This window comes from Vigna unguiculata, chromosome 11, assembly GCF_004118075.2.
Source record: "Vigna unguiculata cultivar IT97K-499-35 chromosome 11, ASM411807v1, whole genome shotgun sequence".
Classification (NCBI taxonomy): domain Eukaryota; kingdom Viridiplantae; phylum Streptophyta; class Magnoliopsida; order Fabales; family Fabaceae; genus Vigna; species Vigna unguiculata.
Window position 1 is genome coordinate 3,809,270 of NC_040289.1, and position 135,326 is coordinate 3,944,595.

General features: G+C 31.7%; 12 protein-coding genes, 1 non-coding gene and 1 pseudogene across 23 annotated transcripts; 5 read left to right on the forward strand and 9 right to left on the reverse strand.

Annotated features, from left to right (window-relative positions):
- Positions 1-1,073: 1,073 nt before the first annotated feature.
- LOC114168218 (chlorophyll(ide) b reductase NOL, chloroplastic) lies at positions 1,074-8,140 on the reverse strand. The gene is made up of 13 exons (XM_028052958.1): positions 7,841-8,140; positions 7,076-7,144; positions 6,301-6,362; positions 6,113-6,199; positions 5,221-5,288; positions 5,098-5,146; positions 4,927-5,012; positions 4,335-4,392; positions 3,281-3,331; positions 2,265-2,315; positions 2,152-2,193; positions 1,577-1,687; positions 1,074-1,430 (listed from the first exon to the last, which is right to left on the reverse strand). Exons 1-13 carry the CDS (start codon positions 8,103-8,105, stop codon positions 1,383-1,385), a joined length of 1,047 nt encoding a protein of 348 aa, XP_027908759.1. The 5' UTR covers positions 8,106-8,140; the 3' UTR covers positions 1,074-1,382.
- Positions 8,141-9,673: 1,533 nt separating this feature from the next.
- Positions 9,674-28,326, reverse strand: LOC114169355 (DExH-box ATP-dependent RNA helicase DExH3). Its single transcript, XM_028054492.1, has 19 exons — positions 28,022-28,326; positions 27,464-27,618; positions 27,235-27,322; positions 26,899-27,135; positions 25,790-25,885; positions 24,836-25,024; positions 24,485-24,644; positions 24,246-24,376; positions 22,921-23,091; positions 21,450-21,722; positions 19,525-19,719; positions 18,847-19,050; positions 13,768-13,837; positions 13,517-13,665; positions 11,762-12,070; positions 11,589-11,648; positions 10,984-11,136; positions 10,769-10,879; positions 9,674-10,589 (listed from the first exon to the last, which is right to left on the reverse strand). The coding sequence occupies exons 1-19, from the start codon at positions 28,259-28,261 to the stop codon at positions 10,119-10,121; spliced, it is 3,462 nt and encodes a 1,153-aa protein (XP_027910293.1). The 5' UTR covers positions 28,262-28,326; the 3' UTR covers positions 9,674-10,118.
- LOC114169356 lies at positions 14,096-15,109 on the forward strand. Its single transcript, XM_028054493.1, has 2 exons — positions 14,096-14,573; positions 14,810-15,109. The coding sequence occupies exons 1-2, from the start codon at positions 14,150-14,152 to the stop codon at positions 14,845-14,847; spliced, it is 462 nt and encodes a 153-aa protein (XP_027910294.1). The 5' UTR covers positions 14,096-14,149; the 3' UTR covers positions 14,848-15,109.
- A 2,629-nt stretch (positions 28,327-30,955) lies between the features above and the next one.
- TRNAL-CAA lies at positions 30,956-31,039 on the reverse strand. Its single transcript has one exon. It is a non-coding gene; the product is annotated as a tRNA-Leu (tRNA).
- Positions 31,040-56,457: 25,418 nt separating this feature from the next.
- Positions 56,458-65,588, reverse strand: LOC114169965 (SART-1 family protein DOT2-like). 5 transcript variants are annotated; one of them, XM_028055380.1, is made up of 6 exons: positions 60,732-61,021; positions 59,279-60,374; positions 58,394-58,519; positions 57,333-57,930; positions 56,868-56,952; positions 56,458-56,792 (listed from the first exon to the last, which is right to left on the reverse strand). In XM_028055380.1, exons 4-6 carry the CDS (start codon positions 57,896-57,898, stop codon positions 56,703-56,705), a joined length of 741 nt encoding a protein of 246 aa, XP_027911181.1. In that variant the 5' UTR covers positions 57,899-57,930; positions 58,394-58,519; positions 59,279-60,374; positions 60,732-61,021; the 3' UTR covers positions 56,458-56,702. The 5 variants fall into 5 exon arrangements, with proteins under 5 accessions (XP_027911181.1, XP_027911184.1, XP_027911183.1 ...); XM_028055383.1 differs by lacking the exons at positions 59,279-60,374; positions 60,732-61,021 and adding an exon at positions 65,189-65,588 and having other exon boundaries at positions 58,394-58,515; XM_028055382.1 differs by lacking the exons at positions 59,279-60,374; positions 60,732-61,021 and adding an exon at positions 65,189-65,588.
- Positions 60,500-64,432, reverse strand: LOC114169964. Its single transcript, XM_028055379.1, has 6 exons — positions 64,243-64,432; positions 63,683-64,066; positions 62,694-63,345; positions 62,374-62,573; positions 62,043-62,287; positions 60,500-61,849 (listed from the first exon to the last, which is right to left on the reverse strand). Exons 2-6 carry the CDS (start codon positions 63,949-63,951, stop codon positions 61,056-61,058), a joined length of 2,160 nt encoding a protein of 719 aa, XP_027911180.1. The 5' UTR covers positions 63,952-64,066; positions 64,243-64,432; the 3' UTR covers positions 60,500-61,055.
- A 727-nt stretch (positions 65,589-66,315) lies between the features above and the next one.
- On the forward strand, positions 66,316-71,228 carry LOC114169941 (SART-1 family protein DOT2-like). 2 transcript variants are annotated; one of them, XM_028055347.1, is made up of 11 exons: positions 66,316-66,743; positions 67,596-67,723; positions 67,834-67,885; positions 68,043-68,156; positions 68,239-68,335; positions 68,440-68,506; positions 68,594-68,653; positions 68,785-69,397; positions 69,762-70,359; positions 70,740-70,824; positions 70,900-71,228. In XM_028055347.1, the coding sequence occupies exons 2-11, from the start codon at positions 67,601-67,603 to the stop codon at positions 70,972-70,974; spliced, it is 1,884 nt and encodes a 627-aa protein (XP_027911148.1). In that variant the 5' UTR covers positions 66,316-66,743; positions 67,596-67,600; the 3' UTR covers positions 70,975-71,228. The 2 variants fall into 2 exon arrangements, with proteins under 2 accessions (XP_027911148.1, XP_027911149.1); XM_028055348.1 differs by having other exon boundaries at positions 67,600-67,723.
- Positions 71,229-72,568: 1,340 nt separating this feature from the next.
- LOC114168948 lies at positions 72,569-106,731 on the forward strand. Of its 2 annotated transcripts, XM_028053935.1 has the most exons (12): positions 72,572-72,620; positions 100,546-100,739; positions 101,663-102,132; positions 102,333-102,429; positions 102,639-102,749; positions 102,826-103,110; positions 103,813-103,931; positions 104,016-104,486; positions 104,773-104,881; positions 104,972-105,555; positions 106,020-106,187; positions 106,305-106,731. In XM_028053935.1, the coding sequence occupies exons 3-12, from the start codon at positions 101,672-101,674 to the stop codon at positions 106,498-106,500; spliced, it is 2,601 nt and encodes an 866-aa protein (XP_027909736.1). In that variant the 5' UTR covers positions 72,572-72,620; positions 100,546-100,739; positions 101,663-101,671; the 3' UTR covers positions 106,501-106,731. The 2 variants fall into 2 exon arrangements, with proteins under 2 accessions (XP_027909737.1, XP_027909736.1); XM_028053936.1 differs by lacking the exon at positions 100,546-100,739 and having other exon boundaries at positions 72,569-72,620.
- Positions 83,192-90,093, forward strand: LOC114168950 (54S ribosomal protein L37, mitochondrial-like). 5 transcript variants are annotated; one of them, XM_028053938.1, is made up of 3 exons: positions 83,235-83,306; positions 89,243-89,326; positions 89,413-90,093. In XM_028053938.1, the coding sequence occupies exon 3, from the start codon at positions 89,422-89,424 to the stop codon at positions 89,815-89,817; it is 396 nt and encodes a 131-aa protein (XP_027909739.1). In that variant the 5' UTR covers positions 83,235-83,306; positions 89,243-89,326; positions 89,413-89,421; the 3' UTR covers positions 89,818-90,093. The 5 variants fall into 5 exon arrangements, with proteins under 5 accessions (XP_027909738.1, XP_027909742.1, XP_027909739.1 ...); XM_028053940.1 differs by having other exon boundaries at positions 89,416-90,093; XM_028053937.1 differs by lacking the exon at positions 89,243-89,326 and having other exon boundaries at positions 83,192-83,306.
- Positions 83,208-94,826, forward strand: LOC114168949 (annotated as a pseudogene).
- Positions 106,732-108,332: 1,601 nt separating the features above from the next.
- LOC114168975 (flavonol 7-O-beta-glucosyltransferase UGT74F1-like) lies at positions 108,333-111,734 on the reverse strand. The gene is made up of 2 exons (XM_028053979.1): positions 111,001-111,734; positions 108,333-109,175 (listed from the first exon to the last, which is right to left on the reverse strand). The coding sequence occupies exons 1-2, from the start codon at positions 111,646-111,648 to the stop codon at positions 108,456-108,458; spliced, it is 1,368 nt and encodes a 455-aa protein (XP_027909780.1). The 5' UTR covers positions 111,649-111,734; the 3' UTR covers positions 108,333-108,455.
- Positions 111,735-113,073: 1,339 nt separating this feature from the next.
- On the reverse strand, positions 113,074-114,546 carry LOC114170637. Its single transcript, XM_028056161.1, has 2 exons — positions 114,432-114,546; positions 113,074-113,785 (listed from the first exon to the last, which is right to left on the reverse strand). The coding sequence occupies exons 1-2, from the start codon at positions 114,526-114,528 to the stop codon at positions 113,166-113,168; spliced, it is 717 nt and encodes a 238-aa protein (XP_027911962.1). The 5' UTR covers positions 114,529-114,546; the 3' UTR covers positions 113,074-113,165.
- Positions 114,547-116,563: 2,017 nt separating this feature from the next.
- LOC114168942 (inactive protein RESTRICTED TEV MOVEMENT 2-like) lies at positions 116,564-120,016 on the reverse strand. The gene is made up of 2 exons (XM_028053928.1): positions 119,817-120,016; positions 116,564-117,958 (listed from the first exon to the last, which is right to left on the reverse strand). Exons 1-2 carry the CDS (start codon positions 119,944-119,946, stop codon positions 116,664-116,666), a joined length of 1,425 nt encoding a protein of 474 aa, XP_027909729.1. The 5' UTR covers positions 119,947-120,016; the 3' UTR covers positions 116,564-116,663.
- Positions 120,017-121,589: 1,573 nt separating this feature from the next.
- On the reverse strand, positions 121,590-122,826 carry LOC114168857 (MLP-like protein 43). The gene is made up of 2 exons (XM_028053824.1): positions 122,553-122,826; positions 121,590-122,109 (listed from the first exon to the last, which is right to left on the reverse strand). The coding sequence occupies exons 1-2, from the start codon at positions 122,737-122,739 to the stop codon at positions 121,820-121,822; spliced, it is 477 nt and encodes a 158-aa protein (XP_027909625.1). The 5' UTR covers positions 122,740-122,826; the 3' UTR covers positions 121,590-121,819.
- Between the last annotated feature and the right edge of the window lie 12,500 nt (positions 122,827-135,326).

Here is a 135,326-nt window from a genome sequence, read left to right on the forward strand (position 1 = left end):
ACTCAAGTGGTGAGAGTAGCAGGAGGCTTGAAACACAACACTTTAGGGCTAACCTTGTGCGTGGTTGGATGAAACTCATTGGCAATTAGCTCGGTAGAGCAGTAGAGACTACCACAAGTGCAAGCATCCGATGAATCAGACTAATTATACTTATCTGGATAAGTCGTGTCTTGAGTTTTAGTGTATTGTTGGCGAGTCATCACATGATTGGTTGATGTATGTATCTCAGACTATGAGAATGTATGCAATTGTATGATAAAATGTTTTTTTCTAGCTTACCCTTTCTGCTTGCTTGTGTGTTCTATGTGTGATTTTCTCCTTTTACGTTTTGTGCGTCAGAGTGATGGAATTTCCATTGTGTAGCCCGACTTGTGGTTAGATCTCATTCCTTCAAGTACCACCTGTAGACACTATTGTCTAGGTCTTTGGTTAATTGTCAAACTTTTACTTTTTATTTTATTATTGGCATCACGGTGTGCTTTAGCTTTCTTTTCGATATGTTCAGATGACTATAAGATACTTATACCTTAAGCCTTGTGTCATTCTGATATTTAATTTATGTAATGTTTTATTTAAATAGATTTATCTATTAAAATAAAACGTTACAAAATATATATATATATATATATATATATATATATATATATATATATATATATATATATATATATATATATATATATAAAGGATGTAAGCAATATTTTTCAAACGTATTAGAGAGGGTGTCAATGTATAGTTGTTATGTAAATTTCTGAATAGGAAGGGTATCCTAGAAAAGAAACAAAAAAGACAAATGTATATTACTAAAAAAACGTTATCACAATTAAAAAATTCACAAGAAAAAATGTTTTTGTTGTGTATTTTAAATTAATACAAAACACTAACTAAATAAATTAAATGTCATTTTATATTCTACATTGATAAAATTAACCAAAAAAAATATACTAAATGTCTTAATTTATATAATTAAATAACTGTAAATAAAAAAACATGTACCATATATTTACAAGAATTAAAATGATAATATACACGTATGAGTGCAGAAGTTTGTCAAGTCAACAGAATTTTGTCTCGGCAAATAGCAATTCCCACAATAATTCTATATGGTAATAATAATATTACTAATGAGTTTCACATTAAGAAAGACGTTCTTATTGAAAATCATTACATTAAGAAATGCTTTCACGATTCATTTAATACTTCTTTCTCATTGCCTAAAGGTAGTTTATCACCTATATCTACCCTTAAAACATGTAAATTCTAGTTTCACCGAGAATAATAATAGAAAAGAATGGCTTAGAATTTCAAAATAAATGGAGGGGGGATGAATAGACATCTAAAACAGAAATAAAAGTAGCACATTGCACAAACTTTTATGAAGTTCAATCTTCAAGAATGTATCGGTTCCTTCTTGCCCCGAATGCCAATCTCTGTAAAGTTACAGGAAATGAGGCATGAAGTTATAAACAAGATTGAAATGCTAGATTATGCTATGGAATGGAAATGTGCATAGGTGAAACTAACGATAACGCATGCAACGAAGTTGACTACTATAGATTAGGCTTTATCTCTTAACTGAAAATATCTGGGAATAGGCTTTCAAACCGGTGAGGAATCGAATGTATGTTGGTTTCTTTGATCCGTTTGCAGGGATGGATCTAATGTTTGGAACTAAGTATTCTGCAACCTGTCAACACCACATCGTTTGATCAATGAGCTGCATATGTCATGTCATCCAACACAAAATAGAAATCACATCGTTTGACAGTCCTTAATCTAATAGGTTAATCTTTTGGGTCTACGAAAGTAATCATGAAGGATTTTTTACTTGCAATATATTACTCTTACTTGAGTTTGTTTACACGTTGTTCGTCTGATAGACTTGGCTAGTACGAGATTTTTAATTCTCAAATAAAGTAGAATAGAATATTGGATAGAGTATTCGAGTGTTTAGTTCTCTTATAGTAACGGCTAGCTTATGAGAGTAGGTTTTCCAAGTGTTTGGTGCTTATCATAGTCACAAAAACCAGGAAAATTTTGCAGCATGAATGAGCAAATAGTTCTAATGTATATCAGGTGAGAATAACGATGGTAGATTACAGAGTAAAAAACTAGCTTATGTATCACCATTCCCTGCTGTGAAAATCTTACCACTTCAGCCGGCTCTGCCAAGACATTAATGAAAAACTTTGCCTGCACATAACAAAGAAGTCAGTACAAAACACAATGAAAAATATAATAATATAACTTGGTTGCAAATCTACCTGCTTTGTGTTAACACCAGACATGAGAAGATCCGTCGTAACCATTCCTGGCTGCAACATTGAAAAAGGAAAAAAAAACAACAACTGCTATAAACATGGATGTGAAAACCAAACATTAAAACTTTAGGAGGAGTCCAGCATATAATAAACAAAGAGAAATTAACACTAATTTTGCTTAGTTTCTAAAGGACTTAATTGACACACAAAATCTTGGGAGATCAAATTGCACATAGTCCAAACTAGAGAATTCATATTGAAACTATAAATAATTCATTATACCATAAGTTTGTCTGATAGGTAATAGAATAGGTAAATTATTATTATTTTTTTTTTACTAAGGCTAACAACATTATTTAACCTAGTGGATGAGCAAGGGAGTTATTGTTGTTGTTGTTGTAAGACTAACATAACTTTGCTACAAGTTCCTCACCACCAAGTTCCATCACAGTGTACAAGGTAATAAATATTTGTATGTTCTTGAGCACATTCAAGCCTCCTCTAGTAAATGAGGCTCTAAAAGTAAAGGGATTCTCAGTTCTAGTAACACAATAAAGGGAACTGGAATGACTCTGCAAATGAAAAAGCATGTAATATTATTATTATTTTTTTTTTTATGGAAGAGTTGCTAATTTATTATATGAAAAAAAAAAAGTGTTTTTAATCTCTATACTCTGTTAAATGTGGCCAAGGTCCTTGCATATATTAATAAGTTTTTACTCCTTAAACTATAAAAAGCATGTGACTTGGTTCCTTCCTAACATCTTAAAACATGATGAATTCTCAAGGGAAAAGACTAAATCCATATGCTTTTAAGGTTTGGAGATCAAATTAATCAATATAAAAATACTGTAAGTTTTCACTACCTTTGGTCGAAAGTATACAAAAAATAAAACCTTTTTTTCCTTTATTATAAATTAATAACAATGACACGACAACACTTAAATTGGAGAAACATGCAAGCTTTTGTATCCATGCCCATAATATATTTCATAGGATATAAAAAAGAAAAAACCTACCGAAAGATTATGCACTAGGACATTTTTAACATCTTGCATCTTCAATTCTGCCTGTGAAATGTCAAGAAGACGTATTATATACATAGACATGTATCTCCGTAGCCATAATTGTAATTCTTATTCAAAGAAATCTATTAGAACAATGAAGGAAGAAGAGAAAGGAGAAAATTTGTATCTAATATGTCTAACGGAAGAATAGAGAAAAACTTTACCAGCTTAAAACGGAAAAAATAGCTACAAACGTCAAAACACCATGTTGTAAGCAGCTAAAGCATTTTGGCTGAATAATTTAACTTACAATTCTACTAGATAGATCAAGGCATTGTTTGTCAATGCAGGAGCCCAACACATACTTTAATTTTAAATATTGTCTAGTTTCGCTGATTATTTACCAATAGTATGTGATATGCTCATTTATTTTTTAACACCAAGAATTGCATTAAGAGAATGACAATAAAATCTACGACTTATCAAGGAAATGCGTTTCATCTAGATGAATCAAGTTGTATCAAAACATTATACTGTAAAATCAAGTATATAGACAAATCCTTGACTTTTAAACCCTTCTTGAAGGTTTCATCCATAGTTTTTCTTAGTTGCAATCTTGACTAGGGCCTCCACAAGTCTCCTCCACAAGCTTAAACCCCCTAAGCCAAGATTTCTACAAAAAGTGCTCCAAACTTTCTCTGCAATGCATTTCTAATTCCATCTTGCCTAGCATGTCTATTCATTCCCGCAACATTCTTACCCTTGCTAGTAAACCTATCTTGTCAAAAAATTTAGAATGACAATACAAAATATGTTTTGGTAGATTTTTTATTGGTCTGGTTCATCTTTTCTTTTGTAGATAGTAGATAAGAACCATAGTTTTTTTTTTTTTTAAAACAAAATAAAGCTGGTAATTTAGTAATACACGTCTCTTATTTATTAGAAGAGCTAGGAATCAAAGAAAGGAAGAATCGATAAAAACCACAAATGGACTACAAATAAATAGAATCATAGATACTCAAGGTACATGAACAGAAATAACAATTTTAAAATGCAAAACAATAACCTGTAATGACTTTGTTAAGTGCACCACACTTCTCTTTGTTGCTCCATATGCAGCAAACCTAAGAAATAGAGGTAGAATTCGTGAATTGTCACCATGGCATATAGGACTGGTGATAACTTTGTAAGTTGACAATTTCAACTGGAATCTACAGTGCTTTCTTGGATTTAATTCAAAAACTAAATTCAACTGACACCACCGATTATATGTAACTCCTAGGCTTTGCTGCCTTTGCAAGTATTGCAGAAATATAAGACTTACTAAAGTGAAGAAACTATAATAAACTTAAAAGTACACATAATCTATCACTTTCATCAAAATGTGACCAAGTGAGATGCTATATAATTAACAAATGGTTAACAATAACTGATTTGGTATGTTAAATAGCAACTGATTAATGATTAATGACCATCATAAATATTTTTGTTATGTTGCAAATAAATCATACAAGACTTCTGCCCAGGGGATCGCTATATAAGACAAGCTTTCTAGATTTATAGAACCCAGGAAGCAGTATGCATCACTAAGCAACCATGCCTAATAAGCATTGCACCAAAACCATGGATGAAATACTCCAGTAAATCCAAAAAGGTACCTAGGAGTTGGCCTCCCATCCGAACCTGCTCCATCAATATTGAAAATATGACCTCCTCGAGGTTGGTCCACCATCATCTTGATTGCCTAAATGGAAACTAAATATCTATGCATAATAGTGCACTCACTTTGTTTATATTTCATGTGCCTCTTAGATGAGAATATATTTTACCTCTCGACAACATATCATCAAGCCAAGTGTATTTGTTGTAACCACCTCACTGCAAGCAGAGAATAAAAAATGCTATAATTTAAAAATTTGACATTTAGAGTAGAAGGTGCATCGCACACTCACATAAGATCTTCATCTGAAGCCTCAACAAGTGGCTTATAGCTATACGCATTTGATCCAGCATTGTTGATCTACATAATTCTCAAAATAAAGTTAAAAAAATTAGAATTAGTGTAATTGGAAACATATTGAATGAAAGGCTGGAACTAATAATAAAATTGATAAAAAAAAGTCAGTATTCCTCTAAGGAGGAGAGTGGAAGGGAAATGCATGTTGCTAGCTGTAAAAGACAGCTGACCGTAAATGAGATGTATGGAACAAGATGATTAAAGAATTATACAAAGCTTATTTGTCAAGTGCTATCTAAAGTGTTGACTCCAAAGAGTCTAACAAGAGCAAACTGACACAAGAAGTAATTAAGAAAACACAAGCTTCCAGGTACTAATGGCAAACATTTACTACAGTCAGGTCTCTGGTTCAAGTTCCACAATAAGGAAGTACCAAGTAAATAACGGTGTGGCTAGTAATATAAACTATCCAACTTCTAATTGGTCATTTGCTACAATCTAGTGTATATATAAACTGCACGCTTAAGCATACTTTTCATGAAGTTAGCACAGTAGCAGATTATAGGCAAGACACTGCTAATTCTTTAATTTGTAGATATAACTGCACTCAGAATTGTTTATTTGCAGAAAAGAAAACACATGCCACTTCAAAATAAAAAAGGATCCGAGTAGAACATGTTATAATGTCATTGAACTTATCATATGAAATCTGGTACTACAGAAAGTAGTTTAAAAAATCATTTCTAAAGTCACAAGAACAGCAGCTTAAATGGTCAGACCATGACTTCAATAATAAGAACTAATTAAAATGAAATCTTAGAAATATTTTCCCACCAATATATGCAAAATCAACAATCACAACAGGAAAAGAAATCAAACACTAATACCCATATATCAATATATTTCAGTTTTTCTTGAGCAAATGAAACTAAATTCTTCACATCCTCTGCATTTCTCACATCACATTTAGCTCCCTGCATGAAACAAAAGCAAATACGTAAGAACACACATGCAAACCAACTATGTATTTGTCATAGTAGGATTACTATTAACAAAGAAGTTCAGGAGGAGGTACCCACACATACTGCTCCCCAAATTCTACTCTCAAGCTCTGGACAGCAGCCTCTACCCTTTCATCTATTAAATGAAAATAAAGATACAGAGAAAGACAAAAAAATTCAGATAAATAAGACTGTAAAATCCCAGGCATTCAGAAATAATTTGTAACGTGAATTAAAATTTCAAGAGAAGAACAGATAACAAGAACTGGGACTAATAGAAAGTAAACAGGTGCCCATAAATGATTATCTGATACAACAAATATTTTAAAAGCAATGTAAGAGAATAACTGATTTACTCCAATGTTCAATCTCCAAGAGCTAAAAAAAAGTAAAATTATGATTAGAGCTGAAAGTATTACTTGCATATAGTGGAACTTTAACCTAAGACCATACTGTGTCATGGGTTCACAATTTTACTTTCCAAGAGCAATAACAAAACACAAGTTTCCAGGGCCTGAAGGCGAACATATATTAACTGTTATAATTTTGTGATTGAAGAAACTTTTCGACAACAAAATCAAGCCTTAGAGAAAAAAAAAAATAGCATGTAAATATGTTTCTTGTAGCCAAAGTAGATTAAGTTTTGCAGAGAGTTCAAACGATTTTTTTTTTCAACCTCTACTAACATAATTAAAGGGAGCTAAGTGAAAAAAAAAAAAACGTGATCACCATTGAATCAACAAAAGTGATATAAAATTTTGAAAGACATTGAATAAGTATATAAAAAATCACAAAAGTAAACAGAGTGCATGTATGAAACACATTGAAACACCAATAATTTTTGCACACCTGATCTTGAGCAAATCAGGACGTTGTCACCAGCTTTTAAAAACTCTTTCGCCAATGCATACCCTATTCCTGAATCATATCATATCATATAAAAAGTATAAATGGAAAATAAATTAGAAAATATCCAAAAAACAAAAAACAAAAATTATGATGTGGTGGTGCCCTTGTGCATGCATTTACTTGTGACAAACAAAGTCTACTTATCCAAGTTCCAATTAATTTGAATCTCTTGATTTCATCCGATACTCACAATAAAAGTCCAAGAAAATTATATTTTCAGCTAAATTCTTAAATGGAAGAAAGTCTGCTCCAAGTAGAAACAAAAAATTAATTAGTATTTCAGCATGGGATAAATATTTTTCAAATTCATAATAAATAAATACTTAAAATACATAAATTATATTTAAAATTTATAATGTATGCTTTATTTATTATGATATCAGATTATTTTAAGCTGAAAAACAGTATTCAATTAAAAAAATTAATTAGACACGAATAAGATATTTTGGCTAATATTACATATAGTGCCTGAAATACATCTTAACAAAAACGAAAAAGAATTCAGAAGGTTTAATTATAATTGACTCTACTGTTGTCTTAGAATAAATGAAACCAGTAATAGACTTAAATTTACTTCAAAAAAAACCAGTAAGATATTTTAAGACGTAGAAAATGAAAATTTAAGAGTCATTTTTCAAACAGTAACTATGTATTTTTTTTATTTATTATTGTAATTCACAGTGGAAGAGTGTATATTGTGTTAACCTTTGGTTGAGCCAGTAATCAAAACGTTGTAAGGAGGGAGCATGGGCTGAGTGTTCCTAGAAGCCGTTGCGAGACACGTCGGAGAGTTTGAGTTTCGGAAAGCCAAGAGAGAGAGGGTGGCTGTGGTGGAGATGCAGAGATTGTGGCGGGAAGCAACAGTGTAGGGTATGAAGCGGGAAGAAGGTGAAGAGAGGGAAAATTGAGAGTGCGAAGAGAGCTTTGGATATGGAAAGTGGAAGAAGGAGAGAGTGGTAGTTGCTGCCATTGATTTGATGCGAAATTGGAATGAGAAAAAAAAATGTGAAAATAGATTTTAAGCACGACAGATAGTTCACGTGGCACACCACGCGTCTTCGTGTGGCATTCACTTGATCACTACGTGGTCTAGTTAAACCAATTTAAAAATTTTAATCTAATTTATAAACTAATGAGTAAATATAATTTAATATTTAATTAAACTAATTTATTGCGTCATAAATTTATTTTTGTAAATAGTTTAAATATTTTATGATAATCGTCTATTTTAGAAAGATTAAAATTTTATAATTTAATAAAATAACCAAAGTATTTTAAAAAAAATAAATTCCATTTAATTAAGAATCCAATTTTTTATTTCTCAAATTTATATTTTATCATTTTTGTATTTTTTCCTTTAACTCATTTTTTATACTTTGATTGAGATGATTTTAACTTGATTAAAATAGATACACTTCCCTAATAACTTCTTTTCGATCAGTACATGAGGACAAAATATATAAAACCGTTTTAGACAAGTACCAACGTGTACGCAATAAATGCTGATACCAGGGCTGATTCTTCCTTTATCCTATAATTACATCTGCATTCTTATATTTTTTAAAATTTGTATTTTAACTTTTATTTTCAAATTTTACGTTTTAAAATATGCAATTTGAAATATAAATTTTATATTTCAAATTATATATTCTAAAATATAAAATAAAAAATATATTTTAGGACAATTCGAAATAACATTTTGTATTGTTCATAATGTATTTTTAGGTAGAAGTTGAAGGGTGCCAATGAAGAAAGAAGAAAATGATGAATGAAAGAAAAGGGTGTACCTGTGAAGGAAGAAGGGGAGAGAGGAGTGTGCTGGTAAAAGAGGAAGAGGATGAAGAGAAGAAAATAAAGAGAAATGAATCATTTCACAACTGGTATAGTTTAAAGGGTCTCAAACTCAAAAAGGGTACAACAATTAGTATAGTTTAAAGGGTAAGTATCATAAGGGCACGGATTAAAGATAATTAATAGACACAAAATTTTACAAAAATATATAGTTAAGTGTGATATTAATTAAAATCTGACCTAAAAACTATTAATGCAATTTTATTTTAATTAAAGGACAAAAATACCCATAAGTGATGTACATATATATTTAATATTTTATTTAATATTTATTAATAAAAATAATAAAATAAATGTATTTTAATGTTTAAATATAATTAAACATAAAAAAAGTTGAAATTAAAAAAAAAATAGTGTTGAACATCTAAAATTATAAAAAAAAACAATTAAAGTATTAATTTTGAGTAGAGACTTTAAAAAATTCCAAAGTCCTAATTGTATCAAAAACATATTGTCTAAAAATTAAAAGGATATTTTTTTCTTTAAAAAAAATGTAATATGCATTTATACTATTTTAATTAATGTATTTAATTATTTTAATTTTCAATGTAAAAATTATAGTACCAATGCACATTAATGATTCCTTAACCAGTGTCCTTGAGGACACTGGTTAGCATTCTCCTAATTTAAATAATTTACCAGGACATCAGAGTGCTTTCACTGGGAATTTCACTGGGAAGAACAAGCACCAAAATATAAATATAGATTTTATTGAATGTTGCTATCAGAAGTTGCAGGGCATGCCATTCCTAAAATAACTAATACAACTTTGTGTATCTTGGTCTTGGACACAAGATACATATAAATATTGGTGTACACAATGATACCAAAATTTGGTGGGCTAAATATACAATGAGCCTCTAAGTGCCAGAAAACTGCCATGGCCGAGCATCTTATATTAACTATTTTACCCTAAGTCAATATCAACCCCTCCAAAACGAGAAATGAGAAATCAAAGAGCCTAATATCACAAATTATATTCCACTCAAAAAAATGCTTCACAGGACCACATACCAGGTCTCTCCTAAATCCCTTCCATTCACAATCATGCAACAAGTTGCATGGTGCTGAGCTACTGATAAAAGTTGAAAAGGATAGGAACAACTAACCCAAAACCATCTATGGAGACATGTCAATCATGGCGTCGTTTTGATTTTCTCCGCTTCCCGAGGAGTTTTAGCATGTTATCAGTGACATCGGGAGGAGACTTATCATCTTCAGGCTGATTATTGTCAGAAGTATGAGTCAACCAAGCCAATGCCTCTATAGCAGCATCCCTTTCTGCAAGTTGCTTGTTTCTCTTCGGTTTGCCAACAAATTGCATTCCCTTGAACTCCACCAGTGCCCTAAACTCATTCGTCTTGAGATGTTTGGTTTTGTATTTTGGTGGGGAGTGTCCTGCTCGCATCAACAGTGTTTGCAGCAAGCTCTTGGGATTTGTCCCATCTTTTGTGAATTTATTTTCATCATTAGAGGGCCTTGGCTTCCGGCTTTCACGGCCAAACACAAATCTTCCTTCGCATTGATCCCCTGAAACCAGCTCCTGAACCGCAAGCATCAAGTACTTCCCTTCCTTGTGAATGTCAATGCTAGGATCTTCAAGCTGCATTTAGTACAAACCCATTATCATTTTATTTATCTTCAACCAACATAACAGATTAACATTATATTAATTCAAAAATAACATTATTAGAAAAAGTTAAAACTCATGTCATGCACCAACCTCTCATATTTGTTGAGTAAACAAAGAATGTTATATTGCAAGGAAAAATATCTACTAACCTTCTTCTGGATAAGCTTATTGAGCTCTTCCTTAACCTTCAAATAGCAGTCAGCTAAATTAGGATCCATGAAGAAGTCAACATATCCATCTAACATTTTTAGATGCCCAGCCTAAACCCATGAGAGAAGAGAAGAAAGAAAAGGATGATGTTACTGTATTGAAATCCATAGAGATGGTCTACTGGAAGAAACATGTTAATCAAATAACTAATCACCTGTATCCCATTACTTAGAGCACCACCAAAAAGGATCAGTATTGAATCAGATACACCAGTGGAATCACGGATGAAAACAGCACTGACCTTAACTTTCTCACCAAAAAGCAACCATGGGTATGGAATGGTCTGGTACCGTGCATTCACAGAATTCTGGCCAAAAGATAAAACTAACCATCAGGAGAACAAGAATACTATGCTCAAACCACATTCAAGAAGGAGACGTACTTGTTATTGTATGTAAAAGCTAAAAACAAGAAATGAAAACAAAACAATGTTTTCTTAAAAGCAACACTCAACAACAATTTAGATTGAGAAGGGGCAAAACTTATATATAACACCACAGGTAATATTCGTATTATTTTTCAATTAAATTTGCTTTTCATCTCAGTAATTATTACTGCCGATTTAAATATCTGAGATGAAGGCCGCAGTTACCAAGATGAAATTTTAATTTTAATTGGTGTCCAACAATGGTCGTAACATAATATATCTAAGTTTTGTCAATTGCTAAAAGGATATTCAATTGAATATGAACCATTATACACAACATCAATTTATTCATTTAAGATGATAGGAAAAATTTAAATTGGTCTGTCACTTACAGCATATAATAAAACCTGGCCATCATCCATTGTTTTAAATGACATGGATGTCTCCCTGTGCTGCACAGAGGAAAAATTAACTAAATAAATAAACCAGTAAAAGCTCAACTTGTAAGCCAGGTGAGCAACTTACTATGGAGAAAAAAAGAAATTATAAGAAACCAATAACTCACCACCACTGATGCTATGCCAGGAAAGAGTCCAGAACAAATGACTGCACGCACAAGAGACTGATTGTGACTCAATTTGTTAATCATGCTTGCATCTGTATCTAGCAAGCCAGCATCTTTCAAGATGAAGCTAAACTGCTTCCGAAGTGAATGAATAGCCTGAAGAGTTTGGGCAGAGAGAAAATTTCTCCAGCAGTATTCATAAGACGATCCTTCTCTTTCTGCATCTTTCCATCCTTCATATGCTCGAACAAGAGCCATATGATCACTGTAATCTTTGGCAGAAAACCTAGACTTTGCTGTCCCAGCTAACTGAAAACAAAGGCAAAAGCTATACTTAGTTATTTTAAGTGTAAACTTAACCTTTCTGGTCAAAATAATAATATGTGAGAATAAGAAAAGCAATTGGCATATAACAGAAAAAATGAAAAGGTTCAAAGACTAATTAATATGGACCACCTTATATCATATTATTACTATTATAGAACATGGGAATCACAACATCAGATACCAAGATGAAGGGGATATTAAGTGTAGGGTGAGGTGATAACTAATGCAAATTGGCTTATGCACAGCCAACCAAAGAAAGAAATGTGCAAGTTCTAAGCTGAAAGTCCAAATTTAGTTCAACAACAGTAGTGAGAGCACCTTCTAATTCATCCCATAGTTAATTGTCACTATGTTAAGTAGACAACGATCACTAAGGTGTGGAGAAAAAGGAAGGGAAAGGGTAGAGGGGACTGAAGGTTCCTGTGAAGAATGAAGGGAATGTGATTGGTAATCAACCCAGGAAATGGCATTGTAACGACCTGCACATGAGGCAGGTGGGGGGACGGAAGCCGGTTGTAAGGGAGCACGGAAGAAGGTTTCAGTACAAATTGGGAGGTAACTGAGTATTCAAAGAGTCTACGGTGTCTCGGTCTCCGACATTCACCTTTATCTCAGTGAGTGTTTTTTGTAGTATTTATTTTGCACAGATCAATTCAACAGTGGGAAATCAGTGCACGATGAGAATACGATTTACAGTAATCATTCAGTATTGTATTCCAATTAAACAGTATTCTTGTACCAGTTTCTGATCACTGTGAAAGGAAAGATTTTATTAATAAGAGGGTTTGCAAGATTCATGTGAAGCCCGGCAGAAGGACAACAATAATATAAACGTCTTATCCCACTTGGTGAAGTCAGCTACATGAATTGCATGCACCATTAGACTCGGTTAAAAGTAGGATGAGAAGACATTTCAGTAATTTATTTTGTTAGAACAAACAAAAGAGACATAGATAGGTTGAAACTGTGTCTGAATACAGCACGGGTAAAGGTTTATATAGATCTGTACAATAAATACACATGAACGGAGGGTAGACAATTTCCTCTGGATCACAGATAATATGCCTATAAACTATATTTATTACAATAATCTATTGTATTTCCAGATTTTCAACATATTCACCATCACATTAGCACTGTTCACAGATCTAACACTATTGTGGTCAAGTTCACCACGCTAAATATGAGATTATCCGTTTCCAGTAAATGTTTGCTTAATCACATACAGGGATATAGCATAAATTATTCATCATGTGTAGACCTAACAAATTAAGTTTTGGAATTTTGGTTCATGAAATATTACCGAAATTAGTCATAAAATATTGAAGCACAAGTTTGCATTCATTGTTTTGCTATATAGCCAAATTCATACAAATGCAAAGGTTATTAGAATCAATTGTGCACAAAAAAGGTAATGAGCTGACTTACATCCCTCTTGTCTTGTGGCAAAAGGAAAGGATCCCTGACACTAAGGCCAGCTACAATTGTAAGAACAGGATCAAAGCATCGAAATATAGCTCCCATTATTAACATTTTGCCGAGCTTGGGATCTACAGGAAGTATAGAGAGAAAACTCCCTGATTGAAAAAAAAAATGGAAACAAAGGAATTACTAATAACCATGAAACATATTTATAGGCACATGATAAACCAAGAAAATAGGATAGAAAAAAGACTCACCGAGATTTGTAAGATTTTCTTTTTCATCTAGTGCTCCAATCATCTTGAGAAAATCAATAGCATTTTGAACCTGTTCCATTAAATGGTAAAAACTTGGTATCACACAGAATCACATAATTCGCCATTTTCATATTCAATTTCTCAACACCATAAAACCTTTCAGACATTAATAAGCGCCTATCTCCAAACCAATATCATTATTTTCATACTGGAAAACAAAGGTTTAAAGTTGAATTGCTTTCATTTAAATTCGCTATATTTTCAAAATGTTTTGTTGCAATAAATGATTTAAATTTTCAATTTGGTCTTAATTCTGAGGAACCTACACTCGACTTTTGATCATGTGCGTGATCAAGTTTTAGCTGGTGATCAAATCCCTTCGATGGACAACTTAGTTACTAGACTTCTTCGTGTACCTACATTGGTCAAAGATGAAAGTTCAACTGATGTTTTTGAAACATCAGCAATGGTAGCACCACGAGGAAGAGGAGGAGGTCGGAGCAACCGTGGAGGACGTGGTGGTCGAAGTGGGCGTCCTCAATGCTCATATTGTAATAGAATAGGCCATACCCAAGACAAGTGTTATTCCTTACATGGTTTTCTCGATAAAGCTGCTCATGTGTCCAAGTCTGATCATTCAGAATCTAGAATTTCTGATGAAGAGTACCAAGAATTCTTGAGGTACAAATCTGAGAAATCCAACAATCCTGGCCCATCCTCTTCAATGTCAACTGCATGCATCTCTCAATCTGTGGAAGGTCTTAGTTCATGGATTCTTGACTCAGGTGCCTCAGATCATGTCTCTGGTAACATTTCCTCATTTTCCTCCATTTCCTCTCCCAAAAGTCCTCATTTTATTAGTGTTGCAAGTGGATCCAAAGTGGCATCTCAAGGAATTGGCAAAGTTTCTTTATCACCTTCACTAAATTTAAACTCTGTTTTGTACATTCCTCATTGTCCTTACAATTTAATCTCTTTGAGTCAATTGACTCGTTCCTTAAATTGTTCTGTAACCTTTACTGCTAATTCCTTTGCTATACAGGAACATGGTACGGGTCGTCTGATTGGAGAAGGACATGAGTCACGGGGACTTTATTTCCTAAAACCAAGCTCCTCAGTATCTTCTTTTGCAACTTCATCCCCAAAACTTTTGCATGATCGTTTAGGTCACCCAAGTTTGTCCAAGCTGAAGATGATGGTTCCGAGTCTCAAACACATTCAAGCCTTAGATTGTGAATCGTGTCAGTTAGGAAAGCATGTTAGATCTTCCTTCCCTAAAAAGTCTGAGACACGATGTAATTTTGCTTTTTCTACTGTTCATTCTGATGTTTGGGGACCAAGTCATGTCACTTCTTTTGGTTTTAACTATTTTGTAACGTTCATTGATGAATTCTCTCGATGTACTTGGGTTTATCTGATGAAAGAAAGATCGGAACTTTTATCCATATTTGTGTCCTTCTTTAATGAAATTAAGAACCAATTTGGGAAGACAATTAAAATTCTCAGAAGTGATAATGCTAAGGAATATTTTTCTGCTACGTTTTCCTCATTTTTATCTTCCCAAGGAATTTTACATCAGTCAACATGTCCTCATACTCCACAACAAAATGGCATAGCCGAAAGAAAGAATAGACACCTTATCGAAACTGCACGCTCTCTCATGTTGAATACCAATGTTCCTATTCATCATTGGGGAGATGCAGTCCTCACTGCTTGTTTTCTAATCAATAAGATGCCTTCTTCTTCTATTGAAAATAAAATTCCTCACTCGATAATTTTTCCAAATGATCCTTTGTATCGTGTCTCTCCACGTGTGTTTGGATGTACTTGTTTTGTTCATAATGTCTCTCCAGGTCTCGATAAACTTTCTGCAAAGGCTATTAAGTGTGTCTTTTTGGGATATTCTCGCCTTCAGAAAGGGTATAAATGTTATTCTCCCTCAACCAAAAGGTATTATATGTCTGCTAATGTTACATTCTTTGAGGACACACCTTTTTTCTTGTCCTCCATGGAGGAGAGTTCATCTATTCAACAAGTCCTTCCTTTACCATCCTGTGATCCCTTGGTTCTTCCTGAAACTCAACCTCAAAATGCCAATGACATTGTTCAACCACCTCTTCTCACATATCAGCGTCGCACTCCAGTGACTCCTTCCTTGCCTGAAGACCCCTGTGACTCAAATCCTTCTCCACCAGATTCTCGAATCATGGATCCTTCATCCTCTTCATCTTCTCTTGACTCCAATCACACTTGGCCTATTGTCCTTCGGAAAGGTATTCGCTCTACTCGTAATCCACATCCTATTTATAATTTTTTGAGTTATCATCGTTTGTCTCCTCCATATTTCTCTTTTGTTTCCTCCTTGTCTACCATTAAGGTTCCTAAGAATGTTGATGAGGCACTTGGTCATCCTGGATGGCGACAAGCCATGATTGATGAAATGCAGGCACTTGAACACAGTGGGACTTGGGAACTTGTCTCTCTTCCTCCTGGTAAGAAGTCTGTGGGCTGTAGATGGGTCTATGCTATTAAGGTTGGTCCGACTGGCGCTGTAGACCGACTCAAAGCCCGTCTCGTCGCTAAGGGGTATACTCAGGTTTACGGCCTTGACTATTGTGATACTTTTTCTCCTGTGGCTAAAATAAGTTCTGTTCGTCTTTTCCTTGCTATGGCTGCCATTCGCCAATGGCCTCTGTATCAGTTGGACATTAAAAATGCCTTTCTTCATGGTGATCTGGAAGAGGAGATCTACATGGAGCAACCTCCTGGGTTTGTTGCTCAGGGGGAGTCTGGGTTAGTTTGTAAGTTGCATCGTTCTCTCTATGGCTTGAAGCAATCTCCTCGAGCTTGGTTTGGTAAATTTAGTCGTGTTGTGCAGAATTTTGGATTGAAACGTTGTGAAGCGGATCATTCAGTATTTTATGGTTATACTTCTCCTGACAAATGTGTTTATCTTATGGTTTATGTTGATGATATTGTTATCATAGGAAATGATATCACTAGAATTGCTCAATTGAAGAACCATTTGTTTAGCCACTTTCAGACCAAAGATTTGGGTCATCTTAAATATTTTCTTGGTATTGAAGTGGCGCAATCAAAAGAAGGTGTCATCATTGCACAGAGAAAATATGCTCTTGATATTTTGGAAGAAACAGGTCTGACAAATTGCAAGCCCATTGATAGCCCTATGGACTCAAATCAAAAATTAACAAGAGATCAAGGTGAACTTGTCTCAGATCCAGAGAGATATAGAAGGTTGGTTGGAAAACTCATCTACCTTACTATAACAAGACCTGATCTTTCTTATCCAGTGGGAGTTGTTAGTCAATTTATGCAAAATCCCCACATTGATCATTGGAATGCTGTGATTCGCATTCTCAGATATGTAAAAGGGAACCCAGGACAAGGATTGTTGTGTGAGAACAAGGGAAGTACTCAAGTTGAAGCGTATTGCGATGCAGATTGGGTTGGTTGTCCAATTGATAGAAGATCTACCACAGGGTATTGTGTATTCCTTGGAGGGAACCTTGTATCTTGGAAAAGTAAGAAACAAAGTGTTGTTGCTCGATCTAGTGCAGAGGCGGAATATCGATCTATGGCTCTAGCTACATGTGAACTAGTATGGATTAAACAACTCCTTCAAGAGTTGAAATTTTGTGAAAATGAGCAGATGAAGTTATATTGTGACAACCAAGCAGCCCTTCACATTGCCTCCAATCCGGTGTTTCATGAGAGAACAAAGCATATAGAAATTGATTGTCATTTTGTTAGAGAGAAATTACTATCCAAGGATCTTGTTACAGAGTTTGTCGGCTCTAATGAACAACTTGCAGACATTCTGACTAAATCTTTAAGAGGGCCTAGAATTCAATTTATATGTTCCAAGCTTGGAGCATATGATCTATATGCTCCAGCTTGAGGGGGAGTGTTGAGATGTAATATTTTATTTATCATGTATGGGATCCCTTCTTTAGGGTTAGGGTTAGGACTGGGCCTTGACTCTTTGTATTCTGCTTATTATTTTCTTATATAAACAGTAGTAAAACAGTAACAGTGATAAGTTTTTCACTGTTTCATTTATCTGAAATCTCTTTAAGAGTAATTTAATTTTTACTATATCCAATATATATATATATATATATATATATAGAGAGAGAGAGAGAGATAGATAGAGAGATGTATGTGTAAATAATCAGCACAAAGATCAAATAATACCAGCTTAAGCTACACAACTGACACCTTCAATAACTTTCTATAAAATGTATATTTTTAGCTTTTATAATTTGTCCTTGATCATAATTACATATTACCTTCATTGTGAATAATAAAATGGTAACCAACAAGTCAATATTTGGATATAGGCTAAGAATTATATTCTATAAACTATATCAATTTTGATGGATATAAATAAAGTACCAAATAATTTTAGACTAATGCAATTTTTTGTAGATACGATCTAACCATCAGAAACTTTCAATCCAAAACTCAGTTTTGAAAATAAATTACCTAAAAGTTATTAAAAAGGTCATAGTACTAGTGTAGCTTAAATTGGTGTCATTTTATCTCTCCTATATTTTATATATATGAGTTTACGTATATGGGTTAAGATCCGTTTACACCGTGTGTAAAAGTCAGTTAATTACACCTTTAAAAACTTTTTATAGAAAGCAAATTTAATTAATCCAACAGTTGAATTTCATATTGTAATTAATTATATCATGCATGCACAATTTCAAAATTATTTACAAATTTATCACGTCAGTTAACTATAATATATAATATGATACTTAAATATATAAATATTCATTATTGGGTAACATATCTATATAAATTAAAATTATGTGAAAACTTTTATACATGATCTTTAAGATAATATCATGAAATCCCACGGTTAGATTGGTTAAATTTGCATTGTATAAAAACTTAGTGAAGGTGTAATTTAAGTAACTTTTACATATGATTTAAACAACCTCAAAGAAGTTGACAATAGGAGAGGGTATGAAGAGAGAGAAATAAATGTAAGAGATAAAAGAATACAAAGAATATACATTACAACTAAAGAGCAATGACAGTACTTACAGCTCGTGGCTCCGGTGCCTGTAAAGCTGCTGATAAGAACTCTCCAATGCTCTCAACCTGCAAACTTTTTATTTGCAAGCAAAGAGAGTTCAAAGGTGTTCTCAGTAGTTCAGGAAGTTGATATTCAGAAAAGGCTTCATAAACACATTTGGGGTAAAGGTGGTAGCATTCTCCTGGCTGCACACGACCAGCCCTACCCCTTCTCTGCAACCAAAGAGGCCAACAAAAAATAAGACAATTAGCTGCATGTTTGACTGTATGCAAAAACAATAACGATTATGAACATGCAGCATAAAAAACATCCCCCATCTTTCAGAATTTAAAAGACAAATGACAAGAAAAAGGATGAATCTTGCAACCAGAAAAAATATAGTAAAGCAAAAATATAAAGACCTAAAGGGACATGAGAATCAGAGCTTAATTTCACTTTGTTTATGAACCCCCTTTCTTCATCCTCTCCTACCATCACTCTGCATTTATTCTTTTCTCCCATTCACTTCCTCCACCAAAGGCTATATTATTTTCACTAAACAACATATAAATATTTACCAGGAGAAAAACAGAAAAGGCTCCCAAAGGGTAAATACAAAAGGGATGGAGCATCAGTAGCAGCATGAACACTACAAAAGTTAAAATAATAGCAACAAAAGTGAATGCTCAAGAGATGTAGATACTTGCCTGACGTGCAGATGCTTGTGATATCCAAGAAGGTAGAAGACAAGGTGTGTTATTCAAAGCATCATACGTGGTCTCTTTTGCTTTTCCACAATCGACCACAAAAACTATGTCATTGATTGTTATACTTGCCTCAGCCATATTTGTAGCAAGTATTACTTTCCTTATGTTTGGAGGTGGTTTCTCAAATATGAGTTTCTACAAAGAATATATAAAACAAGATTATAAATAATTTAACAATAGACAATGAGATAGAATCAAATTAACAGGGAAAAAAGATAATCAATTATCAGTAAAATGCACTTACAAACTGAACATGAAATAAATATTCTATCATCATCATAGACCTCAGTACTATCTACCATCAATTAATTTATGATTAATCAGATTGATTTTATACTTATGTTAATAGTATAAAATAGAGTAACTGAATATTTCGTTATTATGTTCTCTCCCCAGTAGATTGAATGCTTCAGTTGTAATTTAAACACACACAATTCATCATACACCTTCCCAGTTTCTCTCTTCTCAACAATAAGAAAAAAGTACATCAAAACAGATAACTTTCTAAACAAGAGAGCAAGAAAAATGAATTGCAAATTAATGACAGGGTCTAAGAAGGCATTCCCAGAAACATGCATAGCAAGACTTGTTTTGAACCCAGAAATTCTAATAATGTGATATGCCTATCATATAACAAGATACAAAATGATGAGTGGATCCATATTTAGTTATTTTTGCTGTTTTCTTCCTATCCAGCCTCCTCCTGATCTACTTTCTCTTTTTTCCTTAATACAATTTATTATCCTATCCAAAAACTGTTAGATTCAGACCAAGAAAATGTATTGCAATAACTAAGTTGCTCTCCACATTACTTCCAATCCAGTATTCCATGAGAACTACACACATAGAAATTGACTGTCATTTTATTCAGGAAAAGTTGTTGTCTAAAGAAATTTGTACTAAGTTTGTCAAATCAAATGATAAACTTGTAGATGTGTTAACCAAGTCCTTAAGGGAACCTCATATTGAGTTTATTTGTTCCAAGCTTGATACATACAATTTTTGTGCTCCGACTTGATGAGGAATGTTAAGTATCAAATCTCGGTAGGAAGTAGTTGTATTGGAAGTACTACTTATGAGCTCTACCTAGGTTTCCAATTCAGACTTTAGATCTTTGATCTTCCCTCTTGTTTTATCAAAATTCTAGCATTTTAAATATGAGATCATAATAGAGGTGTATTGAAGCACTCTAAAATATATTTCTCTTTTACTAATCGTAAGTGCATTCTCCATTACATTAATGTTTTGATGTTGCTTCCTTGATTTCCGCTAACATGGAAGAGTTGTATTGAATAAAATCATGAACAGTATTTCTTGTGTGACAGAAGGAATTAAATGCAAAACGATGAATTATTCATGGACCATTTGCATGCACTGGTCATATTCCATTCTGTCTCACACCTATGAGCCACGTAGGAGTGAGAAATGTATCACTATGGCATTCAACTGTTGATGTAGCCTTTTGGTAGGAGTTCCACTAATAGAAGAACTTAAATGCATGGTACAGAAGATTTCAATGATCCATTCGCATAAAAAGAAAAATTTTGGGAACCGGATAGCCAACACACCAATCTTCCAAGGACTTCTCTGAGTATTTACTGTTTATCTTTTGAGCTACAACAATTATTTACCATTGAATATACAGAACGACTTTTAAAGAATAATCAAATTATTTATTACTTCATATAATTAAATTTCAAAGAAAAACATAAAATAATCCAATAAAATGACTAAATTCAATGTGTTGCCAACCAAAAGACATGATAGGTTAATCACAAATCCATACCACAATGAGAAAACATAAATGCTCACGAGTAAATGGAGATGCAATACACCCAAAGGATCCAACTAAGGAAATAATCAACCTGTTCTGATGTTGCCATTGAACCATGACACGTTAGAAGTAGAATCCTATTGGGATCTCCTAAAAGAGGATGTGCTTTAAGTTGATCTCTTAAAGAACTTATGTCCTCCCATCCGGTCATAAACACTAAGACAGCACCTGGACGTTCCTTCCTACATATATGGCATAGAACAGCCTCAATGAGATTAAACCCTATGCAGTCAGGTGCCCAAGATGCCACTGAATCACGTGCCCTGGAACTGTAGTTCTCAAAGCTTGATTTTGAAAGAGCATCCTGTTCAACAATATGAAAATCAAAGATCATTTTTCCAACATAATCCGGTTTCAGTTTCTAAGGCAAACAAAGAACATCTAGTTACATCATCTCATTTTAAAGATAACAGAGAACTGTAAAATATTACTCAAGAAAAATAGGGGTGGAAATTGCATAAAAGACACCACTTACTGTTGGAAATAGGACAATCAATGTTTCTTATTTTCCTAGTAGTTAACCACGTTCAATGTATCTTATGAAGTTGTGATAATTTAATTGTTCTCTTGAAAATAGCTGAAGCTATTTATCACCTGTGTAACCCTTTTGATTATAAATAGATCAATATACTGGGTGGAAGGTCAATCTCAGACCAAAAAAAAAGAATATCTACATTATTTTGGGCAACACAGAAGTTAAAAATAGATGCAATTAAAAATATAAATACTCTATGCCATCACTGTTGTGATAAAAAATATTAGTAGCAAGATTGAGAATAAACAACTTTGTTTTGGCACCAAAATAAGCAATAATTGGGAATGTTGTTAGTAGGATATTAAGTGTACTACTAGAAGCTGTTAGAAGTTGTTAGAAGGTTCTAGATATCTCTTTGTAATTATTACTCTAGAGTTAGAGTTCTCTATATATAGAGGATGATGTACTATTTCAAATAAATAAATTGATAAAAATCCTCTTTCTTTCTGATTAAGCCTCTCAAGTGGGAGGATAGACTATATCTTTCTGTCTTCCTTAATCTATTTGATTTTTCCATCTCCTTCCCAGCCTCCCAATGCAATGAAATATAGATGAGGAAACCAAACCAGAATGAAGAGAATGGTAACTTTGCTTTCACATCAGTAAGTTAAGAAGAGAACGGTGACAATTCTATCACATCAATAAGTTAAATGTATAAGAGAATGAAAACATCCCAACCCAAACCACTCATTTGTTGTTGACAGACATGGTGATAGGATCTAATATCAATTGAAAATAACCTTAGCATGTATATGATATATTGTAAACAGCTTCCCGCTTTCCTTACATTGGGTGGTTATGAGTTTGTTGTGCCAGCTGTCTACTAAACATTTTCCAGTACATTTTCAGACTAAATATTTCTAATTTCTAAGATTGCACAATCGCACAGAAAAATCATAAAGAGAGATTCTTAAGCTTCAATTGAACTTGTACATATTAAAGGCAAATTTTTAAGGTTGCAGCACACCTCAACAAGAGAAGTGATCTGATTTTTCCTCTTCCGTGGTGCTAATTGCTTTTGTGTTTTCCACAGTTTCTCTTGACCATAATCATCAATTTGGTTGAAGGAAGTCAACTTGTATCCAGTTATTTCCAACACATCTTCTAAAAAGTGAGCTCTGACAGGATAGGTGAAACCCTGGGCAATGAAAACAAAACAATTGAAACCACCTCGTTCTATGAATAAACATTGCAAAAACCAGAAAAAAAAAAAAAAAAAAAAAAAAACTTCCAACATAAGAGATGTATCGCATGAAATGGTTGACTCATTGCATGTATATCATTTAGCATCTAATAAACATTGCAAAAAAACTTTCAGCAATTTGTTGTTTTTTTCTTTTTCTTTCATCAATTATCATCATAGAAACGGGAGTCATAGAAACTAAAAAACATTGTTAAAAGGAAAAGGAACTACAGAAGCCTTTCTGAATGCAACCTATTTGATTATTCTAGTGATTTGCTTTCATTCTTCTTAAACAGGTCTTCATATAATCACTCACTATATATACCATATCTGACAATTCTATTGCTCTAATTTTCCTTCTTCTGGAACCAAGGCTCCAAACCCACTCATTCAAAATATATAGCATGTTAGTAACTTATAGTTACTCTTTATTGTCCTTCTAAGATATAGGTTTCATGTGGTCATTTTAAGAATGACATTTTAGTATCCTTGGCAATTAGAAAGTAAAAATTAAGGTCCAAGATCCACAATGTGGGGCACTGCACTCATGCTGAGGAACCATTCAGTAGGATAGAGGCACCCAATGAATTAACACTAATGACTATTGGTAAATGTTGGCATGGTATAGTTGGAGTTTACTTTTCCTTAGTCGTATGTGAAATTTCAGCAGCATTTGACAATTGTGAGTATTATCTGGGTATAGTGTTGAACAGTGTATATTTAAGCTTCTTATTGACAATTTCTGAATCATACTATGTGTTACTATTCATTCACATTTCAGACATTGATAAAACATCCTAGATGTGATTCACTAAGTTATGTTAATAACTGCTTTGTGGTCATAGGAAGATAACCTAACCACACTCTAAACCTTCCCTCAACAACGGAATATATAGCTTAAAAACTGTCAAGCACAAATTTGAACATACAAACTGCATGTACACACTCATCCACCCAATCACTACCATACCATGCCTAGCATACAACAATTTGAATTTCAACATTACTAAAACTTAATTGCATATACATGGGCTTCTATCATTTGGAATAATTGAAGTTCAACTGTCAACACAAATAAAAGCTCAACTATAACTAGAGGATCATCTTACCGGAATTCGAAATGTAGGAGCACCTCCAAAATAATTTGAAAACAGCTCAGCATTCAAGGTGGCACTCATTAAAACCAACCTTAAATCCCTACGCCGTGGAAGCAGATCCTTTAGCACAATCAACAAGAAGTCTGAAACAAACACAAACCAGCAGCCGAAAGCATAAGTCTTCTTAAATACTTCTTTGGCATTATATAAGGCATTAACTGATATTAGATTGTCAGCCAGGAGGAAACTACCTTCATTCATGCCTCTTTCATGAATTTCATCCACAAAAACATGGGTTATACCATTCAGATTACGATCACTCAGCAACCTTCTAAGTAATATACCACTGGTACAAAATAGCAGATGGGTGTTTTTCCCTTTCATTCCTTCTAATCGAACTTTGAAGCCCACCTATCAAAAAACCTCTGTTGTGGTATAGCAGCAAGAACAAAGATATTCCCAATTTTAAAATCCCATTCAAAAGAAAAAGAGTAGTTTATGAATCCTATATTTTCTTCATGAATAATAATATGTGCATCTAAGTTTTCTTTAAAATTACATGTATCTGAGTTTTGGTCCATTTGCAGAAAAGCAGAGCTTACTGTTTCACCAAGAGGCTCTCCACGCTCAGCTGACACTCTCTCAGAAACTGCCATGGCAGATATCCTTCGAGGCTGCGTGCAAATAATGTTACAAAATGCTCCACGGCCAGACTCTATCTGTGATTCTAATACATATTGAGGAATTTGAGTGGTTTTACCACAGCCAGTCTCTCCAGATACAACTATCACCTAGATCATTATTCATCAAATAAGGTATCAATTATGAATTCATAACCTCAACTGAGCTCATACATTCAGTTCATTCATAGTGAAAACCATAGACAGTGATAACATAGTTAATCTGAAAATTACTAGAACGGATTGAATAAGGACGGGTTGAATTTCAACAAGTAAAATTCAATAAAATGGCATAATTATAAGGTTGTAGAGCTGTTAAAAGCAATCTGCCACTCATCACAAGCCTTCTCATCATTTTGAAAAATTTTATTAAGTGCATAGCATCTATTAATTTTAAGTCAAATGAAAATACCAAACTAATCATTCAAGGAAGGGGACAAAGGAAAGACTATAAATCAATTTTAAAAAATGTTCGATACAGGGCATGAAAAGACAAATAAAACAAACTCAAATACCAAAAAAGAAAAATGCAATCTAATTTTGATATGACTTTCATTGCAAATTTTTCCACAGGGTGCAATGCAGATTTCAAAGACCTATTAGTGTATTTTAAGTGTTGGTTCAGTCCAATTCAGCTTAAATTTACATACTTTTCAGATGCAGGTAATGGCGGCTTGGTAGAGTCTAACTAAAATACTAAGTGTCAAAGTCCAGTTTCATTCTTCAGTTCTCTGTTTATTTTTTATAATGATGTCCTAAAACCTTGTGGGATTATGGATAGTCCATACAGTGTTTGGTTTTTGAAGTTCAGAGTACTAAAGATGTGTTCATAGCTTACCTCGCACATATATACTGAAACACGATTAGCAAGCATACCTGATTGTGTGCTATAGCTTGAAGTAAACCTTGCTTTTCCATAAATGATGGTAGAGACTTCCGGAATTCCAGCATCTTCCTGCCTTCAGGTGATTCCTGTACTCAAAGTACAATATATATAGTTTAAAGCCAAAAGTATGCAAATTATTTCAAGAACCTTCTGATTCATTGAAAAGAATACAAAGAAAAAGCCACAAGTAAAATAAATGGTATTTTTTAGAATCTTAATTCACTAAAAAATATTTGTTCGCTTAAAATATAGGGATAATGTAAGACGCCCATTAAGCAGACTCAATAAAACATACAGAAACCACATGTACCATACTCATACCTAGAATCAGCATAGCTCTATGCAACACTACAAGCTTGTATCTGGACTCTCTGTGTGCATCTGTACACATCCATTTTTTAACTATCTGGCTCTAGAGTGCTTAATGGCATGAAAATATCTTATTTTCATAGAAGTAGGCCATTTTTAAAAACAACAAAAATACAATTATTTGTTTGTAAGATTGCTGAAAGAAAACTTGTGTGTCGTCAACCAACTCCAAACTTCATTTGCAAGCTTTTATTAAGAACATGCAAATATCTGATTGGTAAGCCTTCAGATAAATCATGAGTATTCAAATTTGGATAGCAATTAATATTTAAGTTCTTCCATGGTCAATACACAAGCTTGCAAGCCAGGAAGCTGGCAGCAATAGTATCATTTAGTATCACAAAAGAAAAGTAAAATTTTTACTTTTCTCTCATACAACAAAGCAAAGGCAGACAAATAACATGCTACAGAAAGGACTGTACAACAAAGAACATAACAGTGCTTGTGGGCCAAGCTAAAAAATTGGAACCTAGCCTCCTCGTACCATTTAATCTTCAGTGTGTAATTGTGTATAAGATATAATCTATGCAAGGACAAACATATATTTTCATTTTAAGTTAGAATGACCACATAGACAAACTAATAATTTCGCTATGAAATTAGAACAGAAAAGAAAATTAATAAATTACAAAAGTAAACCCAACAGTCACAGACTCTTAATTGTGATTAATTCATGCATGTGTGATACCAAACAAAATCTAACAGGAAAATTCTAGAAATCAAACAAGACCTGCCAAGTTCTTTGCATATTGCGCATCCTCAAACTCCTCTTCTGGAGAACCTTTTCCATGACAGATTCATCCACAAAAGAATCAACATTTTCGTCAATGTCTATTTCTTTAACTTGATTGGTGGAGTTCCCATCATCCAGGCTGTCAGTTGTCTTTGCAGAATTTAACTGAAGTCTATCAAGGTACTCCTGCAGCAAACCCTCAACCCTCCTTTGCAAGCTTAGTGGAATCACCACCTGTGACAGCGGAATGTACGAGAATTATTTTTCTAGGACACAAACAATCCTAGTACAAATTGAAGTTTTCTACCCACCGGTCCTTAGCCAAGTTATTACCTCTCTTTGAGGACGTTTGTCATCCAAATCTGGACGGTAGTTGGGAAGAGGCACCTTGCTTGCAACGACCACTTTTCCAAACAACTCACTGTATTATGATAACCAACACGAATCATTAATTGAAAACAAAAGACACAGATTCTTTAAAAAGTCTGAATATCTTTTAAAGTCAATGAGTCTTTCTTTTTCTCTCATTTCAAAAGGCATGAATAAACGTGTATTATTTTACCTGTATAGCCCCATTCTTTTGGCAAGGTTAGCTATCTGTTCATAGTCCCTCCTATCTTTTTTATCTCTTGATACAATCTCCTGGTCCTTTTCGCTGCGTAACAGCATGCTGAGTTTCCATTTCCACTCGTCCACATTGGCCACCGTAGACGATACCTACAATAACCATTACATTTTCTCAGAAATAGTGGCCCTGTACCAGAGCTGACCATGATTTTCAGAACCTACTGAATACAAAAAAATAGATTCCATTTTATCCAAATTGAACCTTAATCAAATTCCATCTTCGATTGAAAAGCCTCAGCATTTGTAACAAAAATATTTGTAGAAAACATATCCGCAACCAGTTCATAGGCATTAAAATATCTTCAAATGCAACTGTACTATTTTTCAATTTAATCCATGCTATCAAAACATACTAACATAACCAGACAAGGCGAGCTTAAAATACCTGAACAAAAATAAAATCATTTTCACCAAAACCACACGTGAAACATCTAAGCATATCAAATAAACAACAAAATTTGAAAGAAAAAACAGACAGAGAGAAAAGAAGAACCTGCTGGTTCTCAAAGTCACCGTCGTATTCATCATCGGAGAACTGTTCGAGGGAATAGTAGCTGGAGAAGAGGCGGGTGGTGGCGACGGAATTCGCGCTTCGTATGGAAGAAGGGAAAAACCTGAAGAGTGGCGTTGAGGTTGGAGAAGAAGAAGCGACGCATTGGCACGTGTGGTGGTGAAGTTGAAGGGACTTGGCACGTGCTATGAGCAGAGACACTGCAAACTTTGAATTGCGCATCGTTGCAGAGGCATTGCGGTGTTGCTTTGATACCTCTTCAAACGCAAGAGTGTCGCAATGGAGTTTGAAATGTGAAGAAGAGAGATTCGTCCGGTCGGACTCTATCAACCCGAACCGTTTTAAGTTTTGGGTTGTTTTAGGGTTGGGTCGGACTACCCGAGCGAGATTATAGAATGAAAAAAGGTTTTTTTTTAATGCAATTAGGTAAACTTAAGAAAAATTATATTTAAATAAGTAGATTAATTTATTAATATAGAATACATCCTTTAATTAAATTTATCAATTTCAATTAGTTTTATAAATAAAAACTTAGTTTTCTTACTTTTCTTTATTTTTAATAGAATGTTTGATTAGTTGCAACAAGTCAAAATACCTACAAATAATAACTAATGTAATTTTTTATTGAATTTATTAAAATAAATAAGTGTTTAGAATTATGTTTTTTGTTTTGGGGCAAATCTTCCATAGTGAATTTGTGTTCTCCAAATAAGATCATATTATTAACTTTCATATCTTAGTTATGTTAGTTGACACTTCAAACAATCATTTGTCATCACATGTAAATTTATTAAAAAGAATACAAAACATGTATCAAACTTATGATAAAAATTACAAACATAGACAAACTAGACCTATTATGACAAAACTTTAAATGAATACATAAAGGTACAACATTAAATCACTTATATTGTTCTATATGAATCAAAGCTAAATGAACTAACTTATCGGCACAATGATTTTCTTCACGAAAAACATGAGAAACTTTGAACTGGATATGCTTACAAAAATGCAAGCACCGGGGTCATCTTCCTCTAATACTCCAAGGAACCACTCATTGATCCAAAAAACATGACACATTGAAAAATAATTACTTACTAACCAAAGCCTTTAACACCTACCTCCAAGCATGCTCCAATGCATAAATAACCTTCATAAATTCGGCACAAAAATAGAAGTTTGTATCCTAAAAATACTGAAAACTACCCAATATTCACTCCGACTTCCTTTAAAAACTACCAATACATGAAGCCAAACCAAGACAACTCTTAACTACATTATTAGTATTCACCTTAAGCCAATTGGCAGATGGAACGTACCATATTACTTCCATAAATGAAACCACCATATCTTTCCCAATTTGAATATTGAAAAATTTCAGCACCAAAATATTAGAGACAATATTACTCATATGCTTTTTATATTTTTTTTTAATAGCCATAGACTTTAACTCCTTAATTTGAAAAAATAGTAAAAGGAATTGCACTACTAAAAAAACTCATATTTCCTGCCAATTTTGTTTTGAAAATTTTTTTGTAGAAAATACTTATAAATTTTGTTATGAAAAAAAAATTGTAGGAAATTGCTGCCAATTTTTTTACAAAATATTTTGTATAAAACACTTTTTGCAAAAAGAATTGTAAGAAATACTTACGAATTTTATAATTTTGTAGGAAATAATTACCCACGAAGGAATTACCTGCCAATTAAAATTCTTAGAAAAAATAGCAGAAAAAAACCTTTTCTTGCAAATTTTTTTAACAAATTTGCAAGAAAATTCCCATGTAATATGAGAATTTGTAGTAGTGTTGGAATTAGATCCTGAAATCTATGATTTCTCATCCTCCAAAACTTCCAAATAATTGTAGTGATATGGCAGTCACTTTCATCACTGTGAGCACATGACTACAATGACACTTCATAAATTGAACAACCAAATCCAAAGAAGAAAACTGCAAATCTTAAAAAACTTCCTTCAACCATTCCCATAATAACAATAAAACAATTAAAATACAAATGAGAAAAATATTCAACATTATTACCACACAAAGAACACATTGAGCATAAAATCACTCCTTTTTTAACTTCTAAATCAATATGTAAATGACCATACAACAATTTTCAAAGAACCAAAGTTTTAACTGGTGGCACCTCATCCATCTAAATAAGTTCCCTCAATCCACACGTTCCATACTAGTAAAACATTTTTGCAACTTTTGAGAAAGTAATATGTCTTCATTCTCATTAACCATTAAACAAGAAAAATCAAGCACTCTTTATATTTTTTATACTATAAACTAGCATGTCTCAGCACCTTAATGCCCCCATTATGGTTACAAGCCAATGCTACCTAACTTGACAATCCACATAGATTGTCAGAGGTTTATAAACAATAAGATCCTCCATTAACTGTCTAATGTGGGACTTGAAAAAGAAAGACCTGATCATGAAAAAGTAATAACTTCACACTTTCCCTCCTTTACATCCTTCCACAAATCAGCTTTACTAAAATACAAAAAGGTGAAGGTTCAAGCTATAAATGTCAAAAAATCTTTAATTGCGGGTATTTGTGGATAAAACCCATAATGGATAGAAAATAAATATTGTAAATGAATACCCATGGATAACGGGTATTTTTTATATCCTCATGTTATCGGAACGGGTATCATAGTATATGTATCCGTGGATACCCGTATCTGCTACACTTTATTTTAAATTGAAAAAAATGATTAAAACATTAAAACATCAATTTTGACTAAATTAGTTTTAAATAAGTCTTCATTTCTTTATAAATTGTCATTCAATACTATTTAAATAGGCTATTTGCACTTTGTGTAGGATTTATGAATGTTATGCATTGTATTTTTATTTGAACTTATGGCTAAAATATTCTGAGCCAATCGGTCTAAACAAAAATGTCAAAAGTGGGATTTGAACCCACACCCTCTTTCGAAAACCAGAACTTGAGTCTGGCACCTTAGACCACTCGGCCATCCTGACACCTATGATAAGGTTGTGAATCCTAAAATAAACTTGTAGTTCATTATCATATATGTTGGAAGAATTTATAAATTAAGTGCATTATAGCTAAACATTAAACAAATATTAGTTTTCGTTTGAGATTAAATACAAATGATTAAACTTTAATCATTTGTATTAAATTTTAAATTGTCCGATAAGATAGTTTGAAAAAATTATTTTTCATAATTAGCTAAAATGTGTACATTGAAGTTTATACATAAATTTGATAATATTTCGATTCATACCATTTTGTGTTGTTCTCCGAATACTTGATTATGGTCATGAGTAGTCACTTTCATTTGGTGTACTTCAGAGACCAATGCAAAATGTTTCCAAAATTTTATCAAAATTTTTATGTTAAACTTCTTCGTATACATGTTAGCAAATTATGAAGAAGAAGAAAGAAATATATATATATATATATATATATATATATTAATGGGTAGAGTTAAAATTTTGAGACTGATGGAGTTTGTTACAAATATCGATCAAAGTTGGATGAATCTTTGTGAACACAATATATGCTCAAGAACATACAATTTATGTGAATGAGATATATTTTTGTCTTTGTATTCATTGTCTTAATCAAATACGTTAAGACTTAGGCATAATGTGTAATCATCTATTAATCTTTGGTATAGTGAGGAGTTTTACAGTTTGGAATTGGCATGGAGAAGTATTACACTAGTCTACGATGTCACTAGGAACAAATTATGAAGACAAATGGATGAGTGGTCATTTATAGGACATGATACGTGATGTTGGCGAAAACAAAATTGGAAGAGATCATTTATATGATTCTCTTAATTGTGATTTAGAGGAAGAGTTATTCGCAAGATGTGTTAAATTTACACAACTGTTAGCAACTTTGAAATTGTTCAGTTTAAAAGCAAGAAATTGATGGACCGATAAAAGTTTTCACAAAATTGTTGGAGTTGTTGAAGGAGATACTTATAGAAAAGAGTTTGCGTCACTGAAGGCGTATCCAACATGTGGTTTATCACCGTTTAAAAATAAAAATTGATGGAAATAGTGGTTTGGAAGACGTAGATGGTCCACCTACTAAGGTGATGTAGTACTTGCTTATAATACCTAGGTTGAAACGATGTTTGCCATTAAAAAAAGATATGAATAATCTGAAATGACATTTTGATGAAAGAAAGTGTGATTATCTTCTTCGATACTCAGCTGACTCTCCACATAAAAGAAGATTAATTAAATGTTTTCATAATTTGGTGCAAAGCCAATAAAAATTTCAATTATATATATATATATATATATATATATATATGATTCAGAATATATTAAAATAATGTGATTAAGATATAATTTTTATAAATATTTACTCATTGAGGTTGATATTTAACATATATATTCTTACATTTTGAAATGATTGTCTTGATTTTATGGTATAGAAATTGCTTAGACGTTAAAGAATTTTTTATTTTTTGACAAAAGATCATTCATCACATAGTACTTGAAAATATCGCCACCTAAAGTTTGGAGAGGAATTTCATGATAAAAAATATGACATCATCGAAATTGTAACATCGTACATATTGTTATAAATCTTTTTTTTTTTCTCTAACGAACATAATCCAAAAGAAAAACATTATGTGTTATCGTTAATTATGATGGGAAAATTTGTTACAAAAATGTTAGTCACTTAAATGAATTCTATGTCACTTAAATGCGAAAGAGAGTAATAAGTTATTAAAACTTGAAAAGTGATTAATGAAGAATGTGCTTGAATTATTTACCTTTTATTCTCTTATGAAATTATAAATATCTAAAATAGAAAAAAATATCTATTAAGACAATCTCCGGTATTTGTATATGAGAAGAAAGATGCAAAGTAAGAATTAACATCATACATTATTATAGATGTTACCGGACACTACACCATAAATTAATAAATAATTAAAGAGATCATGACCATATTCAAAACAAGCCCAAAAATGGATTGAGTTTTTTGTGATCTTTATGTTCTTCATTAAAAATCAAAGTAGGCTTAACTTTTAACTATTATTATTTTAATTAATAATAGTATTATTATATTTATTATTATCATCATTATCATTAGTACTGTTCTTATTATAATAATAGTATTATTGTATTACTTCTTATTATAATAATAGTATTATTATATTTATTATTATTATACTTCTTATTATTACATTTACTATTTTTGTTACGATTATTATTAATATTTTATTTATTTATTAGCATTATTATTTTTTATTATGATTATTAGTAGTATTATTTTAATTAATAGCATAATTAATATTAATAATATCGTTACATTTAATAATAATATTACTATTAACTTTGTTGATGTAACATCTCATTTAAATAATAACATAATTAAATGAAATATTACACCAGATAATATAAAGAGCATAGTTGCGGAGTATAAGGTCACTCCTTACCGTTATCCAAGGTACTTAAAAGAAAATACTATAGCTCACTACAATGCCTACAACCCAAAAGGAGTAAGAGATAGCCAGTATTCGAAATAAAGTCTCAGGGATAATACAATACACGGGCCTTAGCCCTAAAGAAAAACCCAAATAAAACGTGAAGTCCATCACAAGTAGACTATGCAGCGGAATCATCTCTCCCTTATTGACCACGAGTACCTCTCGCATCTGCTCCCATCAATAAATTGATGATCATCGCAAAGGTAGAAGAACAACATACAAGGCAATCAAACAAGCAAAGGGTAAGCTAGAGCCAAAAAGATTTCATCATGCAATTAGATATACTTTCACAGTCCAATATACACAGATCATCCAAGCATGTTATGACATTCAAATCAATACAGTAAGACTCGACTCGACTCATCCGGATACATATAACCTGGTCGGATTCAACAGATGCTTGCACTTGTGGTGGATACCTCTGCTCACCCCCGAGCTATGTGTTACAAGTGTTACAATGAATCAATTCCCTCACACACAAGGTTAGCCCTTGATGAGTTTCAGGCCTCCTGCTACTCTCACCACAAGAGTCAGTCTGCTCTAAGTGAGACTAACTGACTCCTTAGAGTGTCAAGATGCAATCCTTACCTTGAATCCTTACCAAGTTATATAGATGGGGCACCACCATGGACACCCACTAATAGGGGTCATGGAATTACGTCCCGATCACTGAAGCACGACCAGGAAGTCTCACCTAGAGACTCGTGGATTTACGTACTGACAACATACCAATCACATTCCAAACAAACAAATAATATTGATCATGCATTTAACACCTCACGCCATCCTTTGTAACCCATCCTCATTCATATTCCATCTTGATTTCATACCATCCCATTCTTCCCAATTCGGGGATATAGAACTTCACCTCATACCAATACCATGCTATCAATGTAACATTATTGTTCATACCGAATTCATGACCACATATATAACCAACCATTTCATTGAAATCGCATGCCAAGATTTATCCAAGTTCATCATTCACAATCCATGAATCACATCACTCATGCAGATTCATTCATCTCATACTTTATAAATGCATACCAAAAAATACATATATCATAAAATAATATTCATCCCAAATAAATGAGTGTCAATGTTTAAGTACTTGCAATTCCATACAATCAAGCACAACCTACAACCATAATTCTTACACCAAAATTCCCAAGAAAATTTATTATCACGAAACCAAAATCATTGCAGTATTGCGTGACACATTTCTCGAGTTACACACATCTAATCGATGATCCGACCGGTCAAACCATAAAATAGCATGTTATGAACCACAGGTCAAAATTTGAGCTCAATCCAACGATTAATGAGTCGGGAAAGTCAATTTTACTAAAACTGCGCATATCATAAAAATACACCGTCGCCCAACGAGCCAAGGAACTCGCCCAGCGACTGTGCGACGCATCAGAATACGAGAAAAGACATCAAACATCACAGCTTCATGAATATTGGAACTCCTAACTCAGAAATATACCAAAACTAACGTTTTCCAATCATTTAAGCATAAAACAGAAACGAAAACAAACCACATATTTCAAAAACGCGAAAAAGAACCTAGCTTCCCTTACCTGAAAAAGGGCTAATATTGGACTTCGACTCTTAAGCCAACGAAACCAATAGCTCCAAGGACAAATCTATGAACTGAGATAGTGGCACGACAAAGGAGATTGGATTCACACAGTGAGTCCCGACATAAACCACGAAAATAACTTAGAAAGGCTAGGTTCGAGAACTAACTTACGTGAACGGGAGACGGAGGTTGAGCTCACTTGAACTTGGGTAGATCTCCAAACCCTAGCAGAAGTTTTGTGGAGAGAAAATGGGTGAGGTAAGGCATTGATTTTTCAGAATGACTTGCAATTGAGGGACCTTGGCTGCTTTAGGGGCCTTGGCACCCTATGGGCCAACCCTTTAGGCCTAACAATGTGGCAGCCCTTAACATTAGGGCACTCAATAAAAGTGGATCTTACAGTTGATATTGTTATTATATTTATTGTTATTAATGCTACTAGCGTAGCACATGTGTGTACGCAATTTTTTAAATATGAGATGATAGTATATCAATAGGTGATAATAGTGTAATGTTATTAAATTAATATATAAAATAAATTTATATTTATTAAAAATAAAGTGAAATGAATAGAGAAATTAATTGTTGATGATAAATTTATAGAAAATAAATTTATATTTATTAAAAAAGATAAATAGTTTTATAGAAATAGGTAAAAATAACCATTAATTTTAAAAAATTTAATAAATAATTATATTGTAAAGGGTAGAATTGATATTATGAAATGTGGACATAAAAAAGTAAATCCTCTTTATATATTGTTATAGATTCATCGCAGAATTCGTACAAAGTTTATATCGATACAAAAGTACAATCTAGAGTTAATCAAATATATATAAATATAAATATTTATAAAAGATAAATTAAAATAAAATATTTATCCTCTATCAAATATTCTTCTTGCGTCTATAAATTAAGCTTCACAATGTTTGCATATTTTTTATTGTTTTTACTACTTTTTTCAAATTTCACAACTTAAATTCAGTAGTTAGTTTTCGGTTTTTAGCTCTTGCTTTTAGATTTTGTATTTTCTGTGTTTATACATTAGAACCCTAATTCTTATTTTGTTGAGAAATCAATCTTCAATATATTCAATTTGCTATTTGGATTGACATCTAAGTTGAATCTTTACTGCATTACAAGAATATTAGAATTTTTGTTTAATCTTAGCGCGACTATATGGTTTAGTATTATAATTATTTAGATTCTTTTAATCAAGGCTTAAATAATAGTTTGGTCCTAGTTTTCGTTCGGTTTTTTTAATAGGTCATACTTTTGTTTTTTTTTTCAATTTGGTCCTAATATTGGTAAATTTTTTTTCAATTTGGTCCTTTTCGCTAACACCGTTAAAATAGTTAACGGATGTGAACAATAAATGTCACGTGTCATTTTGTGATTTTTTGATTTTTTTGATTTTTTTTAATTTTTTTTTAATTTTTTAATTTTTTTATTTAAAAAAAAAGTACACGTTTCAAGCTCATATCATGTCATGTGTCATTTTTGTGATTTTTTATTTTTTAAATTTTAAATTTTTTCTTTAATTTTTTTTTAATTAAAAAAAATTCACGTGTCAAGCTAATATCATGTCACGTGTCAAAATCAGATTTTTATATTCAATTTGGTCCAAATATTCGTTATTTGTTTTCAATTTGGTCCTAGTTTTTTTTTCAATTTAGTATTTTTGTTCTTCTCCAAAGACAAAATATAATTTGTATATAAATGTTATATGGATATTCTTATTAAAATACATATTTTTATTAAATATTTTTAATTTAAAATTAGAATTGGTTTAAAATTAAATATTTTTAACCTCTTAAAATTTTAAACTAATGGTGTTATTGTTTTTTTTTTCGTTTTAATTTTAAACTAACTCTAATTCTAAATTAAAAATATTTAACAAAAATATGCATTTTAATATATACAAATTAAATTTTGTCTCAATTTGGAGAGGAACAAAAATGTTAAATTAAAAAAAAAAAGAATTAGGACCAAATTGAAAACAATTAACGAATATTGGGACCAAATTGAATATAAAAAACTGACTTTGACACGTGACATGATATTAGCTTGACACATGAATTTTTTTTTTAAATTAAAAAAATTAAATTAAAATAAATAAATAATCACAAAAATGACACGTGGCATGATATGACCTTGCATTTGTACATTTTTTTTAAATAAAAAAAATTAAAAATTTTAAAAATTTTAAAAAAATTTATAAAAAAATTTTAAAATTTTAAAAAATTACAAAATGACACGTGGCGATTACTGTTCACATCCGTTAACTATTTTAACCATGTTAGTGAAAAGGATCAAATTGAAAAAATTTACCAATATTAGGACCAAATTGAAAAAAAAAAACTAAAAATAGGACCACATTGAAAAAATCGAACGAAAACTAGGACCACATTGAAAAAATCGAACGAAAACTAGGACCAAACTACTATTTAAGCCTTTAATCAATTAATAAAGTTTGATTAAATTTTAAATCTATTCTAAATTTGAATATTTTCACTATAATTTTGTATACATTAAACACTTAAAAAAAATAGATTTTTTAATTGAACTTTTATCATTTAATTTTTCTGTTAACTAAATAAATTTGTGAATAGTACTTATTTTAAGTAATAGATTTATATAATTTATTATTTCTCCTAATTTACTAAAATAAAAGTAAGTTTATTAAAATCTTGGTATTTTACATGAGGAAGAAAAGTACAAAATCAAATAATTCTTTATGTGGGACAAATGTTACATAATAGAACTTAACCTGTATTTTTTATGCGAATCAGACCAGACCAACATGTCTTTTGCTGATCAAATATAAGATTAGTCAAAATAAAGTGAATCAGTCGTCGTAAGTAGGAATGACAACGAGGCGGGGCGGGACAGATTTCACTATCTCATACTCATTTTCGTAAAAAAAATTCATCCTCATCCCCATACCCAAATCCAACGGGTATCAAATTTTTATCTCATCCCCATCCCCACCGGATAACAGGTATAATCTCGTACGCATCTTCGTACCCGTTTTCTTACTACTTTAATATTAATTTTAATTAATTTTTATAAGATAATAAAAAATTACGGCAAAGGAAACATAATATTATCAAATATTCAATATTAGAAGTATGGTTGTTTATTCGATATCAAATACTTTGAAATAAATTATAATTGTTTACATTTTAGATTAGAATACTAAATAAAATTTAATAAGAACCAAAACATCTATTAAATTTGCAAACATTAATGAAACCTAGTTGATAAATTTCAAAAATAATTTTAAAAAAATATAAAAGGAAAAAAATATTTTTAAAAAAATATAAAAAAAAATATTTAAATTAAAATATATTTTAAATGTTTGTTTACTTAAATATTTTAAATTATAATGAATATATTTTTTATACACTAATAAAAGTTATAATATATCACTTGATCAAAATGACGCAAAGAACAAATAATAAACATAATAATGAAATTTTAACATAGATCTTGTATTTTTTGAACCACAATATATGTTGGATGGTGGTAAAAAAATATTCATGGCAATTACATTAAATTTTTACATTGTAGTAAATAAAAATTATTTATACAATTATAGTGAAAAAATTAAAGTATGATTGTAATGAGTTAAAAAATAATAATTAGATAAAATTTATCGAAATAGTATTCTACATGATGAAAATAAACAAAAAATAAAAATATTAAAAAATTAACAAATGTGTGTCTTATAAACAATTTGGAGACTATTAGAAGGAATCACACAAAGGAAAACAAATATATAATTAAGGGTATGATAAGATGAAAAATATCTTAGAGATTTAAGAAAACTTTTCAAATATCAACATATATACTCAATGGTTGATAAAAAAAATGACGCAAAGAACAAATAATAAACATAATAAAATTTTATCATAGATCTTGTATCTTTTAAACTCCAATATATGTTGGATGGTGATAAAAAAAATATTCATGGCAATTACATTAAATTTTTATATTGTAGTAAATAAAAATTATTTATACAATTATAGTGAAAAATTAAAGTATGATTGTAATGAGTTAGAAAATAAAAAATAATTAGATAAAATTTATCGAAATAGTATTCTACATGATGAAAATAAACAAAAATAAAAATATTAAAATATTAACAAATGTGTGTCTTATAAACAATTTGGAGACTATTGGAAGGAATTGCACAAAGAAAAACAAATGTATAATTAAGGTTATGATAAGACGAAAAATATCTTAAATATCTAAGAAAACTTTTCAAATATCAACATACATACTCAATGGTTGAGAAATAACAAAAATTGTTTTAGCGAAATAAAAAAATTCTTCAAATGAAACAAAAATTAATAATAATAAGTAATTTTTTTTATATTACCTAGTAAATGAAATGTTTATGCTATTAAACACTTAAATTGAGAGTATTAAACATTTTCATGTGAAAGGAAAATATACAATAAATAAAAATATTAAAAAATAATAAAAATATTCAAATGTTAGATATAATTTTTTTAATTGACATACATCATTTTAAAATATACAATAAATAAAAATATTAAAAAATAATAAAAATATTCAAATGTTAGACATAAAATTTTTTTAATTGACATACATCATTTTAAGATAACTACACAAAGGTTATGATAAGATAAAAAATATATTGGAGATGCGAATGAGTTTCATGATAAACCAAATATTTTGAAGAAATAAAAAATAGAAAGAATATATATATATATATATATATATATAGGGTTACTTAATTAATTGTGAATATTTTAATAATTTAAATGAGGATGGAGATATGGCGGGGACAGGTATTATGGTGGGGATATATTCATCCCCATCCCCATACCCAATTGAAAATATTGGGGATTCCTCATACCCATACCCATACCCGGTCAATGTGGAGATTCCCCGTCAAAACGGGGACGGATTCGGACAATACCCACGGGGACGAGTTTATTTGTCATCTCTAATCGTAAGAAGCTAGTCAAATGTTACGTCATATAACTTAATTCATTATAAATGGTAATGCCTTAAATAACAAGGTTTAAACACATTGTTTAGGTTGAACAATCTCGAACCAAATACCACAACATTTGACACATAACAATAAATAAGTACAACACAAAAATATCACTAAAAACATACTCATATTTCAAGTAATATAATTTTACATATTAAAACTTTAATCAAATACAAACATCAATTTTATTAACTTAAATACTAGTTTTAATTTTCTTATTAATCCTAAATTATAATAGAAATTTATTACAGACCTCCCAGGAACGCCGCACATCCTGCACGGGCCAACGACGGGACATGATGGACTAACCTACATTGTTCGCATTGTATGAATTATTCTTCAAAATGTAGTATAGTTTATGATGAGTAGGTTTGTCATTAATTAAGTTTTCTTTTAGTTACATATTATTTGAACAACAATAAACAAAGTATTTTTTAAAATTTATAACTTTAGTCTTTAATATTTCACAATAATGCTACAAAAATTCTTTACATTTGTTTCATTGAACAACAAATCAAACCACTCCTCTACATAAGAAGATATATAATAGTCCAGAGAATAATAAAGGAAGAGAAACAAAAGCAGTTTTCAACAATGAATTAAAGTCTTGTCTTTCATCTTCTATAATGGTCTCTAGTTTGACAAAACTTGATCGTCTTTCATAATAAGACTTTAGAACGCACGGTGCAACTTCATCCGCATAGCATTTGGATTTTGGCATTCTCATCATCATTTTGGATATAATGATATTCAAGTAAGAACAATTAGAGAATGTTATATAGAAGAAGGTATTCAAATGATATTGAAGAAAGAAGTTAATGAATTGAAGATAGTAAAGAATTGGGAAACTTGAGATATACAGTGGATGGTGTTAGGTGAAATGAATCTAAATATAATTTTAGACTAAAAAAGGGACACCGTTAAAATCCAACCATGATAAATTTTATTACTAGAAGAATTTGTTAAGATAGTTTTTTCATGACACCTACATTTTCTGTTGCATATGTCAAAATAAGACTCATATGATATGAAATTCTAGGAAGACATTCCATTTGAAAAAAAATAAAATTAAAATATTGTGAAAATAAATACTGAAAGCAAATATGTTATATTTGCAGAATCAAGAAAGTTTTTCTACAAAATTTGAAAAAGCTTGTGGGCTCATATGGTGAATCATATCAAATGTCATTTGTAATCTACACATTCTTTTTTATAATAATTTTAAAGTTTAACAAGGTTTTAAATGTCTCTTTTATCTAATAGTATTTCTGATTGAGTTCAAATTAAATTTTTTTAGTCCATTGAGTGCTTAAAATTTTTTTATTTTCAATCAAATTTCTGTAGTTGATTTTTTTTCTTTAACGTTGTAATATGATTGTTATTTTGTCTTGTTATTTTTTTTTAATTGTCTCTGCATGTTAAAGAAATGTAATAACTATTTATTCAATTTGCATATATTTTTCTATTGAAATTAAATGGGACACAATACGATTGAAAACATAAAACTTAAATAACAACATTTAAATACATTGTCCAACATCGAACACTTCCGGACCAAATATCACCACATTTGATATATAACAATAAATAAGTACAACACAAAATATCACTAAAAAATATTCATATTTCAAGTAATACAATTTTACATATTAAAACTATAATCAAATACAAACATCAATTTTACATAATAATTTTAATTTTGTAATTTATCCTAAATTATAATAGAAATTTATTACAGATCCTCCCAGGAACATCGCACATCCTGCATGGGCCAACGATGGTGTAACATCCCAACCGGATATTACAAGTTTAAGTAATATAAAATAAAATAAGAAAATAAAATCACATTTAAATCCATTTCCCAAAAATGCGGTAAATTTCAATGAATTTATTTCATAATAAAGATAACTCTAAGTTCCAATCTTCTCAAAAGTCAATAAAATACCAAGACCGTCTTATAATAATTTTACAACTTTATTTTAAAACCATAAATGATAAAACCCTATAAATTGTTCCCATGATTTTTTTCCCCACTCCACTGCTAAGCCTCACGAGATCCACCTGCAACATCATTTGCTCCCGGGTACAACGAACACGATCGTCGCCAAACACAAGCAGATAGGGTGAGCTAATAAAATAAACACACACACACACCTAGCCAAACTCAACCAAATAAGCAAACAATGCATATATCAAGGCAGCCAAGTATTCAGCCTAGGCTGAGTTAGACTAACTTGTACCGGTTTCAACCTATATATCTAGAAGAATAACCTACACCTCATATAACCAATGTAAGTCGTCAAGGTAAGTAATCGGTCCAAGCCGGCTACTCCAGCAGACCCGATAAGATTAGAGCCCAGGCCGACAACTCCAATAAACTTAGTGAAAATAGAAGCCCCCGCATTCAATAGGTCCTAAGGGCCTGGGTTAGGACCCAAGCCCACTCATGGCCCAAGCCAAAGCCCAAGTTAAGGTCCGACCCATGAGGTAATCAGACATCATTAATGCTCTATAAATACACGTGAACCCCAATAATTAAAGGTACGCATTCATTAATCACTAGTTTGACTCTCTGAGAGCTTTGACTTACTTGAGCTTCGTAGACTCTTCTGCAGGTAACCCCTCCTGGGTTCAAGCTGACATGTACCAACCGGGAAGAGACCAATTGAAGAGATAGCGGACTACATGGTAAGGTGACACTCGTGCCTAACTCATCTTATTTGTTCTCTGCAGGAACATGAATAAACAACAATATTATACGTAACATAATTAACAAAGTATTTTTTAAATTTACAATAGTCTTTATTATTTCATAATAATACTACAAAATTTCTTTACATTTGTTTCATTGAACACCAACTCAAACCACTCTTTTGAACAACATAATGTATAACATTCCAGAGAATAATAAAGGGGAAAGAAACAAAAATATTTTTCGAAAATGAATTAGGCTCTTGTCTTTCATATTCTATAATGGTCTCTAATTTGATAAAACTTGGTCGTGTTTGATGATGAGACTTTAGAATGAACGGTTCAACTTCATCCACAAAGCATTTGGATATTCGCATACTCATCATCATTTTAGATAAATGATATTCAAATAAGAACAATTAGATAATGTTATATAGATGAAGGTATTCAAATGATATGGAAGAAAGAAGTTAAAAAAATGAAGATGGTAGAAAAATGGGAAACTTGAGATATATAGTGGAGAGGGTTATGTTTAAAGAATCTAATTATAATTTTAGACTAAAATAGGGACACCATTAAAATACAACCATGATAAGTTTTATTTCTAGAAGAATTTATTGGGATTGTTTTTCCATTACACCTTCAATTTTTTTGTTGCATATGTCAAAATCAAACTCACGTGATATGAAATTCTTGAAAGAAATTCCTTTTGAAAAAAATTAAATAAAATTATAATGTAAAAATTAATGAAACAAGATATGTTAACAATATCTTTGTGTTTTGTAGAATGAACAATGTTTTTCTACAAAATTTGTAAAAGCTTGTTGACCCATGTGGTGGTGAATCACAACAAAGGGCTTTTCTACTCTGCATATTATTTTTTGTAATAGTTTTAAAGTCTAACTAGGTTTTAAATCTATGTTGATCTATGAGTATTTCTATTTGAGACCTAAGTCCAACCACATAAGGTATTGACACCACTCTCAACCCAAAATCTTAAGACAATGGGTTTATGGGTCTTTATTCTTATATAGTACTCTACTTTCTCATTTCTAACCAATGTGGGACTTAGACTCAAACTTAAATTCTTAACATGAGTTCCTATTAAATTTGTTCAATCTTTAAAATTTTAAAATTTTTAATCAAATTTCTATCGTTAAATTTTTTCTATTAAGATGGTAATATGATTATTAGTTGTTCTGTTATTTTTTAAATTGTCTCCACATCTTAAAGAATCATTTATTCGACTTGCATTTATTCAACTTTGGTCCAATAACACAACGACAAGGCTTTTATATATATATATATATATATATATATATATAAATATATTCCATTTTTCTAAAAAAATGGTTGACTTTATTCCACTTAACAAGACTCATTTTATATATATTTCTATTGAATTTAAATGATAAACAATACCATTGAAAACATGACACTTAAATAATAACGTTTAAACACTTTGTTTATGGTCGAACACTCCCATACCTAATCCCACCATATTTGACATATAAAAATAAATAAGTGTAACACAAAATATTACTAAAAAAATATCCACATATAATTTATATATTTTTACATATTAAAACTATAATCAAATACAAACATCAATTTATTAAATTAAACACCAATTTTTATTTTATAATTAATCTTACATTATAACATAAATTTATTATTCACCCTAAAAGGAACGCCGCGCATCCTGCAAGGGTCAACAACAAAACTCATAGACTAACCCATCCGCATTGTATGAATTTCTTCAAAATGTACTATGGCTTATGATGAGTACATTTCTCATTAATTAAGTTTTCTTTCAGTTACAAACTATTTGAATAAGCAAGAGTATGTAACACAATTAACAAAGTATTTTTTAAATTTACAATTTTGGACTTTATTTTTCCAATATAATTCTGCAAAATTTCTTAACAATTGTTTGATTGAACACCAAATCATACCACTCCTTTACACAATAGAATGTATAACAGTCTAGAGAATAATAAAGGGAAAGAACCAAAAATGCTTTTTGGCATATAGAAGTAAGAACACTGAAAGAATGTTATATAGAAGAAGATATTAAAATGATATCGAAGAAAGAAGTTAATCAATTGAAGATGATACATAATTTGTAAACTTGAGATATGTAGTGGAGAGTGATAGGTATAAAGAAACTAAATATAATTTTAGACTAAAATAGGGACACCGTTAATATTGAACCATGATAAATTTTATTTCTAGAAGAATTTGTTAGAATAGTTTTTCCATGACACCTACCTTTTATGTTGCATATGTAAAAAATGAGAATAATATGATATGAAATTTTTGAAAGAAATTTCTTTTGAAAAAAATGAAATTAAAATATAGTGAAAAGAAATATTGAAACCAAATATGTTAACGATATGTTTGTGTTTTGCAGAATGAACAAAGTTTTTCTACAAAATTTGAAAATTTTTGTTGCCTCATATGGTGAATTACAACAAAAGTTGTTTCTACTCTACGAATTCTTTTTTTGTAATAATTTTAAAGTTTAATTAGGTCTTAGATCTCTCTTTATCTATGAGTAATTCCAATTGAGTTCTTATTAAATTTTTTCGATCTATTGAGTGTTTAAAATTTTATAATTTTCAATCAAATTTCTATCTTTAAATTTTTTATGTTAAGATGGTAATATGATTGCTAATTTATTCTCCTATATTTCTTTTAATATTTTCCACATGTTAAAGAAATGTGATAATCATCTATTTGACTTGCATTTATTGACCTTTGGGCGAATAACACATGGTTTATATATATATCTCCCAATTTTTTTAAATGAGTGATTATTCCATTTTAAAAAAGATACACTTTATATATTTCTAATGAATTTAAACACTTTGACTAAAATCAAACACTCCCAAAACCAATGCCACCACAACTCCACAACTGACATATAACAATAAATAAGTACAACACAAAATATCACCAAGAACATACTCATATTTCAAGTAATATATTTTTACATATTAAAACTATAACCTAATACAAAAATCAATTTTATTAGCTTACATACAAATTTTTATTATTATTAATCATAAATTATAACAGAAGTTTATTATTGACCTTATAAGGAACGTTACACGGGCCAACGACAGAACTGACTAATTGACCCCACGTTGCCCGCATTGTATGATTTTTCTTCAAAATGTAGTAAGACTTATGATGAGTAGGTTTGTCATTAATTAAGTTTTCTTTTAGTTTCAAACTATTTGATTAAACAACAATACTATATGTAACACAATTAACAAAGCAATTTTTAAATTTACAATTTTAGTCTTTATTATTTCATAATAATACTGCAAAATTTCTTTACATTTGTTTGATTGTTGTTTGATTGAACACCAAATCAAACCACTCTTCTGCACAACAAAATGTATAACAATCCAGAGAATAATAAAAGCAAAGAAACAAAAACACTTTTTGACAATGAATTAAACTCTTGTAAATAGTCTTTGATTTGACAAAACTTGATCGTCTTTAGGTTTAAAGAAACTAAATATAATTTTAGGCTAAAAAAGGTATATCATTAATATCCAACGATGATAATTTTTATTTCTAGAAGAATATTTTGGGATAATTTTTCCATGACATTTACATTTTTTGTTGCAAATGTGAAAACGAGATTCATATGATATTAAATTCTTGAAAAAAATTGCTTTTGAAAAAAATATGAATTTAAAATATAGCGAAAAGAAATATTGAAACCAAATATGTTAACGATATCTTTGTGTTTGAATGAACAAAATTTTTCTACAAAATTTGAAAAAGCATTTTGACTCATTTTTTTTTAATGGGTTAAATATGTTTTTGGTCCCTTAACTTTCAATGAATTTTGGAATTAGTCCATTTTGAAACTTTGGACCAATTTAGTCCTTCATCTTTCGGAATACGTGAATTTAGTCCTTTTAATCAAATTTTGGTAGGTTTATTTGATGTTTCGTACGCATTTTAGGATTGTATTTGAGTTGTTTATACTGTTTGACACATTTTTGCTTTAGTGTTAAGTCAAATACTATTGTGAAACGCGCTTGAAATGTCAAATAAACTTAACAAATTTTGATTAAAAGGACTAAATCCACGTATTTCAAAAGATGAAGGATTAAATTGGTTCAAAGTTTCAAAATGGACTAATTCCAAAATTCACTGAAAATTAAGGGACCAAAAACATATTTAACCCTTTTTTAATTAGCAAAAAGTCTATCATACGGTGAACCATATGAAATGTCATTTCTACTCTACACATTCCTTTTTGTAATGATTTTATAGTTTAACTAGGTTTTAAATCTCTCTTTATCTATGAGTATTTTTAATTGACAATGGCGGATGTTAACCAACAATGTTGGTGGAGTCAAAATAATACGTCCAAAATTTATACATTTAATTATTATCACTAATACAATAAAAATGAATACATAATTTAGTATAACGATAACTAAAATAGAAATAAGACTAAAAATGAATATCTGAAAGAGTTGAATTTGTTCTGTTTTCATCTTCATGGGTAGCTTTCCTTCTATGACTTTTAAAAAAATGAATCTATTCGTTTATTCTTCATCAATATACCTATTAAAAAAAGACTAAAAAATAATTTATCATAATCTAATAAAAAATTGAGAGAGATAAATACCAAAAGAAAATTCGATGATAAGCAAACCACACTTAAATTCAGTTATAAAAAAATAAGGAGAAATTAGGGCAAAAAAAATAGATCTTTTTCTCTTCACAAACAAAAGAAAATATATGAGAATGAGAGATGATAATAATGTGTGAGAAACTCAAGCCATAATAGAAAAAAAATAATAAAAAATATCTTGATAAATCTTTTTATTCTTTATTATTTATTATGTTTGATTTTATATTTTATTATTTATTAACATTAATTATTATGTTTATAAAAGAAATAAAAAATTTGATTTAATCATCATTAATTTATAATATATTACTTAATATTTATAATATAAAAAATAATCAAATACCTAGAATATAAAAAAAAACAAAATATTTTGGGAGAGCCACGGCCCTGTTACCACAAACATCCCCCACTGATAATTGAGTTCCTATTTAATTTTTTTTAATGTATTGAGTGTTTAAAATTTTATATTTTTTAATCAAATTTCTATCTCGAATTTTTTTTCTGTTAAAATGGTAATATGATTGTTATTTTTTTAATTATCTCCACATGTTAAAGAAATGTGATAACCCTTTATTCAACTTCGTTACAATAACAGAATGATATGGTTTATTCATAAATATCTCCCACTTCTCTCTTCTCTAAAAAATGTGTGTTTCTATCCCATTTTAAAAGATACACTTTTTATATATATATATATATATATATATATATATATATATATATATATATATATATTCTATTAAATTTAAATGGAAAACAATACCATAAAAAAATAACACTTAAACACTTTGTCTAGGAACACTCTCGGAACCAATACCACTACAATTGACATATAATAATAAATAAGTACAACACAAAATATCACCAAAAACATACTCATATTTCAAGTAATATAATTTTACATATTAGGCCTATAATTAAATACAAACATCAATTTTATTAACTTAAATATAAATTTTAATTTCATTAATAATCCTAAGTTATAATTGAAATTTATTATTCACCGTCTAAGGAACGTTGCACATCCTGCACAGACCAAAGATGAGACAGATTGACCCACTTTGCCTGCATTGTATGAATTTTCTTCAAAATGTAGTATGGCTTATGATGAGTAGATTTGTCATTAATTAATTTTTCTTTTAGTTACAAATTATTTGAATAAGCAACAATACTATCATGAACACAATTAACAAAGTATTTCTTACATTTACAATTTTTGTCTTTATTATTTCATATAATATTGAAAAATTTCTTTACATTTATTTGATTGAACACCAAATCAAAGCACTCCTCTGCACAACAAAATGTATAACAATCCAGAGAATAATAAAGGGAAAGAAACAAAAATACTTTTCGATAATGAATTAAACTCTTGTCTTTCATCTTCTGCAATGGTCTCTAGTTTGATAAAACTTGATCGTCTTTGATGATGAGACTTTAGAACGAACGGTGCAACTTCATCCACAAAGGATTTGGATTTTGGCTTTCTAATCATCATTTTAGATACTGATATTCAAGTAAGAACAATTAGATAATGTTATATAGAAGAAGATATTCAAATGATATCGAAGAAAGAAGTTAATGAATTGAAGATGATAGAGAATTGGGAAACTTGAGATATATAGTGGAAAGTGACATGTTTAAAGAAACTAAATATGATTTTAGCCTAAATAAAGGACATCGTTCATATCCAACCATGATAAATTTTATTTCTAGAAGAATTTGTTGGAATGGTTTTTCCATGACAACTAATTTTTTGTTGCGTATGTTAAAATGAGACTCATATGATATGAAATTCTTGAAAGAAATTGCTTTTTTTTAAGAAAATAGAATTTATAATATAGCAAATAGAAATATTGAAATCAAATGTGTTAAAGATATCTTTGTGTTATTTAGAATGGACAAAAGTTTTGAAAAAAAAATTGAAAAAGATTTTTGACTCATGTGAATCATATAAAATGTCGTTTCTACTCTATATATTCTTTTCCATAATAATTTTAAAGTTTAACTAGGTTTTATTTCTCTTGATCTATGAGTATTTCTGATTAAGTTCCTATTAAATTTGTTTTAGTATGTTGAGTGTTTAAATTTTTATATTTTTCAATCAAATATTTATCTTGAAAATTTTCTTTTGTTAAAATGGTAATATTTTGCTTTGTTATTTTTTTTAATTGTCTTCGCATGTTAAAGAAATGTGATAATCATTTATTCAAATTCGTTCCAATAACATAACGACATATCTATACATAAATATCTCTCACTTCTCTAAAAAAATGTGTGTTTCTATCTATTTAAAAATATACACTTTAATATATATATATATATATATATATATATATATATATTTCTGTTGAATTTAAATAGGAAATAATACCCATAATACTTAAATAAGAACGTTTGAACACTTTGTCTAGGGTCAAATACTGCCAGATCCAATACCACCACAAATGCCATATAACAATAAATAAGTACAATACAAAACATCACCAAGAACATTCTCATGTTTCAAGTAATATAATATTACATATTAAAACTATAATCAAATACAAAAATCAATTTTATTAACTTAAATACGAATTTCAATTTTATTAATAACTGTAAGTTATAGTTGAAATTTATTATTCACCCTTTAAGGAAAGTCACGCATCCTGCTCAGGCCAACGACGGGACAAACTGGTCCACTTTGCCTGCACTGTATGAATTTTCTTTGAAATGTATTATGACTTATAATGAGTAGATTTGTCATTAATTAAATTTTCTTTTAGTTACAAAGTATTTGAATAAGCAAGAATACTATACACAACACAATTAACAAAATATTTTTTAAATTTACATTTTTATTCTATATTATTTCATTATAACACTGCAAAATTTCTTTACATTTGTTTGATTGAACACTAGATCAAACCACTCCTCTACACAACAAAATGTATAACATTCCATAGAATAATAAAGGGAAAGAAACAAAAATACTTTTCGACAATGAATTAAACTCTTGTCTTTCATCTTCTACAATAGCCTCTAGTTTGACAAAACTTGATCGTCTTTGATGTTGAGACTTTAGAACGAACGGTGCAACTTCATTAACAAAACATTTCGATTATTTTGGCTTTCTTGTCGTCATTTTTGATAATAATATCAAGTAAGAACAATTAGAGAATGTTATACAGAACAAGATGTTCAAATGATATCGAAGAAAGAAGTTAATGAATTAGGATGGTAAAGAATTGGGAAACTTGAGATATATAGTGGAGAGTGTTAGGTTTAAAGAAACTAAATATAGTTTTAGCCAAAGAAAAGGACACCGTTCATATCCAACCATGATAAATTTGATTTCTAGAAGAATTTGTTGGAATGGTTTTTCCATGACAATTACATTTTCTGTTGCATATGTTAAAATTAGACTCATATGATATGAAATTCTCGAAAGAAATTGCTTTAGAAAAAAAAATGAAATTAAAATATTGCAAACAGAAATTTTGAAACCTAATATGTTAAATATATCTGTGTTTTTGTGGAAAGAACAAAAGTTTTGTAAAAATTTGCAAAAGCTTTTTGACTCATGGTAAATCATATAAAATATTGATTCTACTCTACATATTATTTTTTGTAATATTTTTAAAGTTTAACTAGGTTTGAAATCTCTCTTGATCTATGAGTATTTATAATTGAGTTCCTATTAAATTTTTTTTAATATATTGAGTTTAAAAGTCTATATTTTTCAATCAAACTTCTATCTTTAAATTTTTTTCTGTTAAAATGGTATTATGATTGTTATTTTGCTTTGTTATTTTTTTAATTGTCTCCACATGTTAAAGAAATGTGATAATTATTTATTCAACTTGCATATATTCAACTTTGTTCCAATAACACAATGACATGGTTTATACATAAATATCTCCCACTTCTCTAAAATGAGACTCATATGATATGAAATTTTTGAAGAAATTCCTTTTGAAAAAAATGATATTAAAATATACCGAAAAGAAATAATGAAACCAAATATGTTGACGATATTTTTGTGTTTTGTAGAATTAACAATGTTTTTCTACAAAATTTGTAAAAGCTTGTTGACTCATATGGTGAATTACAATTAATGTAGTTTCTACTATACATGTTCTTTTTTGTAATAATTTTAAAGTTTAACTAGGTTTTAAATATATCTTGATCTATGAGGATTTCTGATTGAGTTCCTGTTAAACTTTTTGAATCTATTGAGTGTTTAAAATTTTATATTTTTTCAATTAAAAGTCTATCACTAAAGTTTTTCTATTAAGATGGTAATATGATTGTTATTTATTTTGCTCTGTTATTTTTCTTAATTATGTCCAGATGTTAAAGAAACGTTATAATCATTTATTCAACTTCTATTTATTCAAACTCATTCTAGTATCACAATGACATGGTCTATACATAAATATCTCCCTTTTTTTCTAAAAAAAGTGTGACTATATCCCATTTAAAAAGATACACTGTATATATGTTTCTATTGAATTTAAATGAAAAACAATATCGTTGATAACATAACACTTAAATAACAACGTTTAAAGACTTTTTCTAGGGTCGAACAATCCTGGATCCAATTCCACCACATTTGACATAACAATAAATAAGTACAACACAAAATATTACCAAGATTTCAAGTAATATAATTTTACGTATTAAAACTTTAATCGTAGAGAAACATCCATTTTATTAAATTAAATACTAATTTTATTATTAATCCTAAAGTATAACAAAAATTTATTATTGTCCTTCTTAGGAACGTCACACATCTTGTAAGGTCCAACGACAGGACGAGACAGACTGACCCACGTTACCTACATTGTATGAATTTTCATCAAAATGTAGTATAGCCATTGATGAGTAGATATTAATTAAGTTTTCTTTTAGTTACAAACTATTTGAATAAGTAACAATACTATAAGTAACAATACTATACGTAACACAATTAACAAAGTATTTTTTATATGTATAGTTTTAGTCTTTATTATTTGATAATAATATGACAAAATTTCTTTACATTTCTTTGATTGAACACCAAATCAAACCACTCCTCTGCATAACATAATGTATAGCAGTCCTAAGAGTAATAAAAGGAAAGAAACAAAAACACTTTTCGCCATTGAATTAAACTCTTGTCTTTCATCTTCTACAATAGTCTATTGACAAAACTTGATTGTCTTTGATGGTGAGACTTTAGAACAAACGTTGCAACTTCATCTACAAAGCATTTGGATTTTGGCTTTCTCATCGTCATTTTAGATAATGATATTCAAGTAAGATCAATTAGAGAATGTTATCTAGAGGAAGTTATTCAAATGATATCAAAGAAAGAAGTTAAAGAAATTAAAGATGGTAGAGAATTGGGAAACTTGAGATATAGAATGGAGAGTGTAGGTTTAAGGAATCCAAATATAATTTTAGACTAAAATAGGACACCGTTAAAATCCAACTATGATAAATTTTAGTTCTAGAAGAATTTGTTAGGATAATTTTTCTATGACAACTACATTTTTTGTTGTATATGTCAAAATGAGACTCATAAGATTTGAAATTCTTTAAAGAAATTCCTTTTGAAAAAAAAAACTGAAATTAAAATATTGCGAAAAGAAATATTGAAACCAAATATGTTAACGATATCTTAGTGTTCTGTAGAATCATCAAAGCTTTTCAACAAATTTGAAAAAGCTTGTTGACTCATATGGTGAGTCACAACCAAAGTTGTTTCTACTATATATATTCTTTTTGTTAAAATACCTTTTTGGTCCCAATTTTCGTCAAATTTTTTTAAATAAGTCTTAACTTTGGTTGTGTTCAAATAGGTTTTAATTTTCGTCAATTTTGTTCAATTGGGTCCTTTTTTGCTAACACCGTTTAAATCACTAACGGCCATGAACAGTTACTGTCACGTGTCACTTTGTGGTTTTTTTTAAATTCTTTTATTTTTATTTTTATTTTTTTAAAATTGTTTTTAAAATGTACACGTGTCAACCTAGTAGAGCGCCACGTGTCACTTCGTGGTTTTTTTTTTGAATCTTTTTTGAATTTTTTTTCAAATTTTTATAAATGTGCACGTGTTAATCTAGTAGTGTGTCACGTGTCAAAGTCAATATTCTATATTCAATTTGGTCCCTATATTTGTTATTTTTGTTCAATTAGGTTTTAATTTTTGTTAACATTAACCAATTTGGTCCCTCTCCAAATTAAAATCAAATTTAATTTTTATATTAAAATTCACATTTTTTATTACATATTTTATATAATATATTAAAATTCACATCATCATAACTTTGATATAAAAATTAAATTTGGTCACATCTTCGGTAGGGACAAAATTGGTCAATTTTAAACAACATTGGGACTAAATTGAACAAAAAACACAAATATAGGAACCAAATTGAATATAGAATATTGACTTTGACATGTGACATGCTACTGGATTGACACATGGATATAAAAAGTTTTAAAAAAATTAAAAAAAATCATGAAGTGACACGTGACACGCTACTGGGTTGACATGTGTATATTTAAATTTTTTTAAAAAAATTCAAAAAAATTCAAAAAAAAAATCAAAATAATTCAAAAAAACCACGAAGTAATACGTGGCAGTGAGTGTTCATGGTCGTTAATGAGTTAAACGGTGTTAACAAAAAAGGACCTAATTGAACAAAATTGACGAAAATTGGGACCTATTTGAACACAAAACCAAAATTAGGACTTATTTGAAAAAATTTGACGAAAAATGGGACCAAAAAGGTTTTTTAACCATTCTTTTTTGTAAACATTATTTGAGGGTAAAAGAGATTTTCACTCTTCCATATGTTGTATTGTTTCCATCTATTATGAGGAGCTAAATCTCTTTTAAGTGTTGAAGCAAATATGTTATATTTATCAAAGTATGCTTTCATTACATGTATGTGAATTAGTTTATGCTTATTGTTGGATGAAATGATCACTCGTCTTATTTCATTGGCTTGGGATTGAGTGGGAACTGTTTCTAAGATGTGGTCCAACTAATTCTCCTCATGCTTTTAGATGCTAAGAATTGATTTAAGACTCTAGCTGGTTATAGAGTCTTGATCTTAATGTCGGTGATTCATCCAAGTAGTCACTGAGAAATCATACTAAAGTTTGATTAATTTTTGTTTTGCTTTTAAGTTAAATGTTTTTTTTTTTGAAAAATTTAAAACAAGCATGTTGATTTTAATTTTAAATTTGCATTTATTTAGTGCAATTTATAAAATTAAAAATAAAAATTCATCTCCACCTTGTCTCTCTGATGCATTTGGATTTAGTTGTAGTCCGAGTACACACATAAAAAGTTCAACATCTTGTGACATGCAACCACATTCACCAACCGATCAATGTTTAACAGAGAATACGCATCCTTTATACAAGTCTTCCTAAGGTCTATGTAATCGGTACACTTATGCCTCCTACACTTTTCCTTTTTGACCAGCACAATATTGGCTAGTCACGTGATAGAATGTGCCTCCTAGATGAATCTGATCTAGAGAAGCTTCACCACTTTGGTCTTAACTACAATCCTCTCCTTTCTTCTCCTAGCTACCTCCTCTTCTGGAAAACTCACTTCGCCTCTTTGAAAATTGATTGTTTAAGACTCAACTTGTTAGTATTTTTCTAGTCTAATTGCCTTTTCTTGGGATTTTTGTTCTTATTTCTTTATTTTAGATTATATTTTATTTTCTTGTATAAAATGTTGTTTTTTCCAAATATGTGTTAAGATGTTAGATATGTATAAGCTATGAGAAGGAAAAGTATGCACAAGAGGTGTTTGATGAAAAACAACTAAAATATAGCTTTCAAATTGATTCATTGGAAACTTGTCCAATATATAAAGTATAATATCCCATAATATGAGAGAAAAACAAAACCGAATATATCATCATAATACATGAATATTTGACAATAATACAAGATAATAAAATATATGATATCTCCATCAATAGATTTAAAATCAAGAAATATATATCTCTAACACCCCCTCTCAAGATGAGCATGAAGCTTATGAAGGCCCAACTTGAAAGTAACAGTGTTTGGAGAGCTTGAGAAAGCCGAGACGAGACAACCGAGAACGATAAAACTGAGAACGAGAAAGCCGAGAGTTTGACAAAGTCGAGGACTTGAGAAAAACGAGAACATTGAGATTTTTTTTATCAGACAGGAGAAGATAATGACTCTGATACCATGTTAGACATCAGAGAAGAGAAGGTAATGACTCTAATACCATGTTAGATATCAGAGAAGAGAATGTAATGGCTCTAATATCATGTTAGATATGTAGAAGTTATAAGAAGGAAAAATATGTACAACTAAAATATAGCTTTCATATTAATCTATTAGAAACTTGTCCAATATATAGAGTACAATATCCCATAACAAGGAAAAAAAATAAAATCTAATATATTATCATAATACATGAATATTTGATAATAATACAAGAGAATAAAATATATAATATTTCCATCAATAAAATTAAAATCAATAGATATATAATATCTCTAGTATAATATGAAAATTTTCGATTGAAGATTTGCTGAATAAGAAGAAAAGTGCAATTATGCATCTTTGACCTTTGATGATTGGCAGGCTAATTATTCTTTTTCACAGAAATCAAATTGAGATGATTTATTTGTTTCTTTCGCTTTATACCTCTCTGGATTGCTATACATTTTGTTACGTAGAGGTCTGATTTGATTAGTTGTCCAATCAAATAAATATAAAGAAATTTTAGAATATTATTATTGAATAAGAAAGACTAAAATTATAAAATTAAAAAAATACTTTGTTAACTGTGTTACATATAAACATTAAATTTGTTTTGAAATAATCAACTCCGTGTGAAATCAAGGATACAACTTGTCCTGTGTTTGCTAAGGTAAGAACTAACAGTAATAAGTTCCAGACTATCCAAAGAGAAATCCACAATCCAAAATTTTAGTTAATTCATTAAAAATAAACTCTTATCTGTACAGAAGGAACACGAATTCTAGAATGGAGAAAAATTCAACCAGTTGTGAGATTGCTAGCTCCTTAAATTTCTACTAACATACATCTTTCAAGAAAATCAAGTTTTATTACGAAATTAACACTAAATTCAGCTGCAAATCATCAGCAGTCAGCAACAGAATAGATGAACAACACTATGGGTACAACTTCTATGCTCACAGGACAAGGAAATACGATTTAGGCTTTTTTGGGTTATCCGAGTCTGATGTCTCAGTTTTCCTCTTAATTCCCAGAAAATGTTCTACCTGAAAAAATTAAAAAAATATGTATAAACATATGAAAAATATAACATAAAAGCTTAAACACGCCCTGAATTATACCTTACGATCACCAAGCATAGGTGTCAAGCCGCCAGGAAGATCTTTCTCAACAGTTGCAAAACCACTTTTTGGGTCACCAGTTTGTCTGCCAATAAAAAACCAAACAGTCACATACATTATTGGTATACTAACTAATCAAAACAAGGAAATAAGAGAAGATAGAAGAAACTACACAGAAACCATGCTTGCTATATTTACATAATTCCTTTGATATTGTCAAAGACTTGCACAATTCAGTACAAGAACTTTAATTTTACTGCCATAAATCACAGAAAATAATAAAAATAGGTTCCGTTATGCAACTCCTAAAACAATACACTGTTTCAACTTCCTTTTTGCAACAATAACTTTTAACACTAAATCACAAAACCAAACATGCTCCAAGTTTCTCAATTCATTTCATGCAAACAGATCTTTAAATTAAAACTTGAGGAATTATAAGTTTGCATAAAATTGAAAGCATACCCTGGTTTAACATGACCACTAAGAACAAGATAGGGGGTCTGCAAACGTGCTTGAGCTTCCCGCATTCTCTCCACAGACAGTGATGGTGTATCAGAACTCTTCATTTGCTTCATCTTCAATTCTTCTTGATATTGCTTCATACGCTTCTCTTGCTTCATTTTTCCAGGTCCTTTACCGTGGAACTTATGAGAAATCATTCGAAAGGCTTCCTTAGGAGTTAAAATTCTCCCAAATTCATCGGTCCTTTCAATGCGAATCTCCCTTTTTTTCTGAGTTTCCTTCTCGTCATCATCTACAATTCCAACCAATTTACTTTTCTTCTTGTCCATGTTTCTGCCACCCCATTCAATGCTTTCCTTAAGTGTTCCTCGATCTTTAAGCAGTTTCAAAGCACCTGACAATCCTTTCCCTACAGCAACTTCATGGATAGTTTCATCAGGAACGATTTCCTCTTTGCCTTCCTTATTGGGTTGTTCATCTTCATTAGTTTCTTGAACTTCAGTCCATCCACCACCCTCATTAGTCTTTTCTTCATCAGAAACAATAGCCTCTTCATCATCATGCATGAAAACATCTTCACTTTCTGGTTTACGTGCTTCTGAAAAGTACAAAGTAACATGCCTAAGTTTAATTTAATCAACTATCAGCTTCCCCATTATATAACACTTCCAACATACTTACAAAACATTTATATGTCAGAACACCTACTGTACTGAGCACAAAAAAGAAAGATCAGATCACAAACATTCAAATTATTATTGTGTCATTGGCAAAGATGTCAACAACAAGAGCACAATGAAATAACTATTATATAGAGGATTTCCAAAACAATCAACAGAGTTCCAGCAATCCAAATGGATGAAAAAGAAAACTGATCCACTTTTAAATTTAATCAGGACAGTCATACTCATGAAGTACTATGAAATTCATTGTATTAGAAACCACAAATAAATCAGTCCTGCGAAAGTTTTAGCATGTTGTAATGATTACATATTTGAAACTGGGAGAAACAGTATCTTAAAGATCATAATATATAGGTACAACATAAATGGGGGAAAATCCTGCTCCTCAAAAATCTCAGAGCTGCAATGCTCTTTTCTTTTCTAACTTGCGGCTTTTACTAACCCATGCTGAAATCTCAGTATCACCTTCAGGCTGTTTCTTTGTTCTTGATTCTTTCATCCTATCTAAAAATATAAATATTATCACAACATAAAAGTCTCATACTTTCAAGTTTTAAGCCTAGAAATGTAGTATTAAGAACACAATCATCAAAATATGAAAATAAGTTGACAGTAGAAATGACAGCATAAAAAAAACCTAAATTGCGAGATATGTGTTCCTCTTCCTTTCACCCAAGGGAAAGGATTACTTTTACTCAAGAGACATTTGCTTAAAAAATTAATGAAAATAATGTCCATAGTTTTTTAAAATAAATCAAATGTTCTGAAACAAATGCTAAACAATACAAGGGTGGAACTTCATTATTTAAATTAATTTTAACTACAACTCCTAAACAATAGAAGCAAGACGGTGCTATCTATGCTTATTGACAAGTTGCTTAATAGGTTGGAATATCACTTTATAGTTTTCAGAAACTCTAACGTGCTACCAATTGAAGTGAGAAACATTCTTCATGCTGCCAAATCCTAACACACAGTGAAACAGAGCCCCAATTTGAGTTGAAATTAAGCATGCTGGGTAGTTATACAAAGTCAGAATTATACAATTTCAGAAGAATGTACCAAAGCCAGTAAACATAAATCACAATGGCGAAACAAGGACAAAAACAGGGCAAATCAAGGGAGCTTAAGGCATAATCAGGACAACCACAAAACACAAAACAAAGGCGAAACAAAATCAGGAAAATCAGTAGACAAAAACAATCAGGATAACCACACCAAAATCAGGAAATCACTAAAAAATTAAGGAATAAATAAACGAACCTGTTCGTGGTGGCACACCTTGCTCTGCGTGGGAACCGCCGCTCTGAGAACCATCACGCCACGCCTCCTCTCCTTATCTCAATCTCCCTTGCGTAGCATGTTGCGTGGCGTCGCACCTCCTCTCTTAATCTTGGGCGTTGGTTGTCGCTCGCGGCTTCTTTCTGTATGGTAGTGGTGGCTTACGTGTCGTGTGGCCTGTGACTCTAAGTGCGTGGTGTGTTTTGTCTTTGTTTTTAATCACAGAGCCTCAACCACCTAGTACACCAGAGCAACAGAGATAGGTCTGTTTGAGAGCATGAGCATGCCCTTTTTTTCTTTTTTTTTTTTAAACGGGTTGCCGACCGGACTGACCCGACGGTGGACGAATTATATGAATTGGGTTATTCAAGGCTGATGGATTGTTATTGGGATACTTCTTCCTCTACCTCCAATGATTTCTTCAGCATTCTTAAAACTTTTAAAATTTTTTAAAATAACTTTTTAATCTTTATCCCACTCACTAACGCTGAAATAAAAGATACTAAATTTTGAAATCCAATTAAAATAATTATCTAACCGGGGAAATCAAACTATAAAGATTGTCGAATTTTGAAATCTACCTATATTGTTACAAGATTTTGAAATCAGTTTCTAAGGCAAAAAAAGAACATCTAGTTACATAATCTCATTTTAAAGATAACAGAGAACTGTAAAATATTACTAAAGAAAAATAGAGGTGGAAATTGCATAAAAGACACCACTTACTGTTGGAAATAGGACAATCAATGTTTCTTATTTTCCTAGTAGTTAACCACGTTCAATGTATCTTATGAAGTTGTGATAATTTAATTGTTCTCTTGAAAATAGCTGAAGCTATTTATCAACTGTGTAACCCTTTTGATTATAAATAGATCAATATACTGGGTGGAAAGTCAATCTCAGACCAAAAAAAAAAGAATATCTACATTATTTTGGGCAAGACAGAAGTTAAAAATAGATGCAATTAAAAATATAAATTGAGTGTACCAATGGAGATATTTACAATCGAGACAAATTGTTTGTTTTACAAGTAGAGGAAGGTGTTCGCTTGAAGGATGTATGGAATCCCACTACTTTTCTGTAAAGATAACAAAATATATAAGTACCCAATTCTACTAATTAAAGTGTGTGTGTGTATATATGTCTTGCAATTTATTTCAAGTAACAAGTCAGTAAATAGTATATGTACATAACATGTAAATCAATGAAAAAGAATATCAGAGCCAAAACTAAGAGTAGAAATGATCCATGGAATGATCTATCCTCCACCATGAACTGAGGACTTGATCTTGAAAGAACTTAAAATTCTAAAGATGGTACAACGTAAAAATTAAAAAATAAATTATTACACTAGCATGAATATGAAAGTCACAGGAAGTTGATGAAATTGAAAAGGGAAAACGAATTCTACTTTCTAAGTAAAATTTACCACTACCTCATCGCACGTGATCACCTAAAAGCATTGCCAGGCATAAAAGCTGAAAACAGCATACACACCACAATTGCTTTGCTTCGTCCACTTTATCTCCAACTACCAACTATGTTCGTATAATTACAGCAAAAACTGTTCTCTGATCAGGGTAGGAAGTATGCTGACCTTTTTAACAGATGCTGCAACTTCAGAGCCACGAGGCAACAGAATGAGAAAGTCGGACATTATAAAACTAGCAGAATATTTTGAAAAGAATTCCAGTTTGCATTGGTCAGACATTCTAGAATCTAGATCAAACATAATGACTACTGGTACTAGCCAAATTGGTCATCTTAATCGTGACAATCTTTTCCGTTTCCGGTTCTTCTTGTGCACAACAACACTTTTTGTGTTACTGCTACCATGAGGAATAGCCAAACTTGACGATGGTTTGCCAATGCAAGTTCTGCTTTTCTTAGAAACCCATTTCAGAGGCATATTGTTAACTACAATGCCAATATCAGTAGAATTGTTCAGTTCAACAAGTTTTTGGATTTGATCTAGCATCTGATGGGTGCACGCCAATGAAAGATCCAATGCAAATGAATCATCCACTGGTTTTCTCCATAAATCCATCAAAACCTCTTCAAAAGACCGGAAAGACATGGAAGATTGATAACCTTTAAGATTTTCACAAATCATGTTTACTTTGATGACATGCTTGCAAAGATTACCTTGCATTGACCAAGAACAATCACAGAATGCAAATTCAGATCCCGGATTCCACACTAGATGAGTTAAGCTACTATTTTTTTGGCTCACAACCTTGGCAAAGAGGTGGTCTCTATCATCCAAGGTAACAGCATAGTCTGGAATTTGAAGTGCTCGATGCCATGATGTAGAGAGAATATATTTTTCCTTCACATTCTGGAAAGAGTCACTTTCATCAGCATAGCGATCAAGCCAGTAGCTTGAATGCAACTCAGTTGTCAACTTGTGAACTAACCAATCTACTCTTTGCAGGGCTCCAAGATGTGAGTCATCAAAAAGTTTGGCTTTCAGTTTAACATGATAGGCTTCTAATGCTCCAGATGCTTCCTGGCTGGCTAATTGAAAATTTCTCATTGTTGAAAGCCACATTTCTGCACAACAGAACAGAAGGATAAGGGGAGAGCAAGTTAATTTATCAATTACTAACTAAGCCCATAAGTTCTGAAGCGAAATATTAAGGAACATCTAATTCACAATGTCAGGCTTTCAAACATACTTGTGAATATATCATCACTCAACAGATATTTCATGTGCATGCAAGGGAAAAAAGGAGAAAGATCTAACCAAGCTTGGGCAACCAGGAGGTTTTGAAGTATTCCATGAAAGTAGTCTGATCAACATAATCCAACATGAACTGTTCTAAGGCCTGTGCTGTATTAATGCCTCCCCAAATACTGTACACTATTGTACCAAGACGCTTAAAAATCTCCCGCTGAACCTCAATAGTACTGCATTTCTTAACAATATTCCTAAGCCATGATCTACGGACACGCCACAGTGAAAATAGCACAGGACAGCAAAATATATCTCTGTAAAATCAATTAATAGAAGTATGAAATTTAATTACCACTGCTGAGTATTAAACCAAACTCATTTCAAAAGCAATAAATCTTACCTCAAAAGATCAATTTCAGCTGCAGCATCATCAATTAAAAATCCACTGACTTTCCATCCAGGCTCAACACTACGAGCTCGATCAATTAAAGCTTTCAGCCACTTGGACACATCAGGCTTTGCAAAGCTACGTGTAATGACCCATGCAACAGGAAGTGCATGTTGTCTTGAATCAAAAACAAGTACCGTGAACAACGGATACTGCCAATATGAAAAGATAACTATGTTAGGTCAATTGAAAATGTACTGCAACGAGAGAAAGAAAACTGCATTTGCTTTAGATCTAGCATAACTTAGTGATGATTGGAAAAACAAAATTACTTTCAGTCTCTTCACACCAAAAGTAGAGTCTGCCGCAATAACACTTCGATGACCAAAGCGAATCATTTGTTGCAGCTGCCATTCTGTCTGGATCCCCAAGATGAAAGGGCCAGACTCTGAAGTATCTTGGTGAAAAAATACAGACTTTCTATTGCGCTCAATCCACATGCGGATGCTAGCTTGATCATCTAGATCCAGCTCATGGGTAGACCTTTTGATAATCATCCCTAGCTTGTGGACATACTGAGAAGCAAGACTATTTACTTTTGCATCTGAGCCACAATATCGTTGAATTCCTTCTATGTGTTTCTCCAAGATATTCTCTTCTGGGATGCCCAGATATATCATGGACATAGTTTGCTGCTGAATTTCGTTGCCTATATAAGGAATCTTTTTGGCACCAGGACCAATGGCATCTCTATCAAGTGGTCCATGGCAGATGAAACCAGACTTGTTAACATGACGCCTCTCATTGTATATAATAAGTGCAAGGGATGGACGAGCATAAAGACGTTTGACAACAAAATGACAAGTACAACCTCGCATAGATTGAGGCCTAGCAGCACGATTTCGAGTGTTAAGTCTATACCTTCGACTTGGTAATATACCTCCTCCCTCCCCATAATTTTCTGGTCCAAACGAGCACCAGTACCTTCACAAAGAGTAGGGTTCAACTACACAACATGAGTAATGGAATCCTAATTGGGCAGATCATCACTTTAAGTTTTAAATTATTCATGTTCTAGTCAGCTACTGCTTCCAAAATTCAGACAGAAACAAGGGAACTATAGAACTTATGAACAAATTTAAAACAAGGACCAAATTCCTACAAGGAAAGTACTTCACACTTCAAAGTAACTGTAATCTATCAAAACAGATGAAGCTAGAAAACGCTAAACAATTATCATAAAAGCCAAAAGAGGAAGAAACGGTCTAAAAGCTTGATCATAGTCATTTTGAAATACATTATAGGCATGGCAGAAACTTACAGCCTGTACTCAAGATACTCATCATCCTTGTACTCCTTCAAGCTTCCAATAGTTCGTTTCCTTCCTCTCTCAATATGAAACCGAGTGGGGCACTCCACATTCGAGCATTCACCAATTATAAAAGCATCAACTCTGTCATAGGGAATAAGGGCAACCACATCATGGTGCTCACCAGTGCCAAACTTGGTCCAAGTCAAGTCAGCAGCACTAAACTCCTCCTCAGGTGGGTCTTGCAGGGGAATTTTCCCTACTGATTCAACTATAGCCATATCCACGAGGATAAAAAAAAACTTCCTTTCTATTCACACAGAACAATCTACAAGTCTCTGTTGAAACAATGAAAGGTTGAAAATAGTAAAATGTTCAAGCACGGAACAGGACACCCTGAAACAACACCAAGAAAATACCCTTTTGAGATAACAGTTAAAAACTTGATTTTGATAAATTATCCGCGTAATAAGCAATAAAAGCTAATCAATTCAATCAAAAGACAGAGCAAAACAAAGAAAGAAAAAAGAGTGAAGGCAAGCGGTACAGTGTCAATTGAAGGGTACACCTACACTTCCGCTTCAAAAATAAGGTGAACAAGATGATTGAGTGTTGCAGTCTAAGAGAATAGTGGCGCAAACTTCAGAGGAATTTGGAGATGCAAAAGGTTAGTGTTCGTTTGGGTTTGCGATGAAATGGGTCGGGTGAGAAGTGATGAATGTCTACAAGAGGATATAAGAAAACGACACCGTACTGGTGATTTCTGTGGCTATTTCATTGAAAAGAAAAAGGATTTTATAACCCCTGGCTAGGTCAGGCTTATCTATTCAACTAGTGCAAGTTCCCGGCTTGTTAAATTTATAATTTAATTTTATATAAATATGTATTAACAAAATATACATGGATTAAATATATTTTTAATCTTTAAATTCAGATCTGGTTCGTAAAATTTATAATTTAATTTTATATAAATATATTAACAATATATAAATATATAATATATTATATATATATATATATAAAATGATTAAATACGTTTTTAGTCTTTAAATTTAAATTTAAAGATTTAATTTGAATTCGTCGGTGTCTCAAACATTTTGCTCTCCATACTTAATGAATAAATATAATTTTTTTTAATTTAACATTTTTGACGTGTTAAAAGATTTTTCAGATTGACAGGTTACAAATCCTAACACACAGTGACACAGAGCCCTAATTTGAATTGAAATTAAGCATGCTGGGTGGTTATAGAAAGTCATATACAATTTCAGAATGTACCAAATCCAGTAAACATAAATCACAATGGCGAAACAAGAAGGACAAAAACAGGGCAAATGAAGGGAGCTTAGGGCAAAAACAGGGCAAATGAAGAGAGCTTAGGGCAAAATCAGGACAACCACAAAACACAAAACAATGACGAAACAAAATCAAGGAAATCAATAGAACCCAAAACAATCATGATAACCACATAACAAAATCAGAAATTCACGGAAAAATTTAAGGGATAAATAAACGAACCTGTTCGTGGTGGCACACCTCTTGCTCTGCGTGGGAACCGCCGCTCTGGGAACCGTCGCGCCGCGCCTCCTCTCCTTATCTCAATCTCCCTCGCGTCGCGTCCTGGTGCGTGGCGTAGCGTGGCGTGTTGCGGTGGCGTCGATGGCTGGGAGGAAACGTTCAACGGCAGCGACGCAGCGTCAAATGGGTGGGGGAAAGGAAACAACGGCAGCGTCGCGTGAGGTCGTGAGTGGTGGTGCGGTGCGGTGGCCGTCAATGGCTGGGAGGAAAACAACGACAGCCGTGAGTGGCTTGCAGCGGCGTGAATTGGTTGGTGAGTGGTGTGCTGAGTTCACTATATAGGTTTTTTAGGTTGATATGAAAGTGAGGAAAGGAGGAGGAGCGGATTTTCTTTCCTTTCGTCTCTAACAGCAACACACTATCTTACTAACTTTAACTTAAGTTAATATCATATTTTTTTAACAAAAGTTTCAACAAAAAATAAGTTTAAAATGATTTTTTTCCATAATTTTAATTAATTTAACTAATTAATTATATATATATATATATATTTATATCTTTTATTTTATTTTTTATTATGTAATAATTAATCTTTAAAAAATTATATATTTTAATTATTTTATTTTATTTTATTTAAAGGTTTTTTTTAATTCTAAGTTTTTTTCTTTAGTTTATTTTTTTTTGTTTTACTAATTTTTTCATTTTTTAATGGTTATTTTCTTTAAATTTATATATTTTTCAATTCTTTCTCTCTTAATATATATTTTAAAAATAAAATAAAATATTAATATATACATACATATTTTTATTAATTTTATTTTTAAATAATGTATTATAAATAAATATAATTAAACTTTAAATAAAAAAATTAGTATAAAAGAATATATATATATATATATATATATATATATATATACATTGAAATCTGGTAACAATATAGGTAGATTTCAAAATTCGACAATCTTTTTAGTTTGAATTCCCGGTTAGATAATTATTTTAATTGGATTTCGAAATTTAGTATCTTTTATTCAAGATTAGTTAGTGGAATAAATATCAAAATATTATTTTAAAAATTTTGAAAAGTATTAAGAATGCTGAATAAATCATCGGAGGTAGAGGAAGAAGTATCCTAATAACAATCCATACACTGGAACGAACACACATCGATACACACTACGAAGGAGAGCAGACGCTACCAACGAGAGGGCTCGCGTTCTCGTTGAAACGGAGCAGAATCGCACTCGCCGCCAGTTCGTGATCATCGTTGGAAAATCTCCAGCGCCGCTTTTTGTCATCACGATAGCCATTGGAGTCGTCGTCGCGGCGCATCCCTGGAATCGTCTCTAACAGACCTATGTCTGCTGCTCTGGTGTACTAGGTGGGTGAGACTCTGTGATTAAAAACAAAGACAAACCACACAACGCACTCAGAGTCACAGGCCACGCACCACGCTACGCGACGCGAGGGAGATTTAGATAAGGAGAGAAGGCGCGGCGTGACGGTTCCCAGAGCGGCGGTTCCCACGCAGAGCAAGGAGGCGCGCCACCACGACCAGGTTCGTTTATTTATCCCTTAATTTTTCCGTGATTTCCTGATTTTGTTTTGTGGTTATCCTGATTGTTTTGGTTCTACTGATTTCCATGATTTTGTTTCGCCATTGTTTTTTGTTTTGTGGTTGTCCTGATTTTGCCCTAAGCTCCCTTGATTTGCCCTGTTTTTGTCCTTCTTGTTTCGCCGTTGTGATTTATGTTTATTGGCTTTGGTACATTCTGAAATTGTATAATTCTGACTTTGTACAACTACACAGCATGCTTAATTTCAATTCAAATTGGGGCTTTGTGTCACTGTGTGTGTTAGGATTTGGCAGCATGAAGAATGTTTCTCACTTCAATTGGTAGCACGTTAGACTTTCTGAAAACTATAAAGGGATATTCCAACCTATTAAGCAACTTGTCAATAAGCATAGAAAGCACTTGCTTGCTTCTATTGTTTAGGAGTTGTAGTTAAAATTAAATTAAATAATGAAGTCCCACCATTGTATTGTTTAGCATTTGTTTCAGAACATTTGATTTATTTTAAAAAAATATGGACATTATTTTAATTAATTTTTTATGCAAATGTCTCTTAAGTAAAAGTAATCCTTTCCCTTGGGTGAAAGGAAGAGGAACACATATCTCGCAATTTGCCCCCTTAAAGATCTTCTATACGAAGATTTTAGTTACGTATTTCCCTGCTTTTCCTTACCTCCATCTGAACATAACTTAAACAAGGAAATTTGGGTTTTTTTTTTATGCTATCATTTCTGCTGTCAACTTATTGTCATATTTTGATGATTGTGTTCTTAATACTACATTTCTAGGCTTAAAACTTGAAAGTATGAGACTTTTATGTTGTGATAATATTTTAGATAGGATGAAAGAATCAAGAACAAAGAAACAGCCTGAAGGTGATACTGAGATTTCAGCATGGGTTAGTAAAAGCCGCAAGTTAGAAAAGAAAAGAGCATTGCAGCTCTCAAAGATTTTTGAGGAGCAGGTTTTTCCCCCATTTATGTTGTACCTATATTTTATGATCTTTAAGATTTAAGATACTGTTTCTCCCAGTTTCAAATATGTAATCATTACAACATGCTAAAACTTTCGCAGGACAAAATTGCAGTAGAGGGAAGTGACGATGAGGATACAGCCCAACACACAGGTAAATTTCTCTGTTTCTGAATGCCTAGGGAAGTGATGATGAGGATACAGCCCAGCAGCTTAGGGCATTTAAGTTATCTGTAAGAGGGTTATGAATGTTTATTTGATTGTTGATAATTTGGTTGATAAAATATACCTGCATATTGAATATCTGACAGAAAACCTGGCCGGGCTGAAAGTTCTCCATGGCCTTGATAAAGTTATGGAAGGTGGTACAGTAGTTCTGACTATCAAAGATCAGCCCATTCTTGCTGATGGTGATGTTAACGAAGGTACAACAACTTGCTACTTATTCTGTAAGTTCGAAGTCTGTGAGTGATGATACATCATTAGAGTTTTTGTCTCTCATGGCAGAGGTTGACATGCTGGAAAACATTGAAATTGGAGAACAGAAAAGACGAGACGAGGCTTATAAAGCTTCAAAAAATAAAACTGGTGTATATGATGATAAGTAAGACATTCTAGTTGTTGTCGATGTGCTATAATGTATGTATAGATTAAAATGAAGTATTGAAAAGGAAAGAGTTTTTATGAAGGTTGTTCTCTCGATTTCAGGTTCAATGGTGATCCCTCCTTGGAGAAGAAAATGTTGCCACAGTATGATGATCCAGCTGCAGAAGAGGTCTGCTACTCTTGTTACATTCCCAAAAAGGATGATGAGCAACTAGATTTTGTGAATGCATGTACTCATTAGATTTTTTTTGTTCAGGGAGTAACTTTGGATGAAAAGGGACGGTTCTCAGGTGAAGCTGAGAAGAAACTTGAAGATGTTAGTTATGCTTTTCTTTTATGAAATATTGTGATAGCCATTCTATTCTTCTTTTCCTATTGCAATGGTCATTCTGTTTATCTGTTTTTCTTTTTTCATTTTTTCTGGGGTATCTTTTTTCTACCTTCCAGTTGCGAAGAAGGTTAACAGGTGTTTCCACAAATACCTTTGAAGATCTTACTTCATCTGGAAAGGTATCATCAGATTACTATACTCACGAAGAAATGCTACAATTTAAGAAGCCCAAGAAGAAAAAGTCCTTGCGGAAGAAAGATAAGCTAGACATTAATGCCCTTGAAGCTGAAGCTGTCTCTTCAGGATTGGGTGTTGGTGACCTTGGTTCTCGGAAGAATGTGAGGAGGCAAGCTATCAAAGAAGAGCAAGAAAGATTGGAGGCTAAGATGAGAAGTAATGCTTACCAGTCTGCTTATGCTAAAGCAGAGGAAGCCTCCAAATTGTTGCGTCAGGAACAAACTCTGAATGTTAAAACAGATGAAGATGAAACTCCAGCTTTTGTTGATGATGATGAGGATCTTCGTAAATCCTTAGAGAAAGCAAGAAGATTAGCTCTTAAAAAGCATGAGAAAGAAGGGGTATCTGGTCCTCAAGCTATTGCGTTGCTTGCTACCTCAAATCATAATAATGAGACTGATGGTCAAAACCCCACGGCTGGAGAGTCACGAGAAAACAAGGTGGTCTTCACAGAGATGGAAGAATTTGTCTGGGGTCTCCACATTGATGAAGGTAATTCTGATTTATTTGTGGTTTCTAATACAATGAATTTCATAGTACTTCATGAGTATGACTGTCCTGATTAAATTTAAAAGTGGATCAGTTTTCTTTTTCATCCATTTGGATTGCTGGAACTCTGTTGATTGTTTTGGAAATCCTCTATATAATAGTTATTTCATTGTGCTCTTGTTGTTGACATCTTTGCCAATGACACAATAATAATTTGAATGTTTGTGATCTGATCTTTCTTTTTTATGCTCAGTACAGTAGGTATTCTGACATATAAATGTTTTGTAAGCATGTTGGAAGTGTTATATAATGGGGAAGCTGATAGTTGATTAAATTAAACTTAGGCATGTTACTTTGTACTTTTCAGAAGCACGTAAACCAGAAAGTGAAGATGTTTTCATGCATGATGATGAAGAGGCTATTGTTCCTGATGAAGAAAAGACTAATGAGGGTGGTGGATGGACTGAAGTTCAAGAAACTAATGAAGATGAACAACCCAATAAGGAAGACAAAGAGGAAATCGTTCCTGATGAAACTATCCATGAAGTTGCTGTAGGGAAAGGATTGTCAGGTGCTTTGAAACTGCTTAAAGATCGAGGAACACTTAAGGAAAGCATTGAATGGGGTGGCAGAAACATGGACAAGAAGAAAAGTAAATTGGTTGGAATTGTAGATGATGACGAGAAGGAAACTCAGAAAAAAAGGGAGATTCGCATTGAAAGGACTGATGAATTTGGGAGAATTTTAACTCCTAAGGAAGCCTTTCGAATGATTTCTCATAAGTTCCACGGTAAAGGACCTGGAAAAATGAAGCAAGAGAAGCGTATGAAGCAATATCAAGAAGAATTGAAGATGAAGCAAATGAAGAGTTCTGATACACCATCACTGTCTGTGGAGAGAATGCGGGAAGCTCAAGCACGTTTGCAGACCCCCTATCTTGTTCTTAGTGGTCATGTTAAACCAGGGTATGCTTTCAATTTTATGCAAACTTATAATTCCTCAAGTTTTAATTTAAAGATCTGTTTGCATGAAATGAATTGAGAAACTTGGAGCATGTTTGGTTTTGTGATTTAGTGTTAAAAGTTATTGTTGCAAAAAGGAAGTTGAAACAGTGTATTGTTTTAGGAGTTGCATAACGGAACCTATTTTTATTATTTTCTGTGATTTATGGCAGTAAAATTAAAGTTCTTGTACTGAATTGTGCAAGTCTTTGACAATATCAAAGGAATTATGTAAATATAGCAAGCATGGTTTCTGTGTAGTTTCTTCTATCTTCTCTTATTTCCTTGTTTTGCTTAGTTAGTATACCAATAATGTATGTGACTGTTTGGTCTTTTATTGGCAGACAAACTAGTGACCCAAAAAGTGGTTTTGCAACTGTTGAGAAAGATCTTCCTGGCGGCTTGACACCTATGCTTGGTGATCGTAAGGTATAATTCAGGGCGTGTTTAAGCTTTTATGTTATATTTTTCATATGTTTATACATATTTTTTTAATTGCTTCAGGTAGAACATTTTCTGGGAATTAAGAGGAAAGCTGAGACATCAGGCTCGGATAACCCAAAAAAGCCTAAATCGTAATTCCTTGTGAGCGTAGAAGTTGGACCCATAGTGTTGTTCATCTGTTCTGTTGCTGACCGTTGATGATTTGCAGCTGAATTTATAGTGTTAATTTCGTTAGTAAAACTTGATTTTCTTGAAAGATGTATGTTAGTAGAAATTTAAGGAGCTAGGAATCTTACAACTGGTTGAATTTTTCTCCATTCTAGAATTCGTGTTCCTTCTGTACAGATAAGAGTTTATTTTTAATGTATTAACTAAAATTTTGGATGGTGGATTTCTCTTTGGATAGTCTGGAACTTTATTGCTTTTAGGTCTTACCTTAGCAAACACAGGACAAGTTGTAACCTTGACTTCATACGGAGTTGATTATTTCAAAACAAATTTAATGTTTTCTATAAAATCTTCCTATAAAATTATTCAATGTTTTTACATGTTTAATATAGAATTACAAACTTTTTAATTACAAGTATATATTATGTTTATTCTTTCTTTTATTTCAAATAAATAAGAGCATAGCATCGAGTTTGTGAAGTAAACTTAAGATGACACATGTATACGATAATATATGCATATAACATTCAGTGATTTTTCTATATAAAGGGAAAGATGCAATTCAGAGATAATTTGTCCAATTAGTTTTAATATGGTGATGCCTTAAATTAAATTTTGTTACAAACTATTTTAATCAACAATAACACTATATGTAACACAATTGACAAACTATTTTTTTAATTTTGTAATTTTAGTCTTATTCAATAATAATACTCTAAAATTTCTTTATATTTGTTTGATTGAACAACTAATTTAAAAATAAAATTAATAAAATATATATGTATATATTAATATTTTATTTTTAAAATATATATTAAGAGAGAAAAAAATTGAAAAATATATAAATTTAAAGAAAATAACCATTAAAAAATAAAAATTTAGTAAAAAAGAAAAAAACTAAAGTAAAAAACTTAGAATTAAAAGAAAATTAACCTTTAAATTAAATTAAAAAGTATAATTCTTTTAAGATTAATTATTACATAATAAAAAATAAAAATAAAATAAAAGATATATATAATTAATTAGTTAAATTAATTAAAATTATAGAAAAAAATCATTTAAAACTTATTTTTTGTTCTAACTTTTGTTAAGTTAAGTTAAGTCAAAAAAATGATATTAAGTTAAGTTAAAGTTAGTAAGAGAGTGTACTGCTGCAGAGAGTCTGGGAGAGACCAAAGCAAAGAAAATCCGCTCCTCTTCCTTTCCTCACATTCATCAACCTAAAAGACCTATATAGTGAACTGAGCACACCACTCACTAACCAATTCACGCCGCTGACCAACCCATTGACGGCCACAGCCGCTGCCGCAGGCTCGCAACCACTCACGACCAGCGCCACTGCCACAGAGCCGCAGTCTCGCAACGCAACCACTCACACGGCTGTCGTTGTTTTCCTCCAGCCATTGACGGCCACCGCACCGCAAGCCAGAGGAGCGCCACCACTCACGAGCTCACAGGACGCTGCCGTTGTTTCCTTTCCCCCCAGCCATTGACGCCACCGCACCACGCCACGCTACGCGAGGCGAGGGAGATTGAGATCAGGAGAGGAGGCGCTCGCGGTTCCCAGAGCGGCGGTTCCCACGCAGAGCAAGGAGGCGCGCCACCACGAACAGGTTCGTTTATTTATCCCTTAAATTTTTCCGTGAATTTCTGATTTTGTTATGTGGTTATCCTGATTGTTTTGGGTTCTATTGATTTCCCTGATTTTGTTTCGTCATTGTTTTGTGTTTTGTGGTTGTCCTGATTTTGCCCTAAGCTCCCTTCATTTGCCCTGTTTTTTGTCCTTCTTGTTTCGCCATTGTGATTTATGTTTACTGGATTTGGTACATTCTGAAATTGTATAATGCTGACTTTCTATAACCACCCAGCATGCTTAATTTCAATTCAAATTGGGGCTCTGTGTCACTGTGTGTTAGGATTTGGCAGCATGAAGAATGTTTCTCACTTCAATTGGTAGCACGTTAGAGTTTCTGAAAACTATAAAGTGATATTCCAACCTATTAAGCAACTTGTCAATAAGCATAGAAAGCACTTGCTTGCTTCTATTGTTTAGGAGTTGTAGTTAAAATTAAATTAAATAATGAAGTCCCACCATTGTATTGTTTAGCATTTGTTTCAGAACATTTGATTTATTTTAAAAAAATATGGACATTATTTTCATTAATTTTTTAAGCAAATGTCTCTTAAGTAAAAGTAATCCTTTCCCTTGGGTGAAAGGAAGAGGAACACATATCTCTCAATTTGCCCCCTTAAAGATCTTCTATACAAAGATTTTAGTACGTATTTCCCTGCTTTTCCTTACCTCCATCCGAACATAACTTAAACAAGGAAATTTAGGTTTTTTTATGCTATCATTTCTGCTGTCAACTTATTGTCATATTTTGATGATTGTGTTCTTAATATTACATTTGTAGGCTTAAAACTTGAAAGTATGAGACTTTTATGTTGTGATAATATTTTTTTTAGATAGGATGAAAGAATCAAGAACAAAGAAACAGCCTGAAGGTGATTCTGAGATTTCAGCATGGCTTAGTAAAAGCCGCAAGTTAGAAAATAAAGCTCTACATAATGTATCTAAATTATATATTAAAAAATCTAATCATTTTAATTTGAAACATTTTTTACGTTAATTATATTAATTAATGTTTTCTATTTTAACATTCAACTAATTATTTATGAACTATCGCAAGACTGAGAATAATAGTTACAAAGTATAAAACATTTAAAATTAACATTAATTTATGAAGAACTTAAAGGTCTATGTGATATATAAATTAATCAAATATCCTTTTTTTTTTTAAATTATGGTTTAATTTCTAATTTATGTTTATTATAATTAGGATAAAAATGCACTAAAAAATAACATCTTCACTATGACTCTTATTTTCAGTGTTTGTATTCTTGCCCAATCCCTCGCCACGTCGATTTGCTCTGCCACCTCCGCCTCTTCGCTCCCCCACACCTCTGCCGCTTCGTTCTGCTGCCTTCTTGTCTTATCTGTGAAACCATAACCACTTCTGCAGCAAATAGTTCACAACTCACGTTTTAGAGTAAATTTTCTCTCACCTATCCCCACTCACTTCTCCACAAATTTGCTTGTCATATTTGCATAAACTTGTAAACACTTTTAGGAAAATAAATTCGAAGAAAAAGATGAAATAAATCTCTCTAAAAACTAATGTCGGCTTAAATATGGGGTAAATATTAAGTCCATAAATTAATTAATCTATGAAGTTTTTTTTCCTGATACATAATGTCACTCCATTGCCTTGGTACGACTTCTTTTTATGTTATTCTTAGCTTACTAGAGCTGGTGGTTGATAACTTGCAAGTTGTAAGCTGATCCAGTCGCTTTAATTGATAAAAGTTGTATCAATTTACAGGTTCCAATTTAAAAAAGTAGCGAAGGTTTATAATTTGTAGTTTTAGAAGTCTTTGAACTTTCTTTTGATAGCATTAGAAGAAAACATGTGGCGGTAATTTTTAATTTAGAAGTTTGGTTGAATAAAATGGTTAAACTGAGTTCTATAGCTCTACAAGCATCATTAGGTTCTACTTACCTGGAAGGTATGCATTTATTCCTTTTATTGTTGTTATTGTTGGTGATAAGTGACATGGTTAGTTAGACAATGTGGGAAATCTGTGAATTGGGGATTGAAAAATTTCTATGATGTATACACATAAAAGAAAAGATGCTATCAAATTTGCTACTTTTGGTTTGCCTGTTCTGTTTCCCAAGGACAAATGACAATATTAATTATTAAACCAAGACGATAGGAGAGTTCTATAATTTTAAAAACATCTCGTATACTTGTATTTTTTTATACATGTGAGTTTCATTCCTTTTATGAAACTTCGTCCACTAGAGCGATGGACTAAATTCTCTAATCATGAAAAATACTAAAATCTAAATCACCGTTTTTAATGTATGATGGTTAAGAACAATTGGCTTCCGCAGCCCGTCCAGGTGAACTAATAATGCAGCTCTTTACCAATTTCAAATCTTCTCCATCTCTAGTTGACATTTAACTAACTCAATCCTCATTTTCTATTAGTTGTTATTGTTGCTAGGCACGGGATCGGAGATGAAAGTGAAGATCTTGCGTATCCTTTTCAAAATTCCGTTTTACATCATTTCTCCTTTTATTATTTGATTGATGTTTGTATCTTTGTTTTGGAACAATATACTTTTCATATTTTCATTGCAGAAAGTAAATTAAATAAAAAAAAAATTGGTGTTTTTCTTGACTAAGGTCTCTGATTGGGTACTCCTGATTTTCTGAAAAGAGTAAGTTCTGTTTTCTATCTTCAACATAACTTACATGCAGCTATGGTTTTGTTTTACTTAGTTTATCTGTCAAATAATTCATGGCTGATGCTTTCTAGTATGTGTAGATTACCATGTTTGAATAGTTAAGGTTAGAGAAGATGAAAAGTAAGGAGGGATTGAAAATAATTTTAAGGAGGACAAAAGTTGCGGTGTACGTGTGAAATTGAGTTCCATTGCCTTTTCACTTGCTTCAAATTTCTATTAAACACGGGAAATTTAATTTACCCCTATTTTTGTTCTGAATTGTCAGTCTCCTTTATCATTTTTTCTAGTCATTTGTAAATAAATATTTAGCTCTTCCTAATTTTTTGTTCTCTCTTGTTAAATCTAGATGGCACGGTATTGTTTCGTGGACTTGGGATGCTCAAGATGAAACGTGTGGGATCTGTAGAATGGCCTTTGATGGATGTTGTCCAGACTGTAAACTTCCAGGGGATGACTGTCCTCTGAGTAAGCTATATATTTTTTTTTATGTGGTAGACTGTGTTGTTATTATATCTGGACCAACTTGTCCTAGTTAAATTTCTCGATTAATCATTGTGCTTTGGGTAACTGTGTAAGTGATATAGTCTTAAACTCAACTACACATTGTGTAACTGTTTGTGATTTTATTTGTTAAGAATCTCACACTGAGTAGAATATAAGCCTTAAGACTCTCCTACTTAATGGACTAATTCTTAGGTTGGAATATCCTCTTGTATTTGAGTCCCAACAATTGTTGCTTTTATTGAGAGTTATGTTACAGGGAAAAGGCTAATTATAAGCTAGATTAAGCTGCAAAGCCAATACTAATAAATGAGTAAAGTTGTCTTGAAAGAAAAAAGAGATGCCATCTGCTCAGTGTCAATTGTGTGTGAGACGGTTATGGACATCAGACATTAAAGGGGTTAACAAAGTTAAGAGTGTCACAGTGAGTAGGATAAGCTGTGAGCTCTCTTACATGATGGACTATTCTTTTGGGTGGGGATATCTTCTTGTGCTTAAATCCTAACGTATGTGTTCTGTTATTATTTGTGTAAGCAGTGGTCCTATTGTGAGGGCTGAAGGAAGTCTCAGAAAATTTTTAGTTGTAATATCACTGCTTGGGCCTTGTTTAACTAATCATCAACATTGTGTAAATGAATCAATGAAGCTTCCAAGCTTTGCATATAAGTTTGTAGGATTATGGAAAAAGGGTCCTTTTATTTGGTTTCGTTTTCTCTCCACACATAGTACACTGAATCACTCTGTCCAAATTTTGTTAATTTTCTAATTATCTCTAAAATTACATCGTTTGTAGTTCTAATTTATAATGAAAATGTATTTAAAATGCAAACTTCTCTTGTTTGAATGTGTCGAACTCCTGCAAAGAAAATTGTTGCTCATGTGGATGACTTTGACATTTATGCAAAATTTATATACTCTAGCAATGTATGTTACATTCTTTCCAACACAAATTCACTCAACTGTAGTGTGAGTATGTTACTGTTACTTTTTGGTTTATGCCGAAGCAATTTCGCATGATTGAGAAGCTTTTAAGACATCAGTAAGATAAAAATATTTTATTTTGGGCTATAAATTCGTGCTTGACTCCCCTTGAAAAACTGTTTGTTTAATGTATGGATGATATCTTTTTCTTGGTATCAGGATTTGCTTATCAAATTGTAGTGCTATGTAAGTCTTTATAAAGGAAATGAGTAATGCTTGTTCTCTTGTCTTCTTGCAGTTTGGGGTGTATGCAATCATGCGTTTCATTTGCACTGCATCCTGAAATGGGTTAATTCTCAAACATCACAAGCGCATTGCCCCATGTGCCGTCGTGAATGGCAGTTTAAAGGATAAGAGCATTGGCTTTTCCCCTTAAGGGTAGGGTGACTATTGAACATTGTAGATGTGATCTTGTTAATTTGAATATACTTCAATTTTACAATGCATATAAATGTACTGGGTTGTGATTAGTGTTGTATTGTGCCTCTTCATGGTTTGAAGGGTTCTTATTTATATTTAGTTATTCCTTTTTATCATGATTATGCCAAAATTAAGGAGTGTCATGTCATGCCTGAATGTAGCATGTTTCAGAATGAAGTCTTAAGGCATTTTGAAGCATGAAAGTGTCTCACAAAAAAGAGAAAAGTTTAAATTTGTGGCAGGTTGGGATGAATAAATAGAGTAATTAGATAAAAAAAATTCAAGTTATGGTGAGTTTATCATTTCTCTTGGTTGTTGTGATATATAAAGCTTAAGCAGAAATGAAAAAAGAAGAAAAACTTTAAATAATTGCTTGTACCGAAAGTAATAGTTACTTATTACCAACTTGCCTCTTTTATAGGCTATAAAAATTTCATTGTGGTGTGTGTTCTTTTATTCTTTATTTTTGTCAAAAAAAAATGAATTAGAAAGCATGTCACTATGATTGAACCATCTATATTTTGCTGCATTGCTAGAGTCTTACTTATAAAACAAAGAAAAGTTTGCCCTTTGGGTGTCTATTCTACCACTTATTGTTTCAAACTATGATACAATTGTCTTAGTACAAAAAACCAATAAGTCCTTGTAAACCTAAGAATTAAAGACTTCTTCAGTTTCAACATTCTACACAGCATCGTCCAATACATATCTTTTACCAACCTTAGTCTACTTCTTTTAGATTTTTTTTTTATCAAAAATGGTTATTCACCAAAATTTGTCATTCCAAACTTTGTCAAATCCAAACTTTTTCGAAGTATAATTTTCCTAAACTAAATAAAGAACATAATTACACCCCTTTCCCCAACTGAACTACTAACATACCATTCCGAATATGAGAAGTTTGTCCTTTTGAGTTTATATCTTACCTACGTCAAGCTAAATATTTCTTTAGCATTTACTATAACACTTTTGAACACAATTTTATTTTTCATGTTCCAAATATCCCAAATAATTGCTACCCCATGCACTTTTAGATCATATTTCCTTTGACACTAAGCTCCAAGGTACTAAAATGTTTAAAATGAAATGCAACTTGATTGTGCTATAGTAAGCTTATCCCTAACCACATATTACCCATGTTCCACACTGAATTTGGAACTTGACAACTAAAGAAGACGTGACTCATTGCTTCAATTCACTCACCACACATTTAGCATTCTCCATGTTTTGTTACTCCTTGCTCCTTAGGTTTACACATAGTTTTTCACTTTATGAGGCTATCTTCTAACCCTTTGCTTCCCATCCATATAATGTCTCTTTCTATACTTCTAATCACCTGACACGTCCTGGTTAGTGCTTTAAGAAAGAAATAAAAAATAATACAAGAGTATCTTTTTTATCAGCAATAATAATAATACAAGAGTATGATTGTAAGATTATGATTTTATAAGACATAAAAAATAAATTATCTACAAAAGAAATAAAAATATATTTAAATAAAATTTAAAAACTTATTTATATTTATTTTTAAAATTAAAAAAATGAACACACAGTTTTCTCTAATCTTCGGAATAACCATTCACCAAATATTTTACCACTCAAAAAAGTTTAAATAAAAATAATCCTTTAAATTAATAAATCATTATATTTCCTATCACAATCTTTTAAATAACTAAATAATTAATAAATCATTATTTCTCTTATCATAATTTTTTTAATAAAATACTTTTTAAAATAATTATTAAACTATTTTATCTCTTATCATAATAAAATAAATTTTTTAAATTAATTAACTAATAAATCACATTATATAATTATATATATATATATATATATATATATATCAATATATCAATTTCACATTAAATTTAAGAATTACAAACATATGATAAAACATAATTTAATTAATACAAATTTAAAGAATAGAAAATAAGCATATGAAGAATTGAAAACTAATTAAAAATCATAATATTTTTTAAATTTTAGACTAAAATCAGAAAAAAAAATAATACCAAAATTGCATATAAAAAGTAAAAAAAAATTTATGAAGTTAGACCAAAACTACCTTTAACAAATTAAAAATAACGTAACCAGAGAAAATAGGTATATATAATCTGCCTTGTGTAACATCCCAATTTTTAGCAGCTTAAAACTAATAAAAATAGGAAGTTTCATTATAGTTCCAAAATAGGTAATTCAATGTACACAATATATTAATACAGTCTTACAAAATATATGACTATAAAAATATATCACTTATACACTTACACTAAACTGATAAAAATATACCTAAACTGACCACCACTAGAGCTCCCACCTAAAACGATGGCTCCTCATCCTCCAGAAGTGCCTCTGACATTGCAACCACATCTGCTCCAACCATTAAGGTGATCATCGCAAAAGGAAACATACAACACGAGACAAAAATACAGAAAGCAAGGTAAGCTAATAATGATTTAAAGAAGGTTACATTAGAGTAAGAGCATAATAACAATCAATTATCACAAATTCACACAGGAACATTCCAATACTCACATGCCATTCAACTCTAGACTCAATTATCCGGATATATGCAATTAACATCAGACCTCTTGGTGGCTTGCACCGTGTATGATTCCCAAACTCTGCAGAGTTTGGTCTCAAGGGGTTATCACCCAATCATCACACCAGGTAAGTCTCCTTCGCGCCAAAGACTTGATCGAGTCCAGTGGCTAAGACCTCCTGCTACTCTTCACGACATAACTCATTATACTCTATATGAGCCTTAATGGTTATTGGAGCGTCAGGATACCAACCAAAACTAAGTCCTTATGTCTTTGCATACCCTACCTCATCCACACTTAGAATTTCTCCATGAAATTCCTCCATAATTCACATACAACAGGTCCATATTCACCCAATCTCACTCAAAGTATACCAAAACAGTCAAAATAATTCATTTCAGATCAATTAATGCAATGAAACATATCAAAACAACAAACACATGAAATCTGGCAACCAGCTCTTAACCTCAGATTCCAACGCTCAGCCTCAGCATTAAAATTTCCAGACCTGCACCGTTGGGCTGGCGCTTAGACTCATTCTTCTCGCATTTTTCAACGCCAGGCACCGTTGGGCTGGCGCTCAGCGTTGATCCTCTCGCATTTTTCAAGGCTCAACCTTGAATTCCGAGGCTCATCCTCACACTAGAAAACAACACATATTATGGTTTTCGTTGGGAAATGTTTCAGTTGATTTCATGACTCAAATTGGCACCTCCAAGGCAGTGTTGTCTAGTTTTCAAAATGGTTTTTAAGCAAAGTGAGATGATACCAATTAGAGCCATGATTCAAGTGTTCATTTTCCAATTCAACCTCAATCCACACAATGCAATCACAATTTCACTTATACCAAACATCAAACAATTCACATTCCATCACACTTCAAACAATCAATTCTAATTACACACAATTACATTCATTATATCCTCTAATTAAATTCAATTAAGCTTCTCTTACCTGACAAAGCGACTCTGCAGACACAAACCGCTTAAAGAACACCAAAACGCATCTAACTCCATACGATGCTCTATCTACACATAAAAACATCATAAGAACGATCAAGACCTACCATTATGGTCACTGATCAACAAAGACTCATACTAATGATTAAAACGTCACATTCAAGCGGAAGAGAGCTCACATGCAACAGAAAACAGAAAACAGAAAAAGACAGCAAAAACTCAACTTACGCGAACGAAGAAATTGATCGGTCCAATTTGAAGAGCTAGCCGAGAGAATCAATCCTACGGTCTCGGTTCTTCAATCAGACGACCAGAGAGACAGAACCTTTAGAGAGAAGTTAGAGAATTCTAGAGAAGTGATTTATAGAGAGATGGTGTGTTTTAAAATAATGAAACTCGTTTATAACGATTCTATTTATACTAAAATATTTTAATATTAAAATACTCGAGTCTCAATAATTTTAAGCCACTATCACTTTTAAAACGCCATTTTCTAGAATTTTACACCCTGTAATTTTTCCTGTACCTCTATAATCTTATTCTGCACTTTTATAAATTTAAAAATTTTAAACTCAACTGATTTAGAATTTTCAAAGTGGAATTTAAAAATATTATAGATTATATAATTCGAAACATTAAACATCAATTTTGTTTGTATTTTGGATTAAAATTTAGAATATAAAACTTATATTTTATCATATATTTATATTTTAAAGTATACATTTTGAAATATAAATTTTATATTTTTATTTACATTTTATTATACCAAAATATTAATATTTAACATTTTAAATTATATAAACTTTAAGTTTAAAATTAAAAAAATCTGAAAGTTATAAATAAAACTTAAATTTAAAATGTTTAAATTTACGGAGGTGCAAAGGAAATTATGGGGTGCAGGAAGAATATGCCCTTATGCGTATTCTATCAACCCAGACCCCTTGTAAAGAAGCTGTTCCTTTTCTCGGGTTCGGTCACCGAATGTTCGGAGCTGAAACACACGCCATTGCGAAGCTAGGAGTTCAGAGCTTGGCGAGCATCGTAGCATAAAAGGAGCCGCGGCGGAAACCACCGTTCAACGCCGGAGACACCGATCTTATTCCACCATACTCTTCAAATTGTAAGCTTCACTTGACCTTTTGATCTCTTCATATCTGATATTGTTTCTTAACAGGAAACACGGATATCTTTCTCCATTGTCGAGTTTGGTACAAACTGTTTTCGAACCTTCTGGACACTCTGATTAATTGTCTTGTATTTGCGTTTTCTCTATGATGTTGGAATTTGGATTCTTTCCTTTTATAGTTCACTTCACAAACATGTATAAAGTGGGAAACTGAACGTGTTGATATTCGCTGATAGAACCAAATGTATTCGCTAAATTTTTCTGCTTCTGACATGTAGTTGGTATTATGAGTAGCATGTGTTTGAAGTCCTTGAATTTTTGTATTCAATTGGTCTTAGTTCCTATTCTTTGAAACTATAATTCTTGTGCTCGCGGTTTTTATACTTAGTTCTCGTTCTTTTTGTGTGGAACTTATTGTACTGGGACGATGAACAAATTTTATCCTATTATTGTATGATTTAGGTCCTTCAATTTTTTTGTCACAATTGATCTTAGTTCCAGTAATTTGAAAAATATATATGATATTTTTATACTTGGTGAATTTCATTCCTTTTGGTCAAATTGTTCTTAGTTTCTATAATTTAAAAACATCTCGTACACTTGTATTTTTATATACATGTGAGTTTCTTTATATTTGTTTGATTGAACAACTAATTTAAAAATAAAATTAATAAAAGTATATATGTGTATATTAATATTTTATTTTATTTTTAAAATATATATTAAGAGAGAGAAAATTGAAAAATATATAAATTTAAAGAAAATAACCATTAAAAAATTAAAAATTAGTAAAACAAAAAAAAGAACTAAAGTAAAAAACTTAGAATTAAAAGAAAATTAACCTTTAAATAAAATTAAAAAATTAAAATTAAAATATATAATTTTTTAAGATTAATTATTACATAATAAAAAAATAAAAAATAAAATAAAATATGTAATTATTTAGTTAAATTAATTAAAATTATAGAAAAAAATCATTTTAAAGTTGTCTTTTGTTGAATCTTTTGTTAAAAAAAATGATATTAAGTTAAGTTAAAGTTAGTAAGTGAGTGCAATGCTGCAGAGAGTGAGAGAGACGAAAGGAAAGAAAATTTCATATCAACCTAAAAAACCTATATAGTGAACTCAGCACACCACTCACCAACCAATTCACGCCGCTGCAAGCCACTCACGGCTGTCGTTGTTTTCCTCCCAGCCATTGACGGCCACCGCACCGCACCACCACTCACGACCTCACGCGACGCTGCCGTTGTTTCCTTTCCCCCACCCATTTGACGCTGCGTCGCTGCCGTTGAACGTTTCCTCCCAGCCATCGACGCCACCGCAACACGCCACGCTACGCCACGCACCAGGACGCGACGCGAGGGAGATTGAGATAAGGAGAGGAGGCGCGGCGCGACGGTTCCCAGAGCGGCGGTTCCCACGCAGAGCAAGAGGTGTGCCACCACGAACAGGTTTGTTTATTTATCCCTTAAATTTTTCCGTGAATTTCTGATTTTGTTATGTGGTTATCATGATTGTTTTGGGTTCTATTGATTTCCTTGATTTTGTTTCGTCATTGTTTTGTGTTTTGTGGTTGTCCTGATTTTGCCCTAAGCTCTCTTCATTTGCCCTGTTTTTGCCCTAAGCTCCCTTCATTTGCCCTGTTTTTGTCCTTCTTGTTTCGCCATTGTGATTTATGTTTACTGGATTTGGTACATTCTGAAATTGTATATGACTTTCTATAACCACCCAGCATGCTTAATTTCAATTCAAATTAGGGCTCTGTGTAGAAATGGCGATATGGGCCTGGCCCACCCACAGGCCCAAAAAAAAGCGGAGCGGGTCAGGAGTGTGAATCGGCAGGCCCGCCCTGACCCGTGACCCGCGCAGGCTGGTCCGTGACCCGCCTGGGTTGGCCCGTTGGCCCGCATACTCGACTTAGCTTATTAAACAGTCATGCTTTTGGGTAGAATATAGATATTGCTGGTGCATTCGTGCACACTGAATTTTGGTTGATTTACTTCAACATGCACAAAAAATTAATGTTCTGGAAGTGTGGGATTGGAAAAGGAGAGGAATGATGCAAAGTTGTTTTTTTTATAACTGCAACCTGTTAGTTACATGCACTCTTTAAGCCCCAATGGTTGATCATCCTTTTTATATTAAACTCTTTAGGAGAAATTTTGTAAGGGAAATAGGAGTTCAGATTATGTATTGTACAATTTCTGCATCTTAGTAGGTATTTGAACTCTTAGCAGTCTGTTGGTATCGCGCAGCGGAATGTTTAAGCGTTTGGACAAAAACCAAGAGGGGTGAATTAGTTTTAAGTAATAAAATTAATACTTTAAAATTTTTCCAAAATTTATCATTAAATCAAATATTAATTTCTATAAACACAATAACAGATGAAATAAAGAGATTGAGAAGAAGATTGAACACAAGTATTTATATTGGTTCAGATCAAAAGACCCTACGCCCAATTGTTAATCTCTACAAAACGAGATTAACTAAATTACTAACAAATAAGAGATTACAATCAGATCATAAAAGAGTAAGGAAAGAAAACACATCTCTTGAACACACAAGAGATGAACACCTTTCTCTGAATCACACAGAGAACCTTGACCTTAGCTTTCCTAGCAGCAGCAACACTCAATCTCCTATAATACCTCTCAGGAAAAGTTATTGCTCTACCCACACTTGCTCTACCCACACTAGGTTTCTCAAAGCTTCTTTTGAGAACACTCAGAGAACTCTCTTGCAGTCACAGCACTAGCACTCTAGCTTCTCAAAAAGGTAAGTGAGAAGTAACTCTGATGATCCTTATATAGAGGTTCCAAAAATTAGGTCAAAAAGCTGAATAGTCGCTCCCAACTGACCAGGGATAATCGATTATTTCATTGTGTTTTATGAAAAACAAATTTTTGAACAGATAATCGATTATCAGAGGTGATAATCGATTATTCCAATGCTTTCTTGAAAAAATTGGTTCAGCTCAGAATAATCGATTATCCTAAGTGATAATCGATTATCACTTTGATTTTTTGAGAAATACTAGAATTTTCTTTTGCAATATTGATTCTAACTATTATAATTACACTTTACAAGATAGCTTTAAACACAACAACACATGTTTTTCATATTGACTTCCAGATGGTTTTCAGGCTTCTTTTATCATCATCAAAATCTTGCTTCAGCATTTAGACTTGTATTGCTTTTGCCAACAATCTCTCCCTTTTTGATGATGATCAAAACAATATGTTTAAAGTATCTGCAATCAAAATATCTTACCAGTAGATTTGTTAGTAGCACTGTTTGGTTTAAACTTGTAAACTTTTTCTCCCCCTATTTTGATCATATGAAAAAAGTTTTAATAGAGAAGCTCCTCCTCAATTAAACTATTGTAAAGAATAACAATAAAAATAGAATTTCATTAAGAAATAATAAAACTGGAAAACACTTATAATAGCAAATAAAAAATAACAATGATGTAGACTTTTAAAAGTCCTGACTCATGTCATCTCCTTCATCATATTTATCAAACTTATGTTCTAAATTAGAAATTCTAGAATCTAGTCCTCTAATTAAGCCAGTGACTTCCTCATGTCGGTGAAGGCATATCATCCTTGTGAATGTAGGTATTCCCAAAAGGAATAAATTTCATCTGCTTCAAGGAGTTTTCTGCAATTTTTTTTGCCTTAGTGGTTTTATGAGATTGTTCATCAGAGACATTTACCCCTTTGTACTCACAAATACGAGAGATGAGCAAGGAATACGGGAGTGGATATTGAGGCAATCTCTTGGCTTTGAGCATGGTGTCAAGAATGATATTTGGCCAATGGATAGAAATGTGATTGAGCATAGCATAGATGATCATAAGATCTGCTTCACTGCACTGTGCGTGATTTGTACCACATGGACATAAAATCCAAACAATAAGATAGTGAAGTAGACGCTCATCAACTTTGAGATGTCCTGCTAGCAGTTGGCGGCCTATTTCTTGATTCAGTCGTCGCATAAAGGATCTATAAGCGAATATTTTGTTGAACCCTTCAATGCCAGCAGTGAGGATTGGAGATGTGCCATCATGAATGTGAAATTGAGCAACATTTTCCCAAATATCATCATCCAGAATAATGTCAACACCTTTCACCTATGTAAAACCCACTCCATCTCTGAATTTGTAATTGAAGTAGAAAGATCGTACCAAATCGGGGTAGTAGGTGCCTTGCATCTCTGTGAAGAATTTGACCCCTTGTTCAGCAAGAAAAACAAGAATTGTGAAACGACGATTGACAAACTATTGAGACTGGATGAATTTCGGAGTGACAAGGGGCTTGTCTTTCCATAATGTGATGAATTTAGATCTTCTATCTTCATCTGAAATCCATCCTTCAATGGAGGCAGTCCTAGGTGCAGTTGAGGTTTGAGGGGCACGAGATGCAGTCCTTCTGCGGGTAGGAATCTTCCTATGAGAGGGTTCAACCATTGTTGAGGTAAAGGAGAGGGAAGCTTTGAGAGTTTTTTTGAGAATTTTGAGAAAATGAGAGGTTCTTGAGTGTTGAAGGTGAGAAAAGAGTGTTCTAGCGACCAAAATGGCTGATATATATAGAGAAGTGTCTCCAACGGCCATATACACTCATTTTAATGCAAATCTAGCCATTGCAACGACTAGTTTTTGAATTTATTTGGTCCAACGACGTGTAATAATCGATTATCAGAAGGTTATAATCGATTATTGTTTCAAAAACTGGGTAAAATATGAATCCTGACGAGCTTATAATCGATTATTCTAAGTGATAATCGATTATTCCAGAGAGTTTTTGATTTTTGGCTCATAATTAAGGATAATCGATTATTTATGAGATCTCTAATATGCCTAAGTCTCTTCTTAGTTCATAAAATCTATCATTAGCTAAAGGTTTGGTAAAGATATCAACTAATTGATGCTTTGTATCTACGTATTCTATCTCACAATTCCCTTTATTTATGTGATCTCTTAGGAAATGATGCCTTATTTCAATGTGCTTTGTCCTAGAGTGCATTATGGGATTTTTGGTTAAGTTAATAGCACTGGTATTATTACATTTCAGAGGTATATGATTTAGAAAGATATTATAGTCTTCTAATTGTTGTTTCATCCAAAGAATTTGAGCACAACAGTTTCCAGCTGCTATGTATTCAGCCTCTGTAGTTGACAAAGCTACACAAGCTTGTTTCTTAGAGTGCAAGAGACTAATGAACTTCCTAAGAGGTGACAAGTACCACTGATACTTTTTCTATCTATTTTACAACCACCATAATCAGCATCTGAATAGCCTATCAAATTAGGAGATACTCCTGAAGGATACCAAAGTCCAAAACATGCATTTCTTTTTAAGTATTTTAAAATTCTTTTCACAGCAGTAAGATGTGATTCTTTTGGATTGGCTTGAAAACGAGCACACGCACATACAAATTGCATAATGTCGAGCCTATTTGCAGTAAGATACAACAAAGAACCTATGATGCCTCTAAACATAGTCTGATTTACCTCTATTCCTAATTCATCTTTGTCTAAGTAGCAGGAAGTTCCCATAGGAGTACTTACTTCCTTAGTAGTATCCATTCTCAAAAACTCTCAAAGCTTCCCTCTCCTTTACCTCAACAATGGTTGAACCCTATCATAGGAAGAATTCTACCCGCAGAAGGACTGCATCTCGTGCCCCTCAAACCTCAACTGCACCTAGGACTGCTTCCATTGAAGGATGAATTTCAGATGAAGATAGAAGATCTGAATTCATCACATTATGGAAAGACAAGCCCCTTGTCACTTCGAAATTCATCCAGTCTCAATAGTTTGTCAATCGTCGTTTCACAATTCCTGTTTTTCTTGCTGAACAAGGGGTCAAATTCTTCACAGAGATGCAAGGCACCTATTACCCCGATTTGGTACGATCTTTCAACTTCAATTACAAATTCAAAGATGGAGTGGGTTTTACAGAGGTGAAAGGTGTTGACATTATTCTGGATGATGATATTTGGGAAAATGTTGCTCAATTTCCCATTCATGATGGCACATCTCCAATCCTCACTGCTGGCATTGAAGGGTTCAACAAAATATTCGCTTATAGATCCTTTATGCGACGATTGGATCAAGAAATAGGCCGCCAATTGCTAGCAGGACCTCTCAAAGTTGATGAGCATCTACTTCACTATCTTATTGTTTGGATTTTATGTCCACGTGGTACAAATCACGTACAGTGCAGTGAAGCAGATCTTATGATCATCTATGCTATGCTCAATCACAGTCCTATCCATTGCCAAGCATCATTCTTGACACCATGCTCAAAGCCAAGAGATTACCTCAATATCCACTCCTGTATTCCTTGCTCATCTCTCGTATTTGTGAGTACAAAGGGGTAAATGTCTCTGATGAACAATCTCATAAAACCACTGAGGCAAACAAAATTGCGGAAAACTCGTTGAAGCAGTTGAAATTTATTCCTTTTGGGAATACCTACATTCACAAGGATGATATGCCTTCCTCGGACAATGAAGAAGAAGAGAATCCTCCCACTGCTCCTATTCCTCCTGCTGACACCAATATTGGATCATCCAGTGGTGTTGGTGACTCATCCTCTTCTTTAGAAGATCACATTTTAAACCTAAACCAGAGACTTGAAGAATTCTTTCTTCTCTCCACTCACCGACATGAGGAAGTCACTGGCTTAATTAGAGGATTAGATTCTAGAATTTCTAATTTAGAACATAAGTTTGATAAATATGATGAAGGTGATGACATGAGTCAAGACTTTTAAAAGTCTACATCATTGTTATTTTTTATTTGTTATTGTAAGTGTTTTCCAGTTTTATTATTTCTTAATGAAAGTCTATTTTTATTGTTATTCTTTATAATTGTTTAATTGAGGGGGAGCTTCTCTATTAAAACCTTTTTCATATGATCAAAACAGGGGGAGAAAAAGTTTAAAAGTTTAAACCAAACAGTGCTACTAACAAATCTATTTGTAAGATATTTTGATTGCAGATACTTTAAACATATTGTTTTGATCCTCATCAAAAAGGGGGAGATTGTTGGCAAAAGCAATACAAGTCTAAATGCTGAAGCAAAATTTTGATGATGATAAAAGAAGTCTGGAAGTCAATATGAAGAACATGTGTTGTTGTGTTTAAAGTTATCTTGTAAAGTGTAATTAGAATAGTTAGAATCAATATTGCACAAGAAAATTCTGGTATTTCTCGAAAAATCAAAGTGATACGATAATCGATTATCCTGAGCTGAACCAATTTTTCGAGAAATACCAGAATTTTGTGCAATATTGATTCTAGCTATTCTAATTACACTTTACAAGATAGCTTTAAACACAACAACACATGTTCTTCATATTGACTTCCAGATGGCTTTCAGGCTTCTTTTATCATCATCAAAATCTTGCTTCAGCATTTAGACTTGTATTGCTTCTGTCAACATAGAAGGTGTTGAATTCAAATTGTAAGAGATCTATTATTCCTCCTGGATTTTTCTATTTTTCTACATAGTTATGTTCCACCCTAAAGTGGTATAAAATTGTGTTTCAGAAGAAAGTCATGGCTATGAACCATGCCAGATCGATAAGATATATGCTTACAGCCAAAGAAGCAATTGGGGTTGCACACCAACGGACTTTTGCCACCGGGAAAGCAAAGAAAGGATCTAAAGGGGGTGGAGCTGCTGATGCACCCAAGGCATCAAGTCTTAGCAAAGAAGTCAAGTCAAGCACAGTTGTAGGTGCTAACATTCTGAAGGAAGGAACTGATCCAAAAATCCTGCCTGATTCAGACTACCCTGACTGGCTGTGGCATCTGCTCGATAAACGACCGGCACTTAGTGAACTACGTAGGAAGAATATTGAAACATTAGCTTATGACGATCTAAAACGCTTTGTTAAGCTGGATAACCGGGCAAGGATCAAGGAGAATAACACTGTGAAGGCAAAGAACTGATTTCAATGGTCAAAAAGAGAAACTACGGGAATGAGTGGTTGGTTGAAGTGACATTGGGGTTCTCAGTCTTCTGGGATTCCTCTGAGTAATCGGCTTACATGTATGCAAATCATTAAACGGAACAAAAACCAAAGAGTTGGATGATTTTGCACATTTGTTGTTTCTTTTCTTTCTACTACTTTTTATTCTGTTTTTTACCTGGGATGTTGTGTAAAATAAATCTGATTGCTTCTGTTGATTGAACAGATCCTTATCTATAATTTTGTTCTTTGCTTTGTTTTGCTTGTCTAGACATTTATTATAACGTTCATTCAAGGGGATTCCTATAGAAAGACCAAAGGAATGTCGCTCCCCTCAAAACTCAAAGACAGAATTGTGGCAACTGGGCAGTTACTCACATAAATTTTCCTTCGTTCAAGAATCACACGGTAAAACGTTGGATGAACTTTTCCGTTAGAATCAAATATCGCATACTTGGTAACACATTATTTAATAGAAGATCTGAATGGAACTTTTAATTTTGTACTCTTTTCTGATAGAAATGTAATGAGATTTGTTGTGATTGGCATTGCCCCAATTATGCCATTCTTCTAACAAGAATGATATACTGTGCTTTAAAAACGTAAATTAGTTCAACTTCATACAATATGTATTTAGTATTTCTTTCATTGCTTTACATGGGCCATAGTTTTGACATTGCAATCGAACTTCATGGGTGTAAGCCACCATCTCTTGTCCCCTGACCAGTGAACTTAACTGGTGGGTGATCCAATGCTATCTCACTTTTGGAGGTTTGCTAAAAATGCATATGCTATTTCCCTTTTCTACATGGACTTGGTGGAGCCTTCTGTTCAGGATTATTCATATACTGGAATAGGCTTGGTGTGGTGAACTTTTTAATTGCTTTATCTAAAAAGGAATTTACCCTTGCAAAGTAGGGTTTGTTTTCTGTTTTCTTTTATTTTTTTAATTACCAAAATTACCTTTTGTAGTTTGTTATTCAAACCTTTGAAAATAGAACTCAATTTTGCTTCAACGTAAATAGTCCCTAAGTTGCATGTATCTTTGAATTGATCGGAGTTAAATGTACTGAGTGCTTTAATCAAAATAAATAGTGAGTTAAATGTACTGACTGCTTTAATCAAAATAAATAGTGAATTTCTTTATCTTCTCACTTTATAAATCATATCGAGTTAGAACAGTTAAAACATTTTGAGATCCAGGGATAATGTGTATTGGTCATGCTCTAAGTGGTTCCTGCCTGCCTGCCTTCCTGTATCATAGTTTTTTTTTTTTTTTTTTTCTTCCTTCAATGTGGTCCCTGTACTGTATTTGCATATCCATAGGAAAATGTTTAATGTTTTGTGAATACAAAGTTGGGACAGCAAAAAGTTGTTTTATCTTTGATTTTATAATGTATTTTTGAGAAGCGTGGATAGAGATAATATTATACCACATTGCATAGGTTATTATTTGATGTTTCAAATAATTGAACTGTAATGCTGAATCCCCATATGTTAGATGATACAATCTGGTAAGAAGATTACATATCCAGGATATTGAATCACTGTTTAGTGATGGTTGTCATGGCTTCTAGAGCCCATGTGATGCTGTGGTTTTCTGACCCCTCACTAAAGCAAGATAGAGACTTGCTGAAGTTAAAAGAGGAGGCAAGAAAATGATATTGGAGGAGGGTGGAATTGGACATGACATGCATCATTGTTGTTAAAAGCATGCAACCTCCTCTATACAGCTTTTGGATGTAGTACCTATATGTTAAAAGCTGCCTTTCACATGTTTGCTTTTGCTTTTTCCTAGGAGTTGTGATTCCAAGATCAATGAACATGAGTGGTTGGACTCAAGTCACTGTTGTGCACCTAGCAAAGACAGGTCACCAAAATCTTTAATCGTAATCCCTGCCAGCATTTTGATGGTCACATTAGTTCTGTGTCTGAAAGTGTGAAGCAAAAGCACCATGCTTCAGTTTAGTCTCTATAATTACCTCTATAATTACTTCAAAACCTTTGTGAACAGTGAAATCTCATTTCTTTGGTTGAAATCCCTGCTTCTACCATCATTGCATCCAACCCCTCTTTCATCATTATCCATGTCCTTTGCATCCAACAAGATGTTCACTGTTCTGAACCATAATCATCAATGAGATTTTTATTGGCATCTTAGAGTTCCCTTTTGAGATTCCAAGTTGAAAAAGGTTTACCTTTTTTTTTTCTTGAATATTACATCCCTTTCTCATGTTATCTACTGCAAATAGTATTGTGATCACTTTTATAAACAATATTCTTCTTTGAAGTGCCTGCTACCTTTTCTGTGTTAACTTTGTGAGAACAAATGTGATGCTGTGGTTCCATTCTCACACCAACTGTTTGATATTATTAATTGGATCAAATCACAAACCTACGTAACCAACCTCAGGGACCATTCTTTTTCCTTGTTGTGCGCTTCTGATTACTGGGTGTTTTAATGGAATTTTGCAACTAGCACTGTTCAACCCTTTAATCAGTCTCGTGTGTTGTCTTCATGTGTGTGCTTTAGTGCTTTTCTACATTTCCCACATGTGAACTTTGGTTCCCTTTATAACTTAATTTGTTCTTGTTCAATGTTATAATTCCCATGTAAGCTTTCTTGTGCTGTATCAGTTTTCTATATTCCTCACACAGGTCCAGCTTCTATCTGTACTCTTGTTTTGTTCTGTATCATCAGTTCCATTCCACCCTCAATTTCACTCTTTCTTCTTCCCCTTTCCCTTTTTCAATCATTAGTTTGAGTTGGTTTTACTTTGTTGTTCTTGTTTTCAGTTATTATCTGCTTTCATATTGTTAAAGTTGTTACTTGCAAGACTTTTCAAATCACTAGAGTTTTTAGCTTTTCCAATCTTGTCAATGGCTCCTACATACTTTCCTCTTCGTTGGGAGAGCACTGGGGACCAGTGGTGGTACGCATCACCAATAGATTGGGCTGCTGCAAATGGCCACTATGACTTGGTTCGTGAGCTTCTCAGAATGGACAGTAACCACCTTTTCAAGCTCACTTCCCTGTGCAGAATTCGGCGGCTGGAAGTGGTGTGGGATGATGAAGAACAATTCAATGATGTTGCAAAGTTTCGGAGTGAGGTGGCATAGAAACTGCTGCTTGAATGTGAGTCAAAGAAAGGGAAGAACTCTCTCATCAGAGCTGGCTATGGTGGATGGCTAATGTACACTGCTGCCTCAGCTGGGGACTTGGGTTTTGTTCAAGTCCTTCTTGAGAGGAACCCTTTGCTGGTTTTTGGTGAGGGAGAGTATGGTATTACTGACATACTCTATGCTGCTGCCAGGAGCAAGAATTGTGAGGTTTTTAGGCTGTTATTTGATTTTGCTGTTTCACCAAGGTTTATATCTGGCAAAGGTGGGGTGGTGGTGGAGGAGCATGTTGGGGACATTCCTTCTGTTTATAGGTGGGAGATGACCAATAGGGCTGTTCATGCTGCTGCCAGAGGAGGAAATCTCAAGATTTTGGAGGAGCTTCTGGCCAATTGCTCTGATGTTTTGGTTTACAGAGATGCTGATGGATCTACTGTTCTACATGCAGCTGCAGGAAGAGGCCAAGTTGAGGTGATACTCTTGTTTTTCATCATGAGTTCTGTTTCATTTTGTGCATCAAATGTTTGAAGCTTCTGCTACTCTTTGCCTTGTTTCTCATAACTATTCTGGTGGTGGCGGAAACCTTTTAAAAGCTCTTTTAACATATAAAGTTTTGTTTGGTGTTGTTTGAACATAGATTATTTAGCATGCAGTATCATTTAGCAACAGAGTTATTCTAATCTCTGTAAGATCATTATTGTTCCGAGTAGTTCTTGCATGATCAAATAGACGGTCACAGGAAGAAGTAGTTAAAAGTTCTAATCCTTTTATCTACTTTACAAGAATCAAGGAATCCTCTTATGTGACCTTACTATCTCTTTTTATAATTAATTATTTTCATTCATTTTGAGCTTTTGATTGCTTGTGCCTATAGGCATTCTGCAACAATTAGTTTTTGTGATTTGTTTTTGTTGTGGTGTGGTGTGGTATTTCAACTCTGAACAATATTGCCTCTCATGCAGGTTGTTAAGTATCTTATATCATCCTTTGACATGATAAACTCCACAGACCATCAGGGTAACACTTCTTTGCATGTGGCTGCTTCCAGGGGCCAATTAGCTACAGCTGAAACTCTTGTCTCAGCATTTCCCACACTGATCTCTCTGAGAAACAACTCTGGAGAATCTTTTCTCCATAAGGCAGTGTCTGGTTTTCAATCTCATGCATTCAGAAGACTGGACAAGCAGGTTGACCTTTTGAGAAACATGCTGAGTGGGAATAACTTTCATGTGGGGGACATAATCAATGACAAGAACAATGATGGAAGAACTGTTCTTCACATGGCCATCATAGGCAACATTCACTCTGATCTTGTGCAGCTCCTTATGACTGCTCCCTCAATAAATGTGAATATCTCTGATGTTGATGGCATGACCCCACTGGATTACCTTAGACAACACCCTAACTCTGCATCATCAGATATACTAATCAAAAAGTTGATCTCAGCTGGTGGAATGTTTGGTTGTCAAGGTCATATAGTTCAAGAAAAGCCATAGCTTCACACTTGAGAATGCAAAGCATTGGAAGCAGTCCTGGGACATCATTCAGAGTCTCAGACACTGAAATATTTTTGTACACTGGCATTGAGAATGTATCAGATGCTAGTGCTGATCATGGAAATGGAGGAGTGAGTTCATCTTCATCGGAGCACATTCCATATGACCCAAATGCTGTTGAAAATCGCGCTTCAACAACTAGCAAAAGGCCTAGTTCTGTGAACTATGCAGCTGCAAGGTTGAAGACACACACACACAGATAGATATATATTTTCTCCCCTAATGAATACCTCTAAGATAAAGCTCATCACAAACCTATTGAATTTAAGATGACTTTAGAATAACTATAACATATCTAAATAAAGATCGATAACTTATAATTTTGAAGTATATTTAATTTTTATATCTACGACATTGATAATTTTATTTATTTCATGTTTTAGTTTTTAAATTATGAAAATTCATAATTTTAATCTAATACTAATTTTTTTACACCTTGTTATGTTTTTATTAATTTAAGGGTTAAAAATATTTTTATTCTTTAAAACTTGACGCCAAATTAGAATTTGTCCGTTTTAAACTTTAATATAACTTGGTCTCTAAATTTTAAAAGTGAATAGATTTAGTTTTCCTAATTCAAATACATTATAGTTTTTTGACATGTCAAATCAAGTTTCATATTAATGATTGAGTTGTTTATACTGTTTAATATGTTTCTAATTCAAATGTTAATTTTGGAATACTCTTTAACACCTAAAAAAGTTAATATTGTTAGATTAAAAGAATTATTTTTATTTATTGTTAAAGTGTAGAAATAAAAAATATATCAAAGTTTGTGTTGGAAATAATTTAGATATGGATCTAAGTATTACAATAAGTAAAAATGACAAAATTAAACTATATATATATATATATATATATATATATATATATAAAAGAAAAGACTCATAATTTTTGATGTTTTGGATTAAAAATATATTAAATACCTCATATTCGATATACTTGTGTTATATATATAACATTTATAACACTAGCCTAAAAAGTCCCAAAACTAATTCAAAATGATAATTTTTTTTAAAATCTTAAACTAAAATCAAAAACTGCAATAGAAATAACATAATCACATATAAAAAGGAAAGTAAAATAAAATTATGAACTTAGACCAAAACTACCTTTAACAAATTAAAAATAACGTCACTACAGAAACTAGATAATCTGCCCTGTAATTTGTCCTGTACCTCTATAATTTTATGCCCACTTCTATAAATTTAAAAATTTAAATTCAACTTTTGATTTAGAATTTTCAGTTGCGAGAAATTTAAAAATATTATAGATTATATAATTCAAAAACATTCAATATCAATATTTGTATATTTTGATTAAAATTTAGAATATAAAATTTCTATTTTATAAAATTTAGAATATAAAAGATAATTTAATTAATACAAATTTAAAGAAAAGAAGATAAGCATATGAAGAATTGAACATAATCTTTTTAAATCTTAGACTAAAATCAGAGAAAAAAAATAGAAAGACCAAAATCGCTTATAAAAAGTAAAAAAGAAAAAATAAAGTGTGAAATTAGTACAGAACTATCTTTAACAAATTAAAAAAAACGTCACCAGATAAACTAGAGTATATATAATGTGCCCTGTGATTTTTCCTGTACCTCTATAATTTTATCCTACACTTCTATAAATTTAAAAATTTTAAATTCAACTTTTGATTTTGAATTTTCAGTTTCGAGTAATTTAAAAATGTTCCTGCGGAGAACAAATAAGATATGTCAGACACAAACGTCACCTTACCTCAATCGCAATTTCTTGAGTAGGCTTTCTTTCGGCTGGCATATGCTATATGTTGGTGTCTCGGCTTGGACCGGTTTGGACCCAAGAGGGGTTACCTGCGGAGAAGACTCTGACGCTCAAGTTAACGAAGAATTATGAGAAAGTCAAATCTCGTGATTAAAGGATTAATGAATGCGTACCTTTAATTTGTGGGGTCCATGCGTATTTATAGATTATTAATTATGTATGGCCATGTCATGGACTGGGCTTTTGATTGGGCCGTAGTTGGGCCTGGGCCAAACCCAGGTCCCATAATTTGGTTATTGAGGGCCCAGGGTCCTGGTTGGTAGTGTTTTAGGCTTATCAAGTTCTCGTTCAATTTGCTTAAGTTGGCGGCTTAGGCTGCTTATTATTGATTGTTCGACATACATTATTATAGTTAGCATCCTTAAGGGGCTATGTAGGCGGATCTTATGGTTGTAGTTAGGTTTAGGCCGCCTAGGTGTAGTACACCAGTCCCCCAGTCTGTGTCGGTGTATCTATAGCGGCAAAGGATGATAAGTGTTGGTGTGTTTTGTTGGGTCGACTAGGTGCAGTACACCAGTCCCCCAGCCTTTAAGTGTGATGAACAGTGTTAAGGCTTGAATTCTGAATAGGTTTGTGGGAGGTGAAGGGGTGGCAGATGTCAGAGGTCTAATAAGGGAGTTTTGCGCCGTCATTTTGATGTTCGTGACTTTTCATGTGCGTTGTGACGTTTCACATGCATTGTGACTTTTGGCGGGAAGGAGTTGTAGCGTTTCAGGTCGTCGTTTATAAATGAGGGTGCTATGGAGAGTGTGTTTCTGATGGCTCATTTGTGAGAATTCTGAGATCAGTAATTTGCGTGCGTTAGAGTTGTCCGATTAGTTCTTTGTTCCTGCCGGCATCTTTCTTACATAAAAAGATATGTCTAGTATTAGCAATAGTGTGTCGTTGTCTACATCGAGTAGTGGGAGTGGGTGGTCTAGAGAAGATATAGGTAGACATTCTGAGGAGGGGAGTGGTAGCCCCGTGGTTAAGACGGGCAGAGTCCCTATGGAGACGATAACTGAAGTGGGGGAAGACCCTCCATAGGAGATAGCGGAGAGTAGTTGGCCGGCGAAGGCCGGTTATGAATGGGTTGCTGCTGATGTTCGAAATCAATCTTCGTTATTCAGATGGTCAAGGCTGCTTAACTCATGGCGGAACTGTACTCCTGTCATAGGTAGGGATGTAAGCCGTGATATAGTGTCCCTGAAGCGGGTGAGTGTTGTTGAACGTGTCTACCATGGTCAGGAAGGGGTGGTTGATAAGTTTTTCTACATGTATATGTGTCATTTTTCACAATTGCATGTGAGGCTACCGTTGGACGACTTCACCATGGGTGTACTCCGTCTATTAAATTTTGTGCCTACCCAACTGCATTCGAACAGCTGGGCATACTTGCAAGTGTTTCGCGTTCTTTGTCGGCCGTTATACCTGCAACCTTCTCCACATGCGTTTTTGTATTTCTACGACACAAGGCCACGACAACATGGTTATCTTTGGTGAGCATGCCGAGTATAAGCAAGTTGGATGCATTTACCCAGTCGTTCAAACATTTCAAAGATGGGTTTTTCAAAGTGGTGGTGAAGGAGGGTGGGAGGCCATATTTCTTCAATGCTGATGGGAATATTAAGTTTCCTTTTAGTTGGACTGATAACCCGTGGCGATATAAGGACATGAAGCCTGATGAGTTGTCGGTGACGGATAAGGAGGTGGTGGAGTTGTTGATGAAGTTTACTGATAGGTTGCCCACTAAGGACTTAGTTAGAGTTTATAATTCGATTCATTCGATTATTGATATTGAAGGTATATTTCTGTAATTTCAAATGTTTTAGTGTGTCTAAGTTAACTAACTGGCATTTAGTGATTTTTCTATATAAAAGAAAAGATGCAATCCAGAGATAATTTGTCCAATTAGTTTTAATATGGTGATGCCTTAAATTAATTTTAGTTACAAACTATTTTAATCAACAATAATACTAAATGTAACATAATTGACAAAGTATTTTTTTAATTTTGTAATTTTAGTCTTTCTTATTCGATAATAATGCTCTAAAATTTCTTTATATTTGTTTGATTGAACAACTAATTTAAAAATAAAATTAATAAAATATATATGTATATATTAATATTTTATTTTATTTTTAAAATATATATTAAGAGAGATAAAATTGAAAAATATATAAATTTAAAGAAAATAACCATTAAAAAATAAAAAATTAGTAAAAAAAAAACTAAAGTAAAAAACTTAGAATTAAAAGAAAATTAACCTTTAAATAAAATTAAAAAATATAATTTTTTTAAGATTAATTATTACATAATAAAAAAAATGTAATTAATTAGTTAAATTAATTAAAATTATAGAAAAAAAATCATTTTAAAGTTGTCTTTTGTTGAAACTATTGTTAAAAGAAAAAGTTTAATTATGCCTTTGGTCCCCATTTTAGAGTCAAAATCTCAAAATGGTACCTAAATTTTTAAAAGTCTCAAATTGGTCCTTTTTTTTGTTAAAACGTCTCACGTTTACCCTTTCTGTTAAGTCAAAGTTGACGCTGTTAGAGGGAGTGCCACGTGTCAGTTTCTCGATTTTTTGATTTTTTTTTATTATTTTAATTTTAATTTTATTTTATTTTTTAAAAATCAAAAAATTACCACGTGTCAAGTTGTCATCGTGCCACGTGACACTAATGGAGTGACGTGACAGTGACACGTGTCAGTATTATGTCAGGTGTAATTTCCTTAGTCTCAATTTGGTCCTTTTATTTTAATTTGTCTCAATTTAGTCCCAATTTTGGTAAAAATTAGTAATTTTGTCTCTTTCCAAATTGAAACAAAAATTAATTTTATATAAATGTTATACAAATATTTTTATTAAATTTGATATTTTTATTCAAATTGATATTTTTATTATATATTTTTAACATAGCTAAGCTTATTTAAAATTATGTTTCACATTCAACTTTACTTAAATTTTTTTTCAAATTTTAAATTTATGTGTTTTATTGTTACATGAACTAGTTAATTTGTTAGGAATCGAAGTGTGAGTCTAAGTCTCACATTGACCAGAAATGAGAAAGTAGAGCACTATATAAGAATAAAGACTCATAAATCCATTGCCTTAAGGTTTTGGGTTGAGAGTGGTGTCAATGCCTTATATGGTTGGGCTCAGATCTCATTGGTATTGTATCTCCCCAGTGAAACCCCCTCTCAATAACCACCCAGCATGCTTAATTTCAATTCAAATTGGGGCTCTGTGTCACTGTGTGTGTTAGGATTTGGTAGCACGTTAGAGTTTCTGAAAACTATAAAGTGATATTCCAACCTATTAAGCAACTTGTCAATAAGCATAGAAAGCACTTGCTTGCTTCTATTGTTTAGGAGTTGTAGTTAAAATTAAATTAAATAATGAAGTCCCACCATTGTATTGTTTAGCATTTGTTTCAGAACATTTGATTTATTTTAAAAAAATATGGACATTATTTTCATTAATTTTTTAAGCAAATGTCTCTTAAGTAAAAGTAATCCTTTCCCTTGGGTGAAAGGAAGAGGAACACATATCTCTCAATTTGCCCCCTTAAAGATCTTCTATACAAAGATTTTAGTACGTATTTCCCTGCTTTTCCTTACCTCCATCCGAACATAACTTAAACAAGGAAATTTAGGTTTTTTTATGCTATCATTTCTGCTGTCAACTTATTGTCATATTTTGATGATTGTGTTCTTAATATTACATTTGTAGGCTTAAAACTTGAAAGTATGAGACTTTTATGTTGTGATAATATTTTTTTTTTAGATAGGATGAAAGAATCAAGAACAAAGAAACAGCCTGAAGGTGATTCTGAGATTTCAGCATGGGTTAGTAAAAGCCGCAAGTTAGAAAATAAAGTTCTACATAATGTATCTAAATTATATATTAAAAGATCTAATCATTTTAATTTGAAACATTTTTTACATTAATTATATTAATTAATGTTTTCTATTTTAACATTCAACTAATTATATATGAACTATCGAATGACTGAAATAATAGTTACAAAGTATAAAACATTTAAAATTAACATTAATTTATGAAGAACTTAAAGGTCTATGTGATATATAAATTAATCAAATATATATATATATATATATATATATATATATATATATATTTTAAATTATGGTTTAATTTCTAATTTATGTTTATTAAAATTAGGATAAAAATGCACTAAAAAATAACATCTTCACTATGACTCTTATTTTCAGTGTTTGTATTCTTGCCCAATCCCTCGCCGCCGTCCATTTGCCCCGCCACCTCCGCCTCTTCGCTCCGCCACCTCTGCGGCTTCGTTCTGCTGCCTTGTTGTCTTATCTGTGAAACCATAACGACGCACACAGAATAACTCTTCCAATCCGAAGCTTTCCTTCTGCAGCAAATAGTTCACAACTCACGTTTTAGAGTAAATTTTCTCTCACCTATCCCCACTCACTTCTCCACAAATTTGCTTGTCATATTTGGATAAACTTGAAACACTTTTAGGAAAATAAATTCGAAGAAAAAGATGAAATAAATCTCTCTAAAAACTAATGTGGGCTTAAATATGGGGTAAATATTAATTCCATAAATTAATTAATCTATGAAGTTTTTTTTCCTGATACATAATGTCACTTCATTTCCTTGGTAGGAGTTTTTTTTTTTATGTTATTCTTAGCTTACTTGAGCTGGTGGTTGATAACTTGCAAGTTGTAAGCTGATCCAGTCGCTTTAATTGATAAAAGTTGTATCAATTTACAGTTTCCAATTTAAAAAAGTAGCGAAGGTTTATAATTTGTAGTTTTAGAAGTCTTAGAACTTTCTTTTGATAGCATTAGAAGTAAACATGTGGCGGTAATTTTTAATTTAGAAGTTTGGTTGAATAAAATGGTTAAACTGAGTTCTATAGCTCTACAAGCATCATCAGGTTCTACTTACCTGGAAGGTATGCATTTATTCCTTTTATTGTTGTTATTGTTGGTGATAAGTGACATGGTTAGTTAGACAATGTGGGAAATCTGTGAATTGGGGATTGAAAAATTTCTATGATGTATACACATAAAAGAAAAGATACTATCAAATTTGCTGCTTTTGGTTTGCCTGTTCTGTTTCCCAAGGACAGATGACAATATTAATTATTAAACCAAGACGATAGGAGAGTTGCTTAAGTATATTTTGTGTACTATTTCTACAGGCCTTGTCTAGTTTCTGTTGGACTGTACCGGTTTTACTTCAATTCTGATTGGAACCTTTAATTTTACTAAAGGTTTCTTTATTTAGGCTCCACAACATAATTTTGTGTCTATACATTAAAAATTTGTAAACTAACGTTTTCTTTTATTTGCTTAGTTCGTAACCATGGTTGCTGAAGGAACCAAAAGGCCTCAAATTTCATTACCTGTACTACCAACTCCTCGGACCATTAACGTGCAGAAATATGCTGAATCCCGTGCCCTTGAGCTCCAGAGTCTACAATCTATCATAGAAAACAGAGTAAACAATGATTATAGGTCTCAAAGGAACAAGAGAAGAAGAACATCTGCATTTGACAACCAAATTGCAAGAAAAAGGTGTAGAAGAAAGAGGCAGAAAGTGGGAACAGTGGGCAAAGCCCTTGCTGAATCAGGTTTGGAGGAGGATCAACTGAAAAAGCTTTCTCGGCGTGTTCGTCGAAGATATGAACTAAAGAATAACCCAGAGAATGGGTTTTGCACTTCCGGGGATGGAACCAAGAGGCTGAGAACTCATGTTTGGCATGCAAAGCGGTTTACTATGACCAAGCTTTGGGGTTACCATCTTCCTTTGTGTCTTCAAGGAAGGTAGGCTTTTTGGGTTAAAAGGAAACATATGAAAGAGTCAACGGGAGAACTTGAAGCTAATTAATTTCATAGTGTAGGGTTGTTCGAGACTTTGATTTTGTTGGGATTTGCTTGAATTTAGTATGGAAACCTGATGCAACAAGAGGTGTTTTATCATTTCCTTAGAAACACTGACAAGGATTTTGTATGTGCTTATGCAGTGGGAAAGGTTCGAGGGCAGTCTTGAAAAGGCTCAAAGAAGGGGTGCTTGTACACGATGCAAGCTATTACACTGCTATCCAATTGGAGGGTCCAGAGGTAGTTTATTTTAGTTGTAGTTTTAGTATTTTTGTTGGAAATTTCTTCTTTTTCATTTTTAAGCATCTGAGTCTGAGACTTTCTAATGCCTTGTTCTCTCATTGAAACATATTGAAATGCTTGCCCCAAACAATTGTTGTGGTCTCTCTCAGCCCCAGATAGTGATGGTTTAGTTTTTTGTTTTATTTAATTTTGACTATTATATACAGGATTCATTGACGTCGGTATTAAGATCGGTACTAGAACCCTCTCCAACAACAACACATCCTGAAAATCTTGAAAACTCTTCAATCTCCGGTGTAACCTATGGAAGTGCAATGGTAGGTATCCTAATTCTGACTCCCGTAACTGCCAGTTTGGTTTAATTTAACTAAACTAAATTTTGTTTCTTTACAGCTGCATCAAGTTGGAGACCTCATTTGTCCACCAATTGCTCCTGTGACCTATATGTGGCAACCAACTTCCCAACAAAATATAAGTACACAGCTAGATGAACAAAATCATTATGCTTCTTTTGGACAAAATGGTATTAGTAATGATTCAAACAAACATAGGGTTGAATTATGTGAAAAATTAGACAAAATGAAGCATGGTTCTTCATTTAGACATCTTTGGGTGTGGATACATGCTTCTGCCTTTGAAGAAGGATTTGATAATCTAAAAATTGCCTGTCGGAAAGAGGTTCACTTTCTTTCTCTGCTTCTTACATGGTTCTTCCTGTTGTTTTTTATTTTTTATTTTTTGTAGAAAGGATTGGAAAACATCATATAGTTGTTTCAATAATGAAAGTACAAACAAGAGTATTTCCTTCCAAACAAAAGCTAATGTTCTTTTCTGAATTGCTAACATTGAATGAGGGATCCTACTTCCCTTCTACTATTTAAACTAGCTACCTACCTAGTTCGGTAAGTAACTGCTGTTAATCAATTCTAACGAATTCTATAACTACACTAATTACTTTGCCTAGATTTCCTTTACTTTTTTCTGTTGGCCATCACGAATTGGTCTATCAGTGTGTTACAAATAATCTCAATTGGACATTTCATGTCACTGCTACATTTCATTACCCCAGTGAATAGGCATGGTTGGGTCATTGGACATAATTTGCATTCACATTTCAGCTTGATAACTTGTCAATATTTCTTTAATTATGTAGCTTCATATGAAAAGGTTTTTTGTCTGAAGTCACAATATTATTAATTGTCCTAGAAATCTGTTTAAATGTAGAAATTGGAAAAATGATGTTATGTTTCAGATGAAAATTCTATTTGGTTTTAATTTGGTTGGTGTTACTTGGTCAAGATTTTAATTTTCCTCATAAAGTTGAAAAATTTAAAATTGTAACTATATATAAACTCACTTGCAATTTCCTTTTTTATTTAGATGGAGAAGACGGGCATATTAATTAATTGCTTTTCCCTTGAGGGTCAACTTGCAAAATTAGAATTAATTGGATTAGGGGCATTTCAACTTCTTCAAAAGATACTGCATCCTGTTGGAGGGTTTGTTGTTTAATTTGGGCAAAACATTTTCCTTTTTTTTAACATTAGTGATCGAAAATGGCTTATTTTTCTTCTTGGCTTTAGTATTTCAGAGAATAAAAATTCAACCACACTGAAAAATGGAGATAGTTTTTCTTCTTGTGCTATGTTGCCTCTTAATGTTAAGGATCCTCGAGAACTTCCATGGAAGAGGAATGTTGTTCCAGTGGAGCACATTTCAACTAAGACTTCAAGTGATGCATCGGAAACACAGGGCAAAGAGCTTGCTGAACGGGGAGGAATTTTGGAAGAGAATAAAGATTTATCTTCATTATCATGGTCAAAACTTGAAGATTGCCAGACTAATGTTGATGATCTATGGTATGCTACCACCAGAAGGTTGAGGCCCCCAGTGGAAGACAGTGTCATTTCCAAGGAGAAACATCATGAACGAATGGTTAATTTCTGCCTTGGTGATACAGATTCTGGAGATGCCATCTCTTCAACTAAGGTGCAGTGCTCGAGATCTTGCCCTATTCTTCTTTTAAAAAATGATGTGAAGGAATTGAGCATTGGGTAACTTCTTTAATCTATTTTCCTTTTAATTTCTTGAATTTACTGGTGTTGTTTATGAACATATATTTAGACTATTGCATTATTGTTGAAAACAAACAATAGGTATTTGTGATCACCTGCGTAAGATATATGCTACAAGAACAATAATAAGACAAACATATCAACATTTAAGTTTTAATGCCCTGCTGAGATTGAATATGATTCCTTGCAATGCATTGAATATTTGTGTCAAAACCTTCCTTTACGTACTATACAATGAATGCTTGTGTAATTTGTTTGCTTCTAGATGGTCCGTTATACTTCCCTTAAGTTGGGTCAAAGTTTTCTGGATTCCACTTATCTCCAATGGGGCACATGCAATAGGTTTGCAAGAGAAGCACTGGATTACATGTGAAGTGAGTATTTACATTGCATCCCCTACTGCATAAAAATGCAAATTTTCTGCCTTTTTGCTGTAACTAATATACCTTTTTCTCTTTATCTAGATGGGGCTACCAATTTTCCCTTCAGATTTTCCAGATTGTAAGGCATACTCTTGCTTAATGGAAGATAAAGAAACTGCATTTAATGAAAAAGAAGAACTTCGTCCTCCATCCATAAGGCATTTGAGAGTTCCCATCCAACCTCCATGGGGTATTGTTCGCGTTACTTTTGACAAAATGATTAGTTCAATGAAGACTCCTGATCTTTCAACTAGGGAAGATTTGACCAACTCTAATTCATTACCAAACCCTTACCCTGGTAGCTTTAAAATCTCAAACTCTGACTCTTGGAGTAGTTCGTTTGATGGAACTGTAGTTAGGACAGGTTCTATGCTGACCACATTCCTCCATGAAACCAAAGTCGGTCAGTTGTTATTGTTTCCTTATGCAGCAGATGGAGAGGCTAGAATCTCCAAGTTTATTAATGGAGAACTAAAGCTTGATCCAAGGTATAAAAGCTCTGACATATATGACCATAAGCCATGTTTTCTAAGAGTTCATCTTCGTCCATTCAAGGAAGGATGTTTCGAAGAGGGTGCAGTTATTTGTGCACCAAATCCTTCTGATATATTTTTATGGACTTCAAGGTAATTAATATCGAAATATGAATTCCCATTTTATTATTGAGAATAATATTTTCATTTCGTTGGATATGATCCATTATTCTAGTAAACTTTTGCTGTTAATTTAGTCAACACCTATGCTTTATCAATGTCAGGGTAATAGAATATGATGTGCAAGTGTTATTTCAAAGGAGTTATTTTTCTTGTCAATTAATTATAGGGTGGAATTCGGCAAAGAATAGCAACTAACAAAGCAACATTGATTTTCTTAAATTCAATTTTTTGGTTCATGCAATTCATGTGGAATCTTACAAATGTTGCTATCATTGTATAATTCTGTGGTTTTGCCGATTTCTTGAAGTACAAGATAAAGATGAAATGATTCATTCTTCTCCTGTTGCTTGGAAAAGATATTAAAACTAAAACTTCAGTGCAGACTAATATAAATATTTTAAATATAAGTATATGTGTCGTGTATATTGTTGCAGTTCAGAGAGAAGTGAAGAGGGACTTCAAATGTCTCAGTCTGCTATGCGATTATACTTCAAAGAACATTCCTCTGGTAGATGGGAAATGCAGATACCAGATGATTCAATTGCTAGCAAGTCTCACCGGTGGCCTATTGGCTTTGTCACAACAGGTTCTGTTCAAGGAAGGTTGTAAAATCTTATCCACTTTTTAACTTTAATCATTTAGTAGTCTGTGCAAAATGTCCACAAGAACATTTAAATGTCTCATTGTAGAGGATCTTACCGAGTGCAATGTCATTGCAGTAAGAGTCTTGTAGCTGAGGGCTTTTGCGAGGCTGTTTTACTATCTCATTTAAGAGAGGAACAGTGGAAGGAGACGCCTATGAAAAAGAGGAGGGAAATATATGTACTCGTCAGGAATTTGAGATCTACAGCATATAGACTTGCTCTTGCCTCTATCGTTCTTGAATACAAGGAAAATGACATTGGGTTTTTGTAAAATGTTTTTTTGCTGGATTGAACGGTGCAACTTACATTTCTAGAATCAAATAGTCAAAATTTTCCATACAAGAAAAGAGGAAAGCGGAGAAGATATCTTGAACTTTTATGTATCTTCTCCATCATCTAGATATTTGAAATTATCCACTCCTGTAACTATTGCACTTTAGTCCAGGAACTAGTTCATTAATTTTAGTAAATGCTATACTAATGTTATGTTGTTGTGATCCTATATCAACGGGGGTTTGTTTCATGCTAAAAATTGTTATAATTATTGAGAATTGACTGCTTTGTTAGAAAACCAATAGCTGTACTGAAAAGTAACTTAAAGTCTACTATTAAACTATAGAGAAGATAAAGATAAACGTTTATATTTTTAATTTTGATAAAAGGAGGAATATACTTATATAATCTAAGAGATTAATTGTTAGATAATGATTCTGCAACTGTCATAGTCTAGTTCTAGATAACTAATAAATTGAAATATAGTTTCAACGGGGTTACTATTATTTTTTGCAATACTTGCTATTCTAGTCCCAGTTAAGTGCACTTTTTATTGTTAATGTGTTATTTAAGATTACTATTTACTTGAAGGATGTGTTATGTGAACATAATAGTAGATGTAAAAGTAAAATTTCTGTGAACCATTAATTGGAGGTATTGTATACATTAAAAACTCTCACTCTTGCTTTGATCAATTGATTCAGCTGGGTGCTTCGGAAGGTGCGTTTTGAATCCAGCGTCATTGTTAAAGAGATAAAAGATGAAGAATGTTCATGTCCAGTAAACAGTGTGTGCTTGTTGAGGTGTGGTTAATTTTATTTCTTTTATTCAAGATACTAAAAGAAGTCCACAAGTTAATTGCATTTCTTTTATTCAAGTGAAAATTGTAGAAGGAAGAAACTCATCTTTATAGAGTAGTGGAGTTTGAATAGTATTTATAAATAGAAATATAAAAGCAAAATAATGAGTTTGTTAATCCATACAAGTGTCTCTCTATTTCCTTTCTATTTTAGATATTTACTCTTTTCTTTTTTATAACCTTCTATAATAATTTCAAAATATTATAGAATCTTTCAAACTTTTACAATTTGTTTTCTGTTTCATAGTTTATTCTTTAAGATCTTTTAAAGTTTTCTCTTCTATTGTTCCTTCATTCAAAATCAGGAGTATTATATTTATTTAAAAGTATTTTCAAGTATAAAATTACACAATAAAATGTATTATGTTTTTAATGGGTGTTTATTACAAAATTTATTGAAAAGGAAGTTTAACCGGTAAACCATATATTAGTTTTATATATTTTTATTAATATTTAAATTTCATTTAAAAAAATAATTAATGAGAAATCTACTTTAAAACGTGTTTTGTCTCGCCATTTTTTTCCTTCTAGGTAAAAATTAAATAAAAAATTATAATTAAAATTTAATTGGCAATCAAAGATCTGCAAATTATTTACTATGTTATTTATATTTGAGTATTACTATAATTTATTGGTTCAACTTATGATACACACCAGGACCATTATTGAAAGAATACTTTCATCACATTCTAACTTGATCTGAATAGATCAAACTATCCATGAACTCTCTTATATTTAAAATTGTATATTTATAAAATAAAATTTTGACATCTTCGAAAATAATAAATAATGATATTTTGACCATTTTTTTTTATCAATTTTTAATTTATTATTCCAATCACCCTTTAATTATTTATTTTTATTTTTTTAGTGTAATAATTGAAGGTTGACCAAAATAATGAATAAAAAATTAGTAAAAAAAAGTAAGTTAAAATATTATTTTTCAAAATATTTGAAGAAGACTCGTTACTAATTAGAATGAAGATTGGAGTGTTAATTTATTGTCTCGATAGAGAAGAAAGGTTTTGGTTGAACCAACAATACACACCAACCATTATTGAAAGAGTAGTTTCATCACATTCTAACTTGATCCACTATGAATGAACCAAACTATCCATAAACTCTCTGATATTCATATCAGAACTTCCACCCTCATCAACTGATTTTGCTGCCAAATTCTTCCACTGAATGGCTTTTCTCTTTATCTCTATTCCTCTCTCAGTCTCCATAATTTCCTTTAAAGCATGCTTCAAACCTTCCCTTCTGAAAACCCCTTTGTCATCAACTGAAACTCTTACACCAATTTCCCAAACATCTTCAATAACCTTTGCATTTGTGGTTTGGTCTGTCCACTGTGGCATGCCGATCATTGGAACTCCTAAGCTCAAAGCTTCCAATGTTGAGTTCCAACCACAATGTGTCACAAAACATCCTACGCCTTCATGTTCTAACACTTTCAATTGAGAGCACCATGTTACAACTAAACCTTTCTCCGAATTCACCCTCTCAAAGCCTTTTGGAATCTTTCCCATTTCAGTAGCCCTAACCACCCACAAGAAGTGATAACCACTCTCTTGCAATCCAAAAGCTACTTCCTCCATTTGTTCTTCACTCAGGGTTGAAAAACTTCCGAAAGACACATAAACAATGGACCCCTTTGGCTTCTCATCCATCCATTTCACACATTCTTCACTCTTGAAGAGACTCAAGCCATACTCATCATCATCTTTAGCTCTTTTGTCTAGAAACATAGATGGTATAGTTGGCCCAATCGTCTTCAACTTTGGCCAGATCTTCATCATCCATTCTGTTACCTACGAAATATTTCGCAGATTTTGTAAGTGTAAAAGTGTAGTATAAAAAACAAATGAAGTTAGAATATCAATTTTATCAGGTGTGTCACCAATTTATTAAACTTATACCATCTAGTTTTTGTGTGTCTTGAATTTTTCTCTTCTTTATTTTGTGCATATCTCATTATTTTACATATTATTTATACAGAAAAATTGATATGAATTTTGCATCTACTATTTTTATTATCTTTCCAACGTATTTGTTTAATATAACACTGTTGAGAAAGTGAAAGTGAAAACTTGAAACGAGAAATGAAAGACTGTAGAAGAAGTCATAGAATCTAAATATGAATGTTGTAAGAATATGAAAGCCATGGATAACAATAATATGAATCTTGATGATGAAGAGATTTGTGTCAAATTTGTGGGGGAAGGGGAAGAGAGAAAGTGGTTCATGGAACAACACTCTTTCTGAAAAGTAGGTAGTCAAAACAAAAAGAAAATTATGTTTCGACAAAGTTTTATTAACAAATTTTTGACAAAGTACACTTGACAATACTTTAATGGATGAAATAAAGGTTTGATATGACTTGGAAAGAGAAGAAAAATGTTTGGTATGTATTAAAAAACAAACTTTGTCGAACTTTGTTAAAAAAAAGTTTGTGAAAGGATCATAGTCCCTTCCTATAAGCTTATTTTTATTTCGGACTATGATCTTTTGACAAACTTTTTCTTAACAAAGTTTGACAAAATTTGCTTTTTAACACTAACTACATTTTTCTTCTCTTTCCAAATTATATCAAAACATAATTTTCCTATAGGAAGATAGGTGCACAGCACAATTATCCTTATAATTATAAGTTCTTTCCTAAACTATATATAGAAATGCCGAAAACAAAGAGCAATTCAGAAAAATGACAGACAATAAATGAGAAGAGAATCTAAAATGGAAGTGAGAATGGTTTAAACTTAAAAACTATAAATAGTATAATTTATGCAAGAATAATAAGAAAGAAATTTATATCCCTGGTAAAAATGCAATTTCTCACAAATATGTATAATTTTTTATGAAGATTTTATGATATGCTCATGGGATGAAGAAAAATCTGAAATCAGTGAACCGTAGTATTTATTAGAAATAAGCAATTTGGAAACTTTCAAACATTATAAATTGATTTCATTGCAACTTTTATTTGTTTTAAAAAGGTTCATTTTTAAATCTCTTTAAACAATTTAAATATTTCAATTTTTGAACCGATTATTTTATTCTTTGCCAAAACTTTTAAATTTCTATAATAATTATTTTCATCATTTTTAAATAGCATTTTCAAAATACCTCTCTCAATATGATTATTTAAATGGCATGTTATTGCTTAATCGTGATGATATGAGACTATCTTAAGAAAAATAATTTTATGAAAAAAATTTATATTTGACACTTTCAACGAAATTAAAATATACTTCTCAAACTATGAATATATATATATATATATATATATATATATATATATATATGTGTGTGTGTGAATAAATAATAGTAATTATGTGGATCTAGATGCTTATATTAAAATAATGCAGCATTAAACCAATACATCTAACAACAAACCCTATATCTTACAAAAATTCTGATGTAGACATTTTGTAATGAACTGATTAATTTTCCTCTTTCTCCAACTCATAGAAAGTATTGCACAGGACCCAATAAACTATGAATATATATGAATAAATAATACTTGTGTGGATCTAGATGCTTATATTAAAATAATGCAGCATTAAACCAATAAATAATGCAGCATTTAAAAAAAAAATGGTGTAGACCAATTTTGTGAGAAACTGATTAATTTACCTCTTTCTCCAGTTCATAGAAAGTGTTGCAGAGGACCCAATCAGCCTTTTCAATGTTGGAGAACTGGTTCACAACAAGCTCAAAAGATGCAGAATACGAACCATAGCTATATATAAAAGATGGCAAATCAAAAGGTTGAAGAAGAGGCAACCCTGGCAAGGAAATAATAGCATTGTGGTTTGGCAAGGGAAGTTTCAAATTCCCCTTTTGAACATGATGATAGACACAGTTAACAAAGAGAGGTTGTGTGAGAAAAACAGCACAAGTTAGGGCATGATTCTTGGCAATATCGAGAGTCCAAGGTAGGAAGGAATCATACACGACACAGTGAATTAGGTTGCCACAACTGGTGAGTCTTTCGAGAAGTTCTGATAATGTTTGTGGTCCAAATTTCCAAAACCTGTCTAAGTAGGTTTTGATGGTATCTGCTTCTGCGATTCCAGCATCATCAAAACCATCGGAAATGCCTTCAAGAGTGATGGAAGAAGGTATGTTGGGAATGGTCTTGCAGTAGAAATGGCTTGTGACGAATGTTACTCTCACCCCATCGTGCTGCAAACGCTTGGAGAATTGAAGCATAGGGTTTATGTGTCCTTGGTGTGGATATGCCAAAACCACACAGTGCACTCTCTTTCTCTTTGTCTCCATTCTTTGTGCTTCTTTAGCTTCTGCTTTATGATCCCTCTCTCTCCTTTCATTTGTGTTTATCTTTCATCTATAATAATGAATACTAGAAATTGTCAAGTGTCAAAAGTTGGGTGTTTTTAAAATGGGTGTTTTTAAAATGATATTGTGTTTGGTACGCCAAATGATAAAAAATTAAGGTTTAATTATTGGTCACTTTTTTTTAAAGTTGATGTGGATTTTTAAAAAATTGATATAATTTGAATTTTTGTTTTGAATCTCTTGAACCGGATTAAAGAATTTTCATTTAAATTAAAATTGTTAATAATGATGATTTGTTTTGTTGTTGGTGTAATTAATATCATCCTAATATCAATTTTGATAAAATCTTTTTTTATCTGCTTTAAAATATTTAACGAAAAAGATAAAATTGTATCAATTTTTTAAGAATCGTAATTAAATTGAGACTAAAAAAATTTAGAAGAACAACTTAACTTTTGGGAGGATAACAAGACCAAAAGAATAATTAGACAAAAAAATAAATTAACAATTTGAACATGAAGACAATAATTTTTATTACCATGCAAACGTGAACCTAGGATATATAAATATGTCTTGAAGGGTACGTTTAGCGAATTTAAGCCCAAAAAGCTAGCTGAAAATTGTTAAATTAAGAAGTGTTTGAAAAAACTATTGTTTTAGCTGAACGATGAAAGATAATAAAAATGGACAAGTTGATGTGATGTTTTAGATAATTTTAATTTAATTTTATTGATAGAATATACGTTTCTTCATTTGTTGAGTTGCTGTTAGTTTCAGACTTTATAATTTTCAGTATTTCTTTTATGAAATTTATTTCATTTCTTTTCTTTATTTATATCGTAAATTTGACTTTGAACAAAATTAGTATTTTTGAACTCTTTCTCTCGTAGAATAGAAATAAAGAAGATGCATACACATGGAAAAGAAAAGAGGAAACAGAAATTGTGAATTCTGGTGATTCTACTTCCAAAGCTAATATTAAGAAATTGGTTGGCCAAAGGTAATTTTCATATTCTAGATGTGACCATAATGCTACTACAATAGAAAAAGGATGATAATCATACAAAAGAATGAAAAAGGGAACATAATTAAAAACAAAATAAATAAAACACATTGTCATGACTCCAATAAAAATTAAACTTTACATCCTAGTAGTTCGTATTTTATAATTATTCCAAAAGCATCTATTCAAAACTCCAACTATGGTTATATTCTTTTAAACAAATAATGAATCAAACCGACGTTTGAACAACATAATTTATAACAACATATTTATCGAAAAGTATATGATCTTTTTGTCGTTAAAGTAAAGTTTGTAATCATTTATATATTATATAATTTATTTAAATTTTAGTTAAAATAACACTTCAACTGTTATAAAACTTGTCATGCTTGATTTACAAGTAGTTTAGGTGTTAGTAAAAAGAAAAGACACATGATTATAAAATGGCTTTAAATATATGTTTATATGCATAATCATACGTAAAAGATGAATATCTTTATGTTCTAGCTAAAGAACGAAGCTTGTAAGATGCATAAACCCCTAGTGCCAACACCAGAACCGTTGCACTAGTATACAATAACACATGCTTATCTTCTTCTTCATTGAACCCTTTTATCCCAACCCTTTTTGATGATCCAATATCACCAACTTCACCATTCATTTCCTCTTTTTCTTTGCATTCAATATATGGTTTTCCTGATGCACAACCATTCTCACTTTCTTCCTTTCTTTCTTTCCCTTCAACCCTTTTCTTTTCACTACTTTCAAACCTCACTTTTCTTTGATTCTTGCCATCTTCTGAAACTCCTTCTTCACGCTTTTGAGGCACAGAATCACTTTTTGGTGAAGTTATTTGACTCTCAATTATTGATTTTGGTTCATCACAGTTTTCGATTTGACCTTGCACTTCCCTTGATATGGTTACCTTTGGCATTATAATGCTATAAATTTCTCCTTTGAACACACCCTTTAGCTTCTTCACGTCACAATTCATAGGAACTGCATATGCAATGTTGAAGCGGATTGATCTGTTATCTCCAAGTGATCGTCCACCAAAAACCCTAACTCTTCTATAATCATACTCGAATTCAGCACCTATATCATCTTCTGCATAACCTAAACAAACCCAAGAAATTCATAAGCACCTAGGGAGACAAAATAACAGTTAGATATATGATATCTTATTACAGAAACAAATTTTCCCTCTATATAGAGATTTTTTCGGAAAATATAGTAAAATCCATCAGTTTTTTTTATCCATAAATACTTGTAAGATAAAAAAGAAATAAGAAAATGAGACAAGTCTAATTTATATGAAAAAAACGTTTTCTATATTAATTTATAAATAAAATAAATTTAAAAAAGTTATTTTAGCTATTTTTCTTATTTCTCTCTCTTAAAATGTTTATAAAAAAGTTCATTAAGGTTACACCAACATATCACAAGTGGTCTCTTTCTTCTTGCACCTCCATGATTTCTTTTTGCACTCTTATATACTCAAAAATTCCTACGGTGGGGCAGAAGGCATGAGGGAGAGCAGTGCCAACTGGAGAAGGAAGAAGGAGATGAAAGGAAGAAAATAGTGGCAAACGAATCTTTTCACAAATATGGAGGTGCAGGAAAAAATGTATGGAGGTGCAAAGAGTATGAGAAATAATGGTTGACGAATATTTCTTTTTTATTTTAAAGGGAATTTAGAGAAAAAAAAAAGAAAAAAAAAAGAAAAACATGTTTTTTGTGGATGATGATGAGGTATACAAACCAGGAAGATGAACAAGTAGGGAGTGTGATTCTGGTGTCTCCTCTGTTTCTAATTTTGGCTGCCAAATTCTCGTAGTTAGGTTTGATTGCAATTCCATCGATTCCTTTTTGTTTGTTTTGTGTAGTCTTCTTTAATAATTATTGATTGTAGGGTCATATATATAGCTGAATATTCAAGATTTGATGAGAATGGATTGCTGAAGAAACAATTCATTCCTTTTTGATTGCTGAATATTATGAGTTAACTTTGAATTTCCCTCTAGCTATTGGTATAACTTCTGGGATAAATAAAGTTCAAATTCGTTGTTTGGGTGATGCACTTTATATATAGATATTTCATGGAAACGAAATAAAAAGGAAAAGTATAAAATATGTAAGACTTTGAGAAACACAAATTTGAAGCATCTCAACAGAGTTAAAACTTTTAATGTTTTCCCATTTTGTTGGGAATTCAAGTGTTAGTTTAAGTCTCATATTGAGTAAAATTAAGAAAGTTGAATAACATATAAGGATGAAGGTCCATAAACTTATTGCCAAGGTTTTGGGTTAAGAGTAGTGTCAATCCCCAAAGCATGATAGGAGCAGGGAGAGGCCTAGGCCCCCAATATTTTTGATTTTTTTCAAAATTATATATCCATTTTTTTAATTTTTAAAAATTTTAAAAATTTTAAAATTATAAATGGTATATTTTAAAAATTGATGATAATTAAATTGTGTCTCTTTATTTCTTTTATAAAATACAATATTTAATGTTAATAAATAATAAAACATAAAATCCAATATAAGAAAAAATAAAAAAATATTTAGGTTTAATTAGTCTTTTAGTATCTGTTTTCGTCTAAAAATATCAAATTGCCATTAAATTGAAACTAAAAGAATTGGAAGATCATCTTACATTTTTGGAAACAATAACCAAAAGAGTAATTAAACCAAACATTTATTAAAATATTTTTTATTTTCTTCTGTCATTGCCTTTTACAATTTTGACAAAATTGTACTCATATCTCACTATCATATGTTTTTTTGAAGAAAAATGAAGTTAGACACACACTCCTTATGTTTGTTCTCATTTCTCATCTGTGTCCTTCATTTCTCGAAGAAAAAAAAATGTAACTCTATCTTGTCTTACTTGATGATGAAATATAACTTTAATAGTTATTAAAATTATTTTTTATCTCATGAGCCTTTTGTATACTTACTTTTTATGATTATAGAAGAAAAAAAATCATGCATTATGTGTTTTTTTATAACCGATTTTTAATTGTGACTTGATTATAATATATTTTTCTTCTAATACTTATGTCTCTCAATATTTTATTAGATTATGATAAATTATTTTTTAATATATTTAAGAAAAAACATATCGATGAAGAATAAAATAATGAATTTATTTTGTAGAAGTAGTAAAAGGGAAGCTACACGTGAAGATGAAAACAAATTAAATTATATTTCTTCACAAATTTTAAAGTATTTAAAGCATTATACTAATAATCCAATCTAACTATCCAATTGTTTTGTAGAAGAGTCATTTTTTAAAGTGTTATACTAATGATCCAATCAAATGATAAAAAAAAGTTATATTATTCTGTCCCCTCCAAAATTCTTGATCAAGATCCGCCACTGTCAATCCCTTATGTGTAGATTGGACTCATGTCTACATTTGAATATGTTTCAAAATCTTGTTGAAGAATATTCCATGCTTCCTTGGTTGTTCATATTCTTATTATTCTCAAAAATATAGTTAATGAGACTCTTCTTTGAATTATCCCAAAAACTCCGTCATATGTGATTTTCGTCTGTGTTATGCAGCTGTAGTGGTTTGACAATCATACTTCATTTGTATGAACTTTGAGACACTCAAGGAGGTAAAGAAAGTTTTCATTTTTATAGGTCAATAATCATAATTTTCTCCTTCAAATACAGGAACTTTGACATTATTATTAGTGGTGTATTTTACTTACTTCCTATAATGCATCTAAAAAAACTATTAAACTTTTATATATAATAATTATAAATATATATTAAAGTAAATATCTCTAAAAACTAGACTTTTAATAAGAACATATTCAATAATATAATCGAATACGTTTATATATATCACTTGGTTCCCGTTCGTATAGAACATGAATTATGTATCAGAGAAGGTATTCACCTTTTATTTTAGTTACAGTTCATCATTCATGTACAAGTGTGAGAAAAGATTCATTGAGTAAAACATATTTTTGGTTATCCCTCAAGAGGCAAACCTATAAGATACGTAATATCCCAATGCAGCAATGACAAGAACTGCAGCACCAATATTTGCTGCTAATTTTTTCTCTTCCTCATTCAATGCCCCTTCTGCAAATTTTGTGAAAACTTGGGTGACAGAACCAACCTTTTCCATTGAATTCTCTTCACTCTTCAGTTCCTTTTTAAGAGAACTTCTGTTGTTGGATTGCTTTTCCTTTCCCTTATGAATTTTTGGAGCAGAAGTTTCTTCTTCCTTGGCAAACAATTTTTCTGTCACGGTTTCTTTCTGTCCAAAATCACTCTGCTCCTTATCTTTCACAGACATTCTTGATTTAGAAGGTTTCTCTTGAACTCCCCTTTTTGTGATCCTTTCCTTCTCTTCATCTTCATCAGTTGTTCCCTCTGCATCTTCATAACTTGTCTTCTCTGAATCTTCACCTCTTGTTTCCTCTGTCTTCTTTTCCTTCAATTGCTCTTTAACTGTTTGCTTTCTGGTAACATTTGTTATATCATCTTCCTCTTGACCCTTTGGAGGTTGTGCATCTGTTTTGCTGATTGGTTCCACTGTTGGTGCTGCTTTAGGTTCAAATTCCTCTTCACCGTTTTGAAGTTTTTCAGCTGTTTTGACCTTGTTTAGCATTGTTGGTGTTGGTTTTGGCTCAAAATCCTCTTGACCCTTCTGGTACGTTTCAGCAGTTTTGGCTTTGGTTAGCATTGCTGGTGCTGCTCTTGGTTCAAATTCCTCTTGACCCTTTTGAGGCTTTTCATCTGTTTCCATTTTGGTTGGCACAGTTGGTGTTGGTTCTGATTCAATCTCTTGACCCTTTTGAATCTTTTCATCTCTTTCCATTGTGGCTCTCCTTGTTGGTGTTGGTCTTGGTTCAAATCCCTCTTGACCCTTTTGAATCTTTTCATCTCCTTGCATTGTGGTTGTGCTTGATTTTGCCTCCAACTCCTTCTCACCCATCTGAGGCTCACCATGATCCTTAATTGGTTGTGAAGATGGTGGAACAGTTTTGTTCCCTTGAATTGGTTCTTCCACTTTTGTTGTAGGTTGTGGTGTAGTGGTAGAATCTTGGAGTTTTTCATCTTGTGAAGTGGGTTTCTTTGGCATTGTAAGGGTGAGAACTGGAGTTTCAAACTTTGCTTGAAGTGCCTCTGGTTCACAGTAATCAGGAATGGGATAGGATTGGTCAAATCGGTACCATCTCGTGCCTTGAATTTGTCTTTCTCCTGTAGTTCTCACCGTTCGTGAAGAGGCCACATAGGTTACCTTTACGCTGTCCCTCTGAAAACCTGTAAAATTTACGTGAGGAAGACAATTAGTTCGACACATGCATGCAAATGTTACGTAAAGAACAAGCAGAAAAACATATTTAAACTCAATTTATCTTTTTATTAGAGTATGTTTGGAAGAGTTATTCGGTGGTGGAGGAGTAAGATACATGTTTATGGTTTCTATTAAATTTTGCAATAGGAAATCATGAGTTGTAGTTGTAGAACTTTTATGTATTTAGTTACTAAAATATTTTATTTTTTAAAATAATAATTGAAAGCACATTGCATATTTAATGACCAACTTATTCATATATATATATATATATATATATATATATATATATATATATATATATATATATATAATGGTTGATTTCTATTTAATAGTTTCTCTCGTGTTGAGTTAGATTTTGGTAAAATTGATTTTAATATGAACACGATTTTGAACCATTAATGTAAACTATATATTCATATTATAGTTGAAACTTTTTTTTTTGTTATAATTAATGTTTTAAATTTATAGTAAACATGAACATAGCTATTGGATAACTTGAAATGAAAGGAATTTGGTTACTCAGAAGTGAAAAAACAAAGACACATCTACATGATAAACATGGACAATGTCAATTATATTACATTGCATGAATTGAATTAAATACTCTCTTTAAGAAATAAACTCTTTTAAATTTATGTTTTGTTACGTAAGCGTTGAAGCTAATTGTTTATTGAGCAATATTGAACATCATATGAATGTGACTAAAAACTTGTATGGGAGTGTGAGAATGATGCAGTTTTTCTTGAAAAGAAAGAAAATAAATGTTTTTTTTCCCACGGGGTGAATTAGTTGGTTTGGTTTGTTCGAACAAAATTCTTTATAAGAAATTTTAGAAAAAAAAAAACTAAGAAAAAATAAAATAAAATGACAACTTTCTCTATAAATTAAAATTAATTTATGGGTTAAATATGTTTTTGGTCCCTTAACTTTTCAATGAATTTTAGAATTAGTCCATTTCGAAACTTTGAACCAATTTAGTCCTTCATATTTCGAAATACATTATAATTAACTAGCATACACATAGACGCTATTGCGCTTGTGTGTACGCATTTTTTAAATATACATAATATTATATTAGTAGGTGATGATATTGTAATGTTATTAAGTTAATATATAAAATAAAATTATATTTATTAAAAATAAAGTAAAATATATTAGAAAAAAAATGAGAGAATAACCGTTGATAAATTAAAAAAAGAAAAGAAGAAGCAGAGATAGACAATTTTATAAAAGACATGTAAAAGTAACGGGTCAATTTTAAAAAATTTAATAAATAATTATATTTTAAAAGATAAAATTAATATTTTGAAAAGTAGATAAAAAAAGATAATCTCTTTATATATTATTATAGATTATGTCGTGAATCTTTCGCTGGATTTGTTACCTCTTGTGTGTCATTTGATTCAAAACTTATACACATGTATGCTTTTACTTTATTTGTCTTTTCTTTCAATTCTACATTTTATATGTATCGTACATATATTAAAGTAGTAAAAACACACTTCTCAAATGAAAAACATCGAACTTGAAAATATTATATTACAAATACAATGGACCTAAATCTTGATTAAAGTAGACTCTTATGAGTCTTACACTATATTAAAATAATAAAATTTAAATATATATAACTTAATTTTATAAAACCAGTTTGGTAAAATAAATTTTATATTATTTGCCCAACAACATAAATAAATATTAAAATGTAATGAAAATTGAATTTAGTACATTTGGTTTTATTTCAAATTCATACTTGAAATGGAATTTGTTGATTTATAATGGAATGAAAAGGCATGAACTAAGAGAAGAGTGAGATTTGCAAACCAGGAAGATAAAGACGTAGAAGATAAGCTTCTGGGAGATCTTTTATCTCTGAACGTGGCTGAAAAGTTTCATAGACGCGTCGAATAGAAAGGTTAGGACGAAACGTTGGTGTTCTTTGCCTGAAAGCCATAGCTCTAAAATATGTGTTATAGGGAAAAAAAATTAGGGTTTTACTCACTAAATTGTTGTGGCTAAATGGTTTGAATTGATCTTGCTTGGTTTCAGTTTTCGATGTTTATATAATAAGGAGTGGAAAGTATTAAAATTGACAAGTTTTCTTGTCAGAGAGACAATTCTTTGTTTGTTGTAGACTTTGGTTTTTTTTTTTTTTTTAATGTTAATTGATTTTGGTAGTCCTTTGCGTTTGTTGAACTTCAATTATGTACAAGGAATAACTTCTTAATGTAATTGTTCTTTGTCTTGTCCTAGCCATGTGATATTATTCATGGATACTTAAAATTTATATTCTATGGAAATTTATTAAAAAAATTGTAAAAGTTTGATTCATATATAGTACCAATTACTGTAGTTGTGTGGAAAAATAAAATATGCAACTTGTCGATAAAAATATAGATTGATGTTTATATATATATTTTGAGCATACCATAATTTTTTTTAACTAAATTTTATATATAATTCTTTTCGTTCTTGGCATGCGTTTACAGAGGCACTCGCCCTTGATTTTGGCCCAACAACATATGAGTGTCCTCGGGCTTCTCTTTTCAAGCTTACCCAAACTAATTCTATTGTTGAGTATTACAAAGCATTTATTGCTTTGGCTAATAGAGTGTTGGGCATTAACAATTTCCTTGGCTAAGACGCAAATTAGAAAAGAAAAAGGCTTATGTTACCTTTGTGGTTAGAAATTTTCATTGAGTCACAAGTGTCTAAAGCGTTTAGGATTTCCACTTTTTAAATCATATAATAAATCAATATATTTAAGCATATAATTAATCACATATCTATCATACCAAAAATAAATAATATATTAGAAAAATATAAACTCATTAAATAAAATATTTTAAGGTAATAATAGGAACTTGTGAGTGCGAAACGCAAGCAACAATATTAGGTGCAAAACTGCAACAGTATCTGAACACGATGGCAACAAAAATCACAAACTTTATTAGGAACAATCAACCTCATGGAAAACAAGAACTTAATGAAAAACACAAGAACTTATTTTCTTCCAATTCTATTTGTTTTTCGCGTTTTTGGATTTCTGTCCATAACCGTTTGCAACAACCAAGGTCTGCCTGGCGTCGGGAGTGCGTGGTGGTTTTTGAATTTGTATTTATTTTTATTTTATTTTATTTAAATTAGTAATATCTGGTAGTTGAGGATGTTACACTGGGTCCTTTCCTTGTTCACCAAACTTGGTCACACGCCAACCGCCAATCCAATTATATATTGTGACAATATTGGTGTCACAAATCTAAGTGTTAATCGTGTCTTCCACTCTCGAATGAAACATATAGGCTTAGCCTATCACTTTGTCCACGAAAATATCCAACATGGCAAATTTCGAGTGTCTTTTGTGTCTACTGATGATCTACTTGCTGATATTCTCACAAAGCCTCTACTTCGCCCCGGTTCGAGTCCTTATTGTCCAACTTGCATCATTCTTCCAGATTATACAACTTGTGGAAGGATATCAATCATAATAATTAGATTTTAAATTATTTTAATTATTCAGATTTGTAATCAATAAGGATTTGTTAGCTTGATTCTCTCCTAAATTATGTTCCTAAATTATGTCTGTTAGCTTGGATATTTATATTGGCAAAAACTAATAGCATATCATGGTTGTTTTCATCTTCCTATAGTACATCATGGAAGATTTATAAGTTCATTAATACAAGTCTAAAACATGTAAAACCACCATTGACCACTTATTGAACACAACACTCACATCAAACCATATACCATTATTCTCCTCATCAAACTTTCACACTTATTGCCATACACGAGCATTATCTTTGGCCACATGCATCTTTCAATTCTTACTTGTTGGCATTTTCTTCAGCCTTGATAAGGTAAGCATCAACATCTTTAATGCAGTGGTCGCAGAATTCCAAGTACCCATATGGGGGATGAACATCCTCACTCACCTTCTCATATTCAACACTCCATTTAATTGCAGCACTTCCATCACCCTTCTCAATGGCTTCAAAGATTAGCTTCAACACCTTATACTTATTATCCACATCTTCACCATAGAGCTTGAACACAATCCTTTTCTTCTGCTCATCAACGGATTCAATGGCTTCATGACATGTTACTGTCTTACCGTCTGTTGTTTCACAAGCAACCACAACATTATGTAAGAAACCAAAAGCAACATGATACAGTAGTTTCTAATTTATTGACAAATATATATATTTTACATATTTGGAACAAATTTGCCTAGATATTACCAATATGAACAAAATACAAATACTAGACATGGAATAATATAACAACTTAAAAAGCAAAGTATGAATAATCCACACAACTTCTTCGTATTTTTTTTCTTCAAACAAAGTCGTAAAGGGTCATAATAACTTTAATACTAATTTTTGAAAAAGCATGACGACTTCACAATGAAGTTGTATAAAATTCTTGTGACTTTGCTTTTGAAATCGTCATTTGTCCACACGACTCATGACCAACAAACACTTTTTTTACTTGTCCATTTTTGTAATATTTGAGTGAATTTTCCCCAATAAAAAAAAACTTAATCATAAACTTAATTACCGACGATATAGGTCCAGTGTTTGACGGAATCATTGGCATGCCAATCATCACCTTGATGGAGTTTGGCTCCATGAATTTTATGAGTAACGTGTTGAATATGGTGAAGTTGGTTTGTGTAGGTGTGGAACCATTTTTCTGCAGTTGCATGGACTGGAAGTTCAGTGCTGAGTTTTCCAGCAAGTGACATTGTGAAGATTTGAAGAAACAAATAAGAGAGGTAAGGAATGAGATAATGTGGAGAGGGATGAGAAACTCACCTTAAATAGAACAATCTCTTACCATTAATGCCTCCAACTGCAAAATAATGGAATTAATTATGATAATTTTGAGCTTTTGAAGAAAGCAATTATGCCTTGCCAAATATAGTTGATTTTTAGCATGGGGAAGTAATATTAATGGTTTCAGTGTTAAGTCGATATAACTTAGGAGAATGCTAACCGGTGCTCTAAGAACACTGGTTAAAGAATTATTAATGTGTATTGGTATTATAATTTTTACATTGAAAACTCAAATAATTAAATACATTAATTAAAATAGTATAAATGCATATTATAAATTTTTTAAAGACAAAAACATCCTTTTAATTTTTAGACAATATTTTTTTGATACAAAACAAAGACTTTGGAATTTTTAAAGTTTCCACTCAAAATTTACACTTTAATTATTATTTTTTATAATTTTTGATGTTCAACACTATTTTTTTTTCATGATTTTTTGTTAATTTAAACTTTCTTATGTTTAATTAATTTAAACATTAAAATATATTTATTTTATTATTTAATTATTTTTTAATTTTTATTGATGAATATTAAATAAAATATTAAACACACATGTACAACATTTATAGACATTTTTGTCCTTTAATTTAAATAAAATTACATTAATAGTTGTTAAGTCAGATTTTAGTTAATATCATATTTAATTATGTACTTTTGTAAAATTTCTGTATATTAACTATTCTTAACCGGTGTACAGCAGTTAGCAAGACTCTATAACTTATTAGGTAACAATAACCTCTTACCATTTTCTACAAAGCCAACTACCTAAACTAATAATAGTAAAAACACTTTCGATTATAAATAATTTTTATTTATTTTGTAAATGATTTTTATTTATTTAATTTAAAAAATGGTTAAACTTAAAAAGAAACCTGTAAGTAAGTAAATAGTTAAATTAAAAAAAAATCATATAAAATTAAAGAAAATATATAAACATTAAAAAAAATTTATATAATTAAAAAAAACTATGATAATATTATCTATTAATTTGCCAAAAAACAGTAAGAAATTATCAAAAGTAAAAAGATGAAGTTAGTACTGACTTAACCAATTTAATTTTATTTAAGTTTAAAATACATATTAAGTGACAAAATAGACCTAAAATGATACTAGAATTATTTATTCAAATTAATATTGATCTATGAAAGTTAATTTTGTTTGTTTTTAATATGTTAAAATTAATCTTAGTTTTTGTTGACCGTAATTTCGTTTTAATTTTATATTTATCTTTATTTAACAGTGTGTGTCGACTAATATAAAATTAATACAATTTTTTTTAATATTTATTAAATTTAGTATAAATTTAGTTAATATTAATTTTTATTTTTTTAATAATTATATTAATTTAAATTAGTTTTGATTAAATTAATACAATCTTATTTATTTTTAATATTTATTTAAATTATGTTAATTGAAATAATATTATTATATTTTTTTAACATTTCTTTTAGATTGTGTTAGTTAGATATATACTTTTCTTAAACGGAATGCATAATATTTGTTTCTTAACAATACAAATTTCTTGCCATCCACTCTAATTAATTGAAATTCTGAACTACAATTTCCATTAGCCACACAGACTGATTGTATTCCCTCAATAAAATTATTCCATTTAATTATCACTTATTTTAATAAAAATAAAATAAATGCAGGAATTTAATTTTTCTTAAACAGTGGCACAAGGACAAGGGCAATGGCATTCGCCTCAATACTTTCTATTAAATATATATCATATCCTTTTATTTACCTTTAATTATCGGTTGTTTTAAAAATGAAATAAATAAATAACTAAATATGATATAATTTAATTTTCCCTAAACAGTTGCCCTGTCATTCTCCATACTTTAATTCAAGACATGTCACTTTATCATAATAAATGAAACAATACAAAACTATTTCTATCAAATAGAAAACGCATGGAGTATGTTAAAGCCTTGAGACTTTTGCTTCACGTGAAATTATTATTTTTTTAACTTTATCTTCTTTTTCCTTTTATTATTATATTATTTTCCTCCATCCCTGAAAGCATGCTTCTATTTGTCTTAACCTTCTTTTATATATTCTCTCTAAAACTTTAACTCTTCGATGAATCTCTTTCAAAGCCGACCTGTTAGCAATTTGGATTAAATATATATATATATATATATATATATATATATATATATTAGTAAATAATTAAATGTATTAAAGTCATTATATTATTAGCTAAAGTATTTAAATGATCTATTTAATTAAATTTATAATTAGGGAGATAAAAAAAATTCGTACTCGCGAGTATATGTGGATAAAACCTGCAACAGGTAGGAAATGAATATTGTAAATGGATACCCGCGGATAACGGGTACGTGTATTTTTTATACTCACATGTTAACGGGGCGGGTACGGGTATCATAGTATCCGTACCCATGGATACTTGTACCCGCTATACTCTAATTTAAATTATAAAAAATAAAAAAGTATGATTAAAATTACCATATTGATTTTGAATGAGTTATTTTTTTATCAATTGGTTTTAAAAAAATTTCATTTCTTTGTAAACTGTCATTCAACACTATTTAAATGGGTTATTTGGACATTTTTTAAAATTTATGAATGTTATGTATTGTATTTTATTTGAATTTACGATTAAAATATGTTATTAAATATTTATTTTTATTTTTTTGTAAATATCCATGGATATTAAAAAATTATGTGAGTACCCATATAATGGATACTCGACGGATATGGGTACGGGTACGGAGAAAATATTTACCCGTTGACATCCCTATTTATGGTTAAGAGCATATACATGTTATGATATTGTTAACTTATTGGCAAATGTACCAATTCGTTTCAAGTAGTAAAATGGTAGTCCAAGTGTCGTTTTCCCAAGGGATTTGTGTTTGTTAATCTACTTGTGATTATTTACTAGTTTTAGCAATTGTGAAAAACATTTTTAATTCAATGTAAAATAAAGCATGCAAAATTATAAAAATGAAGATGTGATTCGGTAAAAGGCATCATTAGGACTGGATTTCATGAATCAACGTAATGCAACACTACACAATATAAACATCTCTACGTACTCACATTCATGTTAAAAGCACACTTACTCTAATCCCTTAGAAGCAAGTTCTAAATCATATGTTAAAACTCAAATTCCTTAGCCATTTTAGCATACAATTTGCATTAAGATCACATTTCTAGAATGACCAAGAGATAATGTCTATTCCTAGATCATAACTCTTGGGATGTTCTATCCATGTCTAGTTCCAAATTCATTTTCCAATGATTTAGTAACAATAAATAACATGATATTCCTATCTTACACATTAATAATCAAGATAGAACAATTGAATACGAAGGAGATTATATTGCATAGGAAAAGTCACATAGTGTATGAATTCATTACATCCAATCCTAATGAAAATAGAGATTAGCTACTCCTAATCATCTAGAACATACGGATTTGATGAATTCGCACAAATAGATGGAAGAATTCGCTGTAATTTCATCCATAAGGTGCCCTTGACCGAAGCTTTAGAGTTTTTCTGCGTTTCCACAACAAAAGAACTAACTCTTTTCCTTTGATTCTCGAAACTTAACCAACCAGAACTGTTTGCTCGCTGGGTGAGCCCTATCTCTCGCTGGGAGAAAGATCACTAAACTGCCACACAACTGCTATGTCTCGTTAGGCGAGATAGACTTCTCGCTAGGCGAGTGGGGGGGCTCTAGCTGGGCGAGATGGTCTTGACAGACAACTTTGTAGTCTTCCATTTTCCTATACAATTACCTATACAATAATCTAAGAAAAGAAAAATACTTCTAACTAAACAAAACACAAAATACTAATAAACTACCTAAGAAATAAACACCAAACACATGAAATAAAGACAAATAAGAGAGGTTAATAAGCTTAAATACCAAGTATTTATCAAGCTTATAAGATATATTGAATGTGTAGATGCTAGCAATATTCTAATTTGATGAATGGGCCAAATTATGAATATTGAGATTAAGTAAGTAATTGATAGAAGTTACATAAAGGGTTATGGTCCCCATCTGTGAGCACGTTGCGTATTTATTCCTGCTCCTTTCTCTCCCTCCGATCAGAAGAGAAAATCGGAGGAACCTTCAGGTGCTCTATAGTTGGAAGACCAAGTACCATCTTTTCCATCTACTGTTCCTATTAATAAGGTACGCTTTTGCTTCTAGTCTTTTGAGGGTTTGGGAACTGTTTAATTATTTAGAGGGTTTATTATTTTGATGTTTTCATAAACCAACATATCATGCCACAAGAATTCCGATTTGAGACATGATTTTATTCTTTATTGGGTTTGGCAAGGGCTAGAGCAGAACCCTAAAGCTGGGGTTTCCTCCATGAAACCAGGTGAAACAAAGCAAGAGAATCACCGTAATAGGAGGGAAAAAACCAAAATCGAAGAGTGGAAGAAGAAAACAAGTAAGATCTGAAACTGTTTGTTCATTGATTAAGAGCAAAGAAAAATCCCTTTGTGTTTACAAGAGAAAAACATGCATCTTACAGGAGAAAGGAAACCTATCTTAAATAGGTTTCAAACTAACAGAAGATAACCACAAAACGGTTACCTTAACTAACTCTAACCTACTTTAACATCCCCCTCAAGTCGGACTATGGATGTTCAGTAGTCCAAGCTAGGAGGTGATGGTGTGATACTAATGCCGATGAAGAACCTTGGTGAAGCCGTTGGCAAGTTGCTCTTCAGAATGGATGGGAAGGAGACGAAACAGATTAGCTTGCACCTTTTCATGAACAACGTGGCAGCCGATGTGAAGGTGCTTTGGGCACTTATGGAAGCTCTAGTTGTGAGCGATGTGGTGAGCGGATTTGTTGTCACAAAATAGGACAACAGTGTGGGTTGGTTGGATGTGGAGATCGTGAAGGAGATAACTACAACATTGGATCTCGCAGGCTGTAGTGGCAAGGGCACGATATTCTGCTTTTGTAGACGACCTAGAATCAATTTCTTGCTTCTTGGATTTGCAAGACATAAGAGAGGAACCTAGGAAAATGTAGAATTCGGTGGTGGATTTCCTTGTGTATGGGCATGTCAGAATCACTGAAACCTTTCAGTTGAATGTTGTTGTCAAAAACAAAGAACAACCCCTATGAAGGGTTGGTCTTGATGTACCGTAGGATGTGCTGAACATCAGAGTAATGGTTGACATTAGGAGCCTACATAAATTGGCTAAGAAGGTGAATGAAAAAACATAGGTCAGGTCTAGTATTAGTGAGATATAGAAGCTTCCCTATGAGTCTTCTATAGATGGTAGGTTCTTTTAGAGGTTCAACAACAGCATCATATAGAGCTTTTGTGTCTTTAAGGTAGGGGGTTGAGCATAGTTTGCAACCCAACATTCCAGTGTGACTCAAAATATCAAGAGCATACTTACATTGCATAGGTGTATGCCTTTCTTAGATTTTGCAACTTCAAACCCGAGGAAGTATTTGAGATTTCCTAGATTCTTTATCTTAAAGGCTTTGTGTAGGAGAGCTTTGATGTGTTCAATAGTCCCCAAAGAGTTTCCTATTAAAATGACATCATCTACATATACAAGGATAGTTATAAAACTACCAGATTTATTCTGTATAAAGAGAGAGTGGTCAGATTGAGATTGAGTGAAACCAATAGAAATTAGAAAGGATGAGAGTTTGTCAAACCATTGTCTATTGGCTTATTTTAGCCCATGGAGTGATTTTCTCAGTCTACATACACGTCTATGTGTCTCTAGGCCTGGTGGATGAGTCATATATACTTCCTCATTTAGATCTCCATGAAGAAAGGTATCGTCTACATCTAATTGATGTAAATGCCAGTTTTTGGTTGCTGCAAGAGCAAGAAGGAGCTAACAGTTGTCAATTTTGCAACTGGTGAAAAAGTGTCTAAGAAGTCTATCCCTTTGAGTTGGGTGTATCCCTTTGCCGCTAGTCTTGTCTTGTGTTTGACTTTATATACCCATTTGCAGCCTATAGTAGTCTTTCCATTTGGCAATTGAGTCAAATCCCGGGTTTTATTGATTTGTAAGGCTTAGATTTCGTCTTCCATGACCTTGATCCATTCAAGCTGAGTGCAAGCTTCAACATAAGATTATGGTTCATTAGTAAAGGAAATGGCAAGAGTGAAATTTAGTTGTATTTCAGATAAAGAATGGTAGGAAAGAACAATTGATATGGGATACAGAGTTTTGAGATTATTTTTGAAGTGTACAGAATTGTGAATAGAGTCAGAACAATTGACTTGATGATGATAATATTTAAGAGAGTTTGGAATGCGTCTGGCTCTTTCAGACCTTCTGATCTGAGTGGCGTTTGTGGTGATCTCTAAGGGTTGCTTAGAAGCATTGGCAGGATTACTCTCAACATGTATGTCAAAATCAGTTTGGTCAGTAGAAACAATATCATTCTCAATGCTAATGTAGTCATAAAAATCAATGTTGTTGGGTTCACTGTTTCCAGTTTGGTTTGTGCCTTCACTATTTTTGTAAGGAAAAATGTTTTCATAAAAGAAAACATTTATATTTACGAAAATTTCTCTAGTCTTAATATCTAAGACTATGTAGCCCTTAATGCCAGTTTCATATCTAATGAAAACACCTTTTCTAGCCCTAGCATCAAACCTGGTCCCATTATTTTCCAAAGTAGAAGCATAACAAAGACAACCAAAAACCTTTAGATCAAGAAAAGTAGGGGGTTCATTATGAATGATTTCATATAGACACTTGTTTTTCGAAATAGGAGTAGGCAATTTATTAATTAAATGAATGGCATGAGTGATAGCATATGTCCAATAGGATTTAGGCAAGTTAGATTGAAATATTAGACTACGGGCCACATTTAAAATGTGCCGATGTTTTCGCTCAACAATGACATTCTGTTGTGGGGTTTCCACACAACTACGCTGATGAGTGATGCCATTTTCATGGTAAAAATTAACACAGTTAAACTCAGGCTCATTATCAGACCTTATGATTTTAACAATTTTCCCATACTGGTATTTAACATAGGCAATAAAATTCCACAGTAAAGTCCTAGCTTCACCTTTTGAATGTATCATAAAAGCCCAAATATGTCTATTAAGGTCATCAACAATTCTTAGGAAATTTTTGTGACCATGGATAAATATAATAGACATGGGACCTTATATATCTGCATGTATAAGGTCAAAAACAACAGTAGAAGTAGTAGAGTTGTGAGAAAAAGGAAGTTTCTAATGCTTAGCATGATGACATATATCATAGGTAGTTTTATTCAAAAATTGTATCCTAGTCCAAAGTGCCACAAATCAATATTGTTCTTGATACAGTTTAGAGCTACATTAGGAAAAACAAAATCCTTATGATTGGTAATAAGAGTTTGCAGATAGTAAAGACCATTAATGAACTTAGCATGTCCAATCATCCTCAAGGTAGAATTGCTTTGAATTTGGCATGTCTTGATAGAGAAAGTTAGAACACAATTCAAGTCCTTAATCAAGGTTTGGACATATATCAATTTAAAAGTAAAATCAGGGATATAGAGAACATTAAAGATAATCAAATTTTCTGAAAATTGCACTAGTCCAGCAAAGTGTGCAGTAATAATGGAAGAATTAGGTAATTTTATGCATATAGGCTTGATTCTGTGAAAGGTAACAAAATGATCTTTGGTGTATGTGACATGGTCAGTAGCACCAGCGTCAAGAATCCATAAATGTTTACCTTGTTAGGCAACATGATTATTCACATCAGAATCCTTTCTCTGTAGTTGATTAACATTGTGTCCTGGTTTGTCTGTGTGCTCAATGATTTGAATGAGTTTTTGTATCTGCTCAAGAGTGAATCTAGCATAATCAAGTTTAGCATTCTGAGTCACATTTTGTGTGGAATCCTCTTTGATGTTAAGATTGCATGCAGATTGATTGTTGCCTTCCTTATCTTGGTTAGCAAGATCTTGTCTTTGTTTGATCCAGGGTGGATACCCATGTTTGGAGTAACATTCGTCAATTGTGTGGTTCATCTTATGGCAATAGGAACATTATTTTCCAACATTGGGATTTCTCCCTCTCCCTCTATTTTGTCCTCTCTAGCCATTTCCACGTCCCTGCGGTCTCCAACTACCATGTTCAGACTACTTGTAGCCACTTTGATCCTGTTGTCTCCAACCATTCTATCTATCAGCAACATTAACAACAGTCTTATTTTCATTGTTGTATCCAGGATTCCCAATAATCTATCTTTCTTGTTGTATTATAAGGGAGAAAACACAATTGATGTTAGGGAGAGGTTCCATCAACAATATTTGAGTCCTCACATGATTATAGTTATCATTCAATCCTTTCAAGAAGGAAATTACATACTCTACTTCCCTGTATTTCACAAAAATTCTGGAAAGATCACATTTGCATTGAATATCGCAATTGCATTGTGGTATGGGTCTCAAAGAGTCCAATTCCTCCCATAGAATCTTCAAATCTGTGAAAAATTGAGTGATGTTCCTTTCACCTTGACGAATGGAGTGGATTTCTTACAATAGGTCAGAGATTTTGAAATAATCTCCCTTAGAAAATCTCTCTTTTAACTCTTCCCAAAGGTCCTTGGCGCTCTTAACGTAAATCACACTCTCAACTATGTGTAGATAAAGTCTTAGTGATCGAAGATAGAACCATCATGTTGGCTATTTCTCATGCATCATACATTGGATCCTTCCTATTAGGAACCTTGATACTGCCATCCACAAATTTAATCATGTTTTTGGAGACAAGACCACGTTTCAAACTTCTGCTCCAAAAAGAGTAATTTGTCTCATTGAGCAGCTGACTAACAAGAACTAAACCAAGGTTTTCTCCTGTATGTAGATAGTAGGGACTGCAAGGATTTAAAATCTGATATGCTACCTTTTTTGTGTGCAGAATCTTGATCTTTGTAACTATTGTCTGCCATTGTTCAAGAAAGCAACAAGATTGCAAGAAGGTGAAAGAGAAAGCAACGAAAACCAAGGTAGGTCATGCACCTGATGCCATATTGGGTTTGGTAGGGGCTCAAGCAGAACCCTAAAGCTGGGGTTTCCTTCATGAAACTAGGTGAAACAGAGCGAGAGAATCACTGCAATAGGAAGGAAAAAACCAGAATCGAAGAGTGAAAGAAGAAAACAGGTAAGATCTGAAATTGTTTGTTCATTGATTGAGAATAGAGAAATACTCCTCTTTGTTTACAAGAGAAAAACATGCATCTTACGAAAGGAAACCTATCTTAAATAGGTTTCAAACTAACAGAAGGTAACCACAAAACGATTACCTTAACTAACCCTAACCTACTCTAACATTCTTAAAGAATATATGAAAGAACTCAAGGAATAATATTAATTAAAAATGACGTGAAATTATTAGATTTTATTAGATATATAGACAGTTAATTTATAAAACAAAAAAGTCAAAGGAAAGAGATTTTTTCAAAATTAATATTAATATTAATTCTTTCTTTAATAATAAATACATATAATTATCACAATAACTATATGTTTAATTATTTATTAACCGAGTTTAAATAAAAGTAATGAAATTAATTTTTTTTTGTATTAGTATTAGTTTTTTATTGAACTAAAAAGTGAAATATTTTAGTACTTATTAAAGCTAACTATATTTTGACCCTAATCTTACTAGAAAAACATTTACTAATTGAAGGTGTAAGTGTGATTCATTTATTAAACATCGAAAATCCCTAATTTCCAAACTTTCATCCACGATTCTTATACAACTCTCACCGTAAAGTTGATTTTATTTACAAAAGAATTATCATAGTTTTTTCAGTATCATTGGAAAGCGTTGTATAACTCCTTTTGTATTAGTGTACTTAATATGTATTTAACCTTTAAATTGCTTCTTAACAAGGTGTAGTGTTTTTGAACTATAATCGATTTAAAGGTTATTTACATCCACGATTATAGTTCCATTAGCCACACAAACTGCACAAGACATTGTAAATAATAGAAAATCCTATGATGTAGATGTTAACTATTTTTTTCATCCTTGTCATATGTGTGAATTTTTTCTATCAGTAAATAAACAAAGTATTTAAAAATAAGGCCAGCTAAATACAAATATAATCGTATAAGACGAGGCAATTTACTGACTTTAAATTATCTGTTGAGTTTTTAATATTTTAAAATTAATAATATTGATATATTAAAAAAATTAATGTATTTTAAAACATTAAAATTATAGTACATAAATATATTTTAAAAACTCAAAAAAAAAAAATAACACATAACATAACATAGTATCTAGATTAATTAATGATAATGATTTAATTTTCCTCGCCACATAAGGGCACTAGCCTTCTCCATATACTTTTTAATGAAAACATATCAATTTATTACACTAAATGAAACCATCCAAAACCCTTACTATCAAGAGGAAACATTAATGATGACGACATGTGTGGTTATCAGAAGCCTACTTCTTAATAATTTTAATGAAATTCATCAAATCGATGACATATTCTAATAAAAGAGATCAGAACACAATGTGGCTGTGCTCGAGTCTTTCGATAAGGGATGCATCTATATATAACAAATTAACATCACTTTTAATTCAAAATTTTAAAACTATTAATTTTGATCTAATGATGCTTAACTTTTTTTCTTACTCTCTCTCAGTGCGCCTTGTGCTTTTATTAGCAAATTGTAAATAGTTAGCAACTTTATCATATAAACCCTTAGTCAGAAAATTCACGCATTTATGCACTACAAATTGATTCGGTGCTGATAAAAAAAAAAGAAAAATTGATTTGGTGGTGCGGTTTTCGGTGGTTCTTTCGGTTTCTCAACACCCTTATCTTGAAAACATTGAGGTAAGAGAAACCAAATCTACCATTTATTTTATAAGATAAGGACGAATTTAAACCACTTGTAGTCCTTTTCTTTTTCTGTTTGTTCTCTCTATTAAATCTAAAATTTCATAAAATATTATATGATGTGATTTGTTTTTATGTTTCTATTTGTTCCCTCCATATTTAAGTTTATGTTCGATATCATGTATGTTAATTACTAGTATTTTTATCCGTGCAACGTACGGATATCGAATTTTAAAATTAAAAATTACAGTATATTTATTAAATTAATTTGAAATTATAAAAATTTAATATAAATTTTATTTTATAAAATTCAATAATAATATTTTAATTGATTTTATAATAAAAATGTATTTAAGTTATTTATATATATTTTTAATAAAATGTATTATATATAATTATTTTAAATAATATATTAAGATTTAGATAATTAAAATTAAGAAATCAAATTTAATTTTGAATGAAATATTGAGTAAAAAATGTAGAAAAATATAATAATTGTTTCTCTAATAATAAAAATGATGGACAATATAGAGATTGTTGAGTAGACTTAATAAAGATACAAACATTAGACGATACAAAAAATGTGAAGAGTAAGCGATATAAAGCTACAAATGATAGATCGTGCATATAAATGTAATATTTAGTTAGTCAGATACTACTCAATCTCTTCAGATGTGTCAGTTTGGTACTCACTTTTAAAAATGTGTCAATCGAATCCCAACTTTTGAAAAAATGTCTTAATTAGGTTCCTTTCACTCTTGTAAGTCCTTTTAAATATCGATATCATTAATGGCGTTAATATTTTTTTCTCAAAGGGACCTGATTGAGACATATTTTCCAAAGTTAGGACCCAATTGACACCTTTGTAAAAGTGGGTATGAAACTGACATATCCAAACAAAAGTGAGTATTATCCGACTAATTACACCTAAATATAAATAGTAGATTCTTTAAAGATACAAATGTTAGACTGCAAACAAAATATAAATAGTAAACAATCAAAACTTACAAAATGTAGACTATGTAGACAATATAAATAGTACACTATGCAAAAATACAAAGGTTAGACATTGATAGACTCTTCTATTGAAGTCCTTTTTTTACAATTTTTTTGGATTTTGAATTTCAAATTTTAACTTTGCTCCCATATTTCATAGCTTTTAAAATTTAGAATTTAAATTCAAACTTTATTACTATATATTTTGAATTTCAAATTTGACAATATATATCCTAATTTAGAAAAAAAATATTGAAATCGACATTATTAGTGATTTTTATATCTTTACAAATTTTAAGAATGTATAATTTTAACTTGTAATGATATACCAATGTCTATGTTATAAAAATTAATTTTTAAATTATTGTTTAAGTTTGTGTAAAATGTCAAAAAATATGTGAAAAATATTTAAAAATTCATATTTAAATTTTACAATTATTTATTTATTATTTTACATTATATTTTAATTATTTTTACTATTATTATTATATTAGGACTAATATGTTAATATATTATTATATTATTAAGAACCATAGATCTTTTGTTCCTAAATATTATATTACTTGTTTATTTTCTATATCATATTTTTAACTTTTATTGTTTTTAATTGTGAATATTAATGTATTTTCATTAAATTTTTTTAATTTATCAT

What these genes read in the sequence shown, in the direction of transcription:
- LOC114168218 (XM_028052958.1), bottom strand. Translation starts at nt 8,105, where the DNA reads ATGGCAGCAACTACCACTCTCTCCTTCTTCCACTTTCCATATCCAAAG. An exon ending in TGAAATATATTGATATATGG is followed by an intron (nt 5,289 to 6,112) that starts GTATTAGTGTTT and finishes AGAATTATGTAG; the next exon opens with ATCAACAATGCTGGATCAAA. An exon ending in TGATGATATGTTGTCGAGAG is followed by an intron (nt 5,013 to 5,097) that starts GTAAAATATATT and finishes GTTTCCATTTAG; the next exon opens with GCAATCAAGATGATGGTGGA.
- LOC114169356 (XM_028054493.1), top strand. Translation starts at nt 14,150, where the DNA reads ATGGACAACTTAGTTACTAGACTTCTTCGTGTACCTACATTGGTCAAA. An exon ending in TGCCTCAGATCATGTCTCTG is followed by an intron (nt 14,574 to 14,809) that starts GTAACATTTCCT and finishes TTTGCTATACAG; the next exon opens with GAACATGGTACGGGTCGTCT.
- LOC114169355 (XM_028054492.1), bottom strand. Translation starts at nt 28,261, where the DNA reads ATGCGCAATTCAAAGTTTGCAGTGTCTCTGCTCATAGCACGTGCCAAG. An exon ending in GAGAGCCTCTTGGTGAAACA is followed by an intron (nt 24,645 to 24,835) that starts GTAAGCTCTGCT and finishes GTTTTTTGATAG; the next exon opens with GTGGGCTTCAAAGTTCGATT. An exon ending in AGAAAATCTTACAAATCTCG is followed by an intron (nt 13,666 to 13,767) that starts GTGAGTCTTTTT and finishes TTTTTCAATCAG; the next exon opens with GGAGTTTTCTCTCTATACTT.
- LOC114169965 (XM_028055384.1), bottom strand. Translation starts at nt 57,898, where the DNA reads ATGCATGATGATGAAGAGGCTATTGTTTCTGATGAAGAAAAGACTAAT. An exon ending in AGTGGTCATGTTAAACCAGG is followed by an intron (nt 56,953 to 57,332) that starts GTATGCTTTCAA and finishes TTTTATTGGCAG; the next exon opens with ACAAACTGGTGACCCAAAAA. An exon ending in CTATGCTTGGTGATCGTAAG is followed by an intron (nt 56,793 to 56,867) that starts GTATAATTCAGG and finishes TAATTTTTTCAG; the next exon opens with GTAGAACATTTTCTGGGAAT.
- LOC114169964 (XM_028055379.1), bottom strand. Translation starts at nt 63,951, where the DNA reads ATGGCTATAGTTGAATCAGTAGGGAAAATTCCCCTGCAAGACCCACCT. An exon ending in TTGGTGTGAAGAGACTGAAA is followed by an intron (nt 62,574 to 62,693) that starts GTAATTTTGTTT and finishes TCATATTGGCAG; the next exon opens with TATCCGTTGTTCACGGTACT. An exon ending in GCTGAAATTGATCTTTTGAG is followed by an intron (nt 62,288 to 62,373) that starts GTAAGATTTATT and finishes TTGATTTTACAG; the next exon opens with AGATATATTTTGCTGTCCTG.
- LOC114169941 (XM_028055347.1), top strand. Translation starts at nt 67,601, where the DNA reads ATGAAAGAATCAAGAACAAAGAAACAGCCTGAAGGTGATACTGAGATT. An exon ending in TGATGGTGATGTTAACGAAG is followed by an intron (nt 68,157 to 68,238) that starts GTACAACAACTT and finishes CTCTCATGGCAG; the next exon opens with AGGTTGACATGCTGGAAAAC. An exon ending in ACTGGTGTATATGATGATAA is followed by an intron (nt 68,336 to 68,439) that starts GTAAGACATTCT and finishes TCTCGATTTCAG; the next exon opens with GTTCAATGGTGATCCCTCCT.
- LOC114168950 (XM_028053937.1), top strand. Translation starts at nt 89,422, where the DNA reads ATGGCTATGAACCATGCCAGATCGATAAGATATATGCTTACAGCCAAA.
- LOC114168948 (XM_028053936.1), top strand. Translation starts at nt 101,672, where the DNA reads ATGGTTGCTGAAGGAACCAAAAGGCCTCAAATTTCATTACCTGTACTA. An exon ending in GTGAAGGAATTGAGCATTGG is followed by an intron (nt 104,487 to 104,772) that starts GTAACTTCTTTA and finishes GTTTGCTTCTAG; the next exon opens with ATGGTCCGTTATACTTCCCT. An exon ending in ACAGGTTCTGTTCAAGGAAG is followed by an intron (nt 106,188 to 106,304) that starts GTTGTAAAATCT and finishes ATGTCATTGCAG; the next exon opens with TAAGAGTCTTGTAGCTGAGG.
- LOC114168975 (XM_028053979.1), bottom strand. Translation starts at nt 111,648, where the DNA reads ATGGAGACAAAGAGAAAGAGAGTGCACTGTGTGGTTTTGGCATATCCA. An exon ending in TCTATGAACTGGAGAAAGAG is followed by an intron (nt 109,176 to 111,000) that starts GTAAATTAATCA and finishes AATATTTCGTAG; the next exon opens with GTAACAGAATGGATGATGAA.
- LOC114170637 (XM_028056161.1), bottom strand. Translation starts at nt 114,528, where the DNA reads ATGGAATTGCAATCAAACCTAACTACGAGAATTTGGCAGCCAAAATTA. An exon ending in CCTACTTGTTCATCTTCCTG is followed by an intron (nt 113,786 to 114,431) that starts GTTTGTATACCT and finishes GGGTTTGTTTAG; the next exon opens with GTTATGCAGAAGATGATATA.
- LOC114168942 (XM_028053928.1), bottom strand. Translation starts at nt 119,946, where the DNA reads ATGGCTTTCAGGCAAAGAACACCAACGTTTCGTCCTAACCTTTCTATT. An exon ending in TCTACGTCTTTATCTTCCTG is followed by an intron (nt 117,959 to 119,816) that starts GTTTGCAAATCT and finishes TAAATTTTACAG; the next exon opens with GTTTTCAGAGGGACAGCGTA.
- LOC114168857 (XM_028053824.1), bottom strand. Translation starts at nt 122,739, where the DNA reads ATGTCACTTGCTGGAAAACTCAGCACTGAACTTCCAGTCCATGCAACT. An exon ending in ACACTGGACCTATATCGTCG is followed by an intron (nt 122,110 to 122,552) that starts GTAATTAAGTTT and finishes GTGAAACAACAG; the next exon opens with ACGGTAAGACAGTAACATGT.